The sequence below is a fragment of the Sarcophilus harrisii genome, chromosome 3 (assembly GCF_902635505.1).
Source record: "Sarcophilus harrisii chromosome 3, mSarHar1.11, whole genome shotgun sequence".
Lineage (NCBI taxonomy): Eukaryota > Metazoa > Chordata > Mammalia > Dasyuromorphia > Dasyuridae > Sarcophilus > Sarcophilus harrisii.
Window position 1 is genome coordinate 598,239,022 of NC_045428.1, and position 134,452 is coordinate 598,373,473.

The 134,452-nt window shown below is 38.5% G+C and overlaps 5 protein-coding genes and 1 long non-coding RNA gene across 10 annotated transcripts in view; 4 read left to right on the top strand and 2 right to left on the bottom strand.

Moving 5' to 3' along the window:
* Positions 1-10,194: 10,194 nt before the first annotated feature.
* LOC105749951 (zinc finger protein 883) lies at positions 10,195-25,797 on the bottom strand. Of its 2 annotated transcripts, none has more exons than XM_023500087.2 (7): positions 25,606-25,797; positions 21,298-21,395; positions 20,660-20,789; positions 20,139-20,574; positions 17,326-17,452; positions 16,175-16,270; positions 10,195-13,102 (listed from the first exon to the last, which is right to left on the bottom strand). In XM_023500087.2, exons 4-7 carry the CDS (start codon positions 20,169-20,171, stop codon positions 11,598-11,600), a joined length of 1,761 nt encoding a protein of 586 aa, XP_023355855.1. In that variant the 5' UTR covers positions 20,172-20,574; positions 20,660-20,789; positions 21,298-21,395; positions 25,606-25,797; the 3' UTR covers positions 10,195-11,597. The 2 variants fall into 2 exon arrangements, with proteins under 2 accessions (XP_023355855.1, XP_023355857.1); XM_023500089.2 differs by lacking the exon at positions 25,606-25,797 and adding an exon at positions 25,475-25,597.
* A 33-nt stretch (positions 25,798-25,830) lies between these two features.
* LOC116419031 (zinc finger protein 850-like) lies at positions 25,831-45,907 on the top strand. Its single transcript, XM_031963333.1, has 5 exons — positions 25,831-26,252; positions 26,703-26,778; positions 31,247-31,373; positions 32,183-32,278; positions 40,070-45,907. Exons 2-5 carry the CDS (start codon positions 26,746-26,748, stop codon positions 43,096-43,098), a joined length of 3,285 nt encoding a protein of 1,094 aa, XP_031819193.1. The 5' UTR covers positions 25,831-26,252; positions 26,703-26,745; the 3' UTR covers positions 43,099-45,907.
* A 10,940-nt stretch (positions 45,908-56,847) lies between these two features.
* On the top strand, positions 56,848-71,191 carry LOC105749950 (zinc finger protein 883-like). Its single transcript, XM_031963341.1, is given in 5 exon segments — positions 56,848-57,124; positions 57,539-57,615; positions 60,410-60,536; positions 61,742-61,837; positions 69,371-71,191. Coding segments are annotated over 4 exon segments (2,010 nt in total). The 5' UTR covers positions 56,848-57,124; positions 57,539-57,582; the 3' UTR covers positions 71,125-71,191.
* A 529-nt stretch (positions 71,192-71,720) lies between these two features.
* LOC116422911 lies at positions 71,721-87,930 on the top strand. The gene is made up of 3 exons (XR_004233424.1): positions 71,721-71,761; positions 76,021-76,107; positions 86,468-87,930. It is a non-coding gene; the product is annotated as an uncharacterized LOC116422911 (long non-coding RNA).
* Positions 87,931-90,634: 2,704 nt separating this feature from the next.
* On the bottom strand, positions 90,635-109,413 carry LOC100920026 (zinc finger protein 420). Its single transcript, XM_031963338.1, has 5 exons — positions 109,022-109,413; positions 107,706-107,787; positions 98,711-98,837; positions 97,825-97,920; positions 90,635-94,620 (listed from the first exon to the last, which is right to left on the bottom strand). Exons 2-5 carry the CDS (start codon positions 107,736-107,738, stop codon positions 92,243-92,245), a joined length of 2,634 nt encoding a protein of 877 aa, XP_031819198.1. The 5' UTR covers positions 107,739-107,787; positions 109,022-109,413; the 3' UTR covers positions 90,635-92,242.
* Positions 109,414-124,542: 15,129 nt separating this feature from the next.
* Positions 124,543-134,452, top strand: part of LOC100920547 (zinc finger protein OZF) — a 24,738-nt gene continuing 14,828 nt past the window's right edge. Inside the window, exons 1-5 of one of the 4 annotated variants that reach the window (XM_031963351.1) lie at positions 124,545-124,910; positions 125,848-125,939; positions 132,404-132,530; positions 133,102-133,197; positions 134,211-134,320. In XM_031963351.1, the coding sequence (XP_031819211.1) occupies positions 125,907-125,939; positions 132,404-132,530; positions 133,102-133,197; positions 134,211-134,245 (291 nt within the window). In that variant the 5' untranslated portion in view covers positions 124,545-124,910; positions 125,848-125,906 and the 3' untranslated portion in view covers positions 134,246-134,320. Of the gene's footprint in view, positions 124,911-125,847; positions 125,940-132,403; positions 132,531-133,101; positions 133,906-134,210; positions 134,321-134,452 lie in introns of those variants that run through there. The other 3 variants (XM_031963348.1, XM_031963350.1, XM_031963349.1) reach the window with 3 other exon arrangements.

The following is a 134,452-nucleotide window of genomic DNA, read 5'->3' on the forward strand; positions in this document are numbered from 1 at the left end:
AATCTCCTTTTCCATTTGTCCAATTCTACTTTTAAAGTTGTTATCTTCAGTACTTTTTTTCATTTTTTGCTAATTCTAGTTTTAAGGTATTGTTTTCTTCAGTATATTTTTTCCATTTCACCAAATCTATTTGTAAGGAGTTAATTTCAGTCAATTTTTGTGCTTCCTTTTCCAAGTTATTGACTGTTTCATAATTCTGTATTTCCCCAATTTTTCTTCTGCCTCTCTTTTTGATTTTTTAAATCCTTTTTGAGTTCTTCTGAGAGAACCTTTTGAACTTGAGAGCAATTCATACTTCCCTTTGAGACTTCACATATAACCTTTTGCCATTGCTGCACTTCTGGGTTTGTGTTCTGATCTTCCCTATCACCATAGTAGCTTTCTATGGTCAGGGATCTTTTTGCTTTTTTGCTCATTTTTAAATTTGAGCTCTGCTCCTAGGACAGAGGGAAGACTGTCCCAAGCTTCTTTAGTTGGGGGACAGGGATTTCTGTGCTGGGACTGCAGGTGCTGCCAGCTTTCCCACAATACTGGGTCGCCCTGCTTAGTCAAGCCTGTTGTGCTGGGGTTCTGGGGCTCTCAATTTGCCTTTTGCATCAGATCTGGTGATCTAAAAGCTGGCCTGCTAAGCTACTACCCCACTGAGACAAGACAGAAGGGATTCCACTGCTGATCTGTTCTTTGGCCAAGAAACTCCCACTAGATTGTCCATACTGTGAGCTTGCCAGAGCCTAATCCAGAAACAGGCTAGCACCTTGGAAAGCCATGTCTAATGTACCTCCACCAGATGTTCCTTAGAGCACTATACTGAGTCACACAACCTATACATGAAATATATGTTGGCAAAGTACCAAGGTGTACTCCTCATCAATACTCTCAAGACCTTAAACTAATTATAAGGGAGAAACACCAAGCTCTAATTGTAATGGAAGCCTTGCTGTGCAGTTTTTATGATGTCTTCACCAAAAAAATCACTTCACAAAGCACTAGTTATCAATTACAGAATGTGAAATACCTTCTTTATTTTTATGATTTTAAATGTGATCTTTTCCATGTGCAATTGTTCCATATGTTTAGCTGTAGTTTATGCATTATATTCACCAAGCCCATACTTTAAGGAGAAGAATTAGTCTGATAAACTTGATAGTCACCTCTAACTAACAAAAGAAAACTGGACAGAGTCTGGTTCACTTATGGGAGTGTTTGAAAATGTACAGTGTGTCAGAGGATCCTAGGAAGATGACAGAAAAAGAACACTGCTTCAGAGTGAACGTAGAGCAGCAGAAATAAACAAAAGTCAAAGTCAAGGTAAAGCAGTTGTTCTCCTGAGACAGCCCAAAGAGAAAAATCTAACCTCCAGGAGGAGGTTTGGTGGGAGTGAAGAATAAACATCTCTGTGAAATCCACAAACAAGAAGCCCTGAGGGCAGCTGGGACTGGGAGGCAGTTCCTGCTTAGAAAATTTCTTCTCCTGGATGATGTGGGGGTCTGATGGTCCAGTAGGACAATGAAGGACCTTCCACCATCAAGGGCATCAAGCACAGTTGTGGGCTAGGCTGGGAAGAAGGAGCTTCTCTGCTGAGTGCAGAAGCACAGGGGTGGGGACCCTATTGACTGTACTTGCAGGTAAGCAGAAAATCTGGTCTCCATCCTAGGAAAAGGGGGACAATTATAGTTTGCAGCATCAGAGAAAGGACCAAAGAACTTGATTACATTAATAGATGCTAAAAACAAAATAAAACAAAGATATAAACAGTAAAGTTAAGCATAATCTTGAATTGTAATAACCACCATAAAATGGATATTTAATGAACTAAAAGGCTTTCAGATATTTGTAACAAAAATACCTGAAAGTCAGTTTTTCAGATGTTCATGTTTTTCCCATTAAGGATGATATTCAACTTTGCTAGATAAGTTATTCTTGGACTCACCCCAGCTCTTTTGCTTTTTGAAATATGGTCTTTGTTGGAAGACACAGGAGAACTGCTGAAATACACAGGAGACACCTGACAGTGGCTGCTGGAGATCCAAGGCAGAATGGATCTCCTCATGTGAGAGAATGATACAAGGAAACTGAGAGGCAGTTGCTGTTCTCTGAACTCTCTGACTTAGAGTCAGTTGCATTGTCTGATCTCTCTCCTCTTCCCTCTGCCTCCAATTTATCTCATTCCCAGTCCGCAACACCTGTGTCAGCAAAGGCTGCCTTGCAGCTCCTTCAGATTCTCTGATCCACAGCTGTGGAGGCTCTCAGGGAATTGACCTGTCCCTTAACAGGCCTTTAAGAGTAGAAGTTGCTAGGTTTTTTGAAATGCTGACTATATTTCCATAGTATTGAAATTGGTTCTTTCTTTTTGCCTGCAATATATTCTCCTTAACATGGGTAACTTGGTAATGACATTCCTGTACATTTTCCTCCTGGGATCTCTTTCATTTGGTGAATGGTAGATTTTTTTTCTATTTCTACTGTATCTATTTGTTCTATAATTTCAGGGATATTTTCCATAATAATCTCTTGTAATATTGTATCCAGATTATGTTTATCATAACTTTGAGGTAGTCCAACAATTCTTATATTATCTCTCCTCAATCTGTTCTCCAGATCAATTGTTCTTATAATGAGATGTTTCAAATTGTCTTGTATTTTTTTCTGTTTTTATTATTTCTTGGTTCCTAATAACATTCAATTCCTTTTGCTCAATTCTAGTTTTCAAGAAGCTTTTTTCTTCCTTAAGATTTTAGACCTCTTTTTCTATTTGGTTAACTTTGTTAACTCATGTCTGTTTTTCCTAAAACCAACATGGTTCAGGAAAGCATTAGTCCCTGAGCTCAGATGCCCTTGTTCAATATTTGGGTAGAAATTGGTATTCCTTGAACAAATCCTTGGCCTTTTCTTCAGTTCACTACTGGCGGACCATGTGGCCTATTGATCAGGGTTGTGGCTGTATCTTTGCTGCCCGAGCTGCTAAAATAGCTCTTTATAATATATAATATAATGTATAATAATATGAGATTTTAAAACAGAAACCATATGTAGCCTTCTTCTTGATGAAGAACGCATCATGTGAAAGACCTGGAGGCAACTTTCTCTTTGCAGGATTAGTGATGCTCACAAAATCCTATTGGAAGGGAGGAAACTCCAAGTCATCCATAATATTAGTAATGGATCATATAACTAGGTCATGGGGCCTGACTACATGTTACGATATGATGTAGGATAGAAACAGGCTCTATTTTTTCAGATAAAAGAAGTATTATAAGAGATTAAGTGTCTGACTCAGTGGTCTAGCCTCTCCAGGACCACAGCTTCATCCATGAAAATCATCCTGCTTATTTCTCTGGGCCCGTCCTTTAAGTATTTGTAATCACAATTAAGTAGTTCTTCTGGGAATTTATTCCGGGCCTGATACCAATTAACATTTTTCTTTGAGGCTTTGGATGTAGCACTTTAGTTTTGTTGTTTTCTTTTGAGTTTATATTTTGATCTTCTTTGTTACCATAGTAATTTCTAGTCAATATCTTTTTTTTTTTTTGCTCACTTTCCAATCTATTTCTTGAATTTTAACTCTGTGTTCAAGAATGGCTGTGAGAGAAGCAGCAAGAAAGGCCTAACGCTTGAGACAGTGACCTTTCCACTACAGGAGCAAGGTCTGTAATTTTTCAGTTCTTCCAGTGTGGTATGATTTAAGCAGAAGTGTGATCACTATTCTCCTGACCTGTGCTCCAGTTTGTGAGTGACAAGCACTCTTTTCTACATTGGATTTGTGATCAGAGTTCCTGCTCCTCTGCAGCCCCAAGCTCTGATATGCTAGTGTCCCTCCTCATTCTAGGAACGAAATCCAGGACTATAACAAGGATCTGAGTATGGGCAATGTAAAAAAAGTCTTGCACCCAGTACAGCAAAGATGACCCTGTAATCTCCTGATTACGGACAGTCAGTTATTAGCCAATTATTAAACATTTGACAGCACATCCCTGGATGTATACTATGGTATAGTGTTTCACAAATTTAATTTGTTTCTTAAATTTAATGTTAAACAACCAATGTTAATTCAATGTTAAACACACTATGCTACCATAAAAAAAAGAATCTATGATTTAAAAACTAATTTAATATTTTATTTCCCTCATTTACGTGCAAAAACAATCTTTAGTATTGTTTTTCTTAAATTTTTGTGTTCCAAATTCTCTCTCTCCTTTCCCTACTCTCTTCCCCCATTGAGAAGACAAGTGATTTAGTATAGGTTATACTTGTGTACTTATGCAAAACATTTCCACTTTAATCGCATTATGAAAGAAAACAGACAAGAAGAAAGATAAAGAAAGCAAACAAAAAGTGCTTTCATCTTCATTCAGATTTCTGCTCATTTCCTATAGCACAATAGTACTCTATCCCAATCATATACTACCACTTGTTCAGCCATTTCCCAACTGATGAGCATCCTCTGAATTTCCTATTTTTGCCACCATTGAAAAGGGCTGCTATAAATATTTTTGTACATATAGGTTCTTTTCTCTTTTTTTAAACCTACCTAGCAGTGGTGAAAGAATATGCATGATTTTATAGTCTTTTATAGCCCATTATCTTTCAAAAAACCTAATCCTCCTTGTTTCATTTTTTCTATTAATAGTGTCACCATTCTTCTGGCTATCTTTTCTGAAAAAATTAGAAAAGATGGGCAAGACATAAAGGGAAGATGACACAACAAATGGAAGCCACTAAGAGACTATTCAGCAAGTGGCTGAATACTTTATCTACTGGATCTGAAGTCAGGAGGACTCATCCTCCTGAGTTCAAATCTGAACTTAGACACTAGCTTTGGAATTCTGGGCAAGTCACTTAACCCAGTTTGCCTCAGTTTCCTTCTCTATAAAATGATCTGGGGAAGGAAATGACAACCACTCCAGTGTCTTTGCCAGGAATACTCAAAAGGCATCACAAAGAGTTCTATGGGATGAACAACTGAACAACAAATCCCAGTATAACAAAACCCCTGAGAAATCATGGAAAGTCTAAGGAACAAAGCCACAAAACCACTGCTGCAGGTGAGAACTAGACCCAGAGCCAGGGATGATGGGCCTTGAATAATTAGCACAATATATAAAAGGTCCATCATCTTTTGGAGTTTAAGAGTTCTGAATTTTATTGCAGAATCCCTGATTATAGGATAGCACAGATATTCCCCAATCTCCTCCTCTAAGGAGCATTGTTTTATCATGAGTATGTTATCCTGACTAGGACTCAGATTTTTTTTTTCCAATCAGGTTTGATTCAGTCTAAAGAGATTTATTGAAATTCATATTCCAAGAGCTGATTGGGGTTGGGCTTTCCCAAGATTTGGAGGATGCTGTGAAATGGATTGAAGTGAACGAAATGCCTTAATTCAACAAGCCAATCTTTTCTGTTTTCTCTCCCCAGAATGCTAGGGAGCTTTGGGGGAAGTTAAGTAGAAAGTCCAGCTCAGATTAGTGAGGAATAAGATGGATAGGAGGTGAAGGGTTCAGTTATGTTCACTAAAGAGTGAATAAGGGGCAGATAGATGATTCAATGGATAGAGCACCAGCCCTGAAGTCAGGAGGACCTGAGTTCAAATCTGGCCACAGACACCTAACACTTCCTGGCTGTGTGACGCTGGGCAAGTCACTTAACGCCAATTGCTTCAGCAAAAAAAAGATCTTGCTTCCTATATTGGGTAGAGTCTGCACTAAGCACATAAAATAAAAGATTTTGTGTGCTTTGTTAGGCGTGAGTCAAATACTATATCCAAGGACAGAGGCTGTTCTATCAGTGCTGGGAAAATATCCCCCCATTAGGATGAAAGAACTGTTTGGCAAATTCACAGGTAAGAAACGAACTTTTGAATCTGATCCTAAATCTGGAAATTTACATGTGTCTGATATCTCTCTAAAAGAAGTATAATGCAGGGCTCCAGAGATATTGTCAAAAAATGTCAAAATAGCACTGGGGGAAAGAGGTGGAATTAAACATTCTCATTGAAAGGAGTGTAAGATAAAGAATTCTTTATCTTTAATATACTGATGATGATGATGAATTGATTTATTCATCTGTCAGGGACAATTTCTTTTCCAAAAATATTTCAAGTGACCTCCATGATGAGTCTTTGGTTTCTAAGGGAACCACTGAACTTAATTTATTGATTCTCTTCTAGCCCAATTAATAAATTGGCTACTAATTATCCAGAAATTATGTTTCAGAGTTCCCTTTTATTTCATTATCAAATGAAAATATCTGTGCCCAGAATAGGTATAAATCTAGATCAAAGTTTCTTAAATTGTGTTACAATCCCATATAGGGCTGTATAACTGAATATAGGGATCATGAAAATATGATCTGTTATCAGTAAATGTTTGATTTGTATAAATATTTCATAAATTTATGCGCCTAGGTCACATAAAAATTTCTCAGGCAAAAAGGGGTCACAAATAAAAAAAGTTTAAGAAGCCCTGATCTAAACTATGTCTTCCATTGTCCTATTTTACAATATTCTCAAAATCCCAATTATAAATTTTGTTGCTTCCCATTCATCAACACTGCTATAATCTTGTTTTCTCTGGTATCCCCCCCCCATTATTGCTAGGAACAAACAGTGGTCCGTGACTATTTGCCAGGTGAAACTTGTCTCCCTACACCTTCCTCCATAGATTTCTCAAACTATACCCAGGGTTTGTGGTTGTAGTCACTGCAATTAAGGGTTTTTAGACAAGCCATGACACTTCTGAAGAGTTCTACTTGTTAGAATGCTTCCCTCCAGATAACAATCTGAGATGTGATGTATTATAAGTCTGATGGATTCAAATTTAATTAGGTTCTACAAAAATTCAGGTTCGTTAGATCCTATAAAAAATTCTATTGTCTTCAGAATTGTTCTCAAAAATAACAACATTAAAAATTGTTAGGTATCACTGAACTAGCAAGGCAGCAAATTACTTCCTTGATCATGTAATGAATGAATTTTTCTCTAAGATTTTTTGTTAATATACATTGAGCATAAAAATAAAAGGAATTAATCTCAATTCCTAATGAGATAGATAGCCCTACAATAAAATAGGGATTATGAACTATATATAGGAGAATTTGTACAGAACCCACAAGAAAAGGAGAAGACCAGGAAATTAAAAATCCTTAGAGGTTAAATTGAGAGAACATTAATAGGCACAAAATTGCTTTCAGAGTTGTACCTGGCATCCAACTTGAGACCTGCTTTCTCTACCTTCTATTTAACAAACTGGCTTCTGCCCACCCTACAATACTACTTTTGATAGCCTAAATTTTATTGAGGAATAACATGAAAACATACTGTTCTCTAACTAAATAATTAATGGTCATAGAAGAGTGTCCCTCAGGCTTACAGATCTTGTTCATAGTAAGGCTTTCTTATACTGAATTGCCCTCCCAATGCAGTAGATTCTGTCCTACAATGAGAAGAAAAGGAAAAACAAGAGTATTTTTGTACCTATTCTTTTAAGTGATAGGGGTGGTGTGTAAAAGAGAGAGGGGGTTCTACTCTCATTTGTCCAGATCAGATGAAATTAAGTTTCAAGTAAGAACACCTTTCACCAGTTGTTCCTTGTTTTTATAATTATTCTTATTAATCCTGATAATGCAAGTTAATAAGTTCCCCTTACCATTTCTCCCTTTCCCCCTACTATGTCTGTTCCTACCTGCCATTCTTTTCTTCTTTTAACTTCATCAAAACACACTATCATTCATTCCTAGCTTCCTATATAATTTTACTCTATACTATCATCTTAACAGGACATGTATTAGTATATAATACTAATTAGTACATAATATATTAGTATATAATAGTATACTATTAATAATTATTAATAATATACTAATTAGCACATATTAGTATATACTAACCCATCAGTACATAAACAATTCAACCATAAAATGTCCCTTCCATTTACTTCCTTGCGTTTATCTTTCCCCCCCCCCTTTTTATTTCCATTTGTATTGCAGTCTTTGTCCTCATATATGACTTTTCATCAGGAAATATTGAAAATCAGTCTTTTATTTTCCCAGTAAGTTAAATTTTACTGAGTAATAATATTGATACTCAAAATCCTTAGACTTAGAATAAATCTTAGAATAATTTATTCTATTCTCTCCATGTTCTTTGTAATTGTAGTTGCTAACTGTTATGTAACTTCACAGTTTCCTTAGTAATTGAACTCTTTCTTTCCCTTTGATTTGGAAGTTCTGGATTATATTCATGATGTTTTAGGACTTTTTATTTTAAGGTTTTGATAAATGAAATATCATATCCACGTTCATGGCTTTCATTTAGTTCAATCGCTCTTAAATAATCTCTCCTTGAAATATTTTTAGATCAATACTGATATATCTCACATTTTCTTCTATTTATTCAAACATTAGTCTTTGTTCCAGCATTTTTTTGTCTCGAAGTAATTAATTTTTATTTGTTTTATTCTAAATTAATAGAAATACTGAAGCTGATGCTAAAATATTTTGGTTGCACAATGTAAAGATATGACTCAAAGGAAAAGACCCTGGTGTTGGGAAATATTGAAGGTAAAGAGAAAGGGACAGCAAATGATGAGATGAGATGATATAGTGCTTCATTTCTAGAAATTTTAGTAAATCTAATCTCTGCTTTGTATTGAAGCCTGACTTTTAGTTGTCTCTTATTTTTCCCTTCCAAGTTTTAATTTTTAGCATCCTAATCATTTTAATAGCCTCATACCCATTTTTAAAATTAATTCTTCTAGTCTTACTTTCCAGGTTTCAACTTTATGTTAAGATCAGGTTCTCCAAAATTCTGATAGAATTGTATCCAACTGGAATTGACTGTCTCTCTCAGATCCTTCTATTACATTCTTTGGAGTCATAAATGATCACCATGGCATCTTAAGTCAGAGAAGCTATACACTAGTCACTCAATAAATTTTCCTTAAGTACCTATTACGTGCTCAGGATGGCTTCTGTGCTCAGAGGTTAACAGAGGCCCAGACAGGATTTAATGTGATCACATTCCTTAGGCATTCTGGTTGGCTTTTTGAGCTAAACTGAAAAGTGGGGGTTTTGACAGAAAATGAAACTTTACATATTAATACTAATAATCAAATAACACAACATTAAAATTAATTTATCTCTCTATCATCATATCTACAGTTTTCCTAGGCACAGAAACCTATCCATGGCAGTTCTTACACTCCCTTGGAGCAAGCAGCACATACAATTCCCTTGAATGGTAGATTATCAGCTTTATAACAATTCAGAAAATCAAATCTCAAAACAGTATCAAATTAGTATTCCAACAAATGCTTTTCCTCATGTTCTCACAATAACAATTAGCAATAAATACATACAAGATCTTATTCATCCTTTCTAGTTTAAATCTATCCTGGAACAGAAATCAATTCTTTAAAAAAAAATTTTAAAATAACTTTCTGAAGTTTCATACATACATTGAATACATTACAATTCACTCACACACACACCCAAAATTGGCTATTATGAGCCCTGAGACTTGACAAATATTCCTATCTAAAAGTATCTGTATGTTAATTAAATTTGGGATCTGCTGATGGAAAGTTGGATTAAAGATATAACTTCAATACATACCATTCCAGGTATATTTCCATAATTTTCATATACAATAACCACAAATCAAAATCACCTTTTAAAAAGAAACTTGCAAGTTCCTTTTACTTCAGCTATGAAGTTCTAGCTTCTCATTAAACTTATTTTAGAACTTATCACTCTTTCAGTAATTTTTCATTAAAGATTGATAAGATTTTATGACATCATCAAGCTGCACATCCAGGGGAGTGAAAACCCGCCAAACTTCCAAAGAACTTCAGATGTTTATAAAATCTGAAGTACTTTTCCCAAATAGTAATTACCAGTGTTCATTTTCAAGCAAAAATCTCTTATCAAAAGAGGAGGTACTTTTCCAATGATACAATTATGTGGTCAGCTACATAGCATAGTTCATAGAGTTTCAGGGCTGAAGTTGAGAGACTCCTCATTCCGGAGTTCAAATCTGGCCTCAGACACTTTCAGTTATATGACCTTGGGCAAGTCATCAAATCTTGTCTGCCTTGGTTTCCTCAAGTGTCAAATGAGAACAGCAAACCATTCCAATATCTTTACCAAGAAAATCCCAAAAGAGGTCATGAAAGGTCATGAACTATATATGCATACATACATGTATATACAATACACACATATAAAATATATACACATATGTATTTGCCTTACATGTCTATTACCTACTGATTGTATATGTCACAATTTTAAGTAAACTTCGGTGTACTTGTCTTCTTGTATCCCGAGTTGCCTTATTCATGCCATAGCATGATTAGCTAAAAGGACTCTGAAAAATCTTGCTATAGGATGGTTGTTGGATCAAATGAGATAACTATAAAGCACTTAGCAGAGTACTAGAGACAAAGTGCTACTTATATAAGATTTATATGAATCTTAGCTATTATATCTTAAAGCCATCGAAATTAGAGCCCAGGTATTGTATTTTTTTTTAAATGGCAGCCCAAGTCTCTTTAAGACCTGAAGTCAAAGTAGAAAAAGAATTTACTTATCACCTTGGGGAAAAAAAAAAACAAACAAAAAAAACTCCACAATGAAAACTTATGGGATCATCACACATCCAGGACTTTAAGGTCAAAGAAAAAATACTGCAAGGGTCCCAAAAGAACAAATTAAAACAGTGAAGAGCCATGGACTTGGACATATCTCTAGTAGGGGGTTTGTTTTTCTTTCTTGCTCATTTGAGTTGGATGGAAGAAGTAGAATTTTTACTGATGGAATGAAAAAACAAGAACAGAAGAAAACATATTTAGGTACCATTCACAACCATGGCTTGAATTTTTAATCCAAATATAAATTTTGTTTAAAGAGTAGATAATCTGAAGTATAGAAAATTTTACAAATTTGAAAAAAATAAATGAAGATCAAATGCTATGGAATGTTATTGATCAGTAGACAGCTTTCAAAAAATAATTATTAGGGATTTATGAACAATATGAAATATGGGGGGTGTCAAAAAAGTCTGTATCACAGCAAGAGGCTTCGTCTCACTACTCAGATCCATTTTATTTCCAGAATTTCTCCAATTTGTAATCAAACATGAACTCTATGTATAGGCCTTGATATTGACAAAAGGTATTGCTTTTACAAATCTTCCTTCCAGCATGAATATTCAAATATCTAGTGATCTTTCTATCAAACAAAATCATGTTCCCATTGAACAAATTTGTAATATTTCTCTCCAAAAATGAATCTTCTGATATAAATTAAGAGATGCTCTTTGAATTAAAGCTTATCTCCATTTAGTCCATATAGAGCATTCTTCCAGAATTAATTTTCTGATGCTGAACAAGCTCTATAATCTATTTGAATATCTTTCCTCATTCATTATGGTGATAAAATTTCTATCTTAAAGGAATTTTCTAATGAAAATCAGGGATGACTGTTACTTGAAGGCTTTGCCATACTAATTACATTCAAAAGGTTTCTCTCCAGTTTGGATTCCCCAATGAAGAGGAAAACTAGAGATGTTTGAAAGCCTTCCTATAGTGATTATATTCCTATTATTTCTCTCCAGTGTGAATTCTCTGATGTTGAGTAAGTGAAGCCCTCTGTCTGAAAGTCTTTCCACACTGATTACATTCAAAAGGTTTCTCTCCAGTGTGGCTTCTCTGATGTACAACAAGACTGGAGTTCTGTCTAAAAGTCTTGCCACACTGATTACATTCATAGGGTTTCTCTCCAGTGTGGATTCTCTGATGCACAGCGAGACTAGAGTTCTGTGTAAAAGCCTTTCCACATTGATTGCATTCGTAGGGTTTCTCTCCAGTGTGAATTCTGAGATGGTTAGCAAGATTAGAGTTCTGTGTAAAAGCCTTTCCACAATAATTACATTGATAAGGTCTCTCTCCAGTGTGGATTCTTACGTGGTTAGTCAGATTGGCCCTATCTGGGAAAGCCTTTCCACACTGATCACAATCATAAATTTTCTCCCCAGAATGGATTCTCTGATGTATGTGAAGAGTGGATCTTTTTGTGAAAGTCTTTCCACACCGATTACATTCATAAGTTTTCTCTCCAGTATGGATTCTTTGATGGAGATAAAGACTGGAGCTCTGTCTGAAAGTCTTTCCACATTGATTACATCTGTAAGGTTTTTCTCCAGTGTGGATTCTCTGATGTTCACTAAGACTGGATCTCGTTCTGAAAGTCTTTCCACATTGAGTACAATCATAAGGTTTCTCTCCAGTGTGGATTCTCAGATGGTTAGCAAGAGTGGACCTTTTTGTGAAAGTTTTTCCACATTGCATACATTCATAAGTTTTTTCTCCCGTGTGAATTCTTTGATGAAGATAAAGACTGGAGCTCTGTCTGAAAGACTTTCCACATTGATTACATTTATAAGGTTTTTCTCCAGTGTGGATTCTCTGATGTTCATTAAGACTGGATCTCGTTCGGAAAGTCTTTCCACATTGAGTACAATCATAAGGTTTTTCTCCAGTGTGGATTCTCTCATGTATAGCAAGACTTGACCTATTTGTGAAAGCCTTTCCACACTGATTACATTCATAAGGTTTCCCTGCAGTGTGAATCTTATGTTGGCCAATGACCTTTGAGTTCTGGCTAAAGGTCTTCCTATCTTCATTAAATATATAAACCATTTTCCCCGTATAATTTTTCTGAGGTCTAATAAGGTCTTTAGTCAAACTGAAGGCCATTTCCCTTTGGTTATCTTGATACATTTGCATTTCAGAAAGCTTCTCAGAAGCTTGCATAAGTCCAACCTTTTCAGGAAAGCATTCCCTTTCTTCACTGAATTGAAAACCTTCATTTCCTGAGGTCATTTTCTTACACTGAATTAAGGCTGAATATTGTCTGAAACCTTTTCTATCTTTATCAAATTCATAGTGATTATTTAGGTCTTTCTCTATCTTGATATCCAAATCACAGATTTCTCTCAAATTAAAGTCACAGGGCCCATCAGTCATCAACCTTTGCTGGTGAAATTTTTCCACAGAAATGCTTAACTCTGCAGGAGTCTCATTCACTTCAGATCTTGTCTCAGCATCTAAAGGAGGAAAAAAAAACATATTTGTAGATATACATGCATATAAATATATCTTCTGTCCATTGGAAGTAAATACATTGACATATTCTATTCTCCCAATCAAAAAGAAGAGTTTTCAAACAAAATCTATCAATTGAAAATGCCAGGATGATTTAATTTACAAGGAACTTCACAAACAACATAGTATCCTCTCTACAAACCGTGACATGGGCAGGATGGGGATTCTCATTACACTTTATAATTCAAATCATTAGCTCAGAATAGCCAAGTGATATGACCAACATCTCAGCAGGAAAAACAAAGACTCTAGGACTGATTGTGTTCAACTCCTAGCACCAGATGGCCATACTCCGTTTGGCTTGCAGTCCTTCACTGAAATGCCTTTTTCTGATTATTCTTTTCATTCTGTAGTACTCATAAAAATTTTCTGCTCTTCTATATTGATCAGGTTTGATTCATTATCCCTTTGTCATCCTAGGTAAATTTTTTATTAAACTAAGAAAAGAGATTTACACTTTTTTCTTGTCATATTAATTTAACTATTATATTATGTAAATATTCAATTTTATGTTATATTCAACTTTTCTTACATTCTATTCAGATCCATAATTATTCCATATGCTGCACACATTAAAAATTTCTATTACCTACTATATCTTTGAGCATAATGTAATGTCCCTGGTGATCCTTTTTAATCTATTAGTAGTTCATGAACACACTGAAGATTCATGGTTGTATCTAAGGGAGCCAAGCCAAAAATTCTTTAGTGGTATCTTAAGCTGTAAATAATAACCTGATTTTGTTGCAAACATGTTTCTCCTCTGCAACAATAAGCATGTTTGAAACATAAAAGATTTCTTTATGCTGTGATTTCAAATAGTCATATTCAAGCATACAATGGTTTGGATGTTCACAAAGTGATTATATCAAACTTTGATATATGTAAAACAGACACTGCTCCTCAGCTTCTCATCATTTCTAAACTGCCAGAAGGGTTTGACATTCAAGCACAAATAAGTACCCATTGGATGGTCACATGTATGCAATACCCTCATTTGGTATCTGTATCATAGGGCACCAAAGTAGTCCTCTCATTCCAACGTTACCTTAGAATTTCATGAAATCCATGCTATAATCATTGATCAGAATGGTATGGGTATTTGTATTTTTGCAGTGAAGATGGCAGATTCTCTGAAAAACATGCTTACTAGACATGGATTTTACAAAATATCTTGCAACTATCAGGGACCATAACAAAAGTTCTACCAAAAAATTGCCCCTCATAGTTAAAACTATTTTTGAAATCTGAATGTATCTTCTTCTATTACAAAGACTTTCAAAGGATATGGTTAACAACAGGACCGCCATTTGGCAGAATTTCTGTAAGAGTGTAGACAATGTGCCAAAGACAGATAAAAGAAAGTTACAAACACTTTTATATAAATGCATCATTTTTAAAAAGCAAAGCAAGATAAGCAAATGAAGTTCCAGGAAATTCTCCTATTTTCCACTTACCCCATGCATGAGAGAGCATTTTCACTAACCTGGTTACAAATCAAAATTCAAATAGAATGGAGAACTGGGCAGAGCAGTAAAGAAGAGACCTGAGTTCAAATCCCTCCTCAGATACTTATTGACCCTGTGACTCTGGGCAAGTCCCTTATCTTCTTTTTATTTCTGTTTACTCAGTTATAAAGTGGGGATAACATTGTCTACATCATGGCATTTTGAGGATCAGATGAAATTATGTCTATTAAGCACTTAATGCAATGTCTCGCATATCATAGAAACTACATAATGTCACTTATTATTATAATTTTTACTGTTGTTTTTCTTATTACTAAATACTGAAAGCAGAACCACATTGAAGACTGACTTTGGCAGCTGTTGAACTAAGTGGAGCAAATTTTTGTTTAAAAAAAAAAAGTCCAAGTGTAAAAAGAATTTCACATATTAAATTATGTTTAACAACTTCCTGATTATAACTTATATGATGAAAAAATACTATTCATATTCAACAAAATCTGTAAAATAAATTTATACTGAACTCTTATAGATAAGAAGTCTTACTATTTTTCTAAAAAATTCATCATCTTCCCCTTCTCTTCTTTTTCAGTCTTCTTTCACCTTGCTCCTGTTCCACATGTTCCAACAGAACAAGTCTCTTTTCTGTTACTTAAACAGGATCCTCTAACTCTTGACTCCAAATTTTTCCCCAGCTGCCTCCATGACTAAAAGTCCTATCTAAAAGCCCATCTTCTACAATAAGTCTTTTCCAGTCCTTCTTACTCCATGTCTTTCCTCTCTTAATTAACTGTAATTCATTCTGCATATAGCAGGACTCTACATGCTGTCTTCCCTACTGGTTTTTGAACTCCCTTTGACCAAGATACAGGTATCTATTATACCTAATATAGGTGTGTGGCACACTCTGAATAAATACTGATGGACTTGATGGTGTATGTTGTGATACAGGAGCCCCCTGCCAGTGGCTGCTGGAGGTCTAACTCAGACCCATAGAATGGATCTTTTCCTGTGATAGGACGATGATGATACAAGGAGAATGAAAGGCCATTGTGTTGTCTGACCTCTCTCCTCTTCCCTCTGCCTCCAATTTATTTCATTCCCAGTCCACAAGGAACATGTGCTGTGAAGGCTGCCTTGCAACTTCAGATGCTTTGATCCACAGCTGTGGAGGCTCTTGAAGAACTGACCTGCCCCTTCACTTGTATGGTCCTTAAAAGGTGTAGGAAAGAGCTACTACAGGACATCCTCAGCCCTTTTTGGATGCTTTCAGATTTCCATGCCCCAATATTCTAAACAATGACTTTTTGTAGGATCACAGATTTATTGCTAGAAGGGAAATTAAAGGCCATGGTGTCCAAACTTCTAATTTCATGGATGGGAAAGACTGATGCTCAGAGGCTGGTTACTCCTAGGATCTTACTGCTAAAAAGCATCTAAAAAAAAATCCCGTCAGGTCTTCTTGCCCCCAAGCCTAGCATTCTCTTCCCTACCACACGATGCTTCTTGTGGTAACAGCCCTCATATACCTGCTCTCGTCTCACTCACCTGGACAGAGGTATCTCAGGTCTAATTGATCCAGGATCCACGATGCTTCCCTTTCCTCAAAGTGGGAGACCAAATCTTCTCTGAGAACTGGAGTTCCTTGGGATGAGGAATAAGGAAGGAGTAATGAGGGAGAGAAATGCACACTTCAGCTCTCTTTAGGGAAAGGGAAAATGCAAGCAAGGACCCCAGAAGGGTTCCAGGGCTTCTCAAGGATGACTTTATTGTTGTATGTATGTATATATATATGTATGTATATGTTGTATTATTGTATGTTTATTGTTGGGGTCTTGAGGTTGGGGGCGGGGAGGGAGGGATGGGCGCAATCATAGAGCTAAATGGGAATAAGAAAATTCTGTTTTTGCCTCCTTCATAGAAACACAGTCACATCCTATGGCTTCCATCATCTAGAACCTGGAGCCCATTACAAGTTCAGTGGTGGGAGAGCCAGGCAGGAGGTCAGGGAGACTCAGCTCCAACTGAGCCTTAGGCACGTAGGAGCCACGTATCCCTGGACAGGTCACTGAATTTGTTTCCTTAGGTTCGTCAGCCAAATGACAGCACTATAAGGATCAACACCTAGTGCAGCACCAGGTGTATAATAGGTCTATATAAAATGCTTGTTCCCTTCCTTTTGTACTATCTGTGCTGGAATTAGGAGGAAGAATGAAGGAAGAACCAAGATATACAAAGCCAACTAGGACTAGGGATTTATGTTTGTTAATAAGAACAGCCAGGTTTTAAGACTCAACCCATCCCAAGGGAGGAGTGATCTTGTTGATCCCTTCACTGCCCTTCTTTAAGGAAAAGGTGCATGAGCAGTTTGCAGAGAGCCTGCAGACAAAATCCATTTTCCAGGCAGGGCCTAGGCTGCATAATCTCTGAGATTATTTCCAAGTAGCAGGCTCCATCACCCCTGTTTGTTTTGCAACTTGAAGTTACTTGAAATAGGAAAGAGACAGCTTTAGGAGTAAGAAAAGAAAATCCCAACTTCCTATCACAAAACACAAAAACCTTTTGTCAAGAAAACCAAGCAGCAGGAGAATCCAGTCTAGAGACCACCCCTTTTACTTGCTAATAAAGGGCAAATATCCAAACCCCGCACACTACTTCTGTGACAGTCAATTCAGAATTCCTCGGGGAGGTGTACTTACCCAGGAAAAGCAGGTTCTGGAAGTTTTCCAGCATGACTTCCTTGTAGAGCTCTTTCTGAAAACGGTCCAAGAGGCTCCACTCCTCCTGGGTGAAATCCACAGCCACATCCTTGAATGTCAGGAACTCCTAACCATCAAAATTCACAACTTAGAGCTGAAAGAGATTCGGAATTCTTCTAGTCCAACTCTCATTAATTTACAGGAGAAAACTGGAGCACAGATGCTTCCTGTCTAATTGAATCTGTAGCTTCCTTCTCAAACCTTCCATGTGCATCCTTCACCACCATGGGGTGAGGTCACGAGCAGCAAACTTCCTTTCGAGGGAGAGCTCAATTCTCACCTGATGAGGATCTCACCATGCTAACTCTGGACTTGTCTGAAAGCCATCTCCACCATTCCCCAGGAGGCTCCTTGTGGGGACATCCCTGCAGCTTTAGCACTCCACCTCATCACTACCTGTAGCTTCTCTTGGAGGATAGGGCCACGAACTCCAGACTTCCACTGGAGGACAGGGCTGACCTCAGATACTTCACCTCCCACCTGGCTGCTCCACTCTGGGGCTTCTGACTTTCCCACTGTGCCTCAGTGTTTGCTGGGTTGTCCCTGACCCCATGGGCTTCTTTTTGTATGTTGGCTTCCCCCCTCCATGGGAGTGTAAGCTCTGTGAGGTTAGAGACTGTCTTTGTTTTTGGTGATCTGAATTAGTCCTTATGATATGCCTGATGTATCATAAACACTTAATATGTATTAACTACTGACACCCAAACACTCTCATCTGAACATCTTACCTCTTATTTTGATTTAAAAATTGATGTGATTTAAAAAACAATAATAATGTGAGTCATCTCTGATCTCAACTTCCTTTCAGACATATCAGTGGATATTTTAAATTCAACATATCCAAAATGTATTTATTACCCTGTCCCATTAAGATTCACTCTCCCCACCCCCCACCCCCCATTACTGTTAAGGGCAGCAGAAACCTCCCAGTCATTGGAGCTCCTAATTCAGGAGTTAAATTTGACTCCTCTCTTTCCTTGTCCTTTATCCAGTATAGGGCTAATACCTATTCATTTCACTTTTATAACATTGTCCCAATAAAATAGCTTCTCTTCTCTGATGTTGCACCAACCCTGGCACAGACCCTCACCATCTATTCCTTGGAGTATCACAATAGCTTGCTAGGGGGATGGCCCCTATTCCATTGCCTCCTCTATCTAGCCAATGAAGTGCTTTTGCTACACTACAAGTCCAGCCATGTTATTCCCCTACTCTAGAAGCTCCAATGGCTCCCTATCATCTCCAGGATCAAATACAAAATCTTCTTGTATTCAGAGTTGCATATTATGGGGACCTAGAAATTGCCTGCTTTTATATAGTTTCCGTGTCCTGATCTCCATAATGTTCCATAAAGAAGGAGCCACACATTCTCTCTGGCGATCCTAAATACAGGAATTTCCACCCCTCCCTTCTGCCTCCACAGAATGAGCATTGCCTCAGACAAACTGAGAGCTGGAAAAGACCTTAGCTTAACAAGACCAAGGTCTCCCACTGCATCTGGGGCCAGGCCTGGACTCAGAAGCTTCTGCAGGAGAGTGTGAGGCTGATGACTGGGCCTCATTTAGATCCAATTCACTTGTAAATCAAGATAACACTCTACTGAGATCAGAGGTCCTCTTCAAGAACAAGGAGGAACAGAACAGTCCTACCTTCTAGAGGAGTCTTTTCCCAACCCTTCTTAATTCTGGTGCCTTCCTTCTTCTAATTACATCCTATTTATCCTGATGTTGGCTGCCTCTGCATGTGTGTCTGCTTCTTATCTCCCCCAGAACTGTGAGCACCTCAAGGACAGAACCTTTGGTCTGCTTCTTTTTATAGCCACCGTACTAAACGCAGTGCCATGACTGTCTTTGGTTTAAGGGAGATGGCCAAATGACCAAGCTTTTATCCAAAAACATGCTGGCCTTATTAATAAAATGATTAAACTACTCAGACACTATGTCTCCCAAACCTTTTTAATCACTGGACCAGGTCCCTGAAACTGGCGGATCCTCCCCTCCCACTTACACAATCAATAGCTTTTATGGACACAGCTGCTTACATGTGGTCTCCCACATCAGACTGTAAGCTCCTTGAAGGCAGGATTTTTGCTTCCTTTGTATCCACACAAGGTTTGAGCAATGCCCAGCACTAAATGTTTACTGACTGACTTATCCTAAATGGCAAATGGGAGGGATTCAGAGAGACCTGGGAACATGTGTGTGAACTGAGGCGGAGTAAATGAGCAGGAGGGATCATTTTTGCTCTGACAACAACATTGCAAAGGAAAACGGCTGGGGACAATGCTGGGGGTCTGCACTTTCCAGGCAAGAGCCATGTGGTATGTGCTTTTCCTTGATCTGTAGTTGTTACAAGGGAGAGTTATGAAAAAACAAACAAGCGGAAAGGGAAAGTGTAGTGGGGGGGAGGAGGTTACACCAGAACTGGGAATGAAAAAAGAGCAAAGAAATGAGCTATGTGTAATAAAGATTAATGAATGAAGTGTTTTTGACAGCTGTAATGAGGGAGAACTTAGATATAAAAAATAGGCGAGTAACAAATTTGGAGACACAATCATTGATTGTTAGAGATGAAAAAGAGCTAATGAAAAAACAAAACAGAGCATAGCAGTGTTGTTAATAACATCTACTATTTTGTGTGTATTTTTATTAAAGGAACAATAGTTAGGTAAAAGAAACTAGCAGTTTCATAGACAATGTTCTACATTTATGAAAATACCCACAGTCACTGATTGGTCAAGCCACTGCGCTCACCTGCCATGAGAATCTTTGGGGTCCAGGAGCCATGCCCTCCTCAGGTGGAGCAAGGGAAGGAGAAGGATCCCAGAGCGGGAGACGTCTGCCCGTCACTGCCTGGGTGAGGTTCCTGGGGAGTCACCCAGTCCCTGGCACAGCCTTCCAGGGAGAAGCTCTACCCAAAAGAGGAAAGCAGCAGGTGGAGTTAGGCTTGGAAACCAAGATGGTCTGAATTGAAGACTACTGTCCACCCTCTTATTCCTTCTTCTGTCCCATTACTCTATAGAGCCCCAAGAGTCAGGAAGGGTATTCATATTCCAAATGGGCAGATGTCAGTCGGTTTCAATGACTCCTGAATCAGAATTCTTCCCTCCACGAGATTCTGGGTGAGGTGTGAAGGTTGAGACCCATGGTTAGAGATGGCCCTTCAGGACATTTGGGATGAGAGGGGAAGCTGAAAAAGAAGCAGGGATTGGAAATCAGCCCAGAGCCAAGCCTAGCAGGGAACCATGATCCTGTTATCCCTGTAAGACACTCACCAAGAGATCAGAAGGGTAGTATAGGCCAAATAGGAAGGGCTTCCAGCAGCAGAGTATCTTTTGGGATCAATCCTCAACTTTCACAGGCTAACATTCTTAGAAATATATCTGTATGACATAGGTAACATTCCTAGAAACAGTATAAAAGTAAAAAACATGAATGTCACCACAGTGAACTTAGGGAAAATTGGTTTCTACAACCACCAAAAATTAAGATCTTTCACTAGAGATTACTGAAAATACATTTTTCTGCATACAATTATTTTTAACAAAATAACAAAAAATTTTTTTAACAAAATATACTTTTCCTATCTCAATAACCATGATATAACCCATAAAATTCAGTACACAAAATAAAACTGGTAACATGTAAAACATTTTTTTCTTGCTAGTAATTCCTCAGAATTCTGTAATCTTTGGTGATAACATCTCAGTTTAATTTCTCAATTGGGGAATGACTCTTACATTTATATATTTGTGCCAGTTACTATATATTTGAGAAAAGAGGCCTTTATCAGAAAAAATTTGTTGTAAAAATTATTTCCCCAGTTTTCTTATTCTCATTTTGGCTATACTGCACAACGCTGAAATTATGCAAAAATATTTTAATTTAACTTAATAAATATTATCCCTTTTACCTTCTATGATCTTCGGTGTGTTGTGGCAGGGAGACTTCCAAGTGTTTCATACTTCCTGCAGTTACTTTAAATGGAATTTTTCTTTCTATCTCTTGCTGCTGTTTTGTTGTTGAAATAAAGAAATGGTAATGATTTATGTGGGTTTATTTTGTAAAATGAAACTTTGCTGAAGTTGTTCATCATTTCAATTAACTTTTAGTTGTATCTTTAAGGTTCTCTTAAGTAAACCATCATATCTGCAAAAAAGTGATAGTTTTGTTCCCTGTTGCCAATCTTATTGCTTCAATTTCTTTTTATGTTGTTGGGGAGGGAAATTACATAGCAACAGACTATACTATGGGTAGCTAAACTTCATTAAGAGTTCCTTTGTAGAGCTCTATAACTAATTTCCAGTTCATGGCAAAAAAAAATTATCAGTTTACTTCAAGTAACACAATTCTTAGCAGGCAGGTCATCCACATTGAGGCTTGGATCAACTGTTGCTGTTCATTTTTGCTATAATGCCCTAGAACTGTACATTTACCTACAATACAGAACTTGCTAATAAATGAAAAAAAAAACCAAATTATTAGAATGAAAAATGAAAAGGATGAATGCACCACTAATAAAGATGAAATTAAAGCAATTATTAGGAGTTATTTTGTCTAATTATATGACGGTAAAACTGATGATCTAAGTAAATGATAACAGATAACATAAAAAATAGAATATTTAAATATTTTATTTTAGATATCTTATTTTAGAATAGGAAATAAACATCTTATTTTAGAAAAGGAAATGGAACAAGCCATTAATAAGCTCCCTAAAACAAAACAAAAAAATAACTCAGGACCAGATATTTACCACATTTACCATATATTTCCAATAAATTCTACCAAATATTTAAGGAACAATTAATGCCAACACCCATATAAACTAACTGGAAAACTAGGCAAAGAAGGGAGTTCTAACAAACTTCTTTCATGATATAAATCTAAGTTTTGATACTTAAACCAGGGAGAGCAAAAATGGAGAAAGAAAACTATATACCAATTTCCTTACTGAATATCAATGTGAAAATTTAATTAAAATACTAGTAACCAATGTAATTACTTCCCCCTAACAATAAAATAATGGGAGAAGCTGAGAATTAACCTACCTCCTTATTAAAATATCCACCAGAGTTGCCTTCTATTGGTTAGGGAAGATGTCCAAACCATAAAGGGTCTTGCCAATTAGAAGGAAGATCCTGCTAGGTTTAAAAGGTACTTTGGGCTCTTCCTCCAGTCTTTGACACATGGAACCTAGCATTATTTGAATTGTCTTAGGAAGATTCTGAAGATTTCCTTGCAGGATAAGGTACCAGACACTGAGGTCCTGTCTCAAACTATACTGCCAAGCACAACTCCACTAGGCAAGCCACACAGTTCAAATGCCAACACACTTACCAAGGTTATATTATGCAGAACTCACATAAGGCAAGCACTCATAAGGGGGTCAGAAAAAGAGACACAAGGATGCTCTCAAGATCTCTCTGAAGAACTTTAGAACTGACTCTGACATGAAAGACACTGGCACAGGACGACCAGCCTGGCATGCCCTCCTCAGAGAAGGGCTGTGTGTGTTCTGACCAAAACAGAGTTGGATTAGGTCAATGCGCAAAGTTAGAGTGTCCACCCCAAATGTTCATAGGGGCTGCCTGCGTCCAACCTGAGACAGAGCACTGCGAGGTCATGCTGGCCTGATCAGCCATCAGATACACTCTAACTCGACTCTTAACTCAATTCTAATTCGAATATCATTTTGGTCCTCTTCAACAATAAAGGGCAATCACCACCAAGACCAGGCTTTGTTTCTAAGCTACATGCCTCTGCTAATAAAGGACATCTTGCTCAAAGAATTGTCTTGCTCTGACCTTTGATAAATCTCACTTCCAACATTATTACCAGATGAGACTGAAACAGGAATGCAGGGGTAATTCAATATTAAGAAGATTATTAGCATAATTGATCATAACAATCAAAAATTATATAACTATATCGACTGATATAACAAGGCCTTTGACAACATACACTAAGCATTTCTACTAAAATCACTAGAAAGCAGAGAAATCAATGGAACTTTTCTTAAAATTTTAAGTAGGCTATATCTAAAACCAAAAGCATTAACTATAATAGGGATAAGCTTGAAGTCTTCCCAGTAAGATTAGGAGTGAAGCAAAGGTGTCTATTATCACCAGTATTATTCAATGTTGTATTAAAAATGCTAGCTATTGCAATAAGGAATTGAAAGAAAACTGGACAAAGAAGAAATAAAATCATCACTCTGTACAGAGGATATAGAATATTTAGAGAATTCTAAAGAATCAACTCAAAAAACTACTTGAAACAATTACAGGATGTAAAATAAACTTTAAAAATCACCAGCACTTCTACATACTACAAAGTCCAGTAGCAAGAGATGGAAAGAGAAATTCCATTTAAAATAACTTCAGACAATAAAAAATACTTGGGATTGTTTCTGTCCAGAAAAACCCAGGGATCATATGAAAACAATTATAAAACACTTTTCACACACATGAAGTCAGATCTAAACAACTGAAGAAATATTAATTGCTCATGGGTAGACCTAAACTAATATAATGACACTCCTACCTAAGTTAATGTACTTATTCAGTACCATGCCCATCAAATTACCAAAATATTATTTTATAGTTAGAAAAAATAGTAACAAAATTCACGTGGAGGAACAAAAGGTCACGAATATCAAAAGAACAAGGGAAAAAATGTGAAACATGACAACCCAGAATTTCCAGATTTCAAACTATATTACAAAGCAGTAATCATCAGAACAATCTGATACTGGCTAAGAAATAAAGTGGTAGAAAAGTGGCACAGACTAGGTAAATAATACACAGTAGTAAATAACACTGTCATCTAGTGTTTGATAAACCCAAAGACCCAAGCTTTGGGGGTGAGAACTCTATATCTGACAAAAATTAAATGAGCAAGGGATGTGTTTTCAGAACAAATCAAAGCTGTGAATAGTCACATGAAAAACTGGCCTAAATCACTATTTATTAGAGAAATAAAAATTTAAACACTGAGAGATATTATCTCAGACTGGCTAACGTGACAGAAAAGAAAATGATAAATGCTGAAGAGTACATGGGAAAATTGGAACTTGAAAGCATGGTAAGGTTGTGAACTAATCCAACCATTCTGGAGAATCATTTGAAATTATGTCCCAAAGCCTATAAGACTGTGTACATCTTTGAATCCAGCAATACTACAAGTATGTCTTTCACCTAAGGAGATTAAAAAAGGGGCTTGAGGGCAGAGGTGGAAGACCCATTTGTTCAAAAATATTGAAAGCTGCTCTTTTTGTGGTGGCAAAGAATTGGATGGCCATCAAGAGGGGAATGGATGAACTTTTTAGGATTATGTGATTGTGATTAAATACTATTGTACTACAAAAATTGACAAGTCGGATGGTTTGAGGAAAACCCGCGAAGATTTATGTGAACTCACGCAAATTGAAGGGAGTAAACCCAAAACACTGTCCACATAAAAGCGATGTGTGAGAATGACCACTTGTGAAGGGCTTGGCTGCTCGGGTTCAAGGCATCGATCCAAGACAATTCCCAAAGACCCATGATGAAAAATACTATCCCTCCTCTGAAGTTAGCTTGAAGCCCAGTTTTTCTTTAACACAAACCCAAAAAAATTTCCTCGTTTTTATTTTGTGTTTTCTTTTGCGATTTAGCAAATATGGAAATATGTATTGTGTGATTTCATATTTATAACCCACATTAAATTGTTTTGCTTTCTCAAGGAGGGGAAAGGGGCGCAAAGGAGGGAGAGAATTTGGAATTCAAAATTTTAAAACGATTTTTTAATTGTTTGTCATTGGGAATCATTTAACGAAATAAAAATATTTTCACGAAAAAGGCTCCCACCCACCTCTTTGACAGTGGCCACGCCCTTCCCCCTGCAAGCGAAGTAAGTGCCCCTTCCCCAAACAGCCCTTCAGCTGCTCCGGTTTCAGCCCTTCCCAAGTTTCACTTCCAATGCCAAGGAGCCCCCACTCCCCGAGGGGCTTTCACACTCCCTTCTCGAGCCTGCTTATCACAGCTGTCCTCCGCCCCCTGTCCGTCCCCTTCTACCCTCCTCCGTTACAGGGGCTGCTCCCCCCGGACCTGATCACCCAGAATGGGGGCGGCACCGCAGGAACAAGCAGGAACTCTGGGCTCCGGGACCCCTTCCAGCTCCGAAGGCGCAGGCGCACCCCTCCCCCAGGCCGAGAAAGTACGCATGCGCTTACACCTACGTTTCCCAAAATTCCCAGGCAACCTCTTCAGTCTTCCTCCCCCTCCCCTTATTTCCTCATTTATCGCGTGTTCGAGGCAGCGTGGGTTCTCCCAAAGCTCCTGCTCAGACACTAAGATTATAAGCGGCAGTGGCTGTCTAGACTGGGCACGACGGGCTTAGTTCTTTTAACTGGCTCTTTTCTAGGATTTGGCCAGATTGGACCGGAACGGGAGTTCATTGCACCACGACCGCCAATCAGAAGATACGCCAAACTCCCGCCTTCAAAGGTTACGCTGCGATAGCGCCAATCAGAGAACGCGATTCCGTTCTGCCAATCAGAGGGAACGCTACCCTCCGTCAGTTCTCACTTCCTCTGCTCTCCCTGGAGGGCCTGTGCGGAGGCCGGGATGGAGGGCCGGGCTTCAGGCCCCGAGGCCCGCGGCGTTCTCCGCTTGTGACCCCGAGGACCATTGCCAGACTCCCGAGGACTCAGGGGCGGGGCGGGGCGGGGCGGGGAGGGATTCAGGGCCCGGGAGGCGCCACCCCCAGCAGCCTCGCCCGGAGGCTGGACGGTGGGAGCCGACGTGCCCCTCGCTGCTCCCGGAGGTCCGAGCCCGGCACCTGCGGCCGCCGGCCGCGCTCTGGGGCCTTCTCCCGGACCTCGCGGTGAGTCTCCGGGAGTGCGCTCCCCTCCGGCCTGGCTCGGGGACCCAGCTTCTAGTCCAGGCTCCCCAGCCGGTCCCTCGCATCCAGGGGCGCCGTCCTCTGCCTTTACCCCGGGTCACTCCGCCCGGCCTTCCGCCCTAACCCGGAGCCTCTGATGCACAAGCCGGGGAGGGGGGAGGAACGGACTGGTCTGCGGGGGTCGGCAACGCCTTCCAGCCCCTTGTGTCTCCTTGGGAGCGAGGGAGGGAGGCAGAAGAAAGGGGAAGAGGGGATCCCCGGGGCAGCTTCTCCTTGAGGGAAGTGCCAGGGGCATGCTGGGGACTCCTGGGGGACCTCATCCTCTGAATCCTAGTAGGCCAACCCCCTCCTGCCCCCGCCCCCGCCCCCGCCCGGGCAGTGACTGGACTGACGTGTTACTTACTCCCCGATCCTTTTCCCTCCCGGGCTCAGCCTGAAGAGGACCCCAGCCGGCCCCAGCAGGGAGCCTGAGGACATGGCCCCCGGAGCCAGCAAACCCTCCTGGCAGGTGAGTGGAGGGGGTGGCCACAGGCTGAGCCGAGGTTCAGCCTCCCCCTTCCCGTCTCACTCCCTTAATTATCATTTCTTTAAATAAATGTGGATGTGACGTAATTTCTCGCCCCCGCCCCCTCCGGAGTTTGTGGGGTTCCCTTAGGTCTTGGTTGTAGTGTTTTTCTTTTCTCTAGCAATGACCACCCCCCCTCCCCCCACTAGCTGCCTCCTGTTCTTTGCACCGGAACTTATTTATTAGTCTCTTACACAAAGCGCCTTCCTTTTCTTTCTGCATTTCTTGCACACCCACACTCCTCTTTATTAGTCTGTTACACAGATCCTTCCTTTTCTCTTGTTGCCTACACACAGGCACAGACACACATCTCATTCTTTAGTCTCTTACACAGAAATCCTTTCTTTTCTTTCTTTCTGCCTTCCTTACACACCCACACTCTTTATTAGTCTCTTACACGGGTTCTTCCTTTTCTCTTTCTGCCCACACACACAGGCACAGACACATCTCATTCTTTAGTTTCTTGCACAGAAATCCCTTCTTTTCTTTCTGCATTCCTTGCACACTCCTTGTTTATTAGGTTCTTACACAGAGATCCTTTTCTTTCTTTCTGCCTTCCTTACACACCCATACCCCTCTTTATTAGTCTCTTGCACAGAAATCCTTCCTTTTCTCTTTCTGCCCACACACAAATGCGCAGATATATACACCCCATTCATTAGTCTCTCTTGCATTGAGATCCTTTTCACTCTTTCTGCATTTCTTGTGCACACCTGCACACACACCCCTCATTCTTTAGTCTCTTACATAGAAATCCTTTCTTTCTGCATTCTTTGCACACACACACACACACACACACCCTCATTTATTAGTATCTTCCACAGAGATCCTTTTCACTCTTTCTGCATTTCTTGCTCACACATGCACATACATGCACACCTCATTCTTTAGTCCCTTGCACAGAAATACTTTCTTTTTGCATTCCTTGCACAAATGTACACACACACACATCCCTCTTCCACGAGTGTCCCTGTCCCTAAGTGCAGGTTTGGAGATGATACTCACCTTGTAATCAGAGGCAGAAGGTAGTAGTGAGGGAGAATCCTGAGGCTGGTGTTAACAGGATGATGGTATCCCTACAAGGAGCTGAGAATCGAGCTCCCTGAGCTGAGCTTCTCTTGAAGGGGAGTTTGGAGCTCATGGCCACCCCTGTGGTGGTGAAGGATGGGTAGGGGAGGTTTGAAAAGAAAGCTGTGAGTTAGAGAATCAGCTGGCAGGAATTGTCAGTCATTAAAGGTGCTGCCTTCCCCAGTGAGAGCCCACACTGTGAATAAAGTAGCATGCAACCAAGAACAGTGCCCTGAGGCCCTAGGGAAATGGAAAGGATTGTAAATTCTTGGGAATCCTGAAAGTGGGAACAAACTGATAAATGCCTTAATTACTCAGAAGATAAATAAGAAGTAAAAGGAAGTTCAAGGAGAAATAGATATTTCAACAAAGCAGAAATCAGTGTGCTAAAGCAGAATCAAAATGATGAAAGTGAAAAGACATCATTATCCACCTGATTGAGAATTGTTCCTACATAATAGAACCTCTGAAAAAGCAAAGGATAATAATAATGGAAATGAGAGATAAATGAAGTGAGAGAGCATCAGATGATAAGGAATTGGCCCAATACATGTTTTACACTTAACAGATTGGAAAAATAGATGCCTTTCAAGTATCAAGCCATTTCTACATCTAGACAATTTCTTCTGTTTCATCCATCAAACTGCATTTTAACTTATTATCCTGACTCTTGCTCTCCACTGTCCTAGACTTTTAGGGATACTTTTAGATAATTTACTTCTTATAAACTAGCAATGGTTTTTCCTCCCATAAAGTAACTTGATCTCCAACCTTATGTAGGGAAACATTACATTTTTAATAAATAAAGACACCTTCCTTTCCCCATCATAGTTACTCTAATTTCTATATAATGAAATATGGGGGGGGGGGGGGAATTGAATTTTTAAAATGTTAGTTTTATTTCCTGCCAAGAATTTTTAACTTTTTTATTTTAAAAAAATATTTAAAAATAAATAAGAAAAAAACAAAATAGAAAAAGAAATGAAATTTTAAAAGCAAAACAAAATACTGAAATATGCCCAGAAAAATATCAGTATTCAAAATATTTAACAATAAGTTTCCATTTCAAGAAAAGTTATATAATAATAAAAAGAGATTATATTATGACTGTATTTGCTTCCTTGTAGGTTATTCTTTTGTTCTCTGCTGTACACAGGCTACAGTTAAGCATGGGGGGAGGGGATATGTATATTCACATCTACACACATATCTATATTCACACCTACACATGTATCTGTATACACATATATACAAACAACACACATGTTGATACGCATCTAAAACAATCTTAATATGACTGACATATTAGATTTCTCTGATTGAATCTTTAAGAGGTCAGTGATTACTAGCCCTAAATTTTTTTCCCTAATAAATTTTACTCCTGATCCTTGTATATTTCCCATACCTACTAGACTCTTATACTTTAATTCTACTCCTTAATTTGCCTTGCTATTACTTAGCTTTTCCTCAACCATGAATCCTTCCTTATCTTCTCACTACACCTTTCCCTCCCTCTTTATCCCTTTCCCATTAATCTACACAGCTTGTCCCACTGTCATTAATCTTCACACCCTTCTATATACCCTCTTATGCTATTCCTTATTTCTTTGTAGATTCTGGAGGGTGCTGTATATATGTATTATTCCCTGTTTAACAAATTCCCATTGTGAATTGGTTTTCAGAAGTATCAGCCCTCTCCACCCCACCACCACCCCCCCTCCTTCCATGTCTTTTTATTGGTTCTTCCTCTGCACTTCATCCCTGTAGTATAGTTAATAATTTTTATCTTTTTCTAGAGTTTTACTTCTTAAAGAGTCAGATCATACTCATCTCTGTCCCTAGTCTTTCTTTTGAAATACCCAGTTGTTGATAGCAATCTTAAATGTATAGCTTACTTTTTAATTTACAAAGCACAAACAATTTGTTTTTGTTGAGCCCCTTGAAACTAATCTTTAATGCTGGGTTTTATGTATCAAATTTTGTATTAATTTCAAGTTTGAGACAAAATCCTGAAAATCTGCAAGTTTGTTGAATGTCCTTTTTCTTTTTTTCCTATTCAATATTAGGGTTAATGTTGCTGGATATATTTAAAAAAAAAAAAAAAAAAAGTTCTGGGAGTTTTCCTGTGTGGTTTTTTTTTTTGTTTTTTTGTTTTTGCTGAGGCAATCCGGGTTAGGTGACTTCTTCAGGGTTACACAGCTAGAAAGTATTAAGTGCCTGAGACCATATTTGAACTCAGGTCCTCCTGACTTCAGGTTTGGTGCTCTATTCACTGCACCATCTAGCTGCCCCCTGCATGATTTTTTTTTTTTTTAATCTGAGTTCAGATTTTTTCCCTTACCTTCTCCTCTCCAAAACAGGAAGCAATTTCAAGTAGGCTACATATGTGCAATCATGTAAAACATGTTTCCACATTAGTCATATTGTGAGAGAAGAACCAAAGCAAAACAGACAAAGAAAATCAAGAAGGAAAGTGAAAATAGCCTGCTTCAATCTGCATTTAGACACCACCAGTTATTTTTCTTGATGATGGATAGCATTTTCCATCATGCGTCTTTGGAATTGTCTTCTGTAATTTGTTGAGAGCTAAATTATTCAGTGTTGCTCTTATTATGTTACCAGTGTTTTCCTGGTTTATCTTCACTTTGGATCAGTCCATGTAAGTTTTTCCAGGTTATGAAATATGAATATTAATGAATATATGCCATGAACAAATAAAAGCATTCATGAAGCAAAAACATGTGATATTTTGCCTGTGACCTCAAGCCCTCAAAACAACCATAAATAACTCTTTCCTTGATTCGTTAAAATCTCATACTAACTAAAGTTCAGATTATTATTATTGTCTCTATGAAGCTCTTGTTTTCTAGTAGATAAGACTTTATTTTAGACTTTTTAGTAATTAACTATATTATTTATTTTTCTTTATTCTCTTTTCAGTGATCCAAGATAATGTCTTTAGAATTAGAATATATAGGACTTGACAGCTTTTCACAACTCTTTGTAGAATTTTCTTAACATATCATTAGGAGAATTCCGATAAGGAAGAAGTTTCACATTGTCTTTTTCTCTTCTATAGATTCTCATATCTCACTGACAGACCTTATATCTTCTTGATTGCCTAGGAAGAGACGATTCATGATAATATATTTGCCAAATTTATTCCAACTGCAAATACAAAATGCTTTTTCTCATTCCATTTAGCTTTTTAATAACTACAGTTTTAAGTATTGGCTCTAACACTCATAAAAATTTACAAAATCCCCTCTCTGAGCTTCATTTCCCCCCTGTACATTATTAAGTGTTGGTCTCAGCACTAAATCTTGCGAATTTTAATGATTAGGAATCATTGACATTCAAGGATGTGGCCGTGGACTTCACCCAGGAGGAGTGGTGCCTCTTGGACCATTCTCAGAAAGAGCTCTACAAGGTTGTCATGCAGGAAAACTCCCAGAACCTGCTTTCCATGGGTAAGCACATCTTGTCTGGTTTCTCTGAATATGCAGAAATGATAATTTCCCAACAGAGTCCTCCTGTTCCCTGGCTCTTGAGGTATTAGATCTTTGCGTTTTGTGACACTTCCTGATACTGTCTTTTTCCTGTTTTAGGTAGCTTCAGGATATAAAACTAATGAGATTTATAGAATTTCAGACTTGGAACTAATCTCAGAGATTATCTAGACTATCCTCTGCCTCGGCATGAATTTTGACTGCAAAATTTCTGAAAACTGCTCATTCCAATTTTCCTTGTAGATGTACAGTAAAAGGAACCCCTGTGAACCCAACAAGACAAGTCATTCCTCTGTGGGATATAAATTAGTAACTCATTAATCCTAGTCCTATGTCCCAGGCACTGTCCTAAGTACTTTAGAAGTGTAGTTTCCATTTGAACTTACTAATACCCTGTGATTTTTTTTTGCGGTGGTTAATCCCCATCAGACAATTAAGGAAATTAAGATAAAGAAGGTTTAAGTGGCACCTAAGTGTCTGAGGCTGATTCCAATTCAAGTCTCCATGACTTTAGACCCAAGGCTCTCAGCAGCAAACTAGGTAGTGGTTATCCTTCTAAGAAAGAGGCAGACAGAGACCAAATTTTCTTGTTCCAGTTTGGCTGCATGATCTACCTATACCCAAGCTCAAAACAGTTAATACTGGTTCAGCTATCCTTGAGGAGTCCTGGAACCCTCCTGGGGTCCTCCTCTGCATTTCCCCTTTCCCTAAAGAGGACTAAAGTGTACATTTCTCTCCATCCTCATTCCTTCTCCATTCCTCACTCCAAGGGATCCCAGTTCTCCAAGAAGATTTGGTCTCCCACTTTGAGGAAAGGGAACCATCCTGGATCCTGGATCAAATAGACCTGAAGAACTCTTGTCCAGGTGAGTGAGACGGTAGCAGGTATGAAGGCTGTTATCCCAAGAAGCCTCTGTATTATAGGGAAGAGAATGCTAGGCTCCGGGACAAGAAGACCTACCTTGGAATTCTTTTTTAGATGCTTTTTAGCAGTAAGATCCTGGGAGTAATGAGCCTCTGAGCATCACTTTTTCCCATCTGTGAAATTAGGAGTTGGGAGGTAGAGACGCCCAGGCAGCCTGTAGCACAAAACCTTCCAGTACCTAGAAACTTTTGTGTTGTCCCATACTTGGTCTGGTCAATTTCATTCGGGTTTGAACCAAACAAAGTACTTCCTATTCTCAGAGAGTTCTCAAGCATTCAAAGTATTATTTGGAGACCTGTTATATCCAAGATCATTTAGAATTAATTAAGAGAGGAAAGGCACAATGGTCAAGGAGCACTGCCAAAGACTTCTTGTAGAAGGTGTGGGGGCTTTTAAGTGAGACTTTAGGGAAGCCAGGGTGAGCATTCTAGTCAATGGTCTAGAGAAAGCATTTGGAATCAGAAGATAAGGGATCTTATTTAAGGAAAAGAAAGGAGGCCTGTACCCCTGTATTATCACAGGTGGAAGAAGGTGGAAGAAGACTGGAAAGGTAGGGAAGGAAGAGGATGAAGGGCTCTCGTACCCAGAAGTTTTTGTGTTTAATCCTAGTGATAGGGAGCCACTGGAACTCATTGAGTTGGTACTGACATGGTCAGAAGTGGGCTTTATTCAGGAAGGTGGATTTGATCTTCTTTGGAGGATTAAGTGGACTTCAGAGAGAATTTAGGCAGTAAGAATGACCAGCAAGCTCTTGCCACACTACAGATGTGAGATTATACAGACATGAACCAAGAAAGTGGCAATGTTGGAAGAGACGAGGTGTCTGGGAGGAAGGTTACAAAAGTAGTATCAAGAGGACTTTCCAAAAAATTAAAATGGAGGCGGGGATTATGCTAGTGTGTGGGTATGGATGAAGAGGGGGTGATTACTTAGGTTATAAGCCTGGATAATTGGCAGGGTGGTGTTCTGGGTAGCAGTAGTCAAATAAGAAGGTGGGATATTGGTCAAAAGAAAAGGAATTTCATTTTAGATTTGAAAGAGGAATCTCAAGAGAGAAAATATAGGGAATTATCTATGGGAATGAATGGACTAAGTGAGGCTTCTTTGACTGTCAGGGAGACCTGGATTTGTATGTGGCAGTAGGGAAGGAGCCAGTAGTCAGCTAAAGCTTGAAAATTAGTTGGGAAAATGGGGGGGGGGAGGAGGAGAGGAGAGAGTATTCTAAAATAAAAGATACAATCCAATAACACAGTTTTATATACATTTTGAAGTATCAACTATGTATCAGCATTGTGCTAAGTGCTATGGATACAATTAATTAAAAAAAAAATAGTCCCTCCCCTTAATTATCTTACAGTCCAAGGAGGTTTGGGGGAAGGGGGGGAATGGCAGAAAAAGGAAACAAGAAAGAGTAAAGGTGGGTGAGGGAGGGGAAAGAAACTGGGGTGTACTTTGTGCATCTTGTTCTGCAAAATTGAAACCAGGCAAGATGGAGGGAACCTAAAAGTCCATTTCTGCTCTTTAGGAAGACATTAGAAGAAGTTTGACACTCCACCCTTCAGTCTTGCGGTCCGATGTAGAACAGGAGGCAGCGTATGAGTTCAGTCAGTGCTTGGGTTAGGAGCATGATTTTAAAATCAGATTGGATGAGAGCTCGACAAATGTCTAATATTTTACTGAAATATGAGACCAAGTTGTCAGTTGAGAGTAGAGATGAGCAAGCCAAATAGGAAGGATGTGGAAGGATGAAAAGGTTTGGAAATGACACTGTGCTAAGTGGGACAGGGAGTCAGGGATCTGAGATTGTTGTGCTGAATTTATGTAAGCCAAGTCTGTAATGGATCATGCCACGCTGATTTCATTCTTTTCTTTTTTCTTCATTTTGGCAGTTGAGAAGGAAAGAAGGTCACTATCTTGCTTAAAAATAGTTACCCCAGCCTGAGTTTTGCCTAAGTTAACAAAAAAAACCTTTTCTGATCTCTGTGGCCCAATCTTGTCTCAGTTTTCAGAAAAGCTTTGACCATTGAAGTGAAGGTTAGGGAGTTGGAAGGTAGAGATTCCCAGCAGCCTGTAGCACAAAACCTTCCAGTAACTTAGAAACTTTTGTGTTGTCCCATACTTGGTCTGGTCAGATTCAGTTGGGTTTGAACCAAAGTACTTCCTTGTAGGTGATAAAATGCAAAAAATAAACAAAAATAGAATTGAGCCCAGAACTTGCATCTGAGAGTTAAGCACAAATCTAGAATCCAGAGAACAAAGGACTGATTGTTTCCTAGAATTAGCCATAGACCCAGTGAGTCAATAAATATCAAACAAACACTTATGTTCTAGGCACTGTGCTAAGGTTCAGGAGTGCAAAGAATTATTTTTAAAAAATTAAAAAGTCCCTTCTCTTCAGAAGCTCAATCTGGAATATAAACAGGTGGTTTGAGAAGAAACTACAGATCATGAACTTCACTCTTATCTGATCTAGATTAAGAAGAGTGTTTTGGTAGGGCAGTACATTTAAATTCAACAAAGAAATGAGTGAATGGAAGGTGAGTGTACAAGAACAGTTTAAGGAATGCAGGTTTTTAAGGAAATAATCAAATTGCTGATGATAAAAAGCAACACTTACTGTGTGTCAGGTAATTCACAAATAGTAGTTCATTTGATCCTCACAACAACTCTGAGAAGTGAGAGGTATGATTATCCTCTTCTGAAGGATAAGGAAACTGGGGTAAATGGAAATACTGTGACTTACTCAGTGTTGTTCAGGTAGCAAATGTCAGACTGTATTTGAACGCATTTTCTTGACTCCAGATCCATTGTGCTATTCACTGCACTGCCCAGCTGCCTCAAGATGGAAAATGTTTCCACTAATGAGACTGCTTCAAATAGTTGAGATTAAGAAGGCAGGAACCTTTTAAGATAGTATTATAAGCAGTTATCAAGGGCTGGAATGGATAACAAGATGGGGTGAGAAATGAAGATCATGCTATTTCAATTATAGATTACTAATGTTGATCCCATCTTTTTTTTTCTCCTAACCATTGAGGCAGGGGTTAAGGGAATATGATAAAGAAAACTTGATTATCATTACTGAACGTGCATGGGATGAATTCATCCATAATAATGGAGAAAGGTAGCAGAACCTGACAACATGTTGTATATAAGAAACACCCGTGAAAGAAAGATTCACTCAGCATTAAAATAAAAAGATTTCATTGTATAATAGAGTTTGGAATTCTGCCCCCAGACGTACTCATTTGGTTGCCCTTTGACCCAGTGATTACCACTAGTAAACCTATCAACTAAAGAAATAAATGAGAGAACTTTAAAGATTTTTTTTTAGAAATTTAGAAACGGTTCTGATGTTTTAAAATATTTGACAAGATAATACACCTAAACTCAATGGAGGGGAAAAAGTCCCAGTAATATCAGAAGAAAATCATTGGTAGAGAATTGCTTTATAGATAGAAAATAAAAAGTAGTAAACAAATAGTTTTATTTAACTCCAAGGTGACAATGAGAGTTGTTAGTCTATTCCAATTCAAGAAAAAGAACCAAACATTGTCAATCCTGTTTTAATTTTCACCATTACTGATACCCACTCCATTAAGTAGTAGCATGAAGAAAATGCCAAACAAGGTATCAAAAACTGGGCAATTTTCTATCTTTCAGCTTTCCTCTTTCTGGAGGGCTAATTTTCTATTTAGGGAGTTATTTTGGGTTTAACTTGGCCTGAATCAGATTTGATCTTTTATCCTGTTTCAAACTTATATCCTACTTAAACTTATATCATTTCTCAGTGACTTGACATAATGTCCTCACCTCTCACAGGGATAGAGAAAATATGTTAACTCTATGCCATAATTTACTTTTGGGATACAATAAATTAAAATTTAAACAATGTGTAATGAAATGTCTATTGCTAGATTGTATTCCACCAGATATGGGCAGTTCCTCTATAATCCAGTGGACATTCCAATTATGAGGAAAATGTTTTTATTTTTATTGTTTTATGTTAAACATGATAGAAATATGTTAAATCTAATATATGTATACGTATTTATACAATTATTGTGCCACACAAGAAGAAAAGAGAAGCAAAATAAAATACAAGTAAACAACAACAAAAAGAGTGAAAAAAGCTGCTATCTTTTTATTATTTCAAAGAACTGAAAACAAAGATGGTCACCATATATTGGGAAATGTCTAAAGAAATGATTGATAATCTGAGAATAAAATGGAAGGTTATTCAGTCTTAAGAAATAATAAAAGGCACAGTTTTAGAGAAACTTGAGAAGATTTGAATGAACAGACAGTATGGTTCAAATGGAGAGACATTTATCAATGCAACCAACTAACTTCAGAGCAGTGGCTCTTGATTCTTAGGACCTCTGTAAAGAATAACAAGCGTGTTGTTAATCTCCCTAGTCATTTAAGCTGTTGCTCATATTATTCTTGTTATTTTTGCATTTAATTCCTCCAGTAGTGACCCAGAAAACTGTTGCCCCTCAAAGCTCCAAATCAATACTTTTGTTTCAGTGTAAAATTTTATTCTGCTTAAATAAGGAAACAAAATAATATCCTAATTTTAATGATGAAAATTTAATGTGGGGCTTCCTGCAAGAATTAATTTTTTTAATAGAGTAGGGCTTCTTGCTTATTATTTCTAAAACTTCAATTGATATTTATTTTTATAGACTTCAATGAATATAAATAGCATTTTTTTCATAAAATAAATTATAACTCGGAAGGGGTAATATGTACCATATTATATGAAATTCATTAATTAGACTTTTTTCCTTGAATGAAAGTTTGCAGTTTTTGGTTCAAGAGCTACCAGATTTTGTCTTCAATGTGGTTCTGCATCCAGTTGACTTAATAATAAGAAAAACAACAAAAATAATAATAATAAATATTTATGTAATGCCTGCAGGGTCCTAGACACTGGGCCAAGTGCTTTATAGACATTCTCTCGTTTGGTCTTTATGGTGCTATGAGATGGGTACTACTCTTGTTCCTACTTTACAATTGAGGAAAGAGGAAAAGGTTCAGTGACTTATTCTAATAAGTAAATGAGGTAGGATTTGAACCCACTTTTTCCTGATTACTAGGCTCAGATCTTGGGAGATTTGGCTTATAATCACTCACTCTCACGTGGGTGAGGTGGAATATGTAGGAGAATTTTATAACTTCCCTTGCTGAGGGATAGAAATTCTTTTTTTCTTTTTAGCCCATAAATTGGTCATCAAAATAAAATCACTAATTAATATATCAAATATTTATTTTTCTGTTTCCTAATGGCAAGTAGTATATTAGTAACAAATGCCTAAACAGAAGATAAGTTCAAATAGAAAATGGTCTTAAATGGCAGTATGAGGTATTTTTTGGAAAGGTAAGCTATATTAATATTTATTAATACAGCAGAGTTTAACTTTTTTTTTAATTTAAGCTTTTTATTTACAAAGCATATGCATGGGTAATTTTTCAACATTGACCCTTGCAAAGCCTTCTGTTTCAAATTATCCCCTTCTTTCCCCAACCCCATCCCCTAGATGGCAGGCAGTCCAGTACAGTTAAATATGTTAAAATATATGTTAAATCCAATATATATGTACATATAAATACAGTTATCTTGCTGTGCAAGAAAAATTGGATCTAGAAAGAAAAAAACCCTGAGAAGGAAAACAAAATGCAAGCAAACAACTACAGAACGCATGAAAATGCTGTCATGTTCCACACTCAGTTCAGATGATTCTCTCTCTGAGTGTATATGGCTCTCTAAATCACTGAACAAGTGGAACTGGTTTGAATCGTCTCATTGTTGCAGAGAGCCACATCCATCAGAATTGATCGTCGTATAGTTTTCTTGTTGCTGTGTCTAATGTTCTCTTGGTTCTGCTCATTTCACTCAGCATCAGTCCATCTAAGTCTCTCCAGGCCTCTCTGAAATCATCCTGCTGATCGTTTCTTATAGAACAATAATATTCCATAACATTCATATGGCACAATTTATTCAGCCATTCTCCAACTGATGGGTATCCATTTAGGTTAGGTTCCAGTGTCTTGAGGCATTTTCTTTGGCAGAAAGGTTGTGATGGTCCCAGATGGTTTCAAGATGTCTTGTAATGTTCATACCTAAGGAGTATGTTTTCCAAAGAACCTTCCAAATGCAAAAACACAAACACTTGTACCATCTTGATCTGATGAGAATAGCACTGATGAATTACAATTCCAAGGTAACCCTGAAATGAGGAAACTACTTTAGTGCAGTATATCACACAAAGCAAATGAGAGTATGTGCACCCCTGTAACCATCCACTAGGAATTGACTTCCACTTGAATGTCAAACCTTTCTGACCATTTGGCAAAATTTTAATGATGGGTTGAGAAACAGATTTTGTTTAAAAGTCAGAGTTTGATTTAATCACTGTATAGACACCAAAATTGTATGCCTGATCGTGAGTATTTTGAATCAATGCTTCAAGAAAACTATTATTCAAACTTGCACATACTTGTTGTGCAGAGGAGAAGTATATTTGTAGCAAAATTGTACATTTATTTACTACTTTATATGCCATTAAAGAATTTTTTACCTTAGATCCCTTAGACCATAGTCATGAACCCCCAATGTGTTCATAAATCACTAGCTGGTAAGTGGATGTTGTCTACTTCCTGAAAGAAGGAAAATGGTCTGAAGATACAGAAAGAGACCATGTATTTTTGAATGTGGGAAATATGTGGATTTTTGTTGTTGTTTCAAATTTCACAAGGACTGGAGTTTTTTTTTTTTTGTTTGTTTTTTTTATTTAAGGAACATTAGTATCAAGATAAATTTTTGAAAAATAAAGAAATGATAGCTATCATTTTTTAAAAGCCATGAATCATGCCTCTTGGTGAATAAAAAAAAAAATTGGCCCTTAAAATGTGATCTTAGAGTTGACAACTGAAAAAATAAGACTAAAAAGGATTAATAGGAAAATTACATTATGGTCAGAGCTTTTGTAGATGACCAAAAAATGGTATTTAGCCTATGTGTAGCAAATGGCATAATGGCAATACATCAGAATAGAATGTTAGAAAATATAACAAAAGGCTAATAAATAAATGCAAAACTATTTCTTTGCTTAGCATATGAAATTTACAAAAGATGAACAAGTGATAGTACATCAAATAGATAGAGATAGAAATAGAGAAGGAGAATGCTTTCCTGAGAACAGCAAATTAAAAAGAATGAGCAACAAAAGTTATTTGAATGAAGAATTAGAAATTAAGTGGAGAAAGGCCATTTGGTGTTAGGAATGGAGCATCAGTCCTGGAATTTGAGTTCTGATGTCTTTTACAGGGATATTGGTCATATCACTTTACTATTGTGAGCTCATGGCTTCATTTGTAAAGTGTAATGAGGATTCTACCTATGTCACAGGTTTGTTATGAGCATCTAATGTTATTGTTTGTGAAGTTCTTCATAAATTAAATCATTCTGCAGATGTGAGTTAGTGGCATTTTCAGTTGATTAATTCTACCCATTAAGTTTGAAAACTTCTTTTTGACTGGAGAATAGAATATAATTCTGCCTACTTCAGGAGAAGGAAGAGGGTTTTTGTCCCCAGTATATATACGTGTGTGTCTTTGTGTACATATATACACACACGTATGTATATACACATATAAGTATGCATGTATGTGTGTATACATATATATATATACATATACATATATGTATATATTTTGTTTCCTTCAGATACGGAGACAAGGTGTACAATGAATGAGACTGCTTTGAAGCTGAACGTTTCTGTGGAAGAATCTTGCCAGCAAAGATTCAAAAGTGATAATCCCTGTGACTTGAGTTTGAGAGAAATCTGTGACTCAGGCATCAAGATAGAGAAAAATCAAAATAGTCACTGTGAATTTGATAAAGATGCAAAGGATTTCAAACAATATTCTGTCCTAATTCAACTTAAGAAAATGACCTCAGAGAATGACTCTTTTCAGTATTGTGAAGGTGGTGAATGTGTTAATGAAAAGATCGGTCTTATTCAGTCTTATGAGATGCCCCCTCAAGAACAAATGTATCAAGGTATTCAACAGGAAATGGACATTAATTTGAGTTCAGACATCATTAGACATCAGGAAAGTTATAATGGAGAAATGGTTTACATAGCAAATGAAAGTGATAAGACTTCCAGCCAGAACTCAAAGCTCATTGACCCTCATAATACTGCTGGGAAACCTTATGAATGTAATCAGTGTAGAAAATCTTTTACAAAAAGATCCACTCTTACTATGCATCAGAGAATCCACACTGGGAAAAAAATTTATGATTGTAATCAGTGTGGAAAGGCTTTCCTAGATAGGGCAAATCTTGAAAACCATCTGAGAATCCACACAGAGGAGAAATCTTATGAATGTAATCAATGTGGAAAGACTTTCAGACGGAGCTCTGGTCTCTTTACACATCAGAAAATTCACACTGTACAAAAACCTTATGAATGTGGGAAAACTTTCACTCAGAATTCCCAAATTTTGATGCATCAAAGAATTCACACTGGAGAGAAACCTTATATATGTAGTCATTGTGGAAAGACTTTCAGACAAATTGCTGTTCTTTCTAAACATCAGAGAATCCACACTGCAAAGAAAACTTATGAATGTAATCATTGTGGAAAGAATTTCACAAAAAGATCCGGCCTTATTAACCATTTGAGAATTCACACTGGAGAAAAACCTTACGGATGTAGTCACTGTGGAAAGGCTTTCGCAGAGAAATCCAATCTTACTGTACATCAGAGAATCCACACTCGAGAAAAATCTTATGCATGTGATCAATATGGAAAGCCTTTCCCTGAGAACATTCTTGGTCAAGATCAAAGAATTCACACTGGAGGGAAACTTCACAATTGTAATCAATGTGAAAAGACTTTCAAAAAAAGATCGAGTCTTCGTGAGCATCAGAGAATTCACACTGGAGAGAAACCTTATGAATGTAATCAATGTGGAAAGACTTTCATATCTAGCTCCTGTCTTGCTAAACATCGGAAAAGCCACAGTGGTGAAAAAATTTATGGATGTGCTCAGTGTGGAAAGGCTTTCCCATATAGGGCCAATCTTGCTAACCATTTGAGAATCCACACAGGAGAGAAACCTTATGGATGTAGTCAGTGTGGAAAGGCTTTCACAGAGAAATCCAATCTTGCTGTACATCAGAGAATCCACACTGGAGAGAAACCTTATGAATGTAATCAGTGTGGAAAGGCTTTTACAGAAAAATGCAATCTTACTGTACATAAGAGGATCCACACTGGAGAGAAACCTTATGTATGTAATCAGTGTGGAAAGGCTTTCACACAGAATATCATTCTGGCTCAACATCAGAGAATCCACACTGGAGAGAAACCATATGGTTGTAATCAGTGTGGGAAGACTTTCAGAACAAGATCCGGTCTTCATGTCCATCAAAGAATTCACACAGAAGAGAAACTTCATGATTGTAATCAGTGTGGAAAGATTTTCAAAAAAAGATCAAGTCTTCATGAACATCAGAGAATTCATACTGGAGAGAAATATGAATGTAGTCAGTGTGGACAGACTTTTATGTCAAGCACATGTCTTGCTAAACATTGTAACATCCACATTGGTGAAAAAATATATGAATGTAGTCAATGTGGAAAGGCTTTGAGATGCGGTTTTGAACTTGCTAAACATTGGGAAATTCTCCATGGAGAGAGATCTCCTGAGTGTCAGGAATGTGGTAAAGTTTTTCATGAACATGCTTCTCTTATTGCACATCAGAGAACCCACTCTAGAGAGAAGAGTAACGAATGTTATCAATGTGGAAAGGCTTTCACACAGAACTCCAAACTAGCTGTACACCTGAGAATTCACACTGGAGAGAAACCTTTTAAATGCACTCAGTGTGGAAAGGCTTTCCCATATAAGGCCAGTCTTGCTAATCATTTGAGAATCCACACTGGAGAAAAACCTTATGGATGTGATCAATGTGGAAAGGCTTTCACAGAGAAATCCAATCTTGCTGTACATCAGCGAATCCACACTGGAGAGAAACCTTATGAATGTAATGAATGTGGAAAGGCTTTTAGAATGAGAACCATTCTTGTTGAACATCAAAGAATTCACACTGGAGAAAAACCTTATAAATGTAGTCAGTGTGAAAAGGCTTTCCCATATAAGGCCAATCTTGCTAACCATTTAAGAATCCATATTGGAGAGAAACCTTATCAATGTCCTCACTGTGAAAAGGCTTTCCCATATAAAACCAGTCTTGCTAACCATTTGAGAATCCACTCTGGAGAAAAACCTTACAAATGTACTCAGTGTGCAAAGTCTTTTACAGAGAAATCCAATCTTGCTATACATGAGAGAATTCACACTGGCGAAAAACCTTATGTATGCAATCAATGTGGAAAGGCTTTTAGAATGAGAACTGTTCTTGTTGAACATCAGAGAATTCACACTGGAGAGAAACCTTATAAATGTAATCAATGTGGAAAGGCTTTCCCATATAAGGCCAATCTTGCTAACCATTTAAGAATCCATGTTGGAAGGAAACTTTATGAATGTAATCAATGTGGAAAATCTTTCAGAATGAAAACCATTCTTGTTGAGCATCAGAGAATTCACACAGGAGAGAAACCTTATGAATGTAATCAGTGTGGAAAGACTTTCAGATCCAGCTCCTGGCTTGACAAACATAAAAAAATCCACACTGGAGAGAAACTTTATGAATATGACCAATGTGGTGAAACCTTTTAAGTAACAGTTATCCCTTATTTCCCACCAGAGAATTGCTATTAAATATTAATTGTCATAGTGATGGGTGAGGAAAGGCATTTAAATGAATACAAAGATTGTTCAACCTCAGAAAATTCATTTTGGTTAGGTGTCCTATGTGGACACAGTGTGGGAAGGCCTTCAATCAGAGATCATCTCTTTATTTTATATGAGAGGATTCATAGTAGGAAAAAGCTTTAGGAATTTGTTCAATGGAATCAGGATTTTCTCTGGAACAAAGATATCACTAGATATGAGAATATTCATACTGGAATTAAGATTTATCAAAGCATACCTTTTGTCAATGTAAAGGCCTTTACATAGAGTTCATACTTGGTTATACATTGGAAAAATCATGCTAGAGAGAAAATTTATGGATCTGAGTAATGAGGTAAGACCTCTTGCAGTAGAGACTATGTTAGGTTTCTCAAAAGTCATATTTTCATAAAGCCCTACAAATATAATGTTTGTCATTATTCTCAGTAATATTTTTTTAACATTCATATACCATGATATCTTCAGCCATTTCATAACTGATTTAGTGTTCACTTTGATTCCTGTTTTCTTAGTGATGCTAAATGTCCTGGTATAAGTATTTTGATATCTGCTAAACATTTATTTCTGTAATGATATCTTTAAACAGCTAGTTGGCATAGGGGATAGTGTATTATGCCTGGAGCCCCAAGACCTGAATTCAGATTCTATGTATGACACTTATTAACTATGTGACCCTGGACAAGTCACTTAACTTCTTTCTCCCTGATTTTCCCATCTGTAGAATGGGATTAATAATAGCAAATACCTCCTAGGGTTGATATGAGGAACAAACAAGATAATAATAGTAAATATCTTTGCACATATTAAGTCATGGTAGAAGAGATAGCTATTGCTTTTTATTCCATGGGTTATAGGATTCATAGTCAATTTAGTGGACTAAAATATATAGACTATTTAGTCATTTTTCTATCAACTCATTGATATTCAGAACAGTGTAGAGGAAGTTACTAATTTTAACAAATAGGGCACTAGGTTTTGAATCAAGAAGGTGGGTCAAATCCTACCTCAAATATTCCCTACCTCTGTATTTTATAGAAAGGAAGAAGTTCTTAAAAATTAGCTTGAGAAATTGAGTAGATCCAAGTACATAATCACGTACCCAAAAAGGTGAGTATAATATGCATGCCTTCAGTAAATTCCAAGACCCCAAATATGGGGCCAGGATTTTCTAATTACCACAGAAATACTAGAAAAACTGAAAAGCACACTGGCAGAAAAGAGATATAGACCAACATCTCACAGTACCAAGATTAGCTCTGTAGGTGATTTAGATATAAAAGTCCTCTTAAACATAATTGGAAAAATCATAAAAAAGATAGGGTTTTCCATTTTGAATAGGGGATAAGTTCATCATTAAACAAAAGGAAAGAAAGATTCACAGAAAATAAAATGGGCCACATTAACAATCCAATACATGAATTGGATTACATGAAAATGTAAATGTGGCAATTAACTGGGGGAAATTTTCTCTGATAAAGGCTTCACATCCAAGATTATATACAGGTTATACATAAATATATAAAGAAATTGTGTAGAATAATGTCAAAAAGTACAAATGGGGAATTTTCAAAGGAAGAAATACAAAATATAAACAATCCTATGATAAATAAGTCCCATATCTGTAATCATTAATGCAAATCACTAATAATTAGAAAAATTCTTATATTGTTAAAGGTGATAAGAATCAAATATTGGGGGAAATTTATTTTTCTTGATTGAATATTTGATAGAATTTTGGGTTTTGATGTTTTGGATTTTTTTCCCTTTTCATCTATGGGAAGGTACATATTTGTTTCATGGCATAGAAAATATTTGTTAATTTAGAAATAAAATTTAAATTAACAAGAAAAACCTCTAAATCACTAATAATTAGATAACTGCAGTTAATCAATTATAATATCCCAACCCATATCTATGCAATTGGCAAAGATGATAAGAAAATTGAGCATTGAATTAATAAGCATGTGCTTATTTTACCATTGGTGAAGCTATAAAGATGAAAAATCATTGAACTGTGTATACTCTTTGATTGTTGATGCCTCTAAAGGATTTTTTCCTCTAAAGAAAGGAAAAGGACTCACGTACAAAACTATAATAGCTCCCTGTGTTATGACAAAGGACTAGTTACTTACGTGTGTCCCACAAAAGGATAATGGCTGAACAAATTTTGGTATATAAATGAAATGGAACATACAAAGAATTGTATGAAATAATGCAGCATAATTGATAGTAGTAATAATGTTGTAAAGGCCAGTAAGTTTGAAAGATGTCAGAAGTCTTGATTATTAAAATGAGAACCACAATTGCAGAGGATTTATCAGGATCTGCACCACCTGTTTCTTGAATGAGATGTGATGTTTGTAGAATAAAGTACTTTTTGAGGACGTGGACTGTGGTGGACTTCGTTTTGGTTTACTTCTTCCCTGACATTTTTTTTCCCCAGTTTTGGGCAGGAGAGAATGGTAGCAAAGGAGATTAGGAATTAGAAATGCCCTTCCTCCATTAAAAAAAAAAAAGTAAAGGAAATTGATTTTTAAAATACATGTAGCAGAACAGAAGAAAGTTTAGAAGAAACGAGAATAGCTTTGAAAGTGCCATATTGAATTGCTTAATTACTCAAAAAGAAATTCCAATTTTTCATGTTAGAACTTGTTCTGTGTGTAATCCTCTTTTTCTGTTTAATGGTATCTATTTCATGTTTGTGAATTTCAAAATTAAAAATAATCAAATATTAGTTGTTTCTTTTTTGTCATTTTCACCAACTTTGAAAACATTCAAAAAACCTTTTGTATAATTATTATCATCCCTCATACAGTACAGAGCGAATACATGCATCATCTTCTCATATTAAAATATAAGAAGTTCCTCCTTGTTTTATCAGTGGCTTTAGATTTATATTTCCTTTTTATAGTTTTCTTGACTAGGCTCTGAATTTCAGATTTTGAAAATTTATTTTTATGCCACATTTTAAGTTCTGAAATGTTCCCCTCCTTCCATTCCAACATCACATTAGAGAAGACCAACATTTAGGATATATACATATAGATAGATATTTATATCTATATCTATCTATGAAACAACAATGTGTACTTACATAAATTAGTTCTTTTCCAGATGCAGATAGTATTTTCCTTTACAAATCCTTCATAGTTGATTTGAATGATCATAGTACTTGGAATATTTTAGTTATTTAGTTTCTCTTCAAATAGTACAGTCATTATTCAAAGTTCTCTTAGTTCTGCTCATGTAACTTCATGTAAATCTTTCCATGTTTTTCTGAATCTTATCTGCTCATTTCTTACAACACAGTAATATTCCATCACAGTCAAATAATACAGCCATTCCTAATAGGTATACATTCAATTTCCAATTGTTTACCATGACAAAGAGCTGCTATGAATATTTTAGAACTTAAAGATTCTTTTCCCTTTTCCTCTGATCACTTTTTTAGAACAGATCATTTATAGTGATTTTTAAAGATTTAGAATCAGGCAATGTCCATTAATTGAGGAATGGCTGAACAAGTTATTGTATGTCAATGTGATGGAATATTGTGTTGTGAGAAATTATTGTAGAGGGCGGAACTTTGGAGAAATATACTTGAGACAAGGTGTTAACTCAGTGGAATTGAGACAATGGTTATCTAGTTTATATATACTTAGTACTTACCATGGTGATGTAATAGTTCTACAGTTGATGAAATTGTAGTAGAGTATTTAAACAAAGTCAGCCACAGACATTCCATCTTTGACCATCCTCAGGGTGGCTCTCCTGCCTCCTGCACTAAGGAAGAGACTGATTGTTACTGTCAGACTGCTAGAAGAGACTGGCTCAGACTATGACAGAAAGGTAGTCCGAACATTACAAATTATGAAGGGGATGGTTTCAAAAAACAAAAATCTAGGAAGACCTACATGAGTTGTTACAAAGTAAATTTAGAAGGATTAGTATAACATTCTACACAATAGCAGCAATGTTGTAAAATCATAATCAGCTTTGAAAAACTTGGGACAGATCAACATAATGACCCTCTGCATTTCCAAAGAACTTTTAGTGAAATTCGATATCCACCTCCACGTGGCATATTTTTTTCATTTTTTCAAGATGGGGAAAGAACATGGCTAATATAGAACTTTATTTTGCATGACTATACATATTTAATGATTTTGGGGGATTTGTTTTCTGCCACCTTAAGGAGGAAGAGCAAGGAACAAAAATTTGGAACTAATAAAAATTAGAAAAAAGAAAAAGAAAGAAAGAGAGAGAGAGAGAGAGAGACACCTACTAATCCAATCTATATCTGAAAGGAATCCCCCTCTGTTACTAAATAATAGAGAAGATCTCAAAGATCTCTATCAAAGGTTAATCAACTACTACTTCCACTTTTAAGCAAGCTAATAATTAGTGTAGGATGGGGAGAAATGTAGTTCCGGACACCACTGCTCACAAAGTTAGTTAATACAGACACCAAAGCCCTAGACTGTAGTCATAAGATTATATAAAGAGTAAAATAATTCCTTTAATTAAATTTAGAAGAGTACAAGATTTTGACCCTTTAGTGCAGACAAATGAAAACTCAGGGGAAATATTTTTTTAATAAAGTATTTTGTTTTTCCCCAATTACATGTAAAAATAATTTTAACATTCATTCTTAAAATTTTGAGTTCCAAATTCTTTCTTCTTCCTCACCCCCCTCATTGAGAAGACAAGCAATTTGAAATGTGTAGTTATACACAACACATTAGTCATGTTATAAAAGAAAACAAAAAAAAATTTAAGTTTTAAAAATATGCTTCATGTTTAACATATATTGAGTTGCTTGCTGTCTGGGTGAGGTGAGGGGAAGGGGAGAAAAATAAAAATTTGGAATACAAGTTTTGCAAAGGTGTATGTTGAAAACTATGTTTGTATTTGGAAAAAATAAAAGCCATTAAAATAAACTGGGGGGAAAGTATGTTTCAGGTGTTTCTCTGGGAAGGGATAACATTTTTCATCATAAGACCTTCAGAATTGTCTTGGATCATTCAATTGCTGAGAAAAGCCATGTTATTCACAGTTGATCATATGATATTTCCATGATATTCACAGTTGATATCATATGATATATGATCATACACAGTATGATATTATACTGTGTATAATGTTCTGCTGGTTTACTAATTTCACTTTGTATCAGGTAAAACAAGTCTTTGCAGGTTTTTCTGAGAGCAGCCTGCTCATCATTTCTTGTATTATAATAGTATTCCATCACAATCATATACCACAACTTATTCAGCCATTTTCCAATTGATGAGCATCCCCTCAATTTTCAATTCTTTGCCATCATTAAAAGAGAGGCTATAAATAATTTTGTAGTTGTAGATCTTTTTTTTTTTTTTTTTTTGTCTTTTGCGAGATACTGACCTAATAGTATTTCTGGGTCACAGGAAATGTTTTTGTACCCCTTTGGGCATAATCAATTCACAATTTCAGTGTATTAGTGTCTCAATTTTCCCACATCCCCTCCAATATTTGTGTTTTATTTTTCTGCCCTATTAGCCAATCTAATTGAAGTGAAATAGAACCTCTCATTGTTCTAATTTGCATTTTTCCAATCAGTGGTAAGTTAGAGCATTTTTTCATATAGCTATAAATTACTTCATCTGAAAACTAACTATTCATATCTTTTGATTATCAAATAGGGAATGACTTATTTTTACAAACTTGACTCAGGTCTCTATATACTTGAGAAATGAGGTCTTTATCAAAGAAATTTGTTTCAAATTTTCAGTTATAATTGCCAACCATATTTCATTCTGCCTTGTTTCTCCCGTTTATTCTATTCTCTCCTTTTCACTCTGTCCCTCCTCCAAAGTGTTTTGCTTCTGACTATAGTCTACCTCAATCTGCCCTCTCTTCTATCAGTTGTCCCCTATTTTCTTATCCCCTACCCCTCCTACTTTCTTGTAGGGTGAGATAGATTTCTATATTCAATGGAGTATATATGTTATTCCCCTTTGAGGCAATTCTGATGGCAGCAAGATTCAAGCATTCTCTGCCACCTCCCCGATCTTCCTCTCCACTCTAAGTTTTCTTTGTCTTTTAGATAACATAATTTACCCCATTTTACCGCTTCCCTTCCTTTTTTCCTAGTGTATTCCTCTTTTACATCCTTTTATTTTTTGGATAATTATCCCATCATGTTCAACTCACATCCTTGCCTTTTATCTATATATTTATATGTATTCTTCCTAATTACCCTGATAATGAGAATGTTCTTATGAGTTACAAGTATCGTATTCCCACAAAGAAATGTAAACGTTTAATTTTATTAAGTCCCTTATAATTGATATTTCTTGTTAATCTTCTTATACTTCTCTTGAGTTTTGTTTTTGAAAGTCAAGTTTTCTATTCAGCTCTGGTCTTTTCATAAGGAATGCTTTCAAAATCTCCTATTTGAGTGAATCTTTATTTTTCCCCCTGAAGAATTAAACTATTTCACTGAGTAGGTGATTCTTTGTGGTTATTCTAGCTCCGCTGTTATTCTAGCTCCTTTATCCTCCAGAATAGCATATTGCAATTTAATGTAGAAGCTGTTTCATCTCTATTGTCCTGACTGTGTCTCCACAATGCTTGAATTGTCTCTTAATGTTTGCAATATTTTCTCCTTGACCTGGAAGCCCTGAAATGTGACTCTAATATTTATGGGAGTTTTCATTTTGGGATCTCTTTCAGATTCTTTCAATTTCTGTTTTACCCTCTGGTTCCAAAATGTCAGGGCAGCTTTCCTTGATAATTTCTTGAAATATAATGTTTAGGCTCTTTTATTTTATCAAGACTTTGAGTGGTTCAATAATTTAAAATTTATCTTTTCTCAGTCTGTTTTCCAGATCAGCTGTTCTTCCCATGGGATATTTCACATTGTCTTCTATTTTTTTATTCTCATGTTTTATTGTTAGTTGATGTGTCATATATTCATTAGCTTCCACTTGCTCAATTATTACTTTTAAGAAAGTATTTTCTTCAGTGAGCATTTGTATCTTCTTTTCCATTTGGCCAATTCTGCCTTTTAAGGAATTATTTTCTTCAGTGAATTTTGGTATATTTTTTCTGTTTGGCCATTTCTACTCTTTAAGTTCTTCAGTGAATTTTCTATATCTTAACATTTAGCAAGTTTTACTTTTCAAAGAATTATTCTCATTTGTGTACCTCTTTTAATATTTGGCCTATTTTGGGTTTTAAGGTATATTTTCTTTGTGAATTTTTCTGCCTCCTTTACCAAGCTGTGTCTGTTTTCAAGATTTTCTTGTATCACTCACATTTCTCTTCCCATTTTTTCCTCCACCTCTCTTTTCCTTGTCACCAAAGTAACTTTCTGTTACTTTCTAATGTTTGCTCATTTCCTAGCCTATTTTTCCACATTTAGCTCTATGCTAAAGCACGTCTGCTAGTTTTGCGCAGCTATTTTCAGAGATATTTCTAGGAATCTACAAGTTTTGATTCTTCCAAAGTGGCAGAATCAAAGAAAAGGTGTGTTCATTAATCTCCTGGCCTGAGCTCTGTTCTGTGAGTAACCACAAGCATCCTTTTTTTTTTTTTGCCCTGGAACTATGATGAGGGTCTGAATCCCCAGAGCCATAAGCTCTGATGTGCTACTGCTCCTCCCAGCCCAGCAGAGGAAGGAATCAGCCTGGGAGCAGGGGAAATAAAATGGCTTTGCCATAGAGAAGCATTTATACATCGGACAAACCTCATTTGGTTCTCACCACACCCTGTGAGATAGCTGTTAGCCTTTTTGGCTGCTGAGCAAACTGAAGCATACAGAATCAGTGACCGCCTAGGGGAACACGGTTGATGTTGGAGTTGGGTTGCCCTCAAATCCTCCTGACCCAGGGCACGTGTTTATACCGGACAGTGTAACAGGGGTTTCTGCCAGAATGTTTCATAGCCACCTTCCTTACAACAGGATCTCAGTATCTGCTAAGAATTCCTGAAGCCCCCAGACCATCGAGCACATTAACGGGGCGGAAGGGACAATGTGAGCTCCAGTAGTCGTAGAGGAGCACTCAGAGGAGCACTCAAGCACAGGACAACCCTTAGAACCTGAAAGAGCAATCGGGTCGGAGTGCAATCATATGGAGGATGCAGTGTCCCCTTGGGCAACCTTCCTGCTGTAGGTCAGTCCTTTCGTCAGTAGGCATTTATTAAGCACCTGCTGTGTTCCAGATCTCCAGCCAACTCCTGCTTCTGCCCTCCCCTGGAGGAGACAAGTCCAATAGCGCTGACCATGCTCCAGCTCTCGGACTGAAACAAACTCAGTGCCCAGCCCACCACCGAGCTTGTGATGAGCTTTCACCCTAGGCTGGAAGTCCGGAAGGGCAGGGCAGAGCAAAGCGAGCCGGCGGTCTGCCGATGTCTGAGACCCAATCCGTGCTTGTTTGGGCTTTGGGCTGCGGCATTATCCTGAGGTTATGGAGCACTAACCGGAAAATGGAGTCCGTTTATTTCAAGAACTTTCCCTTTTATATAAGGTTTGTTTTTCAGGTGGCTACACATACCCCGGTACCTGGTCTTGTAACTGATATTCTTATGCACCCTTTGAGTTTTCATAGTCAATTTTATAAATTGGAGGTCCTGAAAGTTTGCCCATTTCATGCTTTTTTTTTTGGGGGGGGGGGAGTGCAATCCAGTTCATGTCCTATGTCAGAAACAGACACTTCTCACACCCCCTAAGTGGAACATTCTGCAGATCCCACACACCCAGCTTCGCGGAGCTCCACGTGGCTGCACCAACCAGCAGGAGGAGCTTCCGTGTCTCCCCCCACCCAGAAGTGGAACTGCAACACAGTGACCGTAGACTGCACTGAGGCAGCCCCACTGCCGCACTGAGGTTGGACAACCCAGCACTTAAGGCTAACTACTGATTGGGCAATACTCTATTAGCATATGCTTGGAAAATGGCACCTTCCCACTATTCTGTGCTGGCTAGATCTGTTGGTATATACAGAGAATTGGAGGAGGGATTAGAGGGTAGAGTAAGACAAGCCAGGGTGACTTCTGGCCCAGAGACAAAGAGGAGAGGTGTGGAGATTCGTGTCCATTCCTCTCATTTCCACCAAGAATAAAGACCAAGGACTTTTGCTTATCCTGACTCCGGCTGATTCTAAAGTATCCAGCATGCTAACTCGATCCTCACAGGGAATGGTCATCTCCAGTATCTTGGCCAAGAAAACCCCATGGATTGTATGTTATCCTCCCATTTTTCAGATGAGACAAATTCACGGTATGTTTCAGTGATTAAGCAACCAAGTCAGAAATCTGGTTACAGAGGGAGAATAAGCTTTGGAGATTCCATAGAGACAAACACTGACAACAAAAGAATGGGAAATGAAGGGAGAGGAGAGGATTATGGTTGGTGAAGGGAAGTGGGCTCATTGAATAGCAGCAGAGTAGTGGGTCCTCAGATAGGCAGTAGGATGGATACTTTCTGATGGGAGGGGGGGAAATAGTGTTTCTTCTGATAGGTGAAAGGATAGCCTACCCTTCCATAGACAGGAGTTTAGACTTTCCTTTGACTGGCTTTTAGATCGTAAGTCCCTTCCTCTCTGTTCTCCCTGTAAGTGTAGCAAGTGGCAGCAAGTTCTTGCGTGCTGCCCCTAGTGCCACTTGATTTGCACTTGATTACCTCCTGGAGACCCAAAATTGTCACCTAGTGGGGGCAGCTTCCTCTGTGACCATAGATGAGGTAGACTGGGGGGGGAGGGGAGAGAATGGTGGGTATGGAATATATGTGATGAGCCAGATGGGGAAAGGGTCATGACTCCTCTTAGGACTAGAAAGGATGGGGAAGGGAAGGACTGAGGTGGGGATGGGAGACCAAATAGGAAGTTCTCTAGGGAAGGGCGCCACTGCCTCTACATGGAGGAGTCTCACTTACTACAAAGTTCCTTCTGTAACTCAGAAAAGGTTCTGTGTTAATAAAACACTAGCAAAGAAGTAGTGAAGTACCCTAGTGGGCTTGCACCAGGCTGACCACCAGGAGCAAAAAAGAGCAATTGTGTGATCCCGTTACTAGTCAGAAAAAGCTGTTGACAAATGCAGCACTCATTTTTATTAAAACACAGGCACAGGAATAAATGGAGCTTTTCTCCAGATCATAAATGGCGCCCCTGATGGGGCAGCCAGGCTGTGCGATGTGTAGAGAGCCCAAACTCTGGAAAAGTATACTTGAAACAAGTATAGTTAAAACAGGGTGCTTACTCATTGTGATTGATGAGATGATGGTTCTCTAGTTCACATATACTTAGTACTTATTAGCATGATGACATAATGGTTCTACAGTTGGCACATGCTCAGTGTGCTGTAGTGATGTAATTGTACTAAAGTATTTAAGGGCTGAGAGGACTTGAAATAAGCAGACTTGAGTGTGTGTGTGTGTGTGTGGGCGTGCATACTCGAGCTTGGTCTCAGACACAGACACTAGAGTCTGCTCTTTTCAAGTCCTCTCAGCCCTTAAATATCTTAGTACAATTACATCACTACAGCACACTGAGCATGTCCCAACTGTAAAACTATTACGTCACAGTACGAACTAAGTATATGTGAACTAGAGAACCATTATCTCATCAATTACACTGAGTAAATACCCTGCTGTAAGTATCTTTGCTTCAAGTATAACACTGGTGGCCATGCCCTCCTTGACGTCTCAGAAAAAAGTTGTGAACACCAAGGGAAATAGGGAGCCAAACCAGATACTGTCAGCAGGTTTCCTCTAGGGTGAAGGGTCTTCTACCTAACCCAGAATTCCCCCAGTATCTGCAGCCCTCTACAGATAGACAGCACCAGGCTTGAAGTCCAGACCCGTTTCACTCTCTTTGCCTAAATTCCCTCATCTGTAAAAATGTGCTGAAGAAGGAAAACCACTCCAACATCTTTGCCCAGAAAACCCCAGGTGGGATCCAGAAGAGACACAAGTGGAGCGATTCAATTATAGAAATCAGCCTTGCAGGCAGCTGGGTGGTCTTAGAGGAGAGACCTCTGGGCTGGGAACCAGGAAATTACTCTCCATCAAGTCTGAGTCTTCTTGATTCTGTTTTGGATTTTGTTGGCAAGAATGCTGGAGTACTCTGCCATTTCCTTCTTCAGTACATTTTACAATGAGCAAACAGAGTAAAGTGATTTGTCCAGGGTTATATAGCTATTAAATGTCTAAGGTCACATTTGAACTTAGGTCTTCTTGATCCCAACAATAGCAGGATCTACCTATAGGGGAGCTAGGTGGTACAGTGGACACAGCACTGAACCTGGAATCAGAAAGACCTGATCCCAAATCCCAAGTTGTGTTGTTGTGTCCTGCTTTCTAGACCTTCCCCCCCCCCCATTATCTGGGGTGATAAAGAATACCATTGCTTTCTAAAGCCCCCACACCAGAGTGATTAAAATAAACCTTCCTAGTGAAGTGATTTGAAGGGACTCCAGAGGATGGTGGGAAAAATGGAGTCCATTTATTTCAAGAACTTTCCCCTTTATGTAATGTAACAAAAACAACACCGTGCATATAAGGACCACATAAACAACTTGCTATTGTAGGTAACTTGCCATCTGGTATCACTCTTCCACCTGGTATCACTCTGCTTCAATCACAACATATGTTGTCACTGCCCCCTGACTTCTCAGGAAGGCTGAGAGCCCTTGGGAGAGATGGGGAGCCGAGCCAGACATTGTTAGCTCTCTGGGCAGAAGGATCTTATACCTCACCCAGAGTTTCCCCACTGACTGTGACCCTCTACACGTGTGACCCTGGGCAAGTAGCTTAACTCCTTCCTGTTGGCCTCATCTAAGTGGGATCATATTGTAGAAGGAAATGGCAAACCCCTCCAGTAACTTTGCCAAGAAAACCCCATGGATAAATTCATGGGATTACAAAGACTCAGACACAATGGAAAAACAACACATCTTACCTAAAACCAAAAGTTTATCTATAAGGGGAATAAATTCGAAGCCTTTCCAGTATGGGGAGGGATGAATCAATGGTTTCCATTGCCATTAGTGATGTACTAGAAATTCTTACTATAATAATAGCAGAAGAAGAATAAATTGAAGGAATAAAAATAGGCTGTAAGGGAACAAAACTATCCCTTTAGCAGATGATATGATGGTATACTTGGAGAATGCTACAAAATCAATAAAAAAAAAAAACTAATTAAAACAGCAGCAAAGTTGCAGAATATGAAATAAACCAAATAAAAGATTGTCATTTCATACTTTTACAACAAAAAAAACAAGAAAAGATAGAAATTCCATTTTAAATAACTTCAGGCAGTATAAAATATTCGAAAGGGATTATAGGAACAATCACTTTTCAAAACACTTTAGAAAAGCAAAGATCTGTAGCCCAAAGACTTAAAAGGGCAGGGAAAGATACAAAAACACTGGTAGCGGCTCTCTTTGTGGTGACAAAGAATTGGAGATCTGGGGGATAGCCAACGAGTGGAGGATGGATGAACAGATTCGGTACCTGTCGGTGATTAAATACTATTGTGCTATAAGAAATGACAAGCCGGGCGGTGTGAGGAAAACCCAGGAAGATAAAACTCCGACAGCCAGAGAGCGAAACCAGAGAACACTGTCCGCATAAAAGCGCTCCTGGGAGGGTGACTCTGGTGAAGGGCCTGGCTGCCCGCATCCCGGCGGTCATCCAAGGCCGTGCTCCAGGACCCAGGAGCACCGGCGCCCTCACCCCTCCCAAGGCGGCTTGAAAGATCTTTCCTTGTTGTTGTATTTGTTTTCTTTGGCAAGGCGGCTAAGATGCAACTACGTTTTGCGTGACTTCACATTTATAAGCCTCATCAATTACTTGTCTTTTCCAGAGGCGGGAGGGACAGAATTTGGAATTCAACTTTTAAAAATTGACTGTTAAAACTTTTTTCACTAATTGGAAATTATTTGGCTCCTCCCCCGATAGTAGCCACGCCCCTTCCCCAAAGGCAACCCAGCCCTCCGCCCCTCCTCCCCCCATTCTCTTCCAAAGCCAAGAAGCCCACACTAAGGGAGGGGGGAGGGGAGGTCGCTGTCAAGCTCAACTCTACTTATCACACCAGGCCCAACAGTCCTTCCTCCCCAACTTAACTGGGGCTGCTTCCCCGGACCTGACCACGTGCGTGTGGGCGGCACCACAGCAACACGTTCGCGCCCCTCCCCCAGGCTGATGAAATGCACATGCGCCCAGGGCCCCTATGAGTCTCAATGCTCATACAACTCACTCAACACTTCTCCCCCTCCCCTTATTTTCCCATTTTCTCAGGTTAAGGGGATTGCGGATTCTCCTCAAAGTTCCCGATTGGATACAATGATTACCAGAGGCAAAGGCCATCAGGAGGGAAAGGTTGTTAGGCTTAACTCTTTGCCAGCACTTGGGCGGGGGCGCAAAACGGAAGTTCACTGAGTCGTCAATATCCTTTAGCCTATCAGAGAGCACCCTAGCTTCCCGCCAATCAGAATGTGCTATCAAAGATACATTAAACTCCCACCTTCCAAGGTCATGCTATACTCCCGCCAATCAGAGGGTAAACCTATCGGAGGCCACACTACATTTCCGTCAATCAGAAAACATTTTACATCTTACCAATCAGAGGTCACGCTAGCCTCCTCCAATCAGAGGACAAGCTGTCGGCCGCCAATCAGAGGGCTTACTTCCTCCGTTCTCCGGAGTTCTTCCTACGCTCTCTGTGCGTAGGTCAGGGATGGAGGGCTAGGTGGGCGGTGTCCGCCGGTTGTGACCCTGAAGGCCACTGGAGGCTTCTCAAGCTAAAGCCTCAGAGGCGGGGCGGGGCGGGGCTCCAGAGCCGGAAGACGCTCCCCGAAGTTTAGACCCAAGGTTGGGCTGTGGGAGCCAATATCCCTTTTACTGCCCCTGGAGATCGCAGCTCGGTCCCGGCGGCCGCGCTCTGGGGGCCTCCTCCCGGACCTCACGGTGAGTACTCCCTGAGCCAGGAGCGCGCCCCCCTCCGGCCTGGCTCGGGGTGCGGCCTCCAAGCCCTGCCTTCGCCCCGGGTCACTCAGTCCGACCTTCCGCCCTGGCCCAGAGCTTCCGTGCGGGGGGAAGGGGGGAGCTCTAAAGCACGAGCCGAGGAGGGGGAGGGACGGACTGGTTTCCTCCTGCGGGGGTCGGAAACGCCTCCAGCCCGTTGGGTTTCCCTGGGAGCGTGGGAGAGGGGCAGAGAAGCGGCAGCTTCTCCCAGAGGGCAGTGCCAGGGGCTGGAGGACTCCTTGGAGACCTCATCCTCTGAAAACTCGTAGACCAGACCCCTGCCCGGGCAGTGACAGGACGGGCGTGTTTCTCTCTCTTCCCCCTCCCCCCACTCATCCTTGTCCCTGCTGGGCTCAGCCTGAAGAGGACCCGGAGCCGACCCCAACAGGGGGCCTGAAGGCATGGCCCCAGGAGCCCGGAGACTCCGCCGGCAGGTGAGTGGGCAACTATGGCTTGGCTGGGTCTCCCTCCTCATTCCCCTTATTTAAATAAATGTGGGTGTGGCTTAACTATTAGGCCCCGCCCCCTCCGGGGTTTGAGGAAGATTCCCTTAGAGCTTGGTCATCTGTTGCAGTGACCCTCCTCCCCCTGTTTTCCCTCATTACACCCGATCTCCTACACACACACACTCACACTCACACACACCCCTCATTTATTAGTATCTTATACAGAAATCCTTTTTACTCTTTCTACATTTCTTACACGCACACGCCATTCCTTAGTCTCTTGCACAGAAATCCTTTTCTCCTGCATTTCTTACACACACACATTCAAACACATCCCTCATTTATTAGTATCTTACATAGAAATCCTTCCTTTTCTCCTGTATTTCTTGCACACACACCCCTCATTTATTAGTATCTTACATAGAAATCCTTCCTTTTCTCCTGTATTTCTTGCACACACACCTCATTCTTTAGTCTCTTGCACAGAAATCCTTTCTTTCCTCTTTGCATTCCTTGCACACACACACATATCCCTCTTCCATTCCCTCTGTGCTTCCTTTTTTTCAGAGATTTCCCTTGTAACAGTTGAGAGTCAAGCACTTCCCTGCTCTATTGACTCTGCCCCAGTTCCCCCACGAGTTCCCAGGTGTGATGACCGCGTATTTTAAAATCAGCCCGAGTCAGGAATTCAGGTTAAGGGAAAATCTTCAATCTTTATTCTCAGTAGAGGTGAAGAAAGATTGGAGGTGAAGGGGGGATCGCAATAGCAATGTGTGCAACTGCATCAAGAAGCCAGCCAGACCAGAAGCCAGCCAGCCTTCTCTTTCCACTCCTCTCTTGGCCCCTCTGCCTCCACACATCAGGACTTGCACAGAGAGTGGGTGGGGCCATTCTTTCTCCAAGCATATATATTAAAGAGTATGGTCCAATTATGATTTGGTCTCATGTGCTTGGGACCTCAGTGCATCAACTGGAGCTTCAGCCCATTACACCCAGGTCCCTCAGAATCCCTCCCATTTGCCATTTCTTAGGACAAGTCAGTAAGCATTTAGAAAGTGGCTGCTCTGGGCCAGGCACTATTCAGACCTCTTGTGGATGTGAAGGAAGGGAAAATTGGTCCCTGCCATTAAGGAGCTCACAGTCTCAGGTGGGAGCCCGCATGTGAGCAGCTATGTCCATAAAAGCCATAGTGTCCTCAGCAGGGGCATCTCAGGACCAGGAAAAGCCTTTTTTTAGAAGGAGGGATTTGAACTGAGACTGAAAGGGAGCCAGGACGTGGAGAGGAAGAGAAAGCTATTGGAAAGACAGAGATGTAGGGAAGGGGAGGGGTTTAACCAAATGTCCCTGGGTCAGAGATTAGGGCCTGAGAATGCAGATGTAGCGGGCACTAGTTATGTGGCACCTTCGGTGTACAGGGGGCAAGACCAGTAATCCTGTCCTTGATGCAGGTACAAGACTCCCCGGGGGCTTACCAGCCACAGTCAGAACCGGCAGCTCAGGGTGTGGCCAGGACAGGGACTTTGAGTTTGTGGAGCAGGGGACGGAGTGGACATCTGGAGGCCGGCCAGCCCATCAGCAGACTCGCTGTGGACCCAGGTGGAGGTGAGGAGGGCTGTAGTGTCAGAAAGAGGGCTTTATGGAGAGAGGTTGCACACCAAAATGAGGAAGTCTTGGCCATAGGCTGGATGAGGAGCTGAGAGAGAGAGCAGGTGGGGATGCCGCCTGTTGTGATGTCTGGGGCCTGGGAGGTGGTGGTGCTCCTTACAGTCATAGGGAAGGAAGGGAGGCGAGGGACCCGCTAGGGGACAAGATGCTGAGTTCCATTCACTGGAGTTTTAAGATAGCTGCTAGATGTCTAGTTTAGATGAGGAAGGAAGTTGTGACCAGCAGTGACTCGCTTTTTAAAGTGAAGGAAGGACCAGAATGTTCAGATGAGGCTGTGGATGGTCAGTACTCCATAAACATTTATTCAATCTTTACATTATTCAATTTACAAAGAAAGATAGTCCCTCACTCATGGAATTTAAAGGCTCAAAGCCCCCTGGGACTTAAGGGAGAGCACACCAGATGCTGGGACATGGCAGAGTCCGTCGGAAGTCTCCAAAGGTGGGGACTGTCCCTAAATGCAGCTTTTCATTTAACTCATTACAATCTCACATACTTTATACAATCCAGATTGTTTATTATTCTTTTTTATGAATCTTCTGCATGTTTTCATGTAGATAAGACTTTATATTCCGACTTTTAGGAAGCTAAATTGTTTCTTCTCTTTTTGGTGATCAAAGATAAATGTCTTAAACCCCACAGTACATGGTATTAACAGCCTTTTATCCACTCTTCATAGAATTTTAACATTACTCTGGGAATTCTGATGAGGAAGAAATTTCACATCATCTCTTTTTCTCTTCTACAGATTCTCATACCTCACTGATAGAACATATACTTGCTTGATTTCAAAAGGAGAAACATTTTATGATAAGCTGTTTGTCAGCTTTATTTCAGATGCTAATATAAAGTGCTTTTCTTATTCCATTTGGTTTTTAATAACTCCAGTTTTAAACATTGAAAAGATTTCTGTGGAGGAAACTAAAGAATGAGATGTGTGTGTCTGTGCATATGTGTGTGGGCAGAAAGAAATAAGATAATAATATAAGAAATAAGAGTTAACCTTTACAAAATCCCTTCTCTGGACTTCAGTCTTCTCCTGTGCATTAATTAGGGTTGGACCAGATGAATTCTCAAGTCTCTTTCAACTCTAAGTCTTGTGAATTTTGATGATTAGGAGTCACTGACGTTCAGGGATGTGACTGTGGACTTCACCCAGGAGGAATGGAACCTCTTGGACCGTTCTCAGAAACAGCTCTACAAGAAAGTCATGCTGGAAAACTCCCAGAACCTGCTGTCTGTGGGTAAGCACAACTGTCCTGGTAATTCCCTAGCATGCAGGGTTTGAGCATTTATTACTTGTTAAAAGGGCAGAAGTGGTAGTCTCAACAACGTCCTCCTGCTGGCTGGTTTTCCTGACATTAGCACTTTGCATTTGTTCCTAAAGCAGAAATAGGGATTTCAACAAAGCATAAATCAGATATGTTAAAGGAGAAATCAAAATGATGAAAGTGAAAAGTCTGTTCTCCACATGATTGAGAATTGTTCTAGCACTTTGCATTTGTTCCTAAAGCAGAAATAGGGATTTCAACAAAGCATAAATCAGATATGTTAAAGGAGAAATCAAAATGATGAAAGTGAAAAGTCTGTTCTCCACATGATTGAGAATTGTTCCTATGTAATAGAACTTAAAGCTATTATTTTCCTATTTTGGGTAGCTTCACATTTTCAAAACTAAGAAGGTTTATACTTGGAATTAATTTCAGAGGTTATCTAGTTTAGCCCTTTCTTAGAAGTGAATTTTATCTGCTAAATTTCTGAAAACTGCTTCTGCGGATTTTCTTTGAAGATGAGCAGTAAAGGCAACGCTTTATTCAACAAGACAAATCTTTCCTCTTTGGAATAAGACTAGTTTTTCAAATGTTCTTGTTAACAACTGCAAATTTGTACCTATTAATCCTAGTCCTGCCAAGTATAATTTTGTTCTTTCATTTTCCCCAAAAATTCTAACACAGAGGGTGGGAAAGGAATCAGGTTGTATATAGCTCTTCTATGTTCCAGGCACTGTTTTTATGTTTTTTAGAAATAACATCTCATCTGATCCTGATGATAATGGGTTTGGTGCTGGTATTATCCCTGTCTTATAGTTGAGGAAACTAAGACAAATGGGTTAAGTGACTTATGCAAAGGCAGACAACTACTAAGTGTCTAAGGCAAGAGCCAGAGCTCTCAGCCCTGAACTACTAGCTGGCTCTTAATTTCTAGAAAAGGAATCCATGAAATGTGACCATCTTTCTAGGAAGGGGGCAAAGTTCAGAATTTTCTAGTTCGAAATTGGCTGCATGATCTATCTGCACCCATGCACCCAATAACAAATGCTATGTCAGCCATTCTTGAGGAGCCCTAGGGAACTCATCTATTGTCCTTGCATGCATGTCCCCTTTCCCTGAAGAGAAATAAAGTAGACGGTTCTCTTCATCCTCATCCCTTTTCCACTGCTCACTCTAAGGAATTCCAGTTCTCAGAGAAGATTTGATCTCCCATTTTGAAGAAAGGGAAACATCATGGATACTGAGTCATCTAGGACCAAGGAACTCTTGTCCAGGTGAGTGAGATGAAAGCAGGTATAGTAGGGCTAATATCACAGATCTGTGTTATAGAGAAGGGAATGCTAGGCTCAGGGACAGAAGACCTGACTTGGAATTCCTTTTTAGATGCCTTTAAACAATATGATCCCGGGAAAGTCATTGAACCACTGAACATCATTTTTTTCCATCTGTGAAATTAGGATGTTGGACACCATGGCCTTTCACTTCCCTTCTATGATTCTGTAATAAATCCAAGGAAAGGGATATGCTTTGGCAAGTAGCAAGACGACTCCTTTTGTAGGTGATAGAGAAAAATAGGAAAAGAAGGAGAACCCATAGGTTCTATTTTGGCAAATAGAATTCTATGAAATAGAAAGCCAAGTTATCAGCCTAGAGAGAATAGAAGGGAGTAAGTCAAATAGGAGGGTTGGGGGAAGGCTGAAAAGATTTAGAAAAACTATAATGAGTAGAATAGTGAATCAGGAAGATGTAAGAGGATTATCTTGCCATAATGAGAATCCAATTCAATTTATGTAACCTAAATTTGTAGAAACCAGCCAAGTTGGTTTCATGATTTCCTCCTCTCCATTCAATAATATTTGAGAAGAATACTGCCTTACTTGGGAGTAATTATCTATGCTCAACCTTGCTTAAGTAATCAATATGTATCCCTTTCTTGATCTTTACAACCCAGTCATTGTCTCAGTTTTCAGAAAAACTTTAGCCATATTCATTGAGTTAATCATTACCCTCAGGTTAGGGAGTTGGGAGGTTGAGACTCCTAGGCAGCCCATGGCAGGAAACTTTTCAGGAACCTGGAAACTTTTGTGATGTCCATACCTGCTCTCTCAGGTTCAGTCAGGATTGAACCAAAAAAAGTAACTCCTTGTAAGTAGTTATGATGCAAGAGGGAGACAAAAATAGGGTTGAATGCATTGGAAGCAGAATGTGAATACCTGTCTTATATAAGAAATATCCTTGAAACAAACGATTCACTCACCATTAAAAATGAAGGCATTTCATTTTGTATTACACTTTGGAACTTTGCCTACATGCTTAGTTGAATGTTCTTCAACTCAGTGATAATCAGTAGTAGACGCATCAACTAAAGGAATTAACTAAAGTTAGATTAAATTAAATGGGTAGAACACTATATTGTAGCAACTCCAATTCGTGCAAAGTTGAAACATGACTTCAGAACAGTTGTTCCCAAAATTTGTTGTTCTTAGAACCTCTGTCAGCAAAAACAAGTGAATCGTTTTTCGTGAATCTTTTGAAGTCATTTAAACTTCCACTTGTAGTTTTCTCATTTATGCATTTAATTCCTACATTAATGATCTGTTATATTTCAAAGCCCCAAATCAGTATTTTCATTGCAACATATTGTAAAATAGAACATTTTATTCTGTTTGTATTATGAAAATAAAAAGAAATTATACTACACCAAGTATAATACACATTCTTTTTATTAAAATATATCAAGAATTTCAACTTATTACCTCTTAAGACTTCAATTAAAAAAATTTTTAAACAGAGTTTGTGGATTATGAATGGTAATTTTCATCATATAAGTTATAACTTGAAGTATTAAATATAATGTAATAAGAAAATAATTTAAGAATTGAACTTTTTGAACAAAGATTTGCTGTATTTGGTTCAAGAGCTACCAAACTCAGTATTCAATGTGGTTCTGTGTCTATTTAAATATTATAACAACAAAACAAAACAAAAAAATGATATTTTAAGTAGCACCTGCAATGTGCTGGACATTGGTGCTTTATAGTCATCATCTTTTTCTCTCCTTAAATGCTGGATGTAGATGGTGTTGTTGTCCCCATTCTGCAGTGAAGTAAACAAAGGCAAGAGGAGGCTCCGTGATTTGCCTAGAGTCACAGCATTAAAAAATATCTGAAGCCAGGATTCAAACTCAGGTCATCCTGCCTGCTACACCCAGCTCTCTATTTTATTGTTTTATAACCAGAACAAGTAAAATTGTTCACTCACACATGGATGAGGTGAGAAATGTAGACATTTATAACCTGTCTTGCTGAGGGATAGAAATTCATTTTTTTTCTTTTCATCCCACAAACAAGTCATCAGAATAAAACACCGGTTAGGAGATAAAAGATTTATTTTTGTTTCCTGATTACAGGTATTATATTAAGTGATAAATGCCTTTTTTTTTTATTTTTTTAAAAAATAATGCTTTTATATAAAAAAAAAACTTTTTTTTTTTTTTGGCTGAGGCAGTTGAGATTAAGTGACTTGCCTAGGGTCACACAGCCAGGAAGTATAAAAGTGTCTGATGCCAGATTTAAACTCAGGTCCTCCTGACTTCAGAGCTGGTGCTCTATCCACTGCACCACTTAGCTTCCCTAAAACAACATTTTTTAAGGAAAGAAATCTAAAGACATAACGTTTTTTCTTTCTACTACTGGCATATTGTTTACACCCTCATAGGAACTCTTCAAAATAACTGTACCTATGACACCTACCAGATCCTTTGAAAATCTGCCTGATAGAATACCACAAGCAGAAGATAAGATTAAAATAAAAAGCCTGAACCCTGCAGTATGCAGCAATATAAGTTCTTTTGTTTGTAGAATGGCTGTGATGGTCCCAGGTGGTTTCAAGATGTCTTGTAGTGCCCATGTCTAGTGAGCCATGTTTTTCAGAGAAACTGCCATCTGCAGTGTAAAAACACGAACATTTGTACCATCTTGATCTTAGGGTTACAGCCCTGACGAGATGCAATTACATCATAAAGTTGGAATGAGGGAATTACTTTGAGGGTATGTGCATACCTGTAAGGATCCCGTAGGGAAATGACTTCCACTTGAATGTCAAATCTTTCTGTCAGTTTGGAAACAAATTTGGTGGTGGGTTGAGAAACAGATTATGTTTAAAGGAGTCAGAGTTTTCGTGTAATGGGCAGTTGTGAAATTCAAATTAATCCTATTTTGTAGTTGATTCTATATTGTATTGATTTCATATTGTAATTGATTCTGTATTTACTTAAAGGCCCCTTTCTATGTTCTTTACTTAAGTTTAAGAATTCAGTTTTCCTCTTCCAAGCTAGTATAAAGGTCAGTTTGACCAAAAGTCATTAATTAAAAGAAAAGGATTGTCTTGTTCTATACCATTAGTTCTGTGGTAAAGACATCTGGTATTTAACTCCTAAAGCTAGCTTTAAGTGACATTTTCTTCAAACTGTCTTTGTAATTAACCATTTTTGTCTGATCATGACCATTTGGAATCATTGAATAAGGAAACCTATTGTGCTTTAAACATGTACATGCTTCTTATCCCAGAGGAAAAATATATTGTAACAAAACTGGATAATTATTTACTACTTAAAGTGCCATTTAAGAAATTTTTAGCTAAATCTCTTAGACTATAATCATGAACACCTAGTATGTTTGTGAACTACTACTGGAGGAGGAGGATGATATAGAATGAGAGAAATGTTAAGTGTCTGAGGCCAGATTTGAACTCAGGTCCTTCTGACTTCAGGGCTGTTGCTCTATCCACTGCCCCACCTAGCTATTCTGACATCATATTTTACACATGAGAAATGCATGAATTTTTTTATGTGTGTTCATTATAAAAACTTAGTTTTTTTTTTTTTTTTTTTTTTTTTTTTTTTTTTAATAGCCTTTTATTTACAGGATATATACATGGGTAACTTTACAGCATTAACAATTGCCAAACCTCTTGTTCCAATTTTTCACCTCTTACTCCCCACCCTCCCTAAATGGCAGGATGACCAGTAGATGTTAAATATATTAAAATATAACTTAGATACACAATAAGTATACATGACCAAAACATTATTTTGCTGTACAAAAAGAATCAGACTCTGAATTATTGTACAATTAGCTTGTGAAGGAAATCAAAAATGCAGGTGTGCATAAATATAGGGATTGGAAATTCAATGTAATGGTTTTTAGTCATCTCCCAGAGTTCTTTTTCTGGGTATAGCTAGTTCAATTCATTACTGCTCCATTAGAAATGATTTGGTTGATCTTGTTGCTGAGGATGGCCAGGTCCATCAGAACTGGTCATCATCTAGTATTGTTGTTGAAGTATATAATGATCTCCTGGTCCTACTCATTTCACTCAGCATCAGTTCGTGTAAGTCTCTCCAGGCCTTTCTGAAATCATCCTGTTGGTCATTTCTTACAGAACAGTAATATTTCATAATTTTCATATACCACAATTTATTCAGCCATTCTCCAACTGATGGACATCCATTCAGTTTCCAGTTTCTAGCCACTACAAAAGGGCTGCCACAAACATTCGTGCACATACAGGTCCCTTTCCTTCTTTTATAATCTCTTTGGGATATAATCCCAGTAGTAACACTGCTGGATCAAAGGGTATGCACAGTTTGATAACTTTTGAGCATAGTTCCAAACTACTCTCCAAAATGGTTGGATTCGTTCACAACTCCACCAACAATGAATCAATGTCCCAGTTTTCCCACATCCCTCCAACAATCATCATTATTTTTCCTGTCATCTTAGCCAATCTGACAGGTGTGTAGTGGTATCTTAGAGTTGTCTTAATTTGCATTTGTCTGATTAATAATGACTTGGAGCATCTTTTCATATGACTAGAAATAGTTTCAATTTCTTCATCTGAGAATTGTCTGTTCATATCCTTTGACCATTTTTCAATTGGAGAATGGCTTGATTTTTTATAAATTAGAGTTAATTCTCTATATATTTTGGAAATGAGGCCTTTATCAGAACCTTTGACTGTAAAAATATTTTCCCAGTTTATTGCTTCCCTTCTAATCTTGTCTGCATTAGTTTTGTTTGTACAAAACTTTTCAGTTTGGTATAATCGAAATTTTCTATTTTGTGATCAGTAATGATCTCTAGTTCTGCTTTGGTCATAAAGACCTTCCCCTTCCACAGGTCTGAGAGGTAAACTATCCTATGTTCCTCTAATTTATTAATAATTTCATTCTTTATGCCTAGGTCATGAACCCATTTTGACCTTATCTTGGTGTACGGCGTTAAGTATGGATCAATGCCTAGTTTCTGCCATATTAGTTTCCAATTTTCCCAGCAATTTTATCCAACAGTAAGTTCTTATCCCAAAAGCTGGGATCTTTGGGTTTGTCAAAGACTAGGTTGCTATATTTGTTGACTGTTTTATCCCTTGAACCTAATCTATTCCACTGATCAACTAATCTATTCCTTAGCCAATACCAAATAGTTTTGGTAACTGCTGCTCTATAATATAATTTTAGATCTGGTACAGCTAAGCCACCATCATTTGATTTTTTTTTTCATTAATTCCTTGAAATTCTTTACCTTTTGTTTTTCCATATGAACTTTGTTGTTATTTTTTCTAGGTCATTAAAATAGTTTTTTGGGAGTCTGATTGGTATAGCGCTAAATAAATAGATTAGTTTAGGTAATATTGTCATCTTTATTATATTTGCTCGCCCTATTCAAGAGCATTTAATATTTTTCCAGTTGGTTAGATCAGACTTAATTTGTGTGAAAAGTGGTCTGTAATTTTGCTCATAAAGTTTCTGATTTTCCCTTGGCAGATAGATTCCTAAATATTTTATATTATCAGTAGTTACTTTAAATGGAATTTCTCTTTGTAACTCTGACTGTTGGATTTTGTTAGTGATATATAAGAATGCTGATGACTTATGTGGGTTTATTTTATAACCAGCAACTTTGCTAAAGTTGTGGATTATTTCTAATAACTTTTTAGCAGAATCTCTGGGGTTCTCTAAGTATACCATCATGTCATCAGCAAAGAGTGATAATTTGGCTTCCTCATTGCCTATTCTTATTCCTTTAATCTCTTTCTCAGCTCTTATTGCTATAGCTAGCGTTTCTAATACAATATTAAATAGTAACGGTGATAGTGGGCAACCTTGTTTCACTCCAGATCTTATTGGGAATGGTTGCAGTTTGTCTCCATTACATATGATGCTTACTGACGGAAAAACTTAGTTTTTCTTTTCTTTTTGTTGAGGTAACAAACATCCAAAGATAAATATTTTTAAATTAAGAAATAATAACTGTCCTTAAAAAAAAAATCCTTAAAAAAACAAAATCTTATGCTTCTGATGAATTTTTAAAAAACTAATTTTGACCATTCTGATGTGCTCTCAGACATGACAATTGAAAAATAAGATTAAAAAGTATCACCAGAGAAAATATATTATGCTTGAAGATATGGTTGATAATGAAATAAGAGCAAGTTTTAGCATAAGTGTAGCAAATGACATAATACCTATGGAGCTCAACAGAATGTAAAGAAAGCTGAAAATAACAATAAAAATTAATACAAAACAAGCAAAAATGTAAACCTATTTCTCAGCTTAAGATGAAATTTGCAAAGAATGACCAAGTTATAATGCAGGAAAACTGGTCCATATTGAAAAGCAGAAAGTTTACTGGAATAAGATAAAATAAAAAGAATAATCAATAAAACACATTTGAGTGAAGGAAGGAAGTGAAATGTAGGAAATGTTAGGTTTGAAAACTAAGGTAAACCTAGAGACAAAGTTCTGAGCATGATAAATTGTATCAGTGATTTCTCAGTAATCAAAAAGACCTGAAGTAGCATTTACTAGCTTTCTTTAGTTTTGAAAAGTAAATCACCAACAAGAAAAGAATATGGTGCAATGTGATTGTTGATAGTTCTGTCATCATCAAGGGGACAAGAACGTTATGATTGAATTTCCTGAGGAAAATGGGCTAGTAACTTCATCAGACTACTGACTCTCTCCATAAGGAATGCTGATCGACTTTTGGAATCCATTTGCATCACATAATCTTTGCTAGTGGATCATAACAGACTCCCTGGTACCTAGAAAGTTTGATAAGGAGATAAGTTACCCTTAATGGTACAAGGACACTTTAGGGCAAATATGTCACTTAAAGCTAGTTTTAGAACTTAAATACCAGATGTCTTCACCAAAGAGCTAATGGTATAGAAGATGACAATCCTTTTAATTAATGACTTTTGGTCAGACTGACCTTTAAACTAGCTTTGAAAACGCTCAATTCTTAAACTTAACTAATGTTAATTTCTTAACTATGTTTAGAAAAGGGGCTTTAACCAAATACAGAATTAATTACAATATGAAATCAGTACAATATAGAATCCTCTACAAAGTAGAATTAATTTGAATTTCACAATTGGCCATTTAATGCTCGTAGGAAAAGTGCATGTTCAATCTCAGGATTTGAGTTTTAGTGTTATCTACTGGCATGTTGGTTATGTGACTTGGCTATTCTGAGCTCATGGCTTAAGTTGGAAAGTATAATGGGAATCTCAGGGTCACAGGTTTTTTCTGAGGATCCAATGTTACTTGTTTGTGAAATTAAATTATCCTGTAGATACAAGCTAATGATATTTTCATTTGATTAATTTTGCCTATCGACTTTGAAAACTCTTCTTTTTGCCAGGGGGAAAAGAATGTTAATTTACTTCCAGTTTCTTCCAATGGGAGGAAGAGAATTCATTTGCATATATGTATATCTGTAAATATGTTTGTTTCTTTCCTTCAGATGAGACCAAGTTTGAAGTGAATGAGACTACTGCAAGGCTGAGCATTTCTGTGAAAGAATCTCAACCACAAAGATGCATGAATGGTAGTTCCTGTAACTCAGATACCAAGATAGAGAAAAATCAGAATAATTGTTGTAAATTTGGTAAAAATGGAAAGAATTTCAGACATTGTTCAGTACTAATTCAGTGTAAGAAAATGGCCTTAGGAAATGAGTGTTTTCAGTATACTAAAACTAGGGAATGTTTTAAAAAAGTTGGGCTTATTCAATCTTCTGAGAAACCTCCTGAAAAACAAATATTTCAACAGGAAATGGTATCTAGCTTGAGTTCAGACCTCATTAGACATCAGAAAAGTTACACTGGAGAAATGGCTTCTATAGAGAATAAAGGTAGAAAGGCCTTCAACCAGAACTCAAAGCTCACTGACCATCATAAAGTTCACACTGCAGGAAAATCTTATGCATGTAGTCAATGTGGAAAGACTTTCACAAATAGCTTCAGTCTTGATATACATCAGAGAATCCATACTGGAAAGAAATCTTACCGATGTAATCATTGTGGAAAGGCTTTCACACAGAATTCCCGTCTTTTGAAACATCAGAGAATTCACAATGGAGAGAAACCTTATGAATGTGATCAATGTGGAAAAGCTTTCACACAGAACTACAGTCTTGCTCGACATCAGAGAATCCACACTGGAGAGAAACCCTACGAATGTAATCAATGTGGAAAGACTTTCAGAACACGATCCAGTCTTCATGTGCATCAACGAATTCACACTGGAGAAAAGCCATATAAATGTAATCAATGTGGAAAGACTTTCAGAACAAGATCCAGTCTTCATGTGCATCAAAGAATTCACACTGGAGAAAAACCATATGAATGTAACCAATGTGGAAAGACTTTCAAAAGAAGATCCAGTCTTCTTGAACATCAGAGAATTCACACTGGAAAGAAACCTTATATCTGTAAACAATGTGGAAACACTTTCCGAACAAAATCAATTCTTGTTGAACATCAGAGAATTCACACTGGAGAGAAACCTTATGAATGTAAACAATGTCAAAAAGCTTTCATCTCCAGCTCATGTCTTGCAAAACATCAGAAAATCCATGCTGCCGAGAAATCCTGTGAATATAATCAGTGTGAAAAGGCTTTGCGATGCAATTTTGAACTTCCTCAAAATCAGAAAATCCTCCATGGAGAGAAACTTTACAAGTATCATGAATGTGGTAAAGTTTTTCGTGAACATGCTTCTCTTATTGCTCATCAGAGAACCCACACTGGTGAAAAGACTTATAAATGTAATCAGTGTGGAAAGACTTTCACACAGACCTCCAAACTAGCTGTCCATCTGAGAATCCACACTGGAGAGAAACCTTATGAATGTAAGCAATGTGGAAAGGCTTTCCCATATAGGGCCAATCTTGCTAACCATCTGAGAATCCACACTGGAGAGAAGCCTTATGAATGTAATCAGTGTGGAAAGGCTTTCACAGAGAACTCCAATCTTACTGCACATCAGAGAATCCACACTGGAGAGAAGCCTTATGAATGTAAGCAATGTGGAAAGGCTTTCCGAATAAGATCCATTCTTGTTGACCATCAAAGAATTCACACTGGAGAAAAACCTTATGAATGTAATCAATGTGGAAAAGCTTTCAGATCCAGCTCCTGTCTTGGTAAACATCAAAAAATGCATAGTTGAGAGAAACCTTATGAATTTGATCAGTGTGATAAAACCTTCAAGTAACAGTCATTTCTTATTTCCCGTCAGAGAATTACTATTAAATATAAATTCTGTCACTGACATGAAGAAAGACATTCAAATGAGTACAGAGATTGTTGAACGTTAGACAATTTATTCAGGGTAAATGGACACAATGGGGGAAAACCTTCAGAGATTATCTCTTTACATGACAGGATTCAGAGTAGGGAAAAACTTAACGAATTTGCTCAAGGGAATCAGGTTTTTCTCTGGAACAAGGAGATCCTTAAATTTAAAGTTGTACTGGAAAGAAGGCTTATCAAAGCAATGTCTTTAGTCAGTGTCCACGCCTTTACATAGTGCTCATACTTGAATATATATTGGAGAAGTCATGCTGGAGATAAAACATGGATCTAAGTAATGAGGTAAGGCCTCTTGCAGTATAGACTTTATTAGACATTCCAAATTATATACTGTTCATAAAGCCCTATATTATAATTAATTTTTCTTTTAAAATCCTAATATTTATTACTTCTCAATAATATTCTGTAGCTTCCATATGCCATAATTTCTCATAGTCCCTAATCAATTTATTATTTTAATGTTCTCTGGTTTAGTTTTCTTGGGATCTCTGGGAGGAGCCTTCCTTTCAGTTCAGTAATCACCACAAGAGTCACCAGGGGTAAAGCCAAATTTTTTATTGTCTCAGATTCTTCTCGTCCATAAATCTGATATGCTATGTTTTCCACTTTGCTATGTTTTTCTTATATTTCCCTTTATGACTAGATTATATAACCATTTCAATCTTATCTTAGTAAATAGTGTAACTATTGGTCTACATTTAACTTCTGCCAGATTGCTTGCCAGTTTTCCTAGCAGTTTTTACCAAATTTTAAGTTTTTATATCAAAATCCTAGATTTGGGGGTTTATCAAAACATTTGCTATTTGTCATTTATTATGGTTTATTATGTCTGGGGCAGGTAGGTTGCAGTGGATAGAGCACTGGACTTGGAATCAGGAATACTCATCTTCCCAAGTTCAAATCTAGCTTCAGGTACTTATTAGCTGTGTCACCTTGGACACACCACTTAACTCTGTTTCAGCTCCTTCTCAGTAAATTGAGCCGGAGAAGAAAAGATACTCTAATATCTTTGCTAAGAAAATCTCAAGATGAGGCCATGGAGAATGAAGTACAACTGAAACGACCAAACAATAATAAAATGCATAATTACTTTTTTTTCTTAGGCAATAACAGATGGTTTTGATAATTACTATCTTATAATTTGAGTTCTGATACTGCTAGACCTTTTTCCTTTACATTTTCCCCCTTTAACTCCTCTAATATTTTTGACCTTTTGTTCTTCAAAATGTTCTATTTTCTTTTTCTAAAATATATTTAATCAGAAACTGTTTCTTCTGTTAACCTGAATAGTTTATATTTTTGTAAGTACTTTTCCATTTTACTTAGGTTAAATTTATTGGCATGTAATTGGACAAAATAACTCCCATTAATTGCTTTAATCTCATCTTCATTAGTGATATATTCACTCTTCCATTTTTAATACTAATGATTTGGTTTTCTTTTTTAAAAAATATTAGCCAATAGTTTATTTTATTGTGTTTCTTTCCCCCATAAAACCAGCTCCTAACTTTACTTATTAATACAGTGTTATTCTTACATCAGTTTTAATACACTCACCTTTAATTTTCAGGATTTCCAATTTGGTATTTAATTGGTGATTTTTAATTTGTACTTTCTAGTTTTTAGTTGCATTCCCATTCCTTTCATTTTTTTTCTTCTCTTTTATTGATGTACGGTTTTATAGATATAAAGTTTCCCCTAAGCATTGCTTTGGCTATATATCCCACAAGTTTTGAAATATAGTGTCATCGTTATTCTCTTTAATGAAATTACTGAATGTTTCTATGTTTTTTGACCCCAATAACTTTTTAAGATTAAATTATTTAGTTTCCAAATAATTTTAGCCTATGTTTCCATAATCCTTTATTAAATGTAATTTTTATTGAATTATGATCTGAAGAGGACTCATTTAACATTTTCACATTTGACTAAATTTTTTATTCCTAATATATGGTGAATATTTGTTTTTTTGTTTGTTTGTTTTTTTTATTTCATAGCCTTTTATTTACAGGTTATATGTATGGGTAACTTTACAGCATTAACAATTGCCAAACCTCTTGTTCCAATTTTTCATCTCTTACTCCCCACCTCCTCCCCCAGATGGCAGGATGACCAGTAGATGTTAAATATATTAAAATATAAATTAGATACACAATAAGTATACATGACCAAACCGTTATTTTGCTATACAAAAAGAATCAGACTCTGAAATATTGTACAATTAGCTTGTGAAGGAAATCAAAAATGCAGGTGGGCATAAATAGAGGGATTGGGAATTCTATGTAATGGTTTTTAGTCATCACCCAGAGTTCTTTCTCTGGGCGTAGCCCCATTGGAAATGATTTGGTTGATCTCATTGCTGAGGATGGCCAGGTCCATCAGAACTGGTCATCATCTAGTATTGTTGTTGAAGTATATAATGATCTCCTGGTCCTGCTCATTTCACTCAGCCATCAGTTCGTGTAAGTCTCTCCAGGCCTTTCTGAAATCATCCTGTTGGTCATTTCTTACAGAACAATAATATTCCATAATATTCATATACCACAATTTATTCAGCCATTCTCCAACTGATGGGCATCCCCTTATTTTCCAGTTTCTAGCCACCACAAAGAGGGCTGCCACTAACATTCGTGCACATACAGGTCCCTTTCCCTTCTTTATAATCTCTTTGGGATATAAGCCCAGTAGTAACACTGCTGGATCAAAGGGTATGCACAGTTTGATAACTTTTTGAGCATAGTTCCAAACTACTCTCCAGAATGGTTGGATTCGTTCACAACTCCATCAACAATGCATCAATGTCCCAGTTTTCCCGCATCCCCTCCAACAATCATCATTATTTTTTCCTGTCATCTTAGCCAATCTGACAGGTGTGTAGTGGTATCTTAGAGTTGTCTTAATTTGCATTTCTCTGATTAGTAATGACTTGGAGCATCTTTTCATATGACTAGAAATAGTTTCAATTTCTTCATCTGAGAATTGTCTGTTCCTATCTTTTGATATGGTGAATATTTGTAAAGGTTCCATGTACTTCTGTGAAAAAGATATTCATTTCTATTCCTATTCAGTTCTCTCCAGCTGTCTAACATTATCTATCCTAAGAGTCTATTCATCTACTTCTTTCATATTTATCTTTTGGATAGATTTATCAAGTTCTAATATTGGGAAAGTTTAAGTATCCCACTATTGTGGTTTTGCTATCTATTTCTGCCTACAATTCAATACCTTTTCCTTTATAAATTTGAATATTGTTTGAGTCATATTTGTTTAATACTGATATTTCTTCATTTTCTGTGGTACCTTTTAACATAATGAAGTTTCTCTGCTTATCTCTTTTAATTTATTCAATTTTGCCTAAGGTCACAATTGCTACTTCTGCTGTTTTGTTTTTTTTTTAATGTAGAAACTGTTAATTCTTGCATTACCCTTGACTATAACTCCACAATATTTGAATTATTTTCTTCTAGATGCTTGCAGTATTTTCTCCTTGATCTGAGAGCTTTTTAATTTAACTAAATAAAATGTTCCTGTGAATTTTATTTCTGGGATCTCTTTACAGGAGGTGATTGGTCAATTTTTCCAGTTTCTAGTTTACTCTCTAGTTCTAAAACTTAAGGACAAGTATAATGTCTAGACTCTGTTTTTGATCATAACTTTCAAGTTGTCCAAAAATTCTCGTATTATCTGTCCTTGATCTGTTTTCCAGATGTTTTCTTCCCAATGAAATATTTTATATTCTTTTCTAATTTTTCATTCTTTTGATTTTATTTTAGTATTTCTTGATGTCTTATGAAGTCTTTAGCTTCTCTTTAAGTAATTCTAATTTTAAGTAGTTATTTTTAGTGAGTTTTTAAAAAAGCCTCTTTTTCCAATTGTTTATAATTTTCTTGTGTTTTTTTCTCATACCTCTCTTATCTGATTTTTAAGGGTTTTTTAAAACTCAACAATTCTTTTTTTTTTTTTTTTTGAGGAAGGAGAAGGCCAATAAACCATGTAACAACATGAATTATTAGCTATGAAATATTATTTTTCTGTCAGCTAATGAAATGTAGTTTCGTATTCTTTTTACCATTGGCACTCAGGCTGGGTTCCCACAGGAACTCTGGAATGATTCAATCAAGTTGTGAACCAGTTCCTTTGAAAATCCAAATAAAAGAAGAATAATTTTAGTAGAATATGAGCTAAACATCAGAAAGCAGAATTAGTATTGCAATGAAAGGCTCATATAAGGTCTGTTTTTATAGAACATTTGTGGATGGTCCATGATGTTTTCAAAATGAGTTGTAATTCAAATGCCAAAAGTTCATGGTTTTCAAAGTACCTACCATCTGTATTCAAGAATGCAAACATTTCTAATATCAATCTGATGATTACAATTTGATGATTGCATTCGATCCTCACAACATCCTTGTGGTTTGGGGTGCTAATGTTATCCCCATTTTGCAATGAAGGAAACTGGGCAAACAGATTATATGCCCGGGGCACCCTACTGCTAAGTGTATGGATTTGAACTCAAGTCTTCCTGGCTCCAGGTCCAAGGCTCTCATTACTGAATTACTAGTTGGCTCTAATTTCCAGATAATTCAAGTTATGGAATATACTCATATCTAAAGGAAAAACACAAAGACGTGATTTTCTAATTCCCAATTGGCTGCATGATCTCCCTACCCCCAAGTTGTCTTTGAAGAGTCCTTGGGATCCATTGGTCCTTGCTTGCATGTCCCCTCTCCCTAAAGAGGATTAAATTGTACATTTCTCTCTATACTCATCCATTCTTTATTCCATTCCCTGTGTCCAGGAATTACAATTCACAAAGAAGATTTGATCCCCAGTTTTGAGGAGCCCAGAATTCTGAAGCCAAAAGGCCCAAGGAGCTTCTGTCTAGGTGAGTGAGAAGGGAACAGGTAAATTAATATGATTATGACAGGAAGTATTTATGTTCAGTGAAGCAGGAAGTGTTAGAATTGGGGGCAAAATAACTTGAGTTGGAATTCTTTTTTAGACATTTTGTTGATGTGATCTTGGTTGTTACTTAACCTCAATCTTCCTGCCTCTGAAATGAGGGAGGTTTGCCTCCAATACCTTTCACTTCTCTTTCTATGATAAATCTACAATCCCATGAGGTCATTGTTTAAAACTTGGGAGTGTGAACCTTTTTAAAATTTTCTTTCCCCCACCCCTTTTAAAAAGTTTATTATCCCCAGTTACCTGTAAAAACAGTGTATCATTATTGTTTGTTCGATTATATGTGTACATTTGTTAGGATTCTTACAAGGTGTCAAGTCAGTGGAATTGATAAGATAATGATTCTCTAATTTACATGTGTTTAGTACTTACTATAATTCCACAAGATTTACACCTTTAAGAGTGCATATATAAGAAGGAGCTCTCAGGGAAGTCCACTAAAAGCTCTGAGTCTCAGCCAGGATTCAGTCAAGGAGATTCACAAGCCAGAGAAGGCAGCTTAAGCTCTTGGAACCAAGGAGAGAGATAGGCCTCTATTAAAGCTAACGGGGTCCCAGGAGAAGAAACAAGACTTTGAAGGAGACAATAAAGGACTTGGACTTTACTACCTGGCTGCATTTAGGGGGACTACTATGAACTGAAGGGAAGGCTACTCCCAGAAGCCCCCCAAGAAATCTCCTAGAGAACTTTAAATTTTAGAGAAGAATATTACATATTTCTTTTTCACATATTTATTTATAAATCATGTTGGGGAGAGAAAAATAAGAACAAAAGGGAAATACTATGAGAGAAAAAATACAGAAAAAAAAGTGATTATAGCATATGCTGATTTACATTGGTTCCATAGTTCTCTCTCTGGATGTGGAAGGCGTTTTCTATTTAAAGTTTATTGGGATTGCCTTGGATCATTGATCCACTGAGAAGAACCAAGTCTGTCATAGTTGATCATCGCACATTCTTGCTGTTGCTATGTGTATACTGTCTCTTGGTTCTGCTCACTTCATTCAGCATCACTTTGTGTTAAGTCTTTTCTGGCTTTTCTGAAATCATCCTGATCATCATTTCTTGTAGAACAACACTATTCCATTACATTAATATCCCATAACTTATTTAGTCATTCCCCAACTGATGGGTATCTACTCATCTTGCCACTACAAAAAAGCTGCTACAAATGTTTTTGCACATGTGGGTCTTTTCCCTCTTTTATGATCTCTTTGGAATACAGATCCAGGCATAAGACTGTTTGGATCAAAGGGTATGCACAGTTTTATAGTCCTTTTAACCCACTCATTCTTTATGATTAGATTGTTTAATCTCCAATTAGTTTTTAATCTATATTTCCATAGTCCTTATTAAATATAATTTTATTGCATTATGAACTGAAAAGGATACCATCAATAGTTCTGTTTTTCTGCTTTTAAGTATAAAGTGTTTATATATTGATATATGATCAGTCTTTGTAAGAGTACTATTAGTTGCTGAGAAAAAGTTGAATTCCTCTCTTGTTTCCATTCAGTTCTCTCCAGATATCGAACATATTTAGCTTATCTGAAATTTTATTTGCTTCCTTAACTTCTATCTTGTTTATTTTTTGTTAGATTTATCTAATTCTGAGAGGGAAAAATTAAAGTCCCCTACTGTTATAGTACTACTATCTATCTCCACCTGTAATTCATTTAACTTTTCTTTTAAAAATTTGCAAATACCCAAAGAAAGAAGACTGGAAAATGAATGTAAACTGTTTGCATTTTTGTTTTTCTTCCTGGGTTATTTACCTTCTGAATCCAGTTCTCCCTGTGCAACAAGAGAATTGTTCAGTTCTGCATACATATATTATATCTAGGATATACTGTGACATATTTAACATGTATAAGACTGCCTCCCATCTGGGGGAGGGAGTGGAAGGAGGGAGGGGAAAAGTTGGAACAGAAGTGAGTGCAAGAGATAATGTTGTAAAATATTACCCAGACATGGGTTCTGTCAATAAAAAGTTATAATTATTAAAAAAAAATTAGATGCTTTAGTATTTGGTGCATGTAGGTTCAGTATTAATAATGCTTCATTGTTTATGGTACCTTTTATCAAAATGTACTTGCCCTGTTTATCTCTTCTTAATTAAATCTATTTTAACCATAACTTTCTCTGAGATTATAATTGATAACTTTCTTTTCATAATTTTCTTGGATTGCCTTTATTTCCTATTTTTTCCTTGATTTCTCTTACTTGATTTTTTAATGCCTTTTTTAAGTCCCTCCAAGAATTGTTTTGGGGTTGGTCTGTTTGATTTTTTGGGGGGGAAGGGAGTGTTGGATCAGTTGTCATTATTCTTTGGAGTAGGAATGGCTTTTTTCCCTAAGTCTTCTTCTGAATATAAACCCAGATCTTTTTAGCTATCCATGGTTAGGATCTTTTTCCTTTACTTACTCATTTTTATTTTTAATTTGTTTTGTTTAATATTATTTATTTTATATATACAGCTTATTATTATCAAGTTTTAATCCCAGATTGTGGGTAATGTTGCCCTAGGCCCCACATCCTCCTTACTCTTGTTTCTGAATTCTGTCCAGGTCCAACCTCAAGGACTCTTCTGCTCTCCTCAGCCATTGTTGGGGTCCCCTGGCCATACCTGCTCCCTGCAGGTGCTGTGCTTACCTGGCAGGTATGGTCAGCAACACGCAGTCTGGCTTCTGGAAACAGTGGGGGGTCCCTCAGTCTTCCCCCTCCCCTACCCCCAAACTGTCTGCTGTTCTGTAGATCAAAGTTCTGGAGGCAAAATCCCTTGTGGCCTCAGTGTGGCCTTGCAGCTTCCCGGCTTCCAACAGACTTGCTCCCGAGCCTGCAGTCTCTGACTCAGGGGAGGTGTCTGACTTTCATTCAACCCAGAAGCCCTGTCTTTTCAGAGCTTCTCTAACTTGTCTTAGGAGGACACCTGTGTTACCTCTTTATTTTTGCTTCTTGTACCCAGTTCGTGATGGTTTTCTTTGGTTTGTGGAGGGAATCTGGAGAGCCTGGGAATTTCTGACCTCCTCTGCCATCTTCCCTCCATACCACTTCTCTCATTTCTTTCCCCAAGTTATCTTCCACTCTTTCTCCTTTAACTCTTCCAGGAATTCACTGTTCAGATTGCACCTTTCTTTAATGCTTTGCTTGTAGCTATTTTCATGTCAGGCAGTCAGATGGAACAGCAAGTAATGCTGGACATGGAGTCTTCATGAGCTTAATCTAGCCTGCGACACTTCTTGGCTGTGACCTTGGGCCAGTCACTTCTCTCTGTTTGCCTTAGTTTCCTTATTTGTAAAATGAGCTGGAGAAGGAAGTGACCAACCCTCCAGTGTCTTTGGAGAAAACCCCAAGTGGGATCACGGAGAATCGTTCACTGAACAGCAACAGGACAGAGAACATTTTCATGTCGCAGCCTCCCCAGCAGTCTGTGTCTTGAGTTCTTCCTGCATCTTGGAAGTTTATGATCCCACATTAACAAATTTTTCTCTTCCCATTTCATTCTAGTCTTGGAGAAAGTCATGTTCCATCTTCACTTTCCCTGTTCCCCACATCCTATCATTTATTATTATTGCTCCCCATTATTTCTTCCTATTCTTAAATCTGAATCTAATTCCATTTGATGGTCATTTATTGAACCCCAGCCATGTGCAAAGTGCTGTTTTGAGTTTCTCCCTCTCACAAATCCCTCTCCTTCTCCTTTTGAGGCTCCCTAGGTCTGACCTGGAGGAAGGACTCGGAAAACCTTTGTTGAGCATCTACTAAAGAAAGCTTGGAGGCTGGACTTTGAATCAGCTGTGTTGCACTGGAAAAGTCACTTGACCTTTCTCAGGCTTAGATGCCTTATCTGTAAATAAATAATAATAGCACCTATTCTACAGGATTTTTGTGGATTGAGTGAGATAAAAAGTACTTTTTAGTCTTGAAGCACTAAATAAATGTCCACTATTATTATGGGCAAAGCGCCGGGCCGGGGTGCCGAGATATGAATAGAGAAGTCAAAAAAGCTGGTAGTGGTAGATTTTTTTTAACCACTTGTCCTTCTCAAACCTCTGCTAGGTTGTAGTGAATATTATTTTCTTTTCTTGGTGTTTCAAAACCATCTATTTTATAATATAGTGCTGTATAAGTTTTATAATATATATATTTTATAATACATAATACATAAAATGTAATGGGCTGAAGCTCGAGTTGATGCACTGAAGTTCCAAGCATGTGAGGCTAAATGGTAATTGGACCATACTCTATTAATATATATGCTTGGAGAAAGAATGGCCCCCGTGCACTCTTTGTGCAAGCTCTGATGTGTTGTATAGGAAATGACGTAGGGACAATTTTGGTGGGTGGAGGCAGAGGGGAGGAAGAGAGGCAGGGAGAGACACTGCTGGCCAGGTTCCTGTTGTGGCTGCACACAGTCCTGTCGCCATCCCCTTTCATCTCCACAAAGAATAAAGATCGAAGATTTTTACTTAACCTGAATTCTTGACTCTGGCTGATTTTAAAATACGTGGTCATCACAATAAAATATATATATTTGATAAAATATAATACATAATCATATATAACATAAAAAATAAAATATTAAAATATATGCAATATATTTATTATATATAATTATATAACTATAGAATATATTTATAACATATATAAATATGTAATATATAGATTTTGCTAGAAATTAATATCAGGTTTAATCTGCACTTTACAAAGAAAACATTTCACTTTTATTGAAAGTAGTTTACATGAAGGTCTTGCCATGGATTCCAGTGACTCAGGAGGAAATTTCTATTCCAGCTTCCAATTCTGCCCAGAATGAATTTTTTCTTCACACCTGCCCTGGAGAAATTCCACTTTCTACATGAAGCCTTTCCTTATTCCCCTCCTTTAATGGCGTTTTTGTCTTTTGTGTGTATACGATGTGGTGCAGCTCTTAGGGACAATGAAGTCGTAACCCAAATGTCCCCTGGCATTTGGGGAGGATGTAGTGAAAGATGATATATTTCATTAATGAGCAACAATGATGAGGTGCTTAAAATTGACACAGGAGCATAACAAAATTAGTTATCAGCCACTTGAATTAGTGACATCTCAGGCCTAAAAACACCTCCTCCCGCCATGAGCTCTGCCCAGAGAATTATGGGTACTGCAACAGCACCAGACCATTCCTCATCTCTATCTCTAAGCCATAAAATTAGCATATCAGTGACAGCTCCTGGTCTCTCAAACTTTTCCCTGTAAATTACTTTCTTGCTCCTGGTTCTTTGCTAACTTCCGCTTTAACTGATGTTACAGTTATAATAAATTTTGCCCCTTGACTTGGAGATGGATCAAAGCCTGCAAATGCTTTTGAGACATCTCTCAACACCAGTCTGGAACCCCAACCTTTTGGGGTCTTTGCCCTTTCTAAACATTGTGCTGTGCTTTCCATTTATCAAACCAGGTCAGTCTTGTCAAAGATGTCTTTTAGGGCAATACCAATTGATGTAAATACCAATTTATTCATTGGGAAGTGAGTCAGATTTATAAGAATAAGAGTCATTTCCTCCCTAATTGTGAAATAGTCAAGGGATATGAATAGGAAGTTTTCAGAGGATTAAATCAAAGCCATCAGTAGCTATATGGAAAAAATGCTCTAAATCACTAATTTGAGACATCCACATTAAAACAACTCTTGAGGTAGTGCATCATTCCATAAGATTGGTTAAGATGGGGAAAAGTAAAATCTTATTGTTCAATCATTTCAGTCATATTGAACTCTTCCTGTCCCCATTTAAGATCTTGGCCAAAAATACTTAAGTAATTTGGCCCTTCTAATTTGAGATCCAGTGCTCTATCTACTGTACAACCTATCTGCCTTACTCTAATTAGAATGGCCACCAGAATTATGGAAATCATCCAAGATAGTAGAATAGAAGTTAACCATGTAGCTATACAACCTAGCCCACAACAGTCACAAGAGATACTGCCCTTGCCCCCAGTGAAGGGGTGTTAACCTTTGGTGGGGAGAGACCAATCCCAGGACAAAGGGAAGTCTGTGACTAATCCTCAGGCAAGGAGCGGAGGATTGGCACAATCATTTTGGCTCCTCGATAAGAAGGCATCTGAGTCTCAGAAACCAGACAAAGAAAAGCTTCAGCATGAATACTCTGATCCCCAAGAATGAGCAAAACAAAAAAGAGTTTTATAACTTAGATACCCAAGACATGAACTCAAAAGAAAACTTCAGAACTCACATCAGTAAAACAACTTGCCCACAAGATCAGTCAGAATTCCCAGAAGAAATTATGAAAGAGAAATGTGCAAATTAGAGCAAGTGAGCAGTTTGAAGTAGAAAATTCACTAATCATTTCCTAAAAGGAACCTCAAAAAGAACATAAACTAAAGTAAAAAAAAATCAGGACTTAACATTTATGATTTCAACTTGCAACAGCAAAAAAAAAAAAAAAAAAAAAGATTCAATTTAAAAAGATAAGAAAATTATATTTTACTGAAAGATAACATAGACAATGCTATTTCAGTATCAATATTTAACAAACATGCACCAAATATGCATAGTATCTTGATACTTAAAAGCTAAATTAATTACAAGAAGAAATTGTAAAATTATAATACTGGGGAGACCCTTCAGAGCAAGACATCTTAAAAAAAATGAAAATGGAATTTTAAAGTAAGTTAGATATGGTAGACATTTGATAATTACTATAGGAACAGAAAATCTTACGTGTGTTTCTTTACAGTGAATGGCACTTTTACAAAATTCAATCTCTATTAAGTCACAAAAACTTCACAAACATGCAGAAAAGCAATATTATTCAACACATTCTTTGTTGACCACAATGCAAAAAAAAAATTATATTTAATAAAGATATTTTTAAAGGATTGAAAATCTAGATAACAATTTTAAAGAACCAGTGGATCAAAGAACAAATGATAGAAATAATAATTGACCAAAATTTGGAGGAAAGAATATATCAAGGAATTTGGCAGTATTATTTTAAAAGCATCTTGAAAACAAACCAATTTTAAAATACTACACAATAAAAGAAATCAGCCATTAGATATTTGAGTAAAAAGAAGAAAGTAAAAACCAAGAATTCCCCAAAAATGTAGGAAAAAGGATATTAATAGATATACTTTTGCTAATATCTGACAATAAAACTTACAACTTAGATGAAATAAATGAATGTTTGCCCCCCTTTTCCAAATTCAAATACTCAGATTTCAAACAAACTGAACAAGCCATGAAAGAACTCCCAAAGAAAAATCTCCAAGACTAGAACGACTCACAAGTTAATTTTATCAAATGAAACTTGTTATATCTGGCCATATTTATATTTTCAAAAAGTTCCAATTCACTGATGATTAGACCAATAGAAATCAAAGTCACTCTGAGGTTTCCCTTCATACCCATCAAATTGGCAAAAATTGGCCAAAAGAGGAAAGTGACAATGTGGAAACAGAAACACTGATTCACAGTTGGAACTATGAAGTGGTATGGTCAATTCTAGAAAGCAATTTGGTGCTGTAACCCCAAACTTACTAATGTGTAGATGCCCTTTGAACCAGAGATAACTACTAGTAACTCTTTGCCCCAAGTGAAGAAAAGGACCTAGAGGTATGAAGATATAAACATTCCATAGTGGCAAATACCTAATGACTATGGAGTCTATCATGATATATGAATGTGATGGAATATTATTATACAAGAAATGAGGAAAGATGGCTTCAGAGAAGCCTGGGAAGTCTTTTATAAAACAACTGAGGGAAGTGAATGATATTGTAAAAATGAGTAATTATGAAGCTTAAGAACTCTGACCAGCATAATGAGCAACAATTTCCAGATGATCAATAATAAAGAATGCTATCTACCTCATGACAGAGAAGTAGTAGCCTAATGTGGAGAATCACACACACTTTTCAACACAAAGGGGCAATTTGTTTTGCTTGACTTATTTGTTACAAGTTTTCTAGTGGGAAGAGATGGCAGAGTTGGAAGGGAAAAAGCAGATACTTGCTAATCAAAAAATAAGACAATCAATATAGAGCATTCAAGGGCATGAGAGAAGTTATGCAACATTGCTACAGGTTGCAAAAATTTGTTGCTATTCAATCATAGTCATGTCTGACTCTTTGACCTCACGGACAGTATGGAGTTTAACTGGCAAAGATACTAGAGAGATTTGCCATTTCATTCTCCAGTGTCCCCGTTTTATAGATGAAGAACTGAGACAAATAGGAATTAAATAAAGTGAAAATCTAGAAAGACATTTTCAGGTGAGTTTTATTATATACCCTGCCCCTACTAAAATTTACAAACTATGTGGAATTAAGTTTTTAATATATAAAGACCTAGTAGGAAAAAAAAATGTGGGAACAGGATACTGTACATATCGTCCCAGTTAGAGCTGCTCAGCTACGAGTCATCTTGGAAATGAATGCAAGGAGCCTATATGGAAAGATGAGTTTACATCCCACTGCAGCGGATAGCTGATGGCAATAACTTAGTCATGACCTAGTTTCATCAGAAACAGCATTTTTGAGCCTATGGAGAACCTGTCGGATATTAGAAAAGTTACTAAAAACAGACTTCAGGTGAATATATGCAGTAGATAATGGTCCTCATCATTCCCTGTGCTGTCAGGTTTGTTTCCTTTTGATGGCCCCAAGAAAATTTTCCCTATTGCCACAGCAGAACCGGGATGCCCCTTGAACGATGAGCACATACAAAAATGATTTTTGTTTCACAGGTTCCCTTACCAGCTATCTACACCAAGTGAGAACATAAATAACAGCCACTTTGTTGAGTCTTCTTAAAACCAGTCATCATGATTGCAATCTACTTTGATGGGAATGCCCAGAAAACAAAATCATAAATACACCAAAGTAACAAAATAGAGTTCTATCAAGATATAGATTGAAACAGGATGGAATGCAATGGAACTTAGATTTCTTGAGAGTATACTGTATTTCAGGGTTTATGGAGTGTTCTAGATGGACTAGTAACCCTGTCATGGCTGCTCATCCACCTGGTTCTTAACTGTCTCCTAGCAGCAGGCTGAATCAGGTTGAAGCTGACCAAGGGGTCTCAAACTCCTTTGGGAGTTGGGAGATGTCTAAACCTGTATGAGACCTTCCTCCAGTGGCCATGAAGGCAGCTGAAGCAGGTGTGAGAAATGCTCCAAGCTTGCTCAGACCCCAAGATTCCAAGACCATCCAGGCCCCTGCCAGTGATCTGGAGTTTTGTCAGCTGCTGGACTTTGTGACTCAACTAGTGATGCAACTCTATCTCTCTTAAATCCAATTCGTGCAGGAGTCAAGATGTCACCCCTTCATGTCATTAGTCCTGTTCAAAAACAAAAAACAACTACATGGCAATCCTTGTGCCATGCTTTACAAATAGTATCTCGTTTGAGATTCGAGACCTAAGGAATTTTATATTGAGATAGCCATGCATTTTAGGTATGATAATCCAGAATAGGGATTCTGAAACATTCATGTAAAGCTAATGTGTGATTGTTTTTTTTTTTTTGGGGGGGGGGGAGGTGAGGGTCCCAAGTGGTAAAATTGTACAGAGAAGTCCTCCCCCTAAACATTTCAAGCAGAAGACTTATAATGAGTTATATGTTGTCACAAAGGTTTAGTTAAGTTTGAAGAGATTCATCTCTGCATGGGCTAATGGGTCAATTCAACCTCAAAATCTCTTGAAAATTCTAAGTGGGAGAGATTAAAATCTCTGGAGGAAGTTGATGAAAATCAAATTGCATGAGTGCTTTCAACTGCTCCATTTCTTGAATTTCCTCCTGCGACATTATCTTAATAAACAATGTTCCCCCATGTCCCCTCTTATTTATCCTAGTCATATATACCATTCCACAGTTCCACTGCAGGCTTGATTCGATCCCTCAAGTCCTCAGTGATATCTGTAAGCCGAGGTTCTTGTGTCAGGACCTCATTCCTCTCACTGGTTACCCTGACATCTGAGACCACAGATTCTGCTCCTTCCTGAATCTTGTCTGGGTGAACTTTGGATCTGTTATTTTTCAGGTAGTAGAGTTAGGCAGTTAGGTGGTACAGTGGACATGGCACTCTAGACCTGGCCAAGAAGACCTGAGACACTGTACAACACCCAGTCTGTGATTTAACCTGATTCCTCACCTGTAAAGTGGAGACAAAAGCATCTCCCTCCCAGCATCATCTTGAGGTGTGTCCAGGATTTAGCACAGATTGGTTGGCTAGTTAAATATTTTAATCCATGCTTATTTGCTTCCTATTCTCCATAGGATCCAGCTGTGTGGAGAGTCCAAGAAGTATCTTCCTCCACCTTCCGGACATCTTTTATCTACCTCAGGAAAAGCTCTTGTGACAACAGAGAAATGTGGCCCTTTGCTAGGTCACAGACCAGAGAGGTTTGGAGCAGCTTTCACTCAGCTGGGGGGGAGAGAGGGGGGAGGCCCTTGGTCAGCAATCTGCTACCGAGGGATCAGCATGGCAGGGTTTTAATAAATAATTGGCCAGAGGCTGCAGCTTCTCTGTTCCAATACTTAATGCCGTCATCACTGAGCATCCAAGTTGAGGGGACCTGTGGTTGAACCTAGGCTCCTTTCCCAGCCCTTATTTCTCACTGGGGAGTCTGATCTGGGAAGAAGCTCCTGCCCATCCCCAGGCTTTCTTCACAGGGATTGGTGACCTCAGTTGAGCATGTGACATCACTTAAGTGTGTGCTGGAGAAAGGGAAGGCCTTGGGAACAAAAGTGTTCATCGCTATTGACTCTTAACGAGAAAAAGCTCATTAAAAACGTTCTTAATCTCTCCAATAACATTGGTACAACAAGTGTGATCTATCTTCACTATACCAATATGTCCATAATTCTAAGGTTGGCCAAACAATGGAGAAATCTTTAAAAGTATCTCATAAGAACTAGGCTTGAACGGACTTTAACTTGTTATGAAACCTAAAGAACTTGGGGCTTGATTCTACACAAACTGCCAAGTTTTCTAAATCTTCACCATTCCAGTTCTAACACAACATGAGGCTTCAGTTTTACCTAGGTAGACTATTTGAAGCCTTCCAGTTTTCTCAGTGGGGGGGGAAGTCAAACTTCTAGCTTAACAACTGTACTTTAATTCCTATTAATTAGCCCAAGCACCAGCAAGTGCTAGAGATGACCTGGTCGTGCCGTTTTAACCTTCTCTTGCCAGAACGAAATAAGGGAATGACTTAGAAATGGCTCTTTCCTGGTGTTTGAAAGCAATTATAGATTTTTTCTTTTTTTTTCTTTTTTTTTTGGCAAATGCAATTGGAGTCAATGACCTGCACAGGATAATAAGTATTAAGTCTGAGACTGAATTTGCACTCGGGTCTTCCTGATTTCAGGGCCAGTGCTCTCTGTACACTGTGTAATTCAGCTGCCCTGTAGCTTTAGTCATAATCCCATTTGGTACTTGATTATTCCTCTGACCTTTACTACTCAAGGCCTTCAATTTTTCTGAGCTTCTTTAATATAAAATAACAGATTTAAACTAGGTAACTTGTCTGCCATCCCTACTTTATCGCTCTTTTATTTATGCTCTTATCGCATTAGTTTTTAAGCTCTCTTGCCCAGATGTGTATGATTCGTGAGATGCCTTGTGACATCTTTTCACCTTTTGATCCGATTTTTCTTGAACAGCATGATGAATATGGAAATATGTTTAGAAGAATTGCACATTTAACCTACATTGGATTGCTTGCTGTCTAGGGGAGGAAGGAGAAATTTGGAACACAAGGTTTTATAAAGATGAGTGTTGAAAACTGTCTTTCCATGTATTTGGGAAAATAAAAATACATTAAATTTTTTTTGTTGTTCTTTTGGCTTGGCTTTAATCCCTATTTGGATCGTTGCTTTCTAATACACCAGAAGTTCCTTCCATTCTTTTTTTCAGGGTGTCTGCTAGTTTACACCAAGGTTTTTCAGCTTCTATCAAAAGAAACCAAAGCTCTAATTTCCTTAGCTCTTCTTTAGATTCCAGTTCTAAGTGCTCTAGTAATTGGATATGATGCTATTTCCCTCCTTTCTTGAAACCTAGTTACTGAAATATATATTTTCTTGTGAAGATTTCTCCCACAAGTTTATTAGCCCATAGTATTACTTCATTTTATTAGCAGTTTTGCTTGAACTTCATTAATTTACTCTGCTGTATTCCCTCCTCCCTTTTAAAAGAAGTTTTAGGATTTTATAACTGCATTTCTTTTTTGGATATATGCTTAGCTGTATGGAAGTAGTGAGCAGGACAAGGGTACACAGTCTTTCACTTTAGCCATTATGGCACAATTTTCTGAAAAACCTGTTTTCAACCCAGCAGTTTATTGATTCCTCACCTCTTGTGAGGGACGATGGCTAGTCCAAGATATTGCAAGAAATAGACATGGTTAGAAAACAAAGCAATTTTACTTAATAATGATCCATAAAGAAGGTTGCAGGCAAAGGACATCAATAGCTGGCATTGAACAAAAATCAAGACAGAGCTCCCTCCCCTGAACCTACTGGATCACTGCAGTTTAGGTACAGGACTTTGATTCTCTAAGTTTCTTACATTTTGCACAAAACCTTTAGAGCCCAAAGTATAAAGGGGAGAGTATTTCTATGTTAAAGGGTTCTTATGGGTTTGTGTACTTTTTTCATTACTTGTATAATTATTTCAATATAGTGGTTTCCTTTGTAATATTAGGCATTTAAATCACTAAAAATATTATTCAGAGGATTTTATAGCCCATGATACTAAAAAGTAAAAGGCCCCTGATCTAGGATAAAGTGGCTGTCATTCATCCAAGCACTATGTAATAATGAGACTGCAGGTCCAATGTAGCTGATGTTCAGATGCTACTAAAGGTTTTCAACTTTCGACATAACTTGTGGGCAGCCACCTTTATCCCTTGTCCTAGAATGTATCTTAAGATGATCCCAAAAATGTCCTACCCATTTTACATCATTTCAATGGTGAGTTTTAACCCATTGTAGGACATCTCTTAGTACTTTTTTTTGTCCCAGCCTGAGATTTTTAAGCCTTTTCACATTTAAACAAGGTGTCAGAAGTTCACATGATACTGATTATTAAAGACCCCTTGCAAATAGAACTCTGCACCATGAATATGAAAGGGAAAATTGTGACATCATTATAGATATATAATCCTGACCTTGTGCAAATCTTCTGACCATGTTTTTGATATTGGATAACACTTAGTTTTGGAAATGTGATTTTATACAATATTTCTCCATATTGACTAAAGGGTACAATAGTCAAACTGATGGTCAACCAGATGATGAAAGAAGGGAAATCATTGAAGTTTCAGAAGTCCTGCCAGTAGTCCATCACTGCCCCAGGCTTTCCTGGAACGGACTGAACAGGTGATGGGCCAGTCAGAACCATGATTACAATTTCACCTGCCATCATCCTCCCTTTATTAGCCAGTTGCTGCTACATAAGTACTCACCCCATCCATTAACTTTTAACAATAGTTTGTTTCCCAATTTACTCTTCTCAGATACCAGAAGCAATGTGTAATTCAAAGGCCAAAGCAAACAATGAACTTTTAGTGAGTTTCATTATTGCAAAAGATCACACAATCAGTCCGGGTTTTACAGGTGTAATTATCACATTTTTAAGACCTTCAAAAATCTTATTACTAGAACTTTCTAAAAGATGTGCTCTGATCTTGATGTCCTCGGAGAGCTAGACTTTCTCTTTGATGGTGGTATCCTGGGGGTTAGGGGAGGAGGGAAGAGTCACTCCTTATCTTAAAAATGTTTATTATTACATATTTATTCAGTTGGGTGAGCCGAATGCCCTAAGTTTAAACGTTTGTCATTTAGCAGTTACAGAAAAGTTCCTGAAGCAAGGGAGAAAATAATAAAACAATTACGTGCCATTGATAGGGAACTTCAGGCTTCAGAGATTCAATCATCAAATAATTAAGCTCCAGAATAAAGACTGATAAATTTGTATTGGTCCGCTTTACTAAAATGGTTTCTCTTCTACAGACAGGCAGGAGAGAACAGTAGGTAGAGCCAGTCTCTGCACTAGGAAGACTCAAACCAAAATTTCACCTCTGCATACACTGGCTATGAACCCCATTCCATACCCATGGGAAATAACTTCCCAGAATTCTAGGCAACATTCAAATCTCCATTAATACCATGAACTTTTTCATATGAAATCATAGAAACCTTCGCTATCCTTATACCCTTTTCTATCATGATCTTAATTTAATCTTGATCTTGGGATTATTAAAACTATTTAACTTCTTTGCTCTGCTAATCTGGTATCTTTACTTGCTAATTCTGCACTTCAAAGCTGCATTTTCAAAATACACACACTCACATCCCTCACTAAAATGAATGTGTCAAAGCTCCCAGACTACTTACTCAATGACTTGTTGAAGGTCCAAACATATTTGAAAGTGAGCTCACTTTTTTTAGCCTTTTATTATAAAGCACATTCCAAATCTTATGAATTTAGGATCTTTTCAACAATAAAGCATCTTGGCAGATTATGTTCAATAACACATTCTAACAAATTGTTCTTTGAAAAGATATGAAAATATTAAGCATATTTATTAAATAATTAAGAGATAATATGATTCACAATGAAGTATGCAAATCATGGTTCATTGAACTGAGAACTGGCTCACTGAATAACTATTTTTTTTAATGAGAAACTAAGTCTTAATAACTTCTGATAGTAAATAATACAGCTATAGAATATTAGAAGTGGTTGCCATTTAAAATATATAAAGGATAAGACTGAATACTAAAAATACCTTGCTCAGATTTGAACTGGACTATTCTTGTGGAAGAGAGCTGTAGAATTCCTGTTTAAACAGAAAAAGGAATATTTGTTCTCAGCTCATAGAAATATGGCCACACAGGAAATAAACCTTTATAAGTGCTGAGTCTACAGTTTCAATTGTCTTAACTTTATAGAAACTTTCTGCAAAAGCAAGTAGCCTTCTTTTCTCTTCATATGTAGAATTAGAAGGCTGATAATTTTCTAGGTATTTTGCATTTGGTAGTAGCTTGGTAAAGAAAAGGAGAATAAATCTTAAGCTAAAGTAATTAAGCTAAAGTAATACACTGATTGATATATACATTTGAACCACAAACTCAGATGCATGTGTCACAACACAACACACACAGACCAGGTTTAATGTGGAATTATATAAGTATTCATAATCGTTTGTCAGGAGGCTGATACCTATGTGTCTGTTTCGTAAATAGGAGGATTCCAGCTTTTTCAAATCCATGTCAAAATTCCAGCATCTGTGAAATTAAGCTTGAAAGTCATTAGGAATCAACCAGATTCTTTGGAGAAAAACCCTATGTCCACAGGGGACAATCTTTGGATTACTGAAGTTTAGTTCTCATTTTCTGTTACCAATAGGAAAAAAAAATGCTATTCTAGTTCTTTCCAACCAAGTCACCTTACATTTGTAACAGGTATTTCTCCAGGGAAAGTTCATGGCTCTCAACTTCTAAGTCCAATCTCATGGGCCTCTCTTTTTCAAGGAAAAAATATATAAAAGCTTTCTTAAACCCATGTTGTTCTATCTGCCATATCACTTGCTGTTCCAATCCTCATTGATTTTTAGTCTCTGAGAGATCTTCTGTTACAGGATTCTATAGCTGGAGTAAAAATTAAGGACTTTGAATGCCGGAGTCCAATTTTCAAGCAAATAATGCAGCCTAGTTTTTAATCATACTGTATGACAGATTCTTACTTAGGCATTCAATAAGCATTTGTCAAGCATCTACCAATGCCAGATTCTGTGCTAAGTGCTGGGTAACCCTCCCCCCCCCAAAAAAAAAAAATATATATATATCTCAAATAGGTCCTTGTCTTCAAGTACCTTACGTTCTGCTGGTATGAGACAGACTACGATCCCCAAGTTCTTGTCCAAGGTCTCTTAAAGGATGTGCTATTGCTATAAAAAAAAAAAAAAATCCTACATGCTACTTTCCCTTGGTTTCTCTAAAACATTTATTTTCTGCAGGAAGGTTTTCCATTTTGCTTCCTAGATCTTATTCTTTAATATGACATTTCTTATGATTCCTAAAAGATGAGCTGTGACTGAATGTTTTCCCACATTCATTACATTCTAAGGGTTTCTCTCCAGTATGAATTCTCTTATGTTCAGTAAGACTTGTGGGATAACTAAAGGCTTTTCCACATTCATTACATTCAAAGGGTTTCTCTCCAGTATGAATCCTCTTGTGTAGAGTAAGTTGTCTCTTTTCTCTGAAGGCTTTCCCACATTGATTGCAATCAAAGGGTTTCTCTCCAGTATGAAGTCTTTGATGTGTCCTAAGGTTTGAGCTATTGCTAAAGGCTTTTCCACATTCGTTACATTTGAAGGGCTTCTCCCCTGTATGAAGTCTCCAATGCATCATAAGATTTGAACTGTTACTGAAGGCTTTCCCACATTCTTTACATTCAAAAGGCTTTTCTTCTGTATGAATTCTTTTATGAGCCGTAAGACCTATCCTATGGCGGAAGGCTTTTCCACACACGTTACATTCAAGCGGCTTCTCTCCAGTATGAATTCGCTTGTGTTCAGTAAGACTTGCTATGTAGCTAAAGGCTTTTCCACACTCATGACATTCAAAGGGTTTCTCTCCCGTATGAATTCTCATATGTTCATTAAGTCTTCCTCTCTCGATGAAGGCTTTCCCACATTCAGTGCACGCAAATGGTTTTTCTCCGGTGTGAATCCTCTGATGCTTCATAAGCGATGAACTTCTTATAAAGGATTTCCCACATTCGCTACATTCAAACTTTTTTTCTCCTGTATGAATTCTCCAATGAAGCTTCAAGGATGATCGGCTACTGAAGGCTTTCTTACATTCATTACATTCAAAGGACTTCTCTCCAGTATGTGTTAACTGATGTGTCCTAAGTGTTGAACTTTGGCTGAAGGCTTTTCCACATTCACTACATTCAAAAGGTTTCTCTCCTGTATGAATTCTCTGGTGTTCAGTAAGACTAGTGGTATAGCTAAAAGCCTTTCCACATTCATTACATTCAAAAGGCTTCTCTCCGGTATGAATTCTCATATGTTCTGTAAGTCTCCCTCGCTCTATGAAGGCTTTCCCACACTCGGGACAAGAAAAAGGTTTCTCTCCAGTATGAGTTCTCTGATGCTTTCTAAGTGTTGAACTTGCACTGAAGGATTTCCCACACTCACCACATTTGTAACGTCTCTCCCCGGTATGAAGTCTCCGATGATATCGAAGGGATGAGCTGTGGCTGAAGGCTTTTCCACATTCGTTGCATTCAAAGGGTTTCTCTCCAGTATGAATTCTCTTATGCTCAGTCAGTCTTACCTTTTCTATAAAAGCCTTCCCACACTCATTACACACGTAGGGTTTCTCACCTGTATGAATTTTTTGGTGGCCTTTAAGTGATGTGCTTCTACTGAAAGATTTCCCACATTCGTTACATTCGTGTCGGTTTTCTCCAGTATGAAACCTACAATGATCTCTAAGGGATGAGATGTAGCTAAAGGTCTTCCCACATTCTTTACACTGAAAGGGCTTCTCACCTGTGTGAATTCTCTTATGTGCAGTAAGTTTTCCACTCTCTATGAAGGCTTTCCCACACAGATTACACACAAAGGGTTTCTCCCCAGTATGAATTATCTGATGTCTCCTAAGTGCTGAACTCTGCCTAAAGGCTTTCCCACATTCTTTACATTCAAAAGGTCTCTCTCCTGTGTGAATTCTCTTATGTTCAGTAAGACTTATTGAGTATCTAAAGGCTTTTCCACACTCATGACAAGCAAAGGGTTTCTCTCCAGTATGAATTCTCTTGTGTACATTCAGTTTTGCTCTCTGAATGAAGGCTTTTCCACACTCGCTGCACACAAAGGGTCTCTCTCCAGTATGAAGTCTTATATGTCCTTTAAGTGCCGACCTGGTGCTAAAGGCTTTCCCACATTCACTACATTCACATGTTTTTTTCCCAGTAAGTTTTCTATGATATTGAATAAGATCTGAATGATAACTGAAGGATTTCCTGTATTTATTAGATTTCGAAAGTTTCTTGCCAGAGATTTTATGACCCTTGAGAATGTTTGGATACTGCTTGGAGGTCTTTGCACTTCCTCCACACCCACGGAGACTTCTTTCTGTGGCAGCTCTCTGCTCTGGAACAAGTGATGAATCTGAATCGCAATTTTTCCCAAATGTGTTGGTTTCATGGGTGACTGTTATTCTCTTAGACTTTCTTTGCTGGTTACTCTTCTCCCTTTGCAACTTGACATCACATTCCCAATCATCTTCCAAAATGGCATTATAAGAGCTATCCTTTATAAGTATCTCTTTGGATGTTTCTCCCAGAGAAACAGCATGCTTTGGAACTGGTTCTCTGGTTTTACACCTAGTATTCTGAATAAGAGAATCTAAAGAAAAGAACAACAAAAAAGTTACTGAAGTCTTTCCCACATTCTCAACATTCAAAAGACTTTTCTTTTGCATGAATTCTCTTATATGCAGACTTATTCTGTGGTGGAAGGTTCTTCCACTCACATTATTACATTCAAGGGTTTCATGGCTCTCTGAGAGACAACACAGAAATTGCTTTCCATGAAGGAAAAAGAATACTGATATGCAAACTACAAAACAAATATATTGTTATGAGATAAGAAGCTCAACCAGCTGATTGCTTTAAAAAAAGATTAGTTCTACAAAGCTAAATAAATGTCATTTGCTTACATTTTTTTCTCTTGTCTTGTCCTTTTACCTAACCATGTACCACATTCAGTCTTCTACAAACTTTTAGAATCACTGTTGGTTACTGGCAACAACAATAACAAAAATTAAATCATCAGGGGAAACAAAGTGGTTCTACAAACTATGAACTGGCAAACTTGTGGCAATTTCTCATAAAATCCTAGTCTTAAACTGATAAATGATTTTGTAATTACTGAGAAAAAAAACAGTGCCTACAAGCATCTAGCAAGGAGTCAGTAAAAATAAGATGCTCCAAAATCTCCAAATCTCTATTTCCCTTAAAAATTTTATAACAAACTGGTTAAAAGATAGCAGATACTTTGGGCAAGGTTTTTTTTTTTTTTTTTTTTTTTTTTTTTTTTACGATATCACTGTGGAAATGTGGACAAAATGAAGATCTGTCTGTCAAGTTATAATCCAGCAAGGTTAATGAGCACAATGTTAAAAGTTCATTAAAAGAGATGGTGTCCAACTCACTGACAGTAACAAATCACATTACAATGGAAATTCTGAATTCAGTTCTATGTACCACACATGGAAGGAACACTAATCATCTGGAATGGGTGAAGAGGAATTTACCAGAATGGTGAAGAACTAGAAATGATATCACTGAAGAAAAGGTAAATGAAGAAAAGGAATGTATAGCCAAAAGGATATAGCTCAGGCAAGAGCATGGTTATGTGAAAGGCTCTCAAGAGAACCAAATAGAATGTCTGTTTTGATACAGGACACAACAAAACCAATCAATAACAGGAAGGTTTTTATTTTGACATAAGGCAAGTTCATCATTTAATTAATTTACTTAATATTTAATTAAATTATTTATTAATGCAAAATGGAATTTGATGTGCTAAAAATGTGGTATCTCCTCCCTATTTAAGTATTCAAAAAACAGGCTGGATGTATACATGGCAGTTATTGTAGAGTGAACCCTTGCATTAGATGAGAAGATGAAATAAATGATTTCCTACACTGAGATAACAGTATTACAAATCCTTTACAATGAAGAAACAAGATATGTAGAGAAGAAAATAGATGGGCCTGAAGTCAGAAAGACTTGAGTTCAAATCTAACTTCAACCACATATTAACTGTTTGATCCTAAGCAAGTCTACCTCAGTTTCTTTTAACTATAAAATGGGAGTTTTGCCTCTGGGGTTGTTATAAGGATCAAATGAGCCAATATCATTTATAAAGCACTTAGGACAGTGCTATATAGTATACTGTTAATGTATATTAACAGGCACTAAATAAACATCTATTCTTTTCCCTTCCTTTTATCCATTATTGAAGCATTTCCGAAATTAAGGAGAAACATTAAAACTGTGGCATAATGGATTAATCTTGAATTTGATGTTTGATGTTCCAGATTTAAGCCCCAATTCTGCCATTTATGAGCAAAGTAACTATAGAAAATAATTTTAACAAACTTTTTTTTGTAGTAGTAAATTGATAGAAACAAAAAGTGTACATCACTTGGGGAATGGCTGAACAACTTATGCCAAGGCAATGAAATGGGGACTTTTTTTCCCCTTTAAATTAAATGCCTCACTTAAAAAAAAAAAAAATCTCTCCATAACATCAAAAAAGGCTCATATACTGAACAGGAAAACATGATCGCTTATGAAATAGCAAACTTTTACTACCTATACCTTATTTAAAAATTGTGTGTGTGTGTGTGTGTGTGTGTGTGTGATGCAACAAATTTAACATGCTACTCTCAAAGCTGTCTGCTTGTCTAGGCTTTCTTCTCAACCTCTGATTCTCTTGTATATATTTTTTTAAATACTACAATGACTCCTTCCTTTTCCTTTTTTTTTTTTTTTGGCTTAAGAATTATTGTTCAGGCTCTTTTTGTAGTGGCAAGGAATTGGAAATTGATTGAATGCCCATCAGTTGGAGAATAGTTGAATAAGTTATATGAACGTAATGGAATATTATTGTTCTACAAGAAATGATGAGCAGGCTGATTTCAGAAAAGCTTAAAAAGACTTATATCAACTGATGTTGAGGGAAGTGAGCAGAACCAGAATAGACAGAAACAGCAAGATGTGATGATCACCTGCGATGGACGTAGGTAGCTCTTCTCAGCAATTCAGTGATCCAAGACAATCCCAATAGACTTTGGATGGAAAATGCCAGAGAAAGATCCATGAAAACTGAATGTGGATTGAAGAATGGTAGTTTCATTTTTTTTTGTTTGCTTTTTTCATGAGTTTTCCCTTTTAGTCTGATTTTTCTTACACAACATGACAAATATGGAAATATGTTTAAAAGTATTTCAGATGTTTAACTTATATCAGATTGCTTGCCGTCTTAGGGAGGGGAGAAGGTAGAGAAGAAGAAAGAAAAAATTTGGAATTCAGAATCTTACAAAAATGAAGGTTGAAAACTATCTTCATATGTATTTGGAAAGGGAAAATACTACTGATGGGGAAAAAAATTTATTGTATAGTAAGAAACAATGGCTTTGAAGAATTTAAGGGAACTTGGAGAGGATCTCCAGGAATTGAGACATGAGTAGAACCAGAATAAAGTACAAAATGATCACAAAAATGTAATAAAAGAAAACACTAAGATATATCAAAAAAAAAACCAATACTATAAGACTAAAAGCCAATCTCCAATGTCTACAGAATTGAACTGAACTAAGCATTCAAGAAGAGGAAACCATCACACAGGAAGGACATTAAAGGATGTAAGTAAAAAAGGTAAAATCAGAAATGACAATGACTTAATTTCGTGAAACCTGGTATGAAACATGAAGTGATAAGAGACATCAAGAAAATAATTTATTGTAACAAAAAATTAAGGTATGTCAGAGATGTCATATACACCCTGGGTGGGGAAAGGGAGGAATATATGGTCACTCACCTAGACAAGGGCTTCTGGGTACTTCTCCCTCAGGTATCCATGGCACTTCACCTTTCTCCAGCTGGGAGATCACATCTGGCTGAGAACCTAAAAGCCCTACTCACAGAGAAACAAATGGGGAAAAATGCTAAGAATAGATGATATCTCACATTTCAATCTCATAACTCTTTTCTCCTTAAGGAAAAGGGGACATAGGAAGAAGGGCAAGAGTGTGGTAGACTGAAGCCCTCCATAGGATGCTAAGTATTGTAGTCTTAAGAAATATGGGGGGATGAAAGAGGCTGCAGAGGTTGGGGTAGGATTTGATTTTAGGCTCATAAAGAAAATTGGATCATTTGACTCACTAGTTTTTAAGTTAATAGGAACCCTTCACAATCTTGGAACTCTACAGGACAAACTAAGACCTGGAAGAAACCAGAGAATGAGGAAGATGTTGCTTTAGAGCAAGGGTCCTCAAACTACTACGGCCCGTGGGCCAGATGTGGCAGCTGAGAACGATTATCCCCCTCACCCAGGGCTATGAAATTTATTTAAAGGCCCACAAAACAAAGTTTTTGTTTTTACTATAGTCTAGCCCTCCAACTGAGGGCTGTGGGACAGTGAACTGCCCTCCTATTTAAAAAGTTTGAGGACCCCTGCTTTAGAGGCTACACAGGAGAAACACAAGCTTTCCAGTTTTCTTTTTAAAAAGTCTTCACTAGAGGAACTGAAACATTTTGTTCGGTCCCAAGAATTGACAGCTCCTTCTATGACATGGGTTCTTAAACCATTCTGAAAACTCAACTAAAACTCAGCGGAGTGATTCAGATATTCCACAGCCTAAATTTAGTAAATGAGAATGCATGGGCACCCTCAGAGACTGATTCCCAGGGGAACACTTCCTTACCCAGGAAAACTAGGTTCTTGTAGTTCTCCAGCATCACATCCCTGTACATATTTCGCTGAGAAGGATTCAGTTGTCTCCACTCCTCCTTGGTGAAGTCCACGGCCACATCCTTGAATGTCAATGATTTCTGAAACACAAACATTTCTGCTCATCCAGAGACCAACCACATCATCTGAACCATAGCAAAGCCAAGAACCTGGCAAAATGTGTGCAAAGAGTCTTGGGAGGGCACAAAGGATTTTATATGTATGTTCCATGTCAAATATTTACCAAACCCTACTTATTCTTAGTCACTTGCCCTCTGCTATGCAGACTACTGTACATAATTATACCAACTCATCCTTACAAACCAGCCACCAAAGGGAGCTTCAAGTCAAATTCATTTTTTTATTTTGTTATAAATTTATGTTATTATATATTTATAATATATTGTAAAATAAATATTTTATTCATGAATTCCCCCAAAAAATCACCTATATATATGATCAAATATATAACACTGAAATCATACCATACATAGCTAACTTCCTAAAAGCTACATCATAGTAATCACCATCACTGATCCCCAAGTTTGGGACAAAATTAGAAAGCAAAGAAGCAGCTACATTTAAGGGCTGGAGAATGGAGGTGAGGAGGCGTCTCCCCTATTCTACCAGTAATGTGGCCCTGCTCTCTCACCAATGACCATTACTTTTCTCATTCAAAGTCCCTCTGTCAAAGCCTAGGACGCCTTCTTTGATGACCTTATGAAGCACAGAATGAGACAGATGCTCAGGAAGATACAAAGCATGTCACATGACACTAACAAGAAAATAAAGGATTCACATGAATAGCCTCAGAGACACACTGTTAGTGGTTGGCCACCTCGGGTTTTTTTGTTTGTTTGTTTGTTTGTTTTTAAGAATAATACCTTTAAATTAATAAATTTCATGTATTATTGTGAGGGAGTAACCCCTCACAACTGAAGCAGCCTCTTCCACTCTTAGATCTCATTCTTAGAAAGTGGACAGTTAGGTGGTACCGTGGAGACTCATCTTCCCAAGTTCCAATCTGGCTATTTTTGTGACTCTGGTAAAGTCCCTTCACCCTGCTTGCCTCAGTTTCCCCATCTGTAAAATGAGGAAATGGTTAAATAATGCAGTATCTTTGCTGAGAAAACCCCAAATGTGATCATGAAGAGTGGGACATGACTGAAAATGACTTAACAAACACTGTTAGAAAAATGTTTAAGCCATCAGTCTAGAGAAAGGATTCTGGGAAGAAAACCTTTGACTCAAATTTCATCCAAAGACAAAAGACAGAACGTTGTCTCAGAGAGAATGTAGAATGGCCGAAACAACCCAAGCCAGGCTAAAGCACCTACTCTCCTAAGACAACCTAAGAAGACCCTAAGGGAGATCTGGCCTCCGGAAGCCAAGTTTTGGTTGGAACTACTCCACAGCATCCAAGAAACCCTGGAGCAGCCGAGAGGGGGCAGCCTCAACCCTACAAACATCCCCCTGACCCAGTTCCCTGGACCGGGCTGCTGATGGGGGAGGGAGGGAACTCTCTGGGAGCTGGGGGCACCTGCAGGTCCACAGAGTCCCCAGCTTCAGTCTGGGGTAGTGAGGGCAATGGTGGGGAACAGATCTCAGAAAATAACAGCAGGACCACCTGAGGCTTGGGTGGGACCACAACTATTAGATGCTAAAAAGAAAATAAAACAGAGAAACAAATAAAAATGAGCAAGCAAAGGAGAAAAAATCCCACCATAGACAGCTAACTATGGGGATAAGGACCTGGAAAACCAAATAGTGCCAAAACACGAAAAGATTTCTTAGAAGAGTTTAAAAGGGACTTTTAAAATCAAATAAGAGAGATGGGGAGAAATTACAAAAAAAAATAAGAATAATCCACAAAAATCAAGAAAATCATGAAAAACATGTCAGTCAACTTGAAATGAAGAATCAAATATTTAAGGAAGAAAATAATTCCTTGAAATCTAGAACTGAGCAAAGGGAAGCAAATGACGCTCTAAAATATAAATAATAAAATCAAATCAAAAGAAAGAAAAAATAGAAGACAATGTGAAACACCTCATGGAAAAAGAAAAAACTGATCTGGAAAAGACACCAAAGGGAAATAACATAAGAATAGACTGCTTGAAAATTATGATTTAAAAAAAATTATCTTGATACACGAAAATATCAAAATTTCCCTTAAGTTCTAGAACAAGAAGGCAAAACATAAATAGAAAAAAATCTACCAATTATCCCCTGACACAGATCCCAAGTGGAAAATTTACAGAAATATAAGTCACGTTTCAAAGCCTCCAAGTTAAGGAGAAACTATTGGAACTATCAAGAAAAGAACAATTTAAATATTATGGAGCTACAATAAGAATTGTGGGAGACCTAGCAGTTACTATGTTGAAAAATGGTAGGTCTTGGAATACTATATTTTGTGAAACAAAAAAGCTGGGATTAAGACCAAACGCAACTTATCCAACAAGGTTAAATATAATTCTGAATGAAAAAAAAAAAAGGATATTTAATTAACAGAAAGAATTTCAGATATTTGTGACAAAAGCAACAGAATATAAGGGAAAATTTGACATGTAATATTCAAGAGAAATATAAAGTTAACATTAAAGACTAATTATAAGGGGCTCAGAGCAAATCATTTACTTCTTATATAAGAAAATATTATCAGTTCTTTTATGACTTATTTTATGAGTAATTTGAAAGAAAGATTTGAGCAGAGCTGAATATGATGTTGTGATTCAAAAAAAGTAATACTGTATAAGGAAAGATAAAAAAGAGCAATTATTTTATACAAATGAGATGAAAAAGGAAAAATAAATATAAAAGAAGCTAGTAAGTGGAGGGAAGGTAGTGCTGAAACCTTCCTCTCATCAGGAATGGGTTAAAGAGAGAAAATATATATATATATATATATATATATATATATATATATATATATATATATATAAAATACACGTGTGTGTGTGTTTGTATGTGTGTAGGAGGGTACAAAAGTCTTCTAAAATTCAGAAATAAATAAAAGAGTGTACAGGATGGGGTGGGAAGAGGATAACAGAGGAATTCTTAGTAAGGTGGATAGGTTAAGGAAGAAAAGTGCAAGGTAGGAAGGAGGTAGAAGTACAGGAGAGGATTGAAGGATAAGAGTAGAGTGAGAAAGATAAAGAGGAAAAATAAGAAAGAGGAAAATATAAAAGTAAATATAACTTAGAATGTGAATGAGATCAATTTATACATAAACAAAAACTGAGCACATTAAAATAGTAATTCAATAAAATGTTACTTTCATAAAATGCTATAAAAATGAGACACAAACAAAGTCAGGAATTTATTATGTAAAAAAAGCAGGGGTGTAATAATAATGTCAGACAAAATTAAAGTAAAAATTGATTTAATTAAAATGAAAAAATAGAGGAACTATACTGTGTCAGTATTATTCAATAGTTTTAGACCATTTAAAACATATCTAAATGGTATGAAATACCTGAGTGTATTAATGCCAAAACAGACACAGAAACTGCATGAATATATACATAAAACATGTTTTATGCAAATGAAGTCAGATCTAAATAATTGAAGTAATATTTATTGTTCATGGATAGGTAAAGCCAATATAATTTTTTAAATGACAATTTTACCTAACTACTCAACATCAAGTCATTAAATTTACCAAGTTAAAAAAAGAAACAGACTTTATAAGGGAGAACATTATCGAAGTATAAAATTGTATATTGTATACTGTACAATATTGTATATTGTAGCCAAGAACAGAAGAAATTCAGAAAATTAGGGGGGGAAACCTTTCATAGATAATCTCTCAAATAGGATGTGATTCAGCTGGAATCCTGCAATGGAGTGAAACTAGAAAATTATAAGTTCAGAAAAATACGGAAAGACTTAGATAGGAAAGAAGATGGCTATCCATCTTGAGAGAAACAGATGACAGTGGAAATAAGCATAGTATAGTCTTACATATATGTGAATGTTCACAGATATCTATGACTATGTATATATACCCACACTTAATTGTAGCCTTCTTTGTGGAGAGGAGGGGGAAAAAAGTAAAACATGCACAGCAGAGAACAAAAGAAAGCCAACAAGGAAGCAAAGCTGGACAGCTTTGAAAACAATGTGCAGTACTTATTAAATAGGTTTTCTTAAAACAGAAATTTATTGTTTTATATTGAATCCCCTCTTACGTTCTGTTGTGTACATGACAATTTGTTATTGTTGTTGTTGTTACTTTGTATTCCAAGTTTAAAATAAATTTTAAAACAAAAGACATAAAACTAAATTTTCCTTTTTGCAATTTCCACCCACTGATCCCACAGAGCGAGCGGAATCCACGCGAGTCTCACCCATTCTCAACACACACACACACACACACACACACACACCCTTTTCTTCTGGCTAACCATCCACAGCTCCTTTAGCCTACTGTCATGTAATAGAACTTGGACCTCTCAAGCACATTTAGTGCTGGACCAACAAAATTATAAAGAACTTTACAAATAGACAAAATAACGTTTGAACAAATATACAGGTAGTAGTAGAAGAATGAGGGTTTGGCCCTTATGGATCTTAAATTATGATACATAGCAGTAATTACCAAAAACTACCTGATGTCGATGAAATGTAGAAAAGCAAATTATTTCTAAAGTCTTGAGAAGTAGAAAGATTACAGGGAAAACTGGAACACAGTCTGGCAGAAACTAGGTATAGACCAACATTGCATGCAACATAACAGCAACAAGATGTTAACATTTATAGTGACTGCCAAGTGGCAGGTACTATGCTAAATGTTTTATAATTAAGATCTTATTTCATCCTCACAACAATCGTAAGATTCAGGTGCTGATATTATCCCTCTTTTATTTATGAGAAAACTGAAACAAAGATAAGTGACATAACAAGATGAAAAAGGTTAGACAGAAAGGGGGATGTAATATTTTTTTTTTGCTTCCCTGAAAACCAAGGAAAAAATTACCCATCAGACCTATGGATAATAGAAGAGTTTGTGCCCAAAAACTAGAAATGATTACAGAAAGGTAAAATGGGCTAATTTTGATTAAATAAATTTAAAAAAAAAAAGTTTTCTACAAACAAAAGCAATGGAATCAAATGTAAAAAAAAAAAAAAATGGAGAAAAAATCCTCTCTATTAAGTTTTTCTGATAAGGGTCTCATTCCAAGATATATAAGGAATTGGTTCAAATTTATAAGAGCCATTTCTCAGCTGAATGATCAAAGGCAGTTTTCCGGGGAAGAATTCCAAGTTTTCAATACACATATGAAATAATGCTCATCAGATTGGCAAAGTTGAAAAAAAAGGAAAAATAAATGCTAAAGGAGTTTAAAGGAACATATTAACCTACTAATGATGGGACAGTAAGTGGTCCACCTATTCTGTTTGTTGTTGGTTTGTTTGTTTTTCATAATAGCTTTTTATTTTTCAAAATACGTGCAAAGATAGTTCTGAACATTCACCCTTGTATAATCTTGCATTCCAAATTTTTCTCCCTTTTTCCCCTTTTCCTCTTCCCCTAGGTAGAAAGTAACCCACTATAGGTTAAACATGTATAATTCTTTTAAGCATATTTCTACAGTTACTATGTTTCATAAGAAAAATCAGATAAGAAAGGGGAAAAATGAGAAAGAAAACAAAATGCAAATAAACAAAAACAAAGGTGAAAATGCTATGCTGTGATCCACACTCAATTCCCACAGTCTTCTCTCTCGGTGCAGATGGCTCTCTCCACATATCTATTGGAATCACCCTGAATCATCTCATTATTGACAAGAACCATGTCCATCACAATTGAACATCGTATAATTTTGGTGTTGTCGTGTACAATGATCCTTGGTTCTGCTCATTTCACTCAGCATCAGTTCATTTCAGTCTCTCCAGGCCTCTCTGAAATATCCTGCTGATCGTTTCTTAAAGAACAATAATACTCCCTAACATTCATGTACCTTAAACCTATTCAAAAATTCTCCAGCTGATGGGCATTCATTCAGTTCCAGTTTCTCACCACTACAAAAAGGACTGCCACAAACATTTTTGGACATGTGGGTCTCTTTCCCTTCTTTAAGATCTCTTTGGGATATATTTCCAGTAGAAACACTCCTGGATCAAAGGGTATGCACAGTTTGATAGCTCTTTGGGCATAGTTCCAAATTGCTCTCCAGAATGGGTGGATCAGTTCACAACTTCACCAACAATGTATTATTAATTAGTATTCCAGTTTTCCCACATCCTCTCCAACATTTATCATTTTTCCCTATCATCTTATCCAATTTGAGAGGTATGAAGTGGTACTTCAATTGTCTTAATTTGCATTTCTCCAATCAACAATGATTTAGAGCACTTTTTCATGACTTGAAATGGTCCAGTCATTCTGAAAAGCAATTTGGAACTATACCTCAAAATTATTAAAGTATCCATATCCTTTGAACCAACAATACCATTATGCTTTAAAGAGATAAAAGGAAATAAAAATATTTATTGCAGTTCTTTCTGCGATAGCAAAGAACTAAAAACTGACAGAAGATGCCCATCAACTGAAGAATGGCTAAGCAAATTATAATGTACACATGTGATGAAATATTATTGTACCGCGGCAGTTACAGAGACACCTGAAAAAACTTACATGAAATGATGAAGAATGAAGTAAACAGAACTGTGAGATCAATTTATATAATAACTGTTGTAAGACTTAAGAGTTCTCATCAACACAATGACGCACCACAATTCAAATTCTCAGGGGGTGTGTGTGTGCGTTTTATGTGTTGTGTATGTTCACTGCACACAGACAACGTGAGAACTGGGCTTCCATGGCAATCTATAGGAATTTATTTTTCTTTCTTTTTCAGGTAGCTATCTTGGATTTCTTTCCGCTAGGGAGGAGTCAGGGAAAATGAAGCAGATTTGGCATAAATTGGGGGAGAAAAATAGCTAGCAAAAATATAAAGCAACTTGGCAGATAATTTTAAACCTACAACTTACACTATGTAACACATGCCTCATTAAGTCTGTTACTTACTGTTAGTTTCTAAGACTGTTTTGAGGAAATAAATTTTCAATCTGTAACATATTCCATAACTATGATTTGACCATCAGTTCTTTAAGGACAAGGATTGTCTTTTGACTCTTTTTGTATCCCCATTGCTTTAGCACAGTGCCTGACAAAGAATAGGCTTTTAATAGATGTTTACTATTATTATATCTAGTGAAAACCAAGATGTCTAACGTGAATTTTTTTTTCCCTGGCTTTAATTTTTGTTCCTTATGCCTTTATTTTTAGTTTTAATCAGTAGTTATTAATTTTCAAAGAACACATGTGTGCATGATCCCATTCATTCACTTCAAATATCTCTTCCTAGAAACAGGTGTCAAAGTTTGAAACTGATAGCAATGTAGACTTTAGAAAGAACTTATTTACAAAGGATGCAAATGGACAATTAATACAAAAATGGAATACGGTCCTACAAGAATGCTGCAGACTGATAGTCAGAATAAACTGAGTGTTCAAGGACCTCTACAGACTTCAAGCAGGAATCTTTTCCCATTATGTTAAAATTCAGAATGAAATCCGAGTTAAAATTTTGAGGCTTGCAAAAAGAAACAAAAAATTTTTTGTGAGACTTTCTTCCATAAAGGGGCATGAGATCTCTTTGGAATGTTACTAGGAGATCTCTTGGGAGGGGGCAAATCAAAAAGAAAAAAGAATGAAATTTAGCCGAGTAGGATTCATCTGTGAGAAATCATGCTGTAAGTTTTAAAACCCTTTCACAAGCCCTGGACAATAATCATCACCTTTTGCCCCTTCTAACACAGAAGCCCTTATTATTATTATTTTTTGTATCACAGACACGTTTTGCAATTTGGTGAAACCTATGGACTCTTCAGAATATCTTGTTGCCTACATTTATTACCACAAGAAATACTCACTCTTAGTCTGAGGTTATTGGAAATAGAGATATTCTGTTCTTGTTCAAATACACGGAATCTCTAAATATCATCCAGAGAGCCCTTAGGGATTGGTGATCCCAGGCTAGAAATGCCCGGTCTAATCCTTATATAGTGTTGGATTGGCTGACAGCTCGGGCCTACATAGACCACTATAAATGGAGGATGTCCCTTTAGGTTGAGGCTACTTGAATTTGATGACACATGTGCACCAAATAGCCAACCCAGAATTCCTCTAAAATCTCCCCCAGCTTTAAGAGAATTATTCAGGCATAGGAAGGATTATTTGACATTTGAAAATGTCAAATCTATAAAGGAAAAGACACAATCTTCAAATGTATTGCTTGTATACTTTGGTTAAGGAGAACAATGGTTGAACTGGAAGTGAATGTAATTTTTTTTAATGGCTAACAGAGTTGAAATGCAGGAAAGTGGGAAGGGAGGGCTTAACTGCCTTTGATAAAGACCAAGTCCTTAAGTCCAAGACAAAGAAACTTGGGGTGTCCAAAAAAAATGGCGGATGTGATTTCTGAACCCCTGGGGGCCAACATTCAGCCAACATTCAGCAGCCTATTATATGTCAGTCTGGGATAAGCCTGGGGTTACAGAGGCAAACACCCCAAAACTGCTCCTGCCCTCGAGAAGTCAGCTGCACACATGAGGCACACAGAATAAGGGGCAAGGAACCTCAGAAGGCCCATGGGGCCAGGAGCCCTGGTCACGGTTGACCCCATTTTCGGAACGGGCACCATGGAGAGCCTCCCACTGTGGTCGATTCTTAGGCAGACCAGGAATGGGGGTGGCTCCCTGATCCAGGGACAGGGGGGCAGGGCAAGGGGTGCACCTCTTCCCAGGCTTGTTGGCTCTGGTTAAATGGGGCAGGCTGGATTCCCTCGGGGCGACACTTGGCCCGGTTTTCTGGGGTTCCGATTCTTGGCCCAGAGTGATGAAATCTGCTCAGGACAAGGCCCCATGGCCAGAGCCTAAAAGCTGAGCCTGCTACTCACCCGGGACCTGGCTGCCAGGAGCACCGACGCCATCTCTCCTGGCTCCCTCCTGGAGCAGCGCCCAGATCTTGAGAAAGTGGAGCTAGGAGACAAAAAAGGAGTCACCAGAGGCATTCTGTTTTGCAGCCCCCACTCTCTGCGGGCACCCCGATGGGTTCAGAGGGGCCCCTCTCCACCCCCCCACATCAGACACCACCACCCCCTTTCGCGCCCGTCCATCACATCTCCCAGAAACACGTCCCCTCTGAATCTGCTGAGAAAGCTCCTTCCCATCTCAGCCCCCTTCTTCTGGGAGAGGCCTGTGCTCAAGTCCAGTATCTGGGGGGGAGGGAACCTGCCTGCCTCAGTCTCCTCATCCGTAAAACAACAACAGCACCGAGTGGTGAAGGTGGGACAAGTCATTTTATAAAATGCTTTTAATTCTCGGGTGTAGACAGGACCTCCACCCATCCTTTCTGGCACTTTGCAGAAGGGGCAGAACACAACAAAGTCCAAATTTAGCACAAAGTACAAATCAAAGGCTTGAGGCCTCCCCAGTCCGGGTTACTGGCACCTTCCTCCCAACAGCAGGTGCTCACGGCCCATGAGGCCAGGTCATCCTCACAGGGCAGCCTGGTGGGCGACCTGTGGAAAGGGGCCAACATGGCCACCTTGTTTTTCAAATGCAGCACTGGAGAGGAGACATAAAAGAGGGGACGCCTGGGGGGGGAGGGGGTGTTTGCTCCAGTCCGGTGGCCACCCCCAAACCTTCTGGGGCTCGCTCCGGTATCAGACCCCCACCTCCCAGCCCTTCTCAGACCCCCACTGGCTAACATCTGCCTGGCACAGCGGGCCCATGCAGCAGGCACTACCCGGCTCGCTGAAAGAAGGGGCCTGCCAGCTGTGGACAGACACACAATAGGCACCATGGGTATGCAGGCTCCGGGCATCTCCCCGGGACGGGACCGTCCCTTCTGCCCTAGCCCGGCCTGCAGCCTGACAGCGGGTGCCGGAGCTCAGGGTGCAAGCCCCAAAGGGTGCGGGGATGGGGGCTGGGTAAGGGGGGGTCACCCTTCCTCACGGATTATGAAAGGCGCTGGGCGAGGGAGTGGTCCCGGGTCACACGGATCTGAACCGCAGATGCCGCCAGTTCCCTCCCTTCCTTCTCTGGACCCCTTTCCAAAGAGGGCACTGACGGAGGCAGAGCGCTCCCCGCGGCGGAGCCAGGAGGCTCAGGCCCCTCCCCTCCCGCCCCCGCCCCCTCCCCCAGCCCCGCCCTCGGGCACCACGGGGACTCGGAAGGGGATGCGCGCCGGGCTTCCCCCTTCTCCCCCTACCTCCCCGGGTCCCGGAGGTCCAGCCGACACCCGGACAACGGAGAGCTCAGAACGCGAATAAGCACAGGTGGGGAGGGCGCCACCAAGGGCCCGGGCAGATCGTGACAGCCACGGGAGGGGCGGGGGGGAGGGGGGGGCAGCCAGGGTAAAGGCGCGGAGGCGGGAGGCGAGCGGCCGCCGAGCACCTCCCAGCGCGGTCCCCCGCTGGGTCCCGGAGATGCCCACGGACGCGCGCACGCAGGCCTCCTCGCAGGCGGGAACGGGGAGCGCGCACGCAAACCCCGGCGTTCCCCGGCGGCAACAGAGCAGGAGCTGCGCGGCGGGGTTAACACCTCCTGGCCAGCCCCAACCTCCGCCCCCCGCCGGGACACAGGCCTGCGTCCCCCGGAACCCCCCAGGCCCCCAATTCACACGTCTGCACACATGCAAAACACCCCGGCCCCAGCCCAAGCAGAGACGGCGTGTCTGCGCCCGCGCACTGACCCGCTCGTTCGCCCCCTCCGAGGCACCCCACGCACCGGGGCCCGACTGAGCCTCCACTTCAGCGCACCTCCAAGCGCTGCCTGGCCCCGAATCGCTAGGGTCCGACTGGGCTGCTTGGTGCTGAGGGGGTTGGAGCAGCGCCGGCGCGTTCGAAGGACTCTGGGAAATGGAGTCCGATGCCTGCAGTGCCTTCTGGGAAACGTAGTCCTCGGCCTACCTCCGCGCAGGCGCACAGACCAAGAACTAAGCCCGTACTTAATTAAACCTTGGCTACTTGCCCAGCCTCGAGGACCGATTTTCCTAGCCCCTGCTCTTGACCTGATGAGGGGGAAGGGAGCGTTGCAAATCTTCATTTCCCAGAAGTCTCTACAACCCGCCTTTCCAAAGCCAAGCCAAAACCAACAGCAATAAGAAAAGCCCATCTGGGCAGAATTTGCTGCTGGGGACCCATTTCACCCGGGAGGGAGCCTTTTCCCTCACCCACAAGAGCTCAGGAGTAAAGTTCCTGGCCCAGAGTGTGGTGGTGCATTCTGGGAATCTGTGGAACTAAGCCAGTGGAGCAACAAGCATTTATTAGGCGCCTACTATATGCCAGGCACCTACTAACCCCTAAAATAACCTCTGAGTCAACACCGAGAAAATGATAGGAAGGTGTGGACAGGATTTCTTGGGTGTAGCCCCCCAGGGTCTCTTACCCTCCAGCCACTCTGACACTGAAAACCAGATATGGAGGAAAATTTATTAAAGAAGAGTCTTAAGGAATCTTAACATTTTTGACCAGAAGTGGGGCCCAATTCCTCTTCTGGAAAAAGGAGCCCCACATGAAGTGAGAGAAGCTTTATGCTTATTAGTTCAGTGCAGTCCCTTCAGAGAATGGATTGGTCCGGTCCATTCCCTTCCAGGTTTCAATCTTTCTGATAAGCCCACTGTATGTTCCCCCAAATATGTATAAACATGTCCCCTCTCCCTCCTCATACATCTCATGTTCAAAAATAGCGGAAAACTCCCACACTGTGTTTATTCATTTAGCCTATTAAGTACAGAAATAGGGATTTGATCAAGTTAGGCTAGTTTGAGCTCTATCTACTAGGAAGCTTGTGGCTTTCTGCAAACTACAAGACTCTGATGGATTGAGTCCACAAGTGCCTTCCCAGCTCCCCAATGCCTTATTTGCTCAAGGCTTCTGAGAGATTGCAGCTTAATTGTTCCAGGAAATCTTAATCTTCCTTAATTTCTCATATTCCGAAAAGTCCTTGTTCAGTGGTACTTATAAGTGGTATCTTACATTACCTTGAAGCTTACAACATTCGGTGGAAACATCATCTCACATTCCTAATCTGTATTTTGCTCTTCCTCGAAAGTAACTATTCTCATTTAACATTTCCTTTTAAATTAACTTATAACCTGAAAGGAATAAGACTAACAATGGAATACAGTAAACCTGGCCCAAACAGGAGGATAATAAAAACAATATTATGTTCCATATTCCTTAGCTAGCTTAGTATATCCTCAGCTTGAATTCATCTCCTCCCCTTTCTGTCTTTTGGGGAGATGGAATTGTAGGGAGAAGGATTGGAGATCTCAATCTTCTATGGGAATAGTGGCTACTTCAAGCTGGAAAGGGGCATAGAGTTGAATCAATATTCAAGATGAAAAGGCTCTTATTTCTTAAAGACATATGCATCTAGCAACAGAAAAATGACTAAGCCAAATATTCATTTACCTACTTATTTAGGATATAGTGACTACATATTTTCAGATTTAAAACTGCAAGATCTTACATACTTGAAGTATGCTCACAGCTTCTATTTACCACTTTCTTTAATTCTAGAAACTTGCCATAAAAAGAAAAAGCAAGGGCATGTTAAAATAGCATCAAAACTAGTCCTTTAGGTCTCAGCCTGAGAGCACCTACATGACAGGTTAAAGCATCCTTAACTCAGTTTGACTTTTAGGTAATTGCCACAGTTTTCAACTAATCATGCAGTAACAATTCCACCTTATAGCCAGACTCAGGAATAATAAAGTGGGTTCTTATTCAAAGAAAAACCACTGGGAAACTGAGTCAGAAGGATCCCACCTTAAGCAGAGGCCAAGGTGGTCCTCCCAGCTCTTGCCCGAATACTGACTTTCACCTGTAACAGTGACCTTGATGACATTCCTCTGAGTAACTTGTGGCATATTTCTATAGAATGGTGGGTTACTGAGGATGATCCATTAAATAATCTTACCTAAATTCAAAACTCCAAACAATATCAATCACAGTCCCACAAAATTTTATCTCAAATAGCAAATCTCATTAATCAAAGCCCTGTGAATTTAGCTCTCAAGGATCATATATCCTAAATAAGTATTTTTTTATTTTTTTCTAAATAAGTATTGATGATAATCTTACATTGCTACCAGTAAGAGATTCATCCTAGAAAGTTCATCACTTATCTTGATATCTAAGTAGATGGTTTTAAGTTCAACATTACACAAATCCTTTTGCTTTAAAATGCTCAATAACCAATCTATAGCAAAACATGTTCAGTTATTAACCATGTTCAAAGGGACAAAGATATAGACTACTGTTCTCTGAATCTCTTTGAACAATGGGAACAACTTTAAGATGACCCAATACATCCAAGTAAAACTCACGGACCTAAGAGAGTTCACTTAACTTTGATATCCCCCCTTTTTTCTCATTCTTCTTGAGTTTAAATTAATTCTGGTATAAAAGGCAAACATTAGAAATCATTTCTATATAAGACATTTGTAGATTCTCAGTAAACCCATTTTTGGAAATTATAAAACCCAAACAAACTCTTTTTCCCAGGGTTTCAAAAAACATAGTAAGCTTTCAAAGTAAGAGGACTCAACACAGATCCCAGAGAAGGGGTTGAGCTTGATGTTCCTGCCTGTCCACCCAACCATCCTCCAAGCACATACTTCTAAAATCTTATTCATGTAGGGGGCGTATAAGAAAGATTGTAACCTGGATAAAATGGACCAATCCATTTTCTGAAGGGAGGAGCTGCATTACACGAGCAAATATAAAGGTTCCCCCATTTCTGTACTCAGTGCTCCCTCTTCCCAAAGAGGAGTGGGACCCACTTCTGGCCAGAAATGTTAAGATGATTCCTTAAGATTCTTTTTGAATAAATTTTCCTCGATATCTGATTGGGCTATCCAAAAAAAAGACTAAAAAAAAAAAAAAAAAAAAGACTAAATGGACTATCCCATCCACTTTATCCATTTTTGTCTTCCATTCCATACAAAACCCTGGAAGACTATTTTGTATCCATCCTCACTAATTACTTCTTTTTTTAATGCCTTTCCTCAATAGAGCTTGCTTCAAGAAATGTAAAATGATGCTACAATGATATTAATACAATCAGAGGTTTCAGAAGGGAGTACATTTTTCCCCCTGAGGCAATTGGTGTTAAGTGACTTGCCCAGGGTCACACAGCTAGGAAGTGTAGGAAGTAAAATATTATTCATCTTTTCCCTAAATTTGCATAGCAGAATTTGTTGTGAAGAAAACAATCACTATTGGGCTTTTAACCACTTCTTGCTTGACCCCCTTACAATTTAATCAATAAGTACTGTGAAAAGAGAATTTTTCTTTATTGGCCTGATGACCACCATTTCCTTAAGACAACTGTCTCATTACTGACTGGAAGTTTCAGACGTTAGCTGATATCAGATTTAGTTCTGGTGATGATTACCTCTCTTTACTTAAGTTATACCTGTATTAATTGCCTACAAATTCTAACTTTATTCCTAGTATTTATTGTTTTATTATTTTACTTACTGTAGATGTTCCTCTTCTATCTGTTCTTTAATTTGTAAATTTTTACCTTCTCCTACCCTCAGTAAAATCACATTGTATCTGGTCTGCCTTCTAACAAACCTACATAAAGTTATTGAAAAAAACTGGTTTTTTTTACTGTGTTTTTGCATACTATGCAAATGTTCTACATGTATCATAAACCAGTTATTAAAATGTCTTTTGTTAATAAGTATGTTTGGCAGCAGTACTTCTGGACAAATTCTTGGACTATTTTTATGATAGCTGATTCAGCTCCTATTCCCTGCAGCATGCTTATGTGGAAGCATATTTAAGAAAAAAAATCTAAAAACTTCCTTTTTTGTTTTTTTAGAAATATTTCTCCAACCTAAAACCTTTTGTAGATTCTTCTCTTTAGGGAATGGAAAGAATAAAAACTAAGACTATCCTTTGAAATGGAGTTAAGAAGATAATCAAACAATTCTTGCCCTGATACCTCCCTTGCTAACATCGGCAACTTTTGGCTTCTTTGATCATGATCAAAGGAAGAAGTTCTTCAGTCATTAATGGAAATCAATGATACAAGGAGGAACTGAGTATTGACCCTTTGGCCTGGTTATTGTACTTTAAAATTTTTTATGATCTTTTCCTCGCTCAAGATAGCTACAAACATTAACCCATAATTGTCTTGGGGCAATCATTTCAGAGAACACAGGGGACTTTGTCAGCTTGGACAACTCTCAGGTCAGGTTAGAAATGGCTTAGCTATATAAATGTTTCAATGAATAGAATTGTGTTTTGCCATTCACTAGTAAGTTTGGCAAATGAACAGATGCTTTCATTGTTCTTCCTCAAACAACACACTTTCTCGTGGGAATTCATGCATTTCCCCTGCCCATACGATGAAGTCTTGAATGGTGGGTGTAGTTGGCAGAGAGAAAGAAGCACCGAGAGGATTGTTCCCTGGGTCAGGCAGGGAGAAGGCTTGGGTAGAGATCAGTTTAGCTCCATATGGAGGTTGTCTGGTCAGAAATCCAAGTTATACCAAATGCCCGAGGCCCGCCATCTGGGGGGTTGTGAACAGATTTACCTGGCTATGTACTGTCAGAAATCTCAGTCGTGGGGGCAGCTGGGTGATGCAGTGGATAGAGTACCAGCCCTCAAGTTAGGAAGACCTGAATTCAAATCTGGTCTCAGACACTTAACACTACCTGGCTATGTGACCCTGGCAAGTCACTTAACTCCAATTGCCTCAGGGAAAAAAAAAAAAAAAGAAATCCCAGTCATGTCATGAGGTTACATTTTCCCCATAAATCTGCTTATGGCACATGCCATCTTTACTGGATTCCTTTGAGTCAGTCTGTCTCATGGTGTCTTTCCCCTTCCCTCTCTCCCATGTTGCATCTCTCTTACCCGCACTCTGTTTTATGGTGTCTCTCTTCTCAACCCCACTTCTCCTTTTTTGGGTTGGATAACTCTTTTGGGATTTGGTCTGCCAGCTAAGGGGAGGCCCCAACCCTATGGGGTGTTTCCTTTCTCCTGGGTAATTGTGGAACTTGCCCTTCTCATCATTAATTGTTAAAACCCCTTCCTTACTAACTAGGTGCTCTCCAACTCTATTTCATATTTTCCATTCCTGGTGTCTATTGTGTCCCTTCATTTTGTCTGTTATCTCTTCCCCTAAATAAACCCACCTTTTGCCAGAGACAATGTCCAATGTAAGTTCTTCACATGACCGAACCCCAACATATGGAGCTTCTCCTAAAGCACATCAACTGGTGCTACATTATTTGCTATCCTCAACTCAGAGGGAAAAAATATATGACCATCACACCTACTTGTGTGCCCATTGTCTGACTTCCCTTGTGTCCTTGAGTGATAAAAATTGCTTTGTTAAAAACAGAAAAATGAAAAGTAGGGAGTCATTTGCTACTCCTCTATCTCTTATATTAGGTTTTCTAGCTCTGGAAAGAGAGGAATGACTATAGCTGACTCTCAGAAAAATTTATCCTTAACCAAGTTTTATCTGTTTCCCGTTTGTGCTTTTTTTCCAAACCCACACCAACCCAAGAAAATAGACTACAAACCTGGTAGAAAGATGTTATACTGTACTGATGAAGAATTTCAGTTATCTAAATATCTGAAGGAGCTTTCCATCAAAATAATTTATAATCTTTTACTTGTCATTATGATTTCATCTTGCAAAAAAGGGAGGAATCAATAAATTGATAAATGAGGAAATGATCCTTCATCTTAGAATCATGAGAGAGGACAGGAAGGCTGGACATAGTCTGCCATATATATTAGATTTCAGAGTGAATTTCAAATTCTATTTTCCCCACTAAGGCAATTGGGGTTAAGTGACTTGCCCAGGGTCACACAGCCAGAAAGTGTTAAGTGTCTGAGGTCACATTTGAACTTAGGTCCTCCTAACTCCTCTATTCACTGCGCCACCTAGATGCCCCAAGAATAAAATTCTAAACACAAAGCTAAATAATACTGATGAAGATGACAAGGAAAAGTTGTCTAAAAGAGCCTACTATGAAGACTTTCTATCAGATCGTGGATCAATTAAAAAAAAAAGTCAGGGGAAACCATTACTCAAATTCTCAACCTTGATGAATTCAAGTCAACAGTCCCAAGTGAAATGTACCTCAGTGTAATAACGAGCCTGGCAAATGTGCCTGCTGAATTATGTGAGGGAGCTCTAAAAGATAATGGACTGAACACAAGATTGGACAATTTGCAAAAACAAAAACAACTCTGTAATTCTCTGCGACTATATGATTGTTTGATATATATGAGTTTTTTCAGCATCCTGGAATAGTCTTATCCTGAGGTCTTGAATTCATCAAGAGTAATGCGATTTTCCATATTTACTAATTTTGGGTTTCAATTCATTATAAGTCCTTTTATTTGGTTCTTTTCAACTATGAGACTTTCCCATAGAAATGCTTTGCTTTGCAACTGACTCCAGGGTATCCTGCTTTGTTTCTCAAATAATGAAATCTTAAAGAAATAGAAGGATCAATATTAATTGTTCTCTGCAAGAAATTAAGAAAGCTCTTCTCCATGAAGAAGAAGGAATATTCACTGGGAGAGTATAAAGCAAACATTATTAAGAAAGAACAGAATTTAATTAAGAGGATACTAACATAAAATATCTCTGATTTAAATGAAATTAAGTCTCTAGAATAACATAGTTGAGCATCATTTGCCTAGAGTTTAAATCTTGGTTTAAAAAGTAAATTGTTAATATCTTTTACTTTTATCATCTGTATTTCCCGATGTATCTTTCTATTATCTCTTACCTACACTAAGAGCCTCCTCTAATGATAATAACAAATAGAAAAAAATTCCAGGTCCTTAGAATCAAAAAAAAACCCACACATAAGAAATCAGTATCATTTGCAGCATTTCATATCCATAGTCTTCTCCCTCTACAAAAAAGGAAACAAATAAATATTTACTGAGCACTTGCTATATGCCAGGTACTCTGCTAAAAGCTGGGACCAAGAAAAAGCAAAAACAGTTCCTGCCCTGAAAGAGCTTGCATCCTAATGGCACAGATTAAAAGAGGAATTCTCTAGCCAGAGTGTGTGGAGAATAATAAAAGGTCTAGAAAGGATATCATGGGAACAGAGGCTAAAATCACTATGAATGCTTAGCTTGGAGATGAGATGCTTTAGGCAGGAGAAAAGTAAGAAATATTGAATATCTAAAAATTTTTGCTATTTGTTAAAACTTCTGAATATATATTTGTGGACAAGATGTAGAAATGTCTATTATAAGACAGTGCATCTAAGCTAATTTTAAATCACAGTGAATGATGAAAACTATCTAAGGCAGCAAGGTGGTGAATAGACACCCAATGTGGAATCAGGAGGACCTGAGTTCAAATGCAGCGTAGCCTCCAAGGAAGGCTGTTGTAAAGACCAGACATTTGCTATGACTTTACAGGACACATGGCCTCTAAGGGGCACCACAGAGGGCCAGCACTGGAGAGGGGAAGTCCTAAATTCAAATGGGTGTGTACTAGCTGTGTGACTGTCACAGCACAATCTATTCAAAGGATATCTGAGGAGGAATGGGAAGGCAGGACACACAGAATGGAAAGGAGAAAATGTAGGATGTGTGGGTGGATGTTAAGAACAAAAAGCAAAACAGAAGAATTTTTGGAGATAAAGTAAAAAAAAATCATTGAGGGCTTGCTATGGGTTTCCATCAATAAAACAATATCACCAAGGTCTGATTTACAAATCAGCATTTGGTGATCATGCTGAAAACTTAATAATCAGCTCATGTAAGTCATGACAAGCTGATTCGAGCACATCTTCAGTGGTACCCAGAGAGAAACCCAATGTTAGGGAAAGAAGTGGGAAATTAGAGATATCAAGAGGCCTTTCAAGTCATCTGAGCATGAAAAAAGAAGAGCAGGGCTGGATTAGATTGGAAATGGAGACTAAATGAACTCAGGAGAAATTATGGAAGAATCAAAAGGATTCAGTTACTATTGAAATAAAGGGGACCAAAGACATTCATGAGTTGAAAGGATATTAGGTACCACTGCCAGAAATGAAGAAATTGGGAAGGGAAATTTGTGGGAGTTTCAGAGAAATGGCAACTTAAGTTTGGAAAATAGTGTGGGATGGAAGCAATTTACCAAACATATGTAAATGTTTTCAGGGATATGTAAATGTGGGGTGTGAAATGAAGCAGCCTCAACACCGAAGGCTTGAGTATGAGAAATATATCTAAAGAGATATAGAAAGAAAAGAACAGATTTAGATCATTAGAAAGGACAATCATGAGTTGGTGGATAAAGATTTGAGACCCACAGAAGTCAACTAAAATAACTAATAAAATGGTTTAATCCATAAATCTCAGTAAAAAGAAAAGCTAGTTTGATGAAGGGTTTCTCCAATCTACCAAAAGCTTTTGGCAAATAATGAAGAAAGTAAAAAGTTGAGGAAAAAATAAATCCTTTTTCATCAAAAAGAAAATAGAAAACATTGTTGGTGGAAAAGTCCCAGGATAAGAATTAAAAAAATATGTATTTCAGAAAGGCCTGGAGAGACTTACACGAACTGATGCTGAGTGAAATGAGCAGGACCAGGAGATCATTATATACTTCAACAACAATACTATATGATGACCAGTTCTGATAGACCAGGCCATCCTCAGCAATGAAATCAACCAAATCATTTCCAAAGGAGCAGTAATGAACTGAACCAGCTACGCCCAGAAAAAGAACTCTGGGAGATGACTAAAAACCATTACATTGAATTCCCAATCCCTATATTTATGCCCACCTGCATTTCTGATTTCCTTCACAAGCTAATTGTACAATATTTCAGAGTCTGATTCTTTTTGTACAGCAAAATAACGTTTTGGTCATGTATACTTATTGTGTATCTAATTTATATTTTAATATATTTAACATCTACTGGTCATCCTGCCATCTAGGGGAGGGGGTGGGGGGGTAAGAGGTGAAAAATTGGAACAAGAGGTTTGGCAATTGTTAATGCTGTAAAGTTACCCATTCATATATCCTGTAAATAAAAGGCTATTAAAAAATTAATTAATTAATTAATTAAAAAAAATATGTATTTGACTTTCATTTCTGCCAGCTATGAGCCAAGAAACAGCAGAGTTCTTTTCTTTGTGGTCTTAAAAATATAGTCTAGACTCTGTATTTGAGAGCAGAAGGAAGGTAACTTATGAAAAAAGAAAGACCAATACTTGCTATAGAAAAAGATCTTAACAAATAGCTGCTGGATTAGGGATCCAAGACAAGAGACCTTTAATCATGCTGGCTGCACAAAAGGAAGGGAGTCAGAATACAAACTAAGGGCTAATTCCAAATCTTGGAGGGATCAGCTGGGTCAACTCAAAGAGCCTTTTCCTCCTGCTCCAGAAGTGATCCTGCAGCCTTTGTCTGAAGAGTCACACCATACAGTTCTTGGACAGCCCTAATGATAAGGAAATTGTCCTTGACTATAAGCCTAAATTTTCCTTTTTTCACCTTTTGCTTATGTCACAAGTTCATAAGAAAAGACACATCACTCCCTGAACATGACATCTTTCCAAATGACTGAAGATAATTATGTTCAAAGTTTGTCTCCTTCCTAGTAAAGCATGAGCTCAGGGTTCCACATTTCTTTAAGACAAAAATGAAAAGTAAAGAGAAATAGCAAGAAAGTAATTTATTAAAGTTTATAGAGATGGAAGACTGGCTATCAATTGGCTAATGTCAAAGGTACCTTCACTGGGGAGCTGCCCCCTAGAATACAATGATTTTCATCTACCTGGTTGTCATTTACCTGGGCAAGTGCCCTCTGGTACCCAAGGGACTTCCCCCCTCTGCAACTGGGAGAGCACATCTGGTTGGAAATCCAGAAGTCCTGCTCAAAGAGAAAGAAACAGCTTATGATTCTGTGCTAAGATCTTTGCTCTTCAGGGAGAAGAGGTGATCCCAGGGTACAAAGCATGTCTAAAGCACATTCTCAATTGTATTCCCAAAAAGGAAGGGGGGACCCAAGTTAGAGCTGATTCGGGCCACTAAGAAAATAAGAAACTTTCATGTCTTGTATCGGTGCTGGGGCTTTTGAGAAAGAGCTTTGACCAGGGAGAGATTGTTGTTATTTGTCCTTCATTCTCGAAGAGACTCATAACATCAGGGAGGGGATCCCAGAACATGCAAGTGAGTTGGATTTCAGTAAGGGCACCTGCCTCACTTTCCCCTTCAGAACCACCCAGGTCCAGTGTCCAGATACAGAGCAGGATGACTGGAGATGGCTCCAGATGCAGAGGGAGACATGGACCTTTTTAAGGTAAGGTCTTCAACAGGTCTGTTTGATTGAGGCAACACCCATTAAGGCTGGGTAGCAACTGAAGCAAAGAATCTCCTCTTTCAACTACTCAAGGACAACCCAATAAACTCTCCAGTCAGAGAAGCAGACTTTATTTGGGAAGAGAGCAGAACCATCTAACTGCTTCATCTCATATGACAGAGGAATCTCTCTGGAAAATCTTGGAAAACAAATCTCAAGTAGATCAGAGACTCAGTTGCCTTTGGTGAACAAATATCCCCAAAGAGCAGGCTCTACGTTAGAAGGGAAAGTTGTCCTCACCTAGGAAGACCAGGTTCTTGTAGTTCTCTGGCATCACATCTTTGTACAGATCTCTCTGAGCCAGGTTCACCCGCCTCCACTCCTCTAAGGTGAAGTCCACGGCAACATCCTTGAATGTCAGGGATTTCTGAAAGAATATTAGGAAATATCTCTCTCATTCCTTGTGGGGGAGAGGGACACTTGGGTAGGACAGAAAAGGACCAATATTCAAGATGTTGAAGGTTTTGAAAAATCTACATTAAATACTTAGTGAGTATGAATAAATGAATGAATGAAAAAGCATTTATTAAGGGCTTGGTATGTGCTAAGCACTGTGCTAAGTAAAGGAGATATAAATAGAAAAAACTAGCTGGTTCCTACTCTCAAGAAGCTCACACGGTAATCTGGGGAGACAATGACTGGGAAGCTGGAAGAGCCAAGGGGAGCAGCAGCAGGGACGGGGCCAAGGTCCAGCGGGCCTTGGGTTACTGAAGTAGTTAAGATACTGGTGCTAGGAGACTACAGGTCATAGAAGCAGGACGTACAGTAAGGCTATGGGACTTTAGGAGATGGTACTAGGGCAGAGGGTTTTCCATTCTGGTGGTTCTCCATTCCATCGGAAGGGAGTGGTTGACTTCCATGCCATTCTAAACTGGTGAGTCGTCAAGCAACCAAGACTAGGGGGAAGGCAAAAAGGGACAGTGTTCTTCCCCTCCCATCACAGGCAGGCTCTGAAAGGGGTCAGGGCATACACCAGGGAGGAGGCACCTCTGGTGGTGGAGGTTCTCCCCTGCTCCTGGCTGATCTGCAGCTCACCTTGTGGTTGAATCTGCAGCTCACAAGTTGTTTTACTTGCTCACTCAAGTTCACCCTTACAAATCATCGTCCAAAGTGAGCCCAATGGGAATCCAGCACTAACTTGTCACTTCCCAAATACAATTCAATATAACAAACGTGAATCTTCAATGCCCAAAACTGACATCAAAAACCACAGCACTAATGCTAATTAATTTCTAGACTGATTAAGGTTTGCTATCACTTTCCATTACCAATCCCAAAATCTAGAGTAGAATTACCCAGAAAACACGGAATAAAGTACATATAAAGGGGAGTGTTCTCTCCATCCTCCAGGTCCAAAGGCAACCATGCCTTCTTATCTAAAATCCCTCATCCCAGAACCCCACAGCAAAGCTTTCTCTCCCAGCCAATCCTAAAGGCATTTTTATTATTATCAAATCCAACGGCTGCTAGGCACAGAACTCCAAGTAAAGTCCTTTGGCAGATGTGAAGATAAACTAGAACATCTTCTCGGCCTGCAGATGACTCCCACTATAGTTGGGCTATAGTTCTTGGTTTCAGGAAGGGAATAAGCATTTCTGTCACTCCTATTACGTTCCAGGCACTGGATAAGTGCTTTTACACAATATTATCTCTCAGGACTCCCTTACAACCTTAAAAATTTTTAAGGAACCCACCCCCAAAACTTTTTTAAAATGTAAGTTATATTTATCAATATTTGCCATATTGCAAATTTAAACTGCTTACTGTTATAAAAGGTTTTGGCCCTGTGGAACTCCAGAAAGTATCTTTTTTTTTCTTTTTCTTTTTTAGTGAGGAATCAGGGTTAAAGGACTTGCTCAAGGTCACGTAGCTAGGAAGTGTTAGGTGGCTGAGTTAGGATTTGACTGAGGTCCTCCTGATTTCAGGACCCTGGCGCTGTCCACTGCAGCCTAAGCTCCTGAAAGGATCTCAAGGATCTCCAGCCAAGTACCTGAAGTTATGCAAGCAAACAGCACACAAAATGACACTTGGCAGGGCCAGAAGAGACCTATCCCTGTACCACTGGCAGAGCAGTGGGCAGAGCCCTGGGCCCAGGCACTTTCTAGCTTTGGAACCCTAAGCAAGTCACTTCACCGATCTCTGGCTCAGTCTCCTCCTTTGTAAAATGGGAACAATGACATACCTTCCTTTCAGAGTTGTGGAGAGGATCCAGTGAGATGACCAGGACTTGGATTGGGCCACAGAGGATGAGCAGGAGGTAAAGAGAGGAAATGAAGTGCTTGGGACTTTCCTGGCCCAGGAAATGACTGGAGGGAATTTACTGACATGCCCGAGGTGACTCTTCCAGACTGGGTGACCCCAGGGCTTCCTCCCTCTGAGTTGGCGCTACACAGCAGGGCCTCCTTCTAGGGAGGCAGAAATGGAAGTGAGGAAAACCAAGGGACATACAAGGCCAAACACACAGGCAGGGGAGCTAAGGGGTGCGTCTGGCCACCCTAGTCTGGTTGGGTCATGATGGATTTCAGACAGAACTGCATGAAAATGCTTGTAGCAGCTCTTTTTATAGAGGCAAAAAACTGGACCTGAGGGGACGGTCATCAACTCAGAAGGGCTCCACAAACTATAGCACATGCATCTAACAGGTTTGTGTGGCTGTTCTAAAATACGTAGCGAGAAGGATGGTTCCAAAACTTGGATCTTAACAAGCTGCCACATAGGCAGCTTGGGCCTGGAGGCAGGAGGATCCGAGTTCAGATCCCCTCTTGGACACGTACTAGCCACTGAGTGACCCTGGGCAAACCACCAAATCTCTGTCTCGGTTTCTTCATCTGTAAAATGGTGATAATAATAGAACCTACCTCCCAGAAGGTATCAAGTGATATACTATTTGAAAAGTGTTTATTTAGCACAATGCCTGGCACATAATAGGCAGTATATAGATGCTAGCTATCATATTATTAAGTCATAATCAACACTAACATTTTAATTAATAATTATTATCATAATTACATTATATATAATTATATATTATATATCAATTAATATATTATCTATAATACTGTAATTATATATTATATAATAATATATTAATTATATATAATAATTACATTATACTAATAATGCCTTAGCACTGGAGACACAAAGAAAGACAAAAACCAGCCAGTCCCTGCTCTCAAGGAGCTCACAGTTTGATGGGAGAAACAGCATATAAAATAATTGTATACAAACAGAAGCTATTCCAATAACAGAAGAAAAAGAAATTGAAGGAATTAGAGCAGGTAATGAGGAAACAAAACTATCAGTCTTTGAAGATGACATAAAGTCTACTTAGAGAATCCTAGAGAAGCAGCTAAAAAAACTACTCGAAACAATTAACAACATTGACAAAGTTGCAGGATATAAAATAACCCCACACAAATCATCAGCATTTCAATATTTTACCCACAAAACCCAGCAGCAAGAGAGAAAAAGAGAACTCCCATTTAAAATAACTGGAGATAATATGAAATATTTGGGGGTCTATCTGCCAAGGGAAAGTCAGGAAGTATATGAGCACAATTACAGAAAGGAGCTATTCAGGATAAATTGGAGCTAATCATGGGGGAAGGCCCCAGCATCAGGTGGATCAGAAAAGGCTTCCTGTGGCAGCTGGGGGACTCTGAGTGAGATGAAGGAAGCTAGGGGGCAGAGATGAGGAGAGAAAGAGTCTGGTGACAGCCTGGGAAATGCCTAGGCCAGCGGTGGGGGGTAACTTCTTGTGCAAGGCCCACCTCCCCAAAGATCAGGAGGTCACAGAATCCTATTACATCATGACCAAGGTTTCTAATAGTATCAATCGACAAGATGTCAAAATTTGTTTGCCAGGGAAGTTCATCGCATTGGGTGTCAATTTCATGATAATGTTTTTCCCCAGGTTCTGTATAATGGGTGATATTCTTGCATTTTCCAGCCACCAGTGGGGTGAAATAAGGCTGGGTGTTCACTCGCAGGCTTTTTAGCATGATGTTTTCAGCCTTTAATGAGAACCAGCACAGCTACTGCATTGATATAAAATTATTCAACTTGCAAAGCTTACAAGCCAAGACTGAGTGGGAGGGAGAGTTGGTGCGTGATTTTTGTTCACAAATGATCGTGGACTCAATGCAGCCTCTGAAGCTGAGATGGAGGTGGGGTAGCTCAATGAGCAAAGGGAGAAAGTGCCTCCCGTGTGTTCACAGGGACTATTTGTGCGACCTGTGGCAGAGCTGCTCCCGGCCTGATCAGTCACAGTCAGACACACTCTAACGTGGTGATGTCATTCTGGTGCTCTTTGAAAACGACGACAACAACGGGTTTTGCAGCAAATAAGATGGAATTGTCTTAGAGGAAAAAAAAAAAAAAGGGAAAGGAATTGACTTTATTCTCAAATCTAAGTACGTGCAGGAAAGACCCCAAAGCTGATCATAACAGGCAGAATTTTTGTTCAATTTTTTTAAGTAAAGCTTTTTATTTACAAAGCACGCAGAATTTGACACAAGATCCAGATGCTGAAGATCTGACACCCTAAGCAGTGCGCCTGCTCAGAAGGAAACCTATGGATTCCCTCTCCCCGAGAAGTCCCCTGGACTCCATTTCCCAGAAGCACTTTGGAACCTTTCCGCGCCGATTGTGGTCCTTGAGCACTCGAAGGATTCTGGGAGTTGTAGTTCTGCATCTTAGTGCTGGAGGAGTTTTGCGATCCTTAAAGTGAGTGGTCGAACAGGTGAGTGCGCGCGCCCTCAGGGGGTCCCTGCTCCTTAGGTGGGCTTCAGGGAAAGACCAGACTGTGCCGATGTGTTGCGATAGGCCCAGGGCCGAGCTACGCCTGTGTGTAGGCAAGGGGGGAGGCTGTAAGACCTGTTGGGGAGCCCCGGCGCCCCGTACGCCCCTTTGCATCTTCCCCACGGGTGGATGTGCGCATTTCGCCTCTCCTGCCCCTTCCTCGCACCTCGCAGGGGATGAAGGGGAGTCTCCTTGGGGCTCCCCTGCCTTGGACTCTCCGCCGTGCCCCGATCAGGTGGGCCGGTAGCACAGGTGAGCGCCCTTCCCGTGCCCCGGCAGGTGCTAGATGCGGGGGCCCGAGTGAGCCCCGTGGAAATTTAAAACTAGAGATCCGGGTCTGGGGGGGACGGGGGAGAGAAGAGGGGGCCATTCAGCGCCAGCCGTAGGATCGGTGAGCCCGTAGTTCAAAGCCCTTCTTGGATGCGTAGGAGCGAGGCCATCCTGCGCAAGTCACCCTTTCAGCCTCGATGTTCTCATCTGCGAAATGAGAACAGAAGCACACAACCCCCCTCCCTCCCTCCTTCCACCCCCGGGGACGTTGTTGGCTCGAAATAGATAACAGATGTCAAGTCTCTTGATATAAATTAGGCCGATTACTGTTATTTTCGAGGGCAACACGCACTCCGGTCTTCCGAGGGGAAGCCCCAGGTTCTCCCTTCCCCTTGGGTGGGTCACGTTTCCACTCCAATTATTTTTTCTCTCCGTTTCCTATTGCTTTAAAACCCCATTTTCTTCGTGGCAAGGGGAGTGGGCGAGGTTTGAATGGCATTTCTTCCCTGGCTTGGAGCGGAGCGGATTTCTTGGCACTTTTTCCGGATCAGCCCCCAATCCGCAGCCTTTGCGGGCTTGTTGCTCACGCTTTCTTTCTCATCCCTTAGTTCTCCCTTGGCATGGTTCTGCCCTTCGTTAAGAAAGGTGACGACAAGAGGAAGAAGCAATGGCTTCCGTGGTTCTGAAAGCCAAGTGTCAGGTGAGATACACATTATGCCCTCCCTCCTGAACGCTGCCTTTCCCCCAAGTGTGGAAAGATTTCTTGTCTTTGCCCTTGGACTTTGTCTTATTTGGGGCCCTGAGCATTGATTATTATTAATATATCAATCAATCAAAATATAATCAATAATAATAATAAATGGGCTATTAAAAAAGTTAAAAAATCTTATAGACCATCAGAACGCAAAAGAATTTTGCAATCTAATTTCCTTATTTAATACATGAGGAAACTGATGAATTCAATACACGAGGAAACATGAGAATCAATTTATTTCCAGTACTGTTCCAGTATTTGGAAATTCTCTTCTGGACTAATGTTCTCCTAAAAAGAAGCCCCAAATTTTATATGTTCAATGAGACATCACAACTACCTCGTTTATATAGTATAAGAACAAGAATCCCATCAACAACATAGCATTCTGGAGTTTGACGTGCCCTGCGCTTTTTAAAATGTATTCATTTATTTTGATAAATTGTCTCTATCTTTTATCCCTTCCTCAACAGTGTCATTGAATATTGCTTTTCCTGATGCTTTTATTGTCAACCACTCTTGCTCGCTTAAGATTCCTGCTATTAAAGGTTTCTGCCGTGTTTCTGCCTCTGCAAAGGTTCTTTCCGCTTCCTTTAATATAATGATACTGTAATATAATATACTTTCCTTCACTTGCATATCCCCAGATCCCTGGCTTCCTTTGGAGTATAGCACAGGAGTCAATCACCAACTACAGTTGTTGGGGCTTTCCTCCCACAAAAAAAAATCATCATATTTACTCAGTATGTTCTATATTTCTCTATCCCTATCTCTGCAACTTCTCCATGTCTATCTCTCTATTTATACATACATGTACTGTTTCCCCTCAGTAGATTGAAAGTTCCATAAGGGTGAACACCATTTAATTTTTGTTGTATATGCTCAGTGCCTGGCACATAATAGGTGTGGGGGTGGGAGGCAACTAGGTACATGGATGGAGTACCCAGCCTGAAGATTATATTGAGAAGCTGTGGCTTTCTCTTTCTTTCTGGCTGTTCGCAGTATTCTTGACTTGGAAACCCTGAATTTTGGCTATGATATTCCTAGGAGTTTTTATTTGGGGGTTTCTGTCAGAAGATTACAAATGGTCCCTTTCTCTTTCCATTTTGCCCTTTGGTTCTTTGAGATCCAAGTAGTTTTAAGATTTCTTGCAATAGTATGTCTAGCCCTCAATCCCCCTCTTATTGTTGTGGCATTCAAACAATCTAATGATTATTAATATTTTTTCTCTTGATCTCTTTTCTGTCAATTTTTTCTATAAAATATATTTTCTTCTTAGATTTCCTCTTTTTGACTGTTTAATGTTTCTTGTTATCATTTATTAGGGGCCATTTGCAGGGGTTCTCAAACTATGGCCTGCGGGCCAGATGTGGCAGCTGAGGACAAATATCCCCCTCACCCAGGGCTATGAAGTTTCTTTATTTAAAGGCCCACAAAACAAAGTTTTTGTTTTTACTATAGTCCGGCTCGCCAGTAGTCTGAGGGACAGTGAACTGGCCCCCTATTTAAAAAGTTTAAGGACCCCTGATCTAGGGGATGGGTGGGAGAAGAGGGAAATTGGGACACAAGGTTTTGCAAGGGTCAATAGTGAAAAATTATCCATGAATATGTTTTGAAAATAAAAAGCTTTAATTTTAAAAATATATATTTCTTGTTGTCTCATGAAGTCATTCGCTCCTCTTTCATTCATTCTAGTTTTTAGGAAATTTGTTGTTTGAGAAAGGATTTGTACCTCTCGTGCCAAGTGTTTAATTCCCTTTCTATTACTTTTCTTCATTTTCTTCTCATAATTCTTTCATTATCCTTATAACTTTCATTTCTTTTCTGTTTTTCTCTCAAGTACTCTCATTTAATTTCTTTTTTTAAAATTTGTTGTTGTTATTGTTGCAAGGAGATCAGAGTTAAATGATTTACCGGAGTCAAATAGCAAGTAACTGTCAAGTGGCTGAGGCTGGATTTGAACTCAGGTTCTCCTAGCTTCAGTGCTGCTACTCTCTCCACTTTGCTCCTCTCTCTAGCTGACCCTCTCCTATCATTTAAAAAAAATTTCAAACTCTCTTTTATACAGGTCGTAGCTAAGTTTGTGCTCAAGCTTTTTTTTTTTTTTTTTTAATAGCCTTTTATTTACAGGATATATACATGGGTAACTTTAAAGCATTAACAATTGCCAAACCTCTTGTTCCAATTTTTCACCTCTTACCCCCCCACCCCCTCCCCTAAATGGCAGGATGACCAGTAGATGTTAAATATATTAAAATATAACTTAGATACACAATAAGTATACATGACCAAAACATTATTTTGCTGTACAAAAAGAATCAGACTCTGAATTATTGTACAATTAGCTTGTGAAGGAAATCAAAAATGCAGGTGTGCATAAATATAGGGATTGGGAATTCAATGTAATGGTTTTTAGTCATCTCCCAGAGTTCTTTTTCTGGGTATAGCTAGTTCAGTTCATTACTGCTCCATTAGAAATGATTTGGTTGATCTCGTTGCTGAGGATGGCCTGATCCATCAGAACTGGTCATCATATAGTATTGCTGTTGAAGTATATAATGATCTCCTGGTCCTGCTCATTTCACTCAGCATCAGTTCGTGTAAGTCTCTCCAGGCCTTTCTGAAATCATCCTGTTGGTCATTTCTTACAGAACAGTAATATTCCATAATTTTCATATACCACAATTTATTCAGCCATTCTCCAACTGATGGACATCCATTCAGTTTCCAGTTTCTAGCCACTACAAAAAGGGCTGCCACAAACATTCGTGCACATATAGGTCCCTTTCCCTTCTTTATAATCTCTTTGGGATATAATCCCAGTAGTAACACTGCTGGATCAAAGGGTATTGTGCTCAAGCTTTGTTCTCAGGCTTTACTTGTAATAACAATAATTGCATTTAGTTGGCAACGACGTGTTGGGCATGATGGTAAGTGCTTGACCAATATCTTATTGTTCTCCTCACCATGATCCTGGGAGGTGGATGTTTTTATACTCATTTTGCCAATGAGGAAATTGAGGCAAACAGGTGAAATTATTTGCCCAGGGTTACACAGCTAGGGAATAGCCAAGGCTGAATTTGAACTCAGATTTTCCAGGTTGAGTGCTCCATCCTCTACATCGCTTCGCTGTGTCAGGATATAGATGCTTTGGAGGCATTTTTGTCTGAGTTTGTACCTCGAGCTTCCCTGCTTGATGGCTTTTTATGGTGGGAAGCTTTTTAGTTTGTTCATTCTTCCAGACAGCTTTCTAGCTTTGGACTGGACATTAAAGCTGGGCTCTGCTCGCTTCTGGAGGGAAAGTCGAAGCTACTTCTGTTGTTGCTTTCTAGAGGTATTCATCCTCATATTATTCTAGGATCTCCGAGACAGCCTGAGGATCTGCAAGTTTCCAGCACTCCCAAAGTGGTCTCATCCTAGGCAAAGCCTGCTGCCCCCTGATCTGAGCTGGGTTTGGAACTGACTGAGTGTAGGGCTCAGCCGCTATCGGGCAGCTAGAAATCTCTGTTTGGTTTCGAGTGAAGGAGCTGTAGGTTCCCCTTTGGCCTTAGTTATTCCTCTGCAGACCAAGCTAGATCATAGAATTGAGACCCTAGTTCTCAGGATCTGCTGCTTACTTCTGAACTCCCCTTCTCAGTACATTGCCTGGAGCCTCTATACCCAGGAATGTCACCTCTAGGTGCAGAGCACCTCCACAGGCTATCCTGGATCCATGACCCAAATCTGAGGCGTGGGCCACACAGCTACTAGGTGCCCTGATACAGGTCTGAGGCCTTCCTTTCCTTGAGGCCCTGAGAACTGGCCTCCTTAAATGGAGGTTTGGAGAAGGAAGAAAGAGAGAGAGGGAGGGGAGAAGAGAGAGAGGGAGGGAAAAAGAAAGAAAGGTGAAAAGAAGACACAAAGGAAAGGAAGGAAGGGAGGGAAGGAAAGAAGGGTGGAGGAGGGAAGAAAACAAGGAGGGAGGGAAAGAAGGAGGGAGGGAGGAAGGAAAGAGGGAAGTAACAAAGGAAGGGAAGGAGAGAAGAATGGAGGAAGGAAGGTAAGAAGGAAGGGAAAGAGGGTGAGAAGGAAGGAAAGAAAGATGGAAGAAGAAAGGAAGAAAAAAGGAGAGAAGCAAGCATTTATTAGATGCTTACTAAATTCCAGGCACTTTGCTAAGAGCTTTACAAAAATCACATTCAGTCCTCATCACAACCCTGGAAGATAAATGCTATCATTCCCATTTTGCAGTTGAGGAAATGAGTGGAAATTAAGTGATGTGCTGGGATCACCCCACTGGTAAGTGCCTGAAGTTGGATCTGCTCAGCATCTTGTTGCAGGCCCAGTGTTCTCTCTGTCCACCGAGCCCCCCAGCTGCCTTTGGAAGGGGATGTCCACTCAGATGGGGAGGCAGCCGGAGCAGGGGGTGCCTCCATTCTATGAATTCTAAAAGTAGAGTGAGCTTCCAGGAGAGCCAGAGCAAGTCTAGGGAGGTCCGTGCTGGAGGGGATCTCATTGTTGGAGGTCTGGGGAGATAAGGAATCTCTATGTCATAGGAATTTTCATCAGGGATGATGGCCCTTACAGAGATGTTGGTAGAGTCAGGATGAGAGTTATTATGAGAGTAATGGTAGAAGTGAGGATGATAAACAGCCCTTGTGAGGGTGATGGCAAGAACAATACAGAATGCAGGAAAAAAATTGGGTGCCAGGTACTAAAGTCATTTAGGATGGTAGAGCTGGAGATGGCAGCAGAGAGTAGAGAACAGTATGTAGAATGGATATACTTAGTAGGCAGCATGATTTTAGAATAAAAAGAAATGGAGAGAGATCGGTAAATTTGGGACCTCCAGCACAGGAGCAAGGAATGGGCTCCCTCTTCCTTCTTGAGTCCTGGAGGCCCCCAGGACCAAGCTCCCTGAGAATCTGGCAGGGTTTAGGAACAGCAAAGGATTATTAAAAGTGAAGCAGCTTCAGAATGAAAGGGAGTTTTCCCCAGTGGGTTGGGGCTTCCACTGGGCACAGTTGGAAATAAAAGTGAGAGGGGAATAGTGTTTGTGCACTGATGTAGCTGTTCCTCTCTATCCCCAAAGCCCCAATGCAGGCCTTTATTACTCTGCACTTGGAGGATGTGATATCGTAACACAGTTTGAAATCCTTGTAGTCTTCTATTCTCCAGTCTATCCTCCCTCCTGTGGTCATTTTGAGTTTCCTTTAGCATTGCTCTGATTGCATTTCTCCTGTAATCAATGGACTCCCTATTGTATACTAAATACCATCTTATTTTAAGGAGCTTTCTGTGGCTTTAATGCTTTACCTACTCCTGTCTCTGTTGATAGCTGACCAATTATTTAATCCAACACAAACATTAACTCTTATCTAAAGAGTCTTTGATCCTACCCACCCAATCTCTTCCTGCTCCAGTTAGTGACAGCACATCTTCCCTTGGACATTATAAAGTATTTATTTTGCACCTGTCTGGTGTTCTTCTCATCTTTCATTTTATATGCTAGTTATTTGTGCAAATGTCATTTCCTGTAATATGTGGGGAAGCATGTGAGGGCAGGGATGATATTTTATCTTTTTATTCCATCAAGGCTCTGTCTCATTGTTCTTTGTATATAATTTCTACTATAGGTGCTTTAAGATCTTTATGTAATTAACTGCTAGAGTACCCGGTTCTGTGGGAATCTGACTCTGGAAAGTAATGGTTTGGGTGAGAGATCTGGGTCACATGAGTGGCAGGAGTTAGAAGGGACAACTACCTGAATACATTATTTGTTTCCTGTTGAATTCTGCTTCATACAGTGACCAGTAATGGAGCATTATACCTTTGTTGATCTATTTAGAAATTAATGTATATAATATGATTATTGATGTCAGAGGTGTGTATCTAACAAAATGATGCATATTGATTATGGCTGTTAGGTGGCTGGAGTGGATAGTCTCGCTAGCCATGGAGTCAGGTGTTGTGAGTTCAAATCTGGTCTCAGATACATACTGGTTATGTGACCCTAGACAAGTCACTTAACTCTGTTTGCCTCGGTTTCCTCATGTGTAAAATGAGCCGGAGAAGGAAGTGGCAAACCACAACATCTTGACCAAGAAATCCCCTAAATTGGATCATGAAGAGTCAGACATGACTGTAAATGTCTGAACAACAAAGTTGACTTTATTTGTGTTTGAGTAGGGAATGATGGCTTGCTTGGAACACACTTTGAAAAATTGGTTTGGAAGGATGAAATTGAACATTCAAGCAAAACTTTATGTATTGCTAAAGCACATGAATGAGTTCTCAGTAAATATTTACTGTACAATTTTTCAAAATGCTCAGTGCCATGAGGACCAGTCCCAGTACCTCTTATCAACTTTACATCTCCTCGATGGGTCATGTATTGGGTGGTCTTGGATTGAAAAGAAATGTATTTGTTTCAGAAATTACTGACATTCAAGGATGTGGCTGTTGACTTCACACAGGAAGAGTGGAAGCAGCTGAACCCTGATCAGAGAGATCTGTACAAGGATGTGATGCTGGAGAACTATAAAAACCTGGTCTTACTTGGTAAGGAAGGCTTTCCCTTGTAAATCAGAGCCTCCACATTCTCATTTGCTAAAAGCTGTGGTATATCTGAATTGTGGACAAGAGGTTTAGCTTGGTTTTGACAGATATTTAATAATGGATAATGTAAGGAGATTGCCTTTGGGGTCAAGAGAGAGGATGTTTCTGCTTCTTGGTTCCACGTGGCAAGTCTTTTATTTTCTAAATTGAAAACCCATAGCCTTATTCTGCTGATCTTGACTCAGTTTTTCTTAGTTTTCACTCACTCCAGGTTAAAGATTACTCTGGAATATTCTAGTAAATATACCCTGAAGATTATAATGTTTCCCTCTTCATCGAAGGGATTGAGTCAAGGGCCTGTTTCTTTTGGAACCAAATCAACTTTGACCCCCCAGCCTGCTGCCAAGTTGCTTCCTGTTCAATACAATTGAGAATATATCTTGAAGGTCTTTGGAACTGTAGGCTCTCTTCCTAAAATCCCATCTTTTATTGAAAAAGAAAAACACCTAAGATTGTATGGTAGGACAGCTCAAGCTCAATTCTAAACCCTCTTCCATCTCCTTCCCATGAGCAGGTCTCCTCATTTTTCAACCAGATGTGATCCACCAGTTGGAGAATGGTGAAGTACCCTGGAGCCCAGAGGAAGATGACTCAAGAAGTTCTTGTTCAGGTGAGTGGCAACCAAGCAGACAAGAGAGATTTGAAGAAAACGGCCCTGCTCTTCAGGCATGAGAGAGCCCTTTCTGGAGACTGTCCAGAGGAGCACTGTCACCCAAATAGAAAGGGGGATCCCTGACCCCTTCCTAAAGATCCCTGCAGGCCACATAGTAACTCGGCTCTAATATGTATACTTTATATTTTATTATATTTTCATTTTCTTGCTTCAGTATTTCTCAGTATTTCCCAGTTACGTTTTAACCTGGGTCGGGCCACATTTGGGACTGTTTGGGGCTGACATCTCTATTAATAGAGATCCCTGTCTGCCCAGAGTTTCCTGGGGACTTTGAAGAAGGAACGAAATAGGTGAGTGTTACCTCACTCACATACCCTAATATTTCTCTTTAGGAAAATGGTTTCCCAATATTTCCCCTTCTCCATTTTCCTCCATTCTCCAATTGATAGGGTACAGCTTCTAGGGGAAATATAGCAGTGATCCTGAGATCTCCCGACCTTAGAGTGTTGTTGTTCTAACAATCTGTCTGTCAATGATTCTAAAGTCTTCTGGCCTTAGGATGGTCCTACTAACATTGCTTCTGGTTAGTAATAACCAAGTTCCTGAGACAAGAGTGAACAGATCACCCCTCAAACCTACCTGGAAGCCATATAATTACCAAATAAGTAACATGAAGCTTATCTCTCTAATTTTGTCCTATAAATTTATCTTCTTTCTCCTGATTCTTTGCTAGTTCCTTTTGGAACTTAGCCCACTTAAACTGGCTTTATAATTACAATAAATTTTGCCCCTTAACTTGGAGATAGGTTCAAGCCTGTAAATTCTTTTGAAAAACCTCGTGATACTGGTCTGCAACCCCAACCTTTTGGGGTCTCCTTTTGAACCTTAACACAAACTTCATCTTTGCATGATTATTTCCTCCTTTGATTTCCTTCTCTTTTTTTGAATTCAGTAGCACTTACTATATTCCTATTCTATATAAAGTATTGTTTTCTGTTTCTCTCTTGCAGGCTCCTTTCTTTTTTTTCCAAATGCACTAGTGTGACCTGGCTTATTGTTTTGTTTTCCAAAAGAAAAGCAGAAAAAAGCATCTTTGGTTGACCCTGTTCTCGTGTGGTTAGTAAGTATCAGCACCAAGAATTCCAACTAGTGTTCTGACTTCTTGGGCTCTTTCTTCAGAGTTACATGGGAAGTAATTGGAAGAGCCATTGAGACTTCTGACTTCATGATCTTTTATAATCTTTTCATACTA

Coding starts and splice junctions, on each gene's coding strand:
- LOC100920026 (XM_031963338.1), bottom strand. CDS start 107,738: ATGGCGTCGGTGCTCCTGGCAGCCAGGTCCCGG. Junction 98,838..107,705: donor TCCTGGCAGCCAGGTCCCGG/GTGAGTAGCAGG, acceptor TTTGTGTTTCAG/AAATCATTGACATTCAAGGA. Junction 97,921..98,710: donor CAAGAACCTAGTTTTCCTGG/GTAAGGAAGTGT, acceptor CTCTGTGAGTAG/GGCTTTTAGGTTCTCAGCCA.
- LOC105749951 (XM_023500087.2), bottom strand. CDS start 20,171: ATGGCTCCTGGACCCCAAAGATTCTCATGGCAG. Junction 17,453..20,138: donor CCCAAAGATTCTCATGGCAG/GTGAGCGCAGTG, acceptor TTTGATGGTTAG/GAGTTCCTGACATTCAAGGA. Junction 16,271..17,325: donor CCAGAACCTGCTTTTCCTGG/GTAAGTACACCT, acceptor CCTCATCCCAAG/GAACTCCAGTTCTCAGAGAA.
- LOC116419031 (XM_031963333.1), top strand. CDS start 26,746: ATGGCCCCCGGAGCCAGCAAACCCTCCTGGCAG. Junction 31,374..32,182: donor CCAGAACCTGCTTTCCATGG/GTAAGCACATCT, acceptor CCTCACTCCAAG/GGATCCCAGTTCTCCAAGAA. Junction 32,279..40,069: donor CCTGAAGAACTCTTGTCCAG/GTGAGTGAGACG, acceptor TGTTTCCTTCAG/ATACGGAGACAAGGTGTACA.